Source organism: Oncorhynchus mykiss, chromosome 9 (assembly GCF_057628025.1).
Source record: "Oncorhynchus mykiss isolate SJ-2025 chromosome 9, ASM5762802v1, whole genome shotgun sequence".
NCBI classification, from domain to species: Eukaryota; Metazoa; Chordata; class Actinopteri; order Salmoniformes; family Salmonidae; genus Oncorhynchus; species Oncorhynchus mykiss.
This window is the reverse complement of record NC_143030.1, coordinates 72,535,709-72,679,887: the sequence shown is the minus strand read 5'-3', so window position 1 is coordinate 72,679,887 and position 144,179 is coordinate 72,535,709. Positions and strand designations below refer to the sequence as shown.

At 44.2% G+C, this 144,179-nt stretch overlaps 3 protein-coding genes and 1 pseudogene across 6 annotated transcripts in view; 3 read left to right on the top strand and 1 right to left on the bottom strand.

Annotated features, from left to right (window-relative positions):
- The window catches only part of LOC110532728 (E3 ubiquitin-protein ligase DTX3), a 20,847-nt gene extending 3,216 nt beyond the window's left edge, over nt 1-17,631 (top strand). For all 3 annotated transcript variants that reach the window (XM_036988790.2, XM_036988788.2, XM_036988789.2), the window contains 4 exons: nt 7,478-8,126; nt 8,280-8,493; nt 9,192-9,409; nt 9,747-17,631. In XM_036988790.2, coding sequence (XP_036844685.1) covers nt 7,478-8,126; nt 8,280-8,493; nt 9,192-9,409; nt 9,747-9,822 — 1,157 coding nt within the window. In that variant the 3' untranslated portion in view covers nt 9,823-17,631. The remainder of the gene's footprint in view (nt 1-7,477; nt 8,127-8,279; nt 8,494-9,191; nt 9,410-9,746) is intronic.
- Nucleotides 17,632-39,155: 21,524 nt separating this feature from the next.
- Nucleotides 39,156-59,879, top strand: LOC110532727 (rho-related GTP-binding protein Rho6). The gene is made up of 5 exons (XM_036988787.2): nt 39,156-39,515; nt 40,037-40,124; nt 53,423-53,532; nt 53,880-54,014; nt 56,504-59,879. The coding sequence occupies exons 1-5, from the start codon at nt 39,396-39,398 to the stop codon at nt 56,747-56,749; spliced, it is 699 nt and encodes a 232-aa protein (XP_036844682.1). The 5' UTR covers nt 39,156-39,395; the 3' UTR covers nt 56,750-59,879.
- An 11,711-nt stretch (nt 59,880-71,590) lies between these two features.
- Nucleotides 71,591-75,307, top strand: LOC149981326 (uncharacterized; annotated as a pseudogene).
- Nucleotides 75,308-77,067: 1,760 nt separating this feature from the next.
- On the bottom strand, nt 77,068-119,705 carry LOC110532726 (voltage-dependent L-type calcium channel subunit beta-4). 2 transcript variants are annotated; one of them, XM_090185308.1, is made up of 14 exons: nt 119,539-119,701; nt 90,642-90,761; nt 89,655-89,777; nt 89,203-89,324; nt 88,902-88,951; nt 88,450-88,469; nt 87,726-87,806; nt 86,245-86,303; nt 85,981-86,081; nt 85,348-85,499; nt 84,322-84,417; nt 83,985-84,155; nt 83,716-83,771; nt 77,068-82,141 (listed from the first exon to the last, which is right to left on the bottom strand). In XM_090185308.1, the coding sequence occupies exons 4-13, from the start codon at nt 89,235-89,237 to the stop codon at nt 83,742-83,744; spliced, it is 795 nt and encodes a 264-aa protein (XP_090041434.1). In that variant the 5' UTR covers nt 89,238-89,324; nt 89,655-89,777; nt 90,642-90,761; nt 119,539-119,701; the 3' UTR covers nt 77,068-82,141; nt 83,716-83,741. The 2 variants fall into 2 exon arrangements, with proteins under 2 accessions (XP_090041434.1, XP_036844680.1); XM_036988785.2 differs by lacking the exon at nt 88,450-88,469 and having other exon boundaries at nt 119,539-119,705.
- Nucleotides 119,706-144,179: the final 24,474 nt, after the last annotated feature.

The following is a 144,179-nucleotide window of genomic DNA, read 5'->3' as shown; positions in this document are numbered from 1 at the left end:
TGGTAGCATTGCCTTTAAATTGTTTCACTTGGGTCAAACTTTTGGGTAGCCTTCCACAAGCTTCCCACAATAAGTTGGGTGAATTCTGGCCCATTCCTCCTGACCGAGCTGGTGTACCCGAGTCAGGATTGTAGGCCTCCTTGCTCGCACAAGCTTTTTCAGTTCTGCCAACAAATTTTATATGGGGTTGAGGTCAGGGCTTTGTGATGGCCACTCCAATACCTTGACATTGTTGTCCTTAAGCCATTTTGCCACAACTTTGGAAGTATGCTTGGGTCCATTGTCCATTTGGAAGACCCATTTGCCACCAAGCTTTAACTTCCTGACTGATGTCTTGAGATGTTGCTTCAACATATCCACATAATTTTCCTCCCTCATGAAGCCATCTATTTTGTGAAGTGCACCAGTCCCTCCTGCATTAAAGCACCCCCACAACATGACGCTGCCACCCCTGTACTTCACGGTCGGGATGGTGTTCTTCGGCTTGCAAGCCTCCCCGTTTTCCCTCCAAACATGACGATGTTCATTATGGCCAAACAGTTGTATTTTTGTTTCACCAGACAAAACAAAGCCAAGTTAAACAACAACTACAACTTTGTGTACACACATTCCATGCACTGTCAGGCTCAGAGCCATGTATGTATGCCCTTGCAGGAGCGTGCAGCGGTCCTGTCTGAGCAGTACAGGGTTAGCTATGAGCATCTTCCATTAGGAACAACTTTTGCCCTCAGAACAGCCTCAATTTGTCCGAGCAAGGACTCTACAAGGTCTCGAAAGCGTTCCACAGGTGCTGGACCATTTTTGATACGAACTGTTGACCGTGAAAAGCCGAGCTGCCCATTCACCCTCTGAATAACACACATACACAATCCATGTCTCAATTGTCTAAAGGCTTAACAATCTTTCTAGAACATGTCTCCTCCCCTTCATCTACACTGATTGAAATGGATTTAACAGGTGACCTCAATCGTTTTAACCTGGTCAGTCTGTCATGGAAAGAGCATGTTCCTAATGTTTTGTACACTCAGTGAAAACAACATGCTGGCAGGGTTGTCAGGTCTAGCTAAAATTCCTAGCCCGATGACTTCTGAAAACCCACATTTATCCAGTAAACCTTTTTTTCCATAATGTTATCGAGTGAATTAAGAAGGAATATCAACGTAATTTTTAATGACGTAGGCAAAGAAGCAAAATTAGGTTTTCCATAAATAATAATTATTGCGAGTTTAAAAATGTTGCAAGTGTGAAGATAAATCACCCTTATTAAACTCTCCTGAGTGGCGCAGCAATCTAAGGCACTGCATCTCAGTGCTAGAGGTGTCACTACAGACCATGGTTCGATTCCAGGCTGTATCCCAACCGGCCGTGATTGGGAGTCCCATTGGCCCAAAGTCGTCCGGGTTTGTCCAGGGTAGGCCGTCATTGTAAATAAGAATTTGTTCTTAACTGACTTGCCTAGTTTAAATAAAAACATTCCATCAATGGATGTCGATTTAACTCGTTTTGACTGCTATGATTAAGCCATAACGTCACAGGAGGTGTGGTATACAGTAGGACCAATATACCACGTCTAAGGAACATGGCCCTCAGCTGTGGTATATTGGCCATATATCACAAACCCCTGAGGTGCCTTATTGCTATTATAAACTGTCATCCAACATAATTAGTACCGTTTTGTCTTTTCCGTGGTACACATCTGATATACCATGGCTTTCAACCAATCAGCTTTCAGGGCTCAAACCACCCAGTTTATAATTGTAAATAAATCCTGTTTGCGCATGTGCATAACTATAGATAAATCCCGCAAGCGAGTTCGAGTGATGCAACTTGGACAGAGGATCTCAATCTCTGTGCAAGAAGTACTTCAAAAAGCGAATGTTAGTTTATTTTCTGGATATTGTGCCAGATTTTGTGACCAGAAACCATTATAAATGGCATGTTTGTGAGATTGACTTATTTCAATAGACACAGGCTTCTGACTAAAATCTGGGTTAATAATTCCAATTCAACTTTGCCATGGTTTACTGAGCTAGATGCAGGTGGCCTATAGCCCCTGATAGGCCAACATCTAATTTCAGGGAAAAATCCACAATGTGAAGAATGATACATTTGCTGTGACCAATTAACAAAATATATCCATTAATAAATGCATAGTAACACAAGGCTACAACAACAAACTGAGTTACAGGCTATTTATTAAATCTGTTTGCCAGCTACACAAGTGGCACAAATTGATTTGCAATGACTCCAGTGATAGTAATTTCAACATATTTATTGTATCAAATGGTAGGCAACAGTAACCTGCAATGACATGTAGAAATGAATAGTCTACTTGATGGCCAACAGATGCAGATGTAGCCCATCATTCTCCACATTTTAATGTAATGTTTCATTGTGGACCTTTACCCCCCATAACACAAGCACACGAGGGAGTTCCATAACTTCCATTTCAAATTTCCACCTCGCAGCACTCCAGACCCTAGAACTGAGCATGAGTAAAACCCTACGCTTGATGCGGTTATCCATAAGAAAAGTCAACATTAGAATGCAGTTTACATTAAACCACCTCTGAGCGAATTAATATATAGAGCTCTAGTGCGCCTGAAGTCCTTTTCCAGTTCTTAGTCACCATCATATCAGGTATGTTGCGTTAATATGTTTTATGGAAAAAGAGTGTCTCCATAATAACCAAAAGTTGTCATTATGTGTGTGCATGCTGCTCTCTCTGACTCAGCTGCCCTCTCTGACTCAGCTGCTCTCTCTGACTCAGCTGCCCTCTCTGACTCAGCTGCCCTCTCTGACTCAGCTGCCCTCTCTGACTCAGCTGCCCTCTCTGACTCAGCTGCTCTCTCTGACTCAGCTGCCCTCTCTGACTCAGCTGCCCTCTCTGACTCAGCTGCTCTCTCTGACTCAGCTGCTCTCTCTGACTCAGCTGCTCTCTCTGACTCAGCTGCCCTCTCTGACTCAGCTGCTCTCTCTGACTCAGCTGCTCTCTCTGACTCAGCTGCTCTCTCTGACTCAGCTGCCCTCTCTGACTCAGCTGCCCTCTCTGACTCAGCTGCCCTCTCTGACTCAGCTGCCCTCTCTGACTCAGCTGCCCTCTCTGACTCAGCTGCCCTCTCTGACTCAGCTGCCCTCTCTGACTCAGCTGCCCTCTCTGACTCAGCTGCTCTCTCTGACTCAGCTGCCCTCTCTGACTCAGCTGCCCTCTCTGACTCAGCTGCCCTCTCTGACTCAGCTGCCCTCTCTGACTCAGCTGCCCCTGCTGCAGCACCCTCTCAACGCATCCTTTTGGCTCTCCACCACTCACTCAGTCTGCTCACTGCCTTGTAGTCAGCAGCAGGTCACAGTGAAATAAATATATATCCACATACATACAGTACCAGTCAAAAGTTTGGACACACCTACTCATTCAAGGTTTTTCCTTTATTTTTACTATTTTCAAAAAAACATTTGTAGAATAATAGTGAAGACATCAAAACTATGAAATAACACATGGAATCATGTAGTAACCAAAAAAGTGTGAAACAAATCAAAATATATTTTAGATTCTTCAAAGTAGCCACCCTTGATGTCAGCTTTGCACCCTATTGGCATTCTCTCAACCAGCTTCACCTGGAGTGCCTTTCCAGTGTTGAAGGAGTTCCCACATAATGAATTATTGCAAAGAAACCACTACTAAAGGACACTAACAGTCCCTCCAGGATTTCACGACATTGTTTTGTGATTTCTGCGCCCCAAAATACTGAAAAAAAGCTATTTTTCTGAAGGAGCTTAGAGTAGCTTAGAGTTCCAACATAAAACTTGAATTTGACATGAACTTGAGATTTAATATGTCTTATGGGGGAATGCCCCCATAATCTGGAGGTACTAAAAAAAATCATAAACTAGGATAAAAGAAACACCTAGGGTCCAATCTGAAATTAAGACGTATCTCAATTTCATCTTCCGTGAAAATAATTAGAGACAAAGTGATCTTTTGGGCTGTTTCTTTTTCTGAACATAACGAGAGGTGAGGGATGACCAAGGGCCAAGCTCATCTAGGCCTATATCTCAATGTAATCATTAATTTCATCCTCCCTATCCTCCTCCATATCAATTGCTCCACTGCGGAGTCGTTAGTTGTGGTACATGAAGACCCAATGCTCGTAGGTTGTTGTTAAGAGGTTGATTGCCTACAGCTGGATAACTCAAGCTTGTAGATACTGTTGCTTCGCTCAGCATCAGCTGAGTTTGAGACTGCATCCTTGTAGCGTTTGGCCAGGGTGCTCAGGACAGGAAGTCTCTCTTGAAGTGCATCCCAGAAGATATCCAAATCCACCACCCCACTCACTGTGGCTCTCAGTGCTGCTGGTCCTACATTGGTCAAGTAGGCACCCAGTTCATCTCTCGGTACCTTACTGAAGCCTGGAATAACCTTGTAGCTGGGCACTGTCATCCATAAACACAATATGACGTGGATCAAACACCCTAACTTCTTGGGGGAACTCCATGGCAGGCTGACCATCTGACATGTACTTCGTCATTTTGTCCTCTGCATTGCTGTATGCCTCAACAGCAAAGGGCAAGTCGTCAACTGCATCAAAGTAGTGTGAACAAGTAGTTATTTGTTGGCCACAATGTTCATCTGCAAGTCCTCTAAATAGTGAAAGATCTTTGTTTTCACGGGATGTCTGCTCTGAAAGTGTTGAGAAGCTGCAGGATGACTTTATACTTGTCGGTCATGATGTTCAGTTGAATCTGCAGCGACTGAACCAGCTCTTGGTTTTGTAGCATCTCATGGCGTTTTTTCTACACACTGTTGGGGCACCTCGGCCACACACCTGTGAATGACAAGGAATAAAAACGAGGAACATAGGAAATATTACTACTCAATGTGAAATGACATCGCGGCTTACAAAAAATGTAGGTCACCTTTCTCTGCATAATGACAATGATTTAAATGTAGAAGGTATGTAGATTTTAAATTATACCTGCATTTCCATCTCTATGAACCCACTGTAGAGGCCAAACTGCACTGCTGAGAACTTGTTTTGCCCCTGACTGGTAAAAGATATGTGAAACACTTAGCATGAATGTGTTCAGCTGATCAAAAGGTTTGCAGAAGGCACTCCCTATCAGATGAATGTTGTGAGCCAAGCGTGTTATGTGCAGAGAGTAGGGGAACAATGACTGCAGTGCAGCTCTGTAGGCTTTCTTCATGCACGCAGCATTGTCTGTGTCAAAGACAATGACGTCCTCGTTGGAGATATTGTAGTCTTGTAGACATTTCCCCACCACCATGGAAACTGTTGAATGGTTGCACTGATCCAGAAACACTGTCTCTGCGAGGTAGGCAAAAATTATCCCGAGGTATCCTTTTTAAGTGGTGCGATGAGGATGTTTAACATCTGGAGTTTCATCAATGATGACTGTCACTGGCTTCCCTGCAAAATGTTGCTTGAGTCCTTCTTTCACCTTCAGGTAGACATCTCCCAAGTACTTTTCCTGTAGGTGGTGGTATCCAGGGATGGCTACCAGGTAATTTTTAAACAATATTACCATTTCTAAAAAATAAAAAAAACAGAAAGATTGTGTTTTCGTGATCTGTATGAATTTTTACAGAGTTTTAAATGGAAAAGCTGACAAATTGCACTCAGTGCTTTGAGCCGTGCTCTCCGTAGACAGACTGGGGAAAGCAGAGTGCCGACCACACTACTAAAGCCAAGGTTAGACTGGGGAGAGCAGTGTCGACCACCCTACTAAAGCCAAGGTCAGAGTGGGGAGAGCAGAGTGTCGACCACCCTACTAAAGCCAAGGTTAGACTGGGGAGAGCAGAGTGCCGACCACCCTACTAAAGCCAAGGTTAGACTGGGGAGAGCAGAGTGTCGACCACCCTACTAAAGCCAAGGTTAGACTGGGGAGAGCAGAGTGTCGACCACCCTACTAAAGCCAAGGTTAGACTGGGGAGAGCAGAGTGTCGACCACCCTACTAAAGCCAAGGTTAGACTGGGGAGAGCAGAGTGTCGACCACCCTACTAAAGCCAAGGTTAGATTGGGGAGAGCAGAGTGTCGACCACCCTACTAAAGCCAAGGTCAGTGGAGTAAAAGTTTGAGTAAAACGCCACTGACCTTGATTCTTTCAGTGCTTGCCGCAGTCTTCCCTGCTACCACGTCAGTCATGGTGATCTGCCGCTGCTGTGGGAACTGTTCTGACATTTCCATACGCTTTGCTGATTCCAAGTGACTGTTGATTGTCGACTTTCTCTTGTGTTCCAGCACAACGTTGCACGGAATGCAAAACAATTTCCCCCCACTTCCATGTAAAACCTTTGGAAATTGGTCTTTAACTGTTATTTTTGTTGGCAAATGAGATTGATTTCTGGTCATTGTACTGCCTGTCATCCATCAACAATCAGCCATCTTCTTCGCACGCTGACAGGCCAGGGGGAAAAAACTTGTGGTTGAATTGGGCCTTTTTCCACAGTAACCATGCAGTAATTGGTCAAAATTACTCACCTGCTTTTGATTGGACCCTTTTATGCTCTAAAAGTGCAGGGATTGGTCAAAATTGTGAGTTCTTGCATAATATGCACTGATTGGTTGATTTTTGCATTGAATTATGTGATCGCAGAATCCTGGAGGGACTGCAATAAGAAGAGACTTGCTTGGGCCAAGAAACACGTGCAATGAACATTAGACAGGTGGAAATCTGTCCTTTGGTCTGATGAGTCCAAATGTGAGATTTTTGATTCCAACTGTTGTCTTTGTGAGACGCAGAGTAGGTGAGCAGATGATCTCTGCATGTGTGGTTCCCACCGATAATTGAAGGTACAATTAACCAGCATGACTATCACATCATTCTGCAGCGACACGCCATCCCATCTGGTTTGGGCTTAGTGGGACTGTCATTTTGTTTTTCATCAGGACAATTACCCAACATACCTCCAGGAGAGTGATAGAGTGCTGTGTCCGATGACCTGGTCTTCAGTCACCCGACCTCAACCCAATTGAGATGGTTTGGGATGAGTTGGACCGCAGAGTGACGGAAAAGCAGCAAAAAAAGTGCTCAGCATATGTGGGAAGTCCTTCAACACTGTTGGAAAAGTATTCCAGGTGAAGCTGGTTGAGAGAATGCCTAGTGTGCAAAAATCTGTCAAGGCAAAGGATGGTTAGTTTGAAGAACCTCAAATATAAAATGTATTTATTTATTTTTAAGAGAAATGCCGTGGTGCCCGAGGTGCAATTTAGCCCAAAAACCCGGAACCCGCGAACAATACATTTTCACCCTCGACATCGTTTTCAAAGTAGGACAATTTGCAGTGAACATGGCAACACTGCTTGCTGGAACTTAGTCCCACAGCACACTCGCCAGGGGATTCTCTAACATTGTTTATCATGCAAATGTTAACAATTACGTTCACTGCATTATTTGACATGTTAGTCTCTCTGTTGTGTGTTTCTTGAATATGTGTCTCTCTCGTATTTCCCTATGCAGTTTCATCGGATGAGATGAGTGTGCGCGGGGGGCAGGGTAGTGACGAGGTGCTGGTGTCCCAGGCGGTGTGGGACTACCTGGCTGCCGCCGGCCAGCCCTGGCTCATAGACTTTCAGGACAAGCAGGGCTTGAGCGCCGGCATCATCCGCCGAGGTGAGCGGGGAGGCTGCTGTGCAGTGCGGCTACGCCCCATAGAGGGATCCCGTTCTGGGGGAGGACCCGGGATGATGGAGGAAGGACCCATCTCCAACGAGACCCGCAAGGCCTTCATAGACTTATGCCGCTGCGCCCGCAAAGAGATGAGCAAACAGGATGGGGGTCCTAAACGGAAGAGGTCCCTGCTGCCCTGCGTTGGGGTGGGGGTCCTGGAGGGGGATGGAGAGGGGAGCCTGCTACCACCTCAGCCTCCCCAGCCCAGACGCTCTCAGAGGCAGCAACAGAGATATAAGAAGCCAGCGGAGGAAGAGGCCTGTGTGGTCCTCTCCAACTCCACGTCCCACAACGAATCCGGACAGAGGAAGAAGGACAACATGGAGGTCAGCTGCAGTATGATGGCCTCCTCTCATAACCAATCCCACAGTGAGGCAGACGACTACACCTCATGTTCCATCTGCATGGGCGACATGGTGGAGAGGACCACGCTGGAGAGGTATAGCTACATTTTAAACTTGTGTTCAGTAATTCTCAAGGTTTTTCCAAACCATGAAATGTGTCAGCCTTCACTGCTATTGATGCTATGTAATGTTTTCAAAATTATAAGTAAAAGTGTTCTTTGTCTTTGACCCCCCCCCCCCTCCCCCAGGTGCGGCCACGCATTCTGCCGGTTGTGTCTAGACCAGGCCTTCAAGGTGAAGAGAGCGTGTCCTGTGTGTCGTCAGGTGTACGGCCAGCTCATAGGGAACCAGCCGGCTACCGGGTGTATGATGGTGGAGAGGGACCCAGATCTGGAGTTGCCAGGACACGAGGGTTATGGGTGTATCTGCATCATCTACAGCTTCCCACCTGGTTTACAGGCGGTGAGTGTGTGTGTGTACTAAAGACGCATGGAAGGGTATAGAAATGGGAACTAGTAAGAAGTGTTGGTCTAGCCCATTACCTTTCGGGGTTTTTGGTCTAGCCCATTACCTTTCGGGGTTTTTGGTCTAGCCCATTACCTTTCGGGGTTTTTTGGTCTAGCCCATTACCTTTCAGGGTTTTTTTGGTCTAGCCCATTACCTTTCAGGGTTTTTTTGGTCTAGCCCATTACCTTTCGGGTTTTTTTGGTCTAGCCCATTACCTTTCAGGGTTTTTTTGGTCTAGCCCATTACCTTTCAGGGTTTTTTGGTCTAGCCCATTACCTTTCGGGGTTTTGCTACATCTGACACATTATTTACATTGCTAACCATCTCTCTTTAGTATTTTTTATTTGTGGCCATGTTCACAGCCATGTTTACAAATCCCAGCTTGGATATTTTAATGGTTCGTATCCAGGCTGTATCACAACCAGCTGTGATTGGGAGTCCCATAAACCTGGCACAATTGGCCCAGCGTTGTCCGGTGTAGGCCGTCATTGTAAATAAGGATTTGTTCTCAACTGACTTGCCTAGTTAAATAAAATACAGTCCATGCTTGAAGTAATGTTATTGAATGTCTATACCACTTTACTTTATTTCTGTGGATATAATTGTTCATGTTCTTTTCTAACATTCCTCTGAATTATGCCTGGATCCTGCAGCCAGAGCACCCTAACCCGGGGGTGAGGTACCCTGGGACGGACCGCGTGGCTTACCTCCCAGACAGCCCAGAGGGGAACCGGGTCCTGGGCCTGCTCCGCCGGGCCTTCGAACAGCGCCTCATCTTCACCATAGGGACTTCCATGACCACAGGAATGCATAATGTCATCACCTGGAACGACATCCACCACAAGACCTCCTTATGGGGCGGACCACACTGGTATGGAAACAGATGTCTTTACTGAAGGCTATTGGAGATTTAAGTATGTTTGTGAGATGTGACAAGTCATGTTTACATTTTTGTGAAAAAAGCTATTGATGACTGCTTGCATGGAAGTCAAATAGAATCACATGGCTTTAGTTTGTTCTTATGAGCTGTAACAGAAATATTTTCTTCAGTTTATATCAATAGAAAGCTATCCATGTTTTCAGCATGTGGTTGGGGGTTAAATTGTGATTATTGTCGTGCATTTGCTCCTAGAAGGAACTCTAGCTGTTCCTGTGATTACAACAACTCTCTGACCTGCTGAGGGTTTTCTGTTCATTTCTCCTGACAGCTTTGGATACCCAGACCCCACTTACCTGGTGAGAGTGACCGAGGAACTCAGAGAGAAAGGCATCGCTGCAGACTGACCGTACAGATTCTAGAATGATTATTCTAGGAACATTTTAGGAACCTCTGGCTGCCCTGCTGCTGCAGGTGGTTGCTAGGCTGCAGTCTCCTGGACCTAGACCCAGCAGAGCAGCGGAGGAATACGAGATGTGACTGGGCCCCACAGCAGCCACAGGAGTACGGCCCAGTGGAGGCCCACATATCCCTACAAGACCACTTGATGGGGTGACTCCTACCTTCCACTTCAGTCGAATTTTCACTAATCATGCATTGATGTCAATTGGAGACCATTTTACTTAAGTGGAAGTGAACATTTATCTAAAGTGGAATTTAGGATTCACCCTTATGTTCCTATCCTCGTTATCTATCTTCCGAGTTCGGCTCAACCCAGCAGCACTTTGTGTTGAAGAAAACATACAAATGAGTGCAGTGCAATCTCTGTGTGAGCTGTTTTTGGCTCCACTCATCCAAGTATTTATCATATAGGGATTCATAATGTGAAGGTACATACTACTTAAATATTATTTTGAAACCTAAGTTCAAAGAAGAGTCCTATTTTGTCTGTTATATTTATGTTTATTTCCACGCACATTCTTTATTTACCTGTTAAAAACACATGATTTGTGCTCTGTCCAGTACGCTCTTAGAATAATTATATTTTTCTTGATGTAATTATGTTAATAATAACCTGTTATTTACACTGTAGTAAGACAGTACTCGAGATAGTTGGTGGCAGGCAGAATAGTACTGTCTGTTTCAATAGAAAGCTCCTAAAGAAATAATGACATTTCTCTGAAAGGAGTTGCACTCGAAGGCACTTTGTCAAGGAGGGAGGGAGTCCGTCAGTAGTTCAGTCACTGTTGGAGGGGGAGTTGTTCTCTGCATAGAATAAGAATTATCCGTTTGAATTAGAATGATCATTCTAATTCTGTGGTTCTCTGCTTCCACTTCAGGGAACTGGTAGATGGAAGAATGCTCTGAGCAAAGCCAGGCAGGCGTTAGTCGTTAGCAGCCGTGAAGCTAATAGCCTGGTAGCTATAAGTTGATGTCAATTTTCTTGTAGCCCTTCATTTCCCTTTTGATCTTCCTCTCCTTTGATTTCTTCTCCTTTTTACTTAAATAGGAAGAATGTTTTCTATTTGATGTCTCTCTCTGCTGCACCGTTCTGTTCTAGCGGATGAACCAGGAATGTCCAGATAGACTGACTACTAAGTATGAGATTCATTGTCATTCCTGACTGTCCCTTGCTCTCTCTCTCTCCTCTCTCCCCTCGGTTGTTTCTCTACTCTAAGATGTTATCCCTCCCAGGACCAGGCCCTGTATTCACAAAGTGTCTCCGAGTAGTAGGGCTGATGTAGGATCAGTGTGGCCTTTTCAATCATAATGAATGAATAGGGACCCTGATCCTAGATCAGCACTCCTACTCTGACAAGCTTAATGAATAGGAGACCAGGTTCTGAGTTCAGTTTGATTTCCAGCCAGCCAGCCAGTCAGTCAGCACCCCTCATTTTGTAATAACCAGATTTACTTGATGATGTCAAATAAGGAGGGCGTGATGTCGAACCACTTAAACCAAATCAAATGCACAATAGGGCTGTATATTTAATACCTCTGACCCTGGCTGAAATGGCACCCTATTCCCTATACAGAGTAAAAGTGCCCATAGGCTTCTGGTCAAATGTAGGGCACTATATCGGACTCTGGTCCAAAGTAGTGTAGGGAATAGTGTGCCATTTTGGATGCAAGCCCTATCTGTCCAGGAGACGTTTGTTTGACGATTGTCTCATAAATAATGAGGTATCTATCTGCTGTAATTCACATTTGTCTTCTACAGGAATAATCTAGGATTAACAAAATATGTACCTGTGATATGAAAGTGTTGAGGAAAATCCTGCAGTCCCTTACAGCGGCATTGCCAGTGAGGTATTTAGTTCCCTTGTTTTGATACATTTATCAAACGGTTAGCGTGCCTATATTCTAGTCAAGTTTGAAGACAGTGGATCATGTTGATATTAATTCATGACAAGCATGTTCTTTTAGTAGACTGTCTTAATTGTTATTTGGAGGGTGAGACTCAGCAGCGTTATCTGGCTTTCTACTGTTTTTGAGAAGAAAAAAAAAATATATATATATACACACACACACACATCAGTACAGTGCCTTGCGAAAGTATTCGGCCCCCTTTGCGACCTTTTGCCACATTTCAGGCTTCAAACATAAAGATATAAAACTGTATTTTTTTTGTGAAGAATCAACAACAAGTGGGATACAATCATAAAGTGGAACGACATTTATTGCATATTTCAAACTTTTTTAACAAATCAAAAACTGAAAAATTGGGCGTGCAAAATTATTCAGCCCCCTTAAGTTAATACTTTGTAGCGCCACCTTTTGCTGCGATTACAGCTGTAAGTTGCTTGGGGTATGTCTCTATCAGTTTTGCACACAGAGAGACTGAATTTTTTTCCCATTCCTCCTTGCAAAACAGCTCGAGCTCAGTGAGGTTGGATGGAGAGCATTTGTGAACAGCAGTTTTCAGTTCTTTCCACAGATTCTCGATTGGATTCAGGTCTGGACTTTGACTTGGCCATTCTAACACCTGGATATGTTTATTATTGAACCATTTCATTGTAAATTTTGCTTTATGTTTTGGATCATTGTCTTGTTGGAAGACAAATCTCCGTCCCAGTCTCAGGTCTTTTGCAGACTCCATCAGGAGTTCTTCCAGAATGGTCCTGTATTTGGCTCCATCCATCTTCCCATCAATTTTAACCATCTTCCCTGTCCCTGCTGAAGAAAAGCAGACCCAAACCATGATGCTGCCACCACCATGTTTGACAGTGGGGATGGTGTGTTCAGGGTGATGGGCTGTGTTGCTTTTACGCCAAACATAACGTTTTGCATTGTTGCCAAAAAGTTCAATTTTGGTTTCATCTGACCAGAGCACCTTCTTCCACATGTTTGGTGTGTCTCCCAGGTGGCTTGTGGCAAACTTTAACCGACACTTTTTATGGATATCTTTAAGAAATGGCTTTCTTCTTGCCACTCTTCCATAAAGGCCAGATTTGTGCAATATACGACTGATTGTTGTCCTATGGACAGAGTCTCCCACCTCAGCTGTAGATCTCTGCAGTTCATCCAGAGTGATCATGGGCCTCTTGGCTGCATCTCTGATCAGTCTTCTCCTTGTATGAGCTGAAAGTTTAGAGGGACGGCCAGGTCTTGGTAGATTTGCAGTGGTCTGATACTCCTTCCAATTCAATATTATCGCTTGCACAGTGCTCCTTGGGATGTTTAAAGCTTGGGAAATCGTTTTGTATCCAAATCCGGCTTTAAACTTCTTCACAACAGTATCTCGGACCTGCCTGGTGTGTTCCTTGTTCTTCATGATGCTCTCTGCGCTTTTAACAGACCTCTGAGACTATCACAGTGAAGGTGCATTTATACGGAGACTTGATTACACACAGGTGGATTGTATTTATCATCATTAGTCATTTAGGTCAACATTGGATCATTCAGAGATCCTCACTGAACTTCTGGAGAGAGTTTGCTGCACTGAAAGTAAAGGGGCTGAATAATTTTGCATGCCCAATTTTTCAGTTTTTGATTTGTTAAAAATTTTTGAAATATCCAATAAATGTCGTTCCACTTCATGATTGTGTCCCACTTGTTGTTGATTCTTCACAAAAAAAACATTTTTATATCTTTGTTTGAAGCCTGAAATGTGGCAAAAGGTCGCAAAGTTCAAGGGGGCCGAATACTTTCGCAAGGCACTGTATATATATCTGCATGAGTTTTTCTGTGATATGTCAGATGAAAGCAGTCCAACGACGTAGCCTCACTCACAAATTATCAAGCTCTGTGTGTGAGTCATTTTGCATGAGAAAAGGATGCCTATAGATGGTGCAGTGCTCTCCAACCCTTTTCCCGGAGAGATACCCTCCTGTAGGTTTTCACTCCAACCATGTTCCTGGAGAGCTACCCTCCTGTAGGTTTTCACTCCAACCATGTTCCTGGAGAGCTACCCTCCTGTAGGTTTTCACTCCAACCATGTTCCTGGAGAGCTACGCTCCTGTAGGTTTTCACTCCAACCATGTTCCTGGGGAGCTACCCTCCTGTAGGTTTTCACTCCAACCATGTTCCTGGAGTGCTACCCTCCTGCAGGTTTTCACTCCAACCATGTTCCTGGAGTGCTACCCTCCTGCAGGTTTTCACTCCAACCCCAGTTGAAACTAACCTGATTCAGCTCATCAACTAGCATTTGTTTTTGGAATCCGGCGTGCTAGATTAGGGTTGGAGTGAACGTACAGAACGGTAGCTAGATTATGATTGGCGTGTACCTAAAGAACAGTAGCTCTCCAGAAACAGGGTTTGAGAGTCCTGGTCTAGTGACTCTAGTCTGTTACCTTCTCCTATTCATTTGTCTGCAGTCAGATGATGTAAAATAATATAAACTCAGCAAAAAAAGAAACGTCCTCACTGTCAACTGCGTTTATTTTCAGCAAACTTCACGTGTAAATATTTGTATGAACATAAGATTAAACCACTGAGACATAAACTGAACAAGTTCCACAGACATGTGACTAACAGAAGTTGAATAACGTGTCCCTGAACACCGGGACATGTTTGTATCTGGTGTGGCCACTAGCTGCATTAAGTACTGCAGTGCATCTCCTCATGACCTGCACCAGATTTGCCAGTTGTTGCTGTGAGATGTTACCCCACTCTTCCACCAAGGCACCTGCAAGTTCCCGGACATTTCTGTGGGGAATGGCCCTAGCCCTCACCCTCCGATCCAACAGGTCCCAGGCGTGCTCAATGGGATTGAGATCCGGGCTCTTCCCTGGCCATGGCACTGACATTCCTGACATTCCTGTCCTGCAAGAAATCACGCACAGGACGAGCAGTATGGCTGGTGGCATTGTCATGCTGGAGGGTCATGTCAGGATGAGCCTGCAGGAAGGGTACCACATGAGGGAGGAGGATGTATTCCCTGTAACGCACAGCATTGAGATTGCCTGCAATGACAACAAGCTCAGTCCGATGATGTTGTGACACACCACTCCAGACCATGACGGACCCTCCACCTCCAAATCAATCCCTCTCCAGAGTACAGGCCTCGGTGTAATGCTCATTCCTTCGACGATGAACGCGAATCCAACCATCACCCCTGGTGAGACAAAACCGCGACTCGTCAATGAAGAGCACTTTTCGCCAGTCCTGTCTAGTCTAGCGACGGTGGGTTTGTGCCCATAGGCGACGTTGTTCCCTGTGATGTCTGGTGAGGACCTGCCTTACAACAGGCCTACAAGCCCTCAGTCCAGCCTCTCTCAGCCTATTGTAGACAGTCAGCACTGATGGAGGGATTGTGCGTTTCTGGTGTAACTCGGGCAGTTGTTGTTGCCATCCTGTACCTGTCCCGCAGGTGTGATGTTCGGATGTATCGATCCTGTTCAGGTGTTACATGTGGTCTGCCACTGCGAGGCCACATCTGCAGTTCTCAAGCCTCCTTGCAGCATGCCTAAGGCACGTTCACGCACATGAGCAGGGACCCTGGTCATCTTTCTTTTGGTGTTTTTCAGAGTCAGTAGAAAGGCCTCTTTAGTGTCCTAAGTTTTCATAACTGTGACCTTAATTGTCTGTAAGCTTAGTGTCTTAACTACCATTCCACAGGTGCATGTTAAGCATGGGAAACAGTGTTTAAACCCTTTACAATGAAGATCTGACATTTATTTGTATTTTTACGAATTATCGTTGAAAGACACGGTCCTGAAAAAGGGGCATTTCTTTTTTGCTGAGTTTACTAGGCCCATACGTTCATTAAATATCCCTTTCCTTTGCTATATACAGTTGAAGTTGGAAGTTTACATAAACCTAGGTTGGAGTCCATTAAAACTCTTTTTTTTCAACCACTCCACAAATTTGTTAACGAACTATAGTTTTGGCAAGTCGGTTAGGACTTCTACTTTGCATGACAAGTCATTTTTCCAAAAATTGTTTACAGATAGATTATTTCACTTATAATTCACTGTATCACAATTCCAGTGGGTCAGAAGTTTACACTAAGTTGACTGTGCCTTTAAACAACTTGGAAAATTCCAGAAAATAATGTCATGGCTTTAGAAGCTTCTGATGGGCTAATTGACATTATTTGAGTCAATTGGCGGTGTACCTGTGGATGTATTTTCAAGGCCTACCTTCAAACTCAGTGCCTCTTTGCTTGACATCATGGGAAAATCAAAAGAAGTCAGCCAAGACCTCAAAAAAAGCAAAAAAATGGTTCATCCTTGGGAGTAATTTCCAAACGCCTGAAGGTACCACGTTCATCTGTACAAACAATAGTACGCAAGTATAAACACCATGGGACTACGTAGCCGTCATACTGCTCAGGAAGTAGACGCGTTCTGTCTCCTGGAGATGAACGTACTTTGGTGCGAAAAGTGCAAATCAATCCCAGAACAAAAGCAAAGGACCTTGTGAAGATGCTGGAGGAAACCGGTACAAAAGTATCTATATCCAGAGTAAAGCAAGTCCTATAACGACACAATCTGAAAAGCTGCTCAGCAAGGAAGAAGCCACTGCTCCAAAACCGCCATAAAAAAGCCAGACTACAATTTGCAACTGCACATGGGGACAAAGATCCTACTTTTTGGATAAATGTATTCTGGTCTGATGAAACAAAAATGGAACTGTTTGGCCATAACGACCATCGTTATGTTTGGAAGAAAGAGGGGGATGGCGGAGAACACCATCCCAACTGTGAAGCACAGGGGTGGCAGCATCATGTTGTGGGGGTAGATGGCATCATGAGGCAGGAGAATTATGTGGATATATTGAAGCAACATCTCAAGACATCAGTTAGGAACTTAAAGCTTGGTCACAAATGGGTCTTCCAAATGGACAATGACCCCAAGCATACTTCCAAAGTTATGGGAAAATGGCTTAAGGACAACAATGTCAAGGTATTGGAGTGGCCATCACATCGCCCTGACCTCGATCCCATAGAACATTTGTGGGTAGAACTGAAAAAGCATGTGCGAAAAAGGAGGCATACAAACCTGATTCAGTTACACCAGCCCTGTCAGGAGGAATGGGCCAAAATTCACCCAACTTATTGTGGGAAGCTTGTGGAAGGCTACCCAAAACGTTTGACCCAAGCTAAACAATTTAAAGGCAATGCTACCAAATACTAATTGAGTGTATGTAAACTTCTGACCCACTGGGAATGTGATAAAAGAAATAAAAGCTGAAATAAATCATTCTCTCTACTATTATTCTGACATTTCACAGTCTTAAAATGAAGTGGTGATGCCAACTGACCTAAGACAGGGAATTTTTACTAGGATTAAATGTCAGGAATTGTGAAAAAACTGAGTTGAAATGTATTTGGCTAAGGTGTATGTAAACTTCTGACTTCAGCTGTATCAAATGGCATCCTATTTCCTATAGATTGTACTACAGGGCTCTGGTCAACTAGAGGGGTGGTCAAATATAGTGGACTATATAGAGAATAGTGTGCTCAAAAGTCCACTATGTAGGAAATGGTGTTCAATTTGGGACGTATACCATTTTTCGTTTAGGGACCAACTGAAATATCTTTGGGAGACATAGTAGTTTAAATCAAGCTACAGTATTTCTATGCAGTGAACTGGGTGTTTGGGTACAGGGGAATTAATAAATACTGAAAAGAGTTGCACATTGCAAATTGATTGTTAAAACGAAAGTTCAAGTTTTGCTTTTCTAATTGTGTTGATTTGTATTTTATGAGTGTTGATATTCAAAAATGTGGTTTACATTTTAATACTTGAATAAAACAATGTTTTGTTCTGTTTGGTATTCATTGTGTATTATTCATTACTATATAAATAGAATCACATTGTAAATATACTACATTTATGATTTTTTTCACCCTGTTGTACAGCTAAAGTTATAGACTATGTTTCATTAGCATGCTTGTGCAGTCGGCCTAGGAGCAACTGGTGAATGACCGTGCATTTGGAAATTATTCAGTCCCCTTGACTTTTTCCACATTTTTGTTACGTTACAGCCTTATTCTAAAATTGATTCAATAGTTTTTTCCCCTCATGAATCTACACCCAATACCCTTTAATGACAAAGCAAAAACTGTTTTTTAGAAAGAAATTCAAGACCCTTTGATCAGTACTTTGTTGAGGCAGCGATTACAGTCTTGAGTCTTCTTGGGTATGACGCTACAAGCTTGGCACACCTGTATGTGGGGAGTTTCTCCCATTCTTCTCTGCAGATCCTCTCAAGCTCTGTCAGGTTGTCTGGGGAGCGTCGCTGCACATCTATTTTCAGGTCTTTCCGGAGATGTTCCATTGGGTTCAAGTCTTGGCTTTGGCTGGGACACTCAATGACATTGAGACATCCACTCCTGTGTTGTCTTGGCTATGTGCTTAGGGTCGTTGTCCTGTTGGAAGGTGAACCTTCGCCCCAGTTTGAGGTCCGAAGCACTCTGGAGCAGGTTTTCATCAAGGATCTCTGTACTTTGCTCTGTTCATCTTTCCCTCGATCCTGAGGAGTCTCCCAGTCCCTGGCGCTGCAAAACATCCCCACAGCGTGATGCTGCCAGCACCATGCTTCACCATAGCTATGGAGCCAGGTTTCCTCCAGACGTGACACTTGGCATTCAGTCCAAAGAGTTCAATCTTGCTTTCATCATACCAGAGAATCTTGTTTCTCAGCATCTGAAAGTCTTTAGGTGCCTTTTGGCAAACTCCAAGCGGGCTGTCGTGTGCCTTTTACTGAGGAGTGGCTTCCATCTGGCCACTCTACCATAAAGGCCTGATTGGTGGAGTGCTGCAGAGATGGTTGTCCTTCTGGAAGGTTCTCCCTTCTCCACAGAGGAAGTCTGGAGCTCTGTCAGAATGACCATCAGGTTCTTTCTCCCCCATTTGTTCAGTTTGAACAGGGGGCCAGCTCTAGGAAGAGTCTTGACAGTTCCTAACTACTTCCATTTAGGAATGATGGAGGCCACTGTTTTCTTGGGGACCTTTTATTGCTGCAGACGTTTTTACATACCCTTCCCTAGATCTGTGCCTCTGCACAATCCGGAGCTCTATGGACAATTCGTGCTGTGGGGGAGATCTTCGTGGGCTATACTCTGCCTTGTCTCAGGATAGTAACTAGGTGGTTGAAGATATCCCTCTAGTGGTGTGAGGGCTGTGCTTTGGCCAAGTGGGTGAGGTTATATCCTGCTTGTTTGCCCTGTCCGATGGTATCGTCGGAGGGGGCCACAGTGTCTCCCGACCCCTCCTCTCTCAGCCTCCAGTGTTTATGCTGCAGTAATTTATGTGTCGGGGGGGCTAGGTGTCCGGTGTCCTGTGTGAATTTAAGTGTGATCTCTCTAATTCTCTTTGTCTCTCTCGGAGGACCTGAGCCTTAGGACCATGCCACTGGACTACCTGGCCTGATGACTCCTTGCTGTCCCCAGTCCACCTGGCCATGCTGCTGCTCCAGTTTCAACTGTTCTGCCTGCGGCTATGGAACCCTGACCTGTTCACCAGACGTGCTACCTTGTCCCAGACCTGCTGTTTTCAACTCTCTAGAGACAGCAGGTGCGGTAGAGATACACTGAATGATCGGCTATGAAAAGCCAACTGACATTTACTCCTGAGGTGCTGACCTGTTGCACCCTCAACAACCACTGTGATTATTATTATTTGACCCTGCTGGTCATCTATGAACATTTGAACATCTTGGCCATGTTCTGTTATGATCTCCACCCGGCACAGCCGGAAGAGGACTGGCCACCCATCATAGCCTGGTTCCTCTCTAGGTTTCCTCCTAGGTTCCTGCCTTTCAAAGGGTGTTTTTGTAGCCATCGTGCTTCTACACCTGCATAGCTTGTTGTTTGGGGTTTTAGGCTGGGTTTCTGTACAGCACTTTGTAAACTGATGTAAGAAGGGCTTTATAAATACATTTGATTAATTTAATTATTTTGATCTCGTGGCTTGGTTGTTGCTCTGACATGCACTGTCAACTGTGGGACCTTTTATAGACAGGTGTGTGCCTTTCTAAAGCATGTCCAATCAATTGAATTTACCACAGGTGGACTCCAAGTTGTAGAAACATCTCAAGGATGATCAATGGAAACAGGATGGACTCAATTTACAGTCTCATAGCAAAGGGTCTGAACACTTATGTAAATAAGGTATTTCTGTTTTGTATTTTTAATACATTTGCAAAAATGTATAAAAAGTTGTTTTTGGGTAGATTGCTGAGGATGTATTTATTTTTAATCCATTTTAAGGCTGTAACGTAACAAAGTGGAAAAAGTCAAGAGGTCTGAATACTTTCGGAAGGCACTGTAGATACTAATTCATCTCAATTATATGACTGTTTATTGAGCAGTCAATAAAATCTGTTAATTATTTCACAAGCATTTCGCTACAATAACATTGGCTAAACACGTGTATGTGACTTTATTTGACTTGTTTCAATGTACAGAATGTCCTGCTTATGACAGAATCTACACCTCCATGCCATTCTCCAACTCCCCACCAGAGAGCGATACTCTGCAAAATAACAGCAGCGTGCTTGGTAAGCAGCTTCAGCAGCACCAAACCCTCTACAATACAACATTGCCTCCCCACACCCCAGTCTCCATAGTCTGAAGTGACAGAGAAGAGCACAGTATCTGCCATGGAGAGTATTGTATGAGTAATGTTTTTCTATGGGGCTCAGGGCAACGTTGGCATTAGCATCTGTATTATGAGACCCCCCCCCCCCCCACATTCAGGGTTACAAAATTCCAATAACTTTCCCAGAATTCCCTGGTTTTCCAGAAACAGGAAAGAATAAGCAGGAAAACCGGGAATCCAACCAGGATTTCCGGAAAAGTTACTGTAACCTCTGCCCCATATACAGTGAAGTCCGTAAGTATTTGGACAGCGACACAATTTGTATCATTTTGTCTCTGTACGCCACAATGGATTTGAAAGGGTTGTGTCTACTTTAATATAAGGCTTGTGTCTACATTAATATAAGGGTTGTGTCTACATTAATATAAGGGTTGTGTCTACATTAATATAAGGCTTGTGTCTACATTAATATAAGGCTTGTGTCTACTTTAATATAAGGGTTGTGCCTACTTTAATATAAGGGTTGTGTCTACTTTAAAATAAGGGTTGTGTCTACTTTAATATAAGGCTTGTGTCTACATTAATATAAGGGTTGTGTCTACATTAATATAAGGCTTGTGTCTACATTAATATAAGGGTTGTGTCTACTTTAATATAAGGGTTGTGCCTACTTTAATATAAGGGTTGTGCCTACTTTAATATAAGGGTTGTGTCTACTTTAATATAAGGGTTGTGTCTACTTTAATATAAGGGTTTTGTCTACTTTAATATAAGGCTTGTGTCTACTTTAATATAAGGGTTGTGTCTACTTTAATATAAGGCTTGTGTCTACTTTAATATAAGGCTTGTGTCTACTTTAATATAAGGGTTGTGTCTACTTTAATATAAGGGTTGTGTCTACTTTAATATAAGGGTTGTGTCTACTTTAATATAAGGCTTGTGTCTACTTTAATATAAGGGTTGTCTACTTTAATATAAGGGTTGTGTCTACTTTAATATAAGGGTTGTGTCTACTTTAATATAAGGGTTGTGTCTACTTTAATATAAGGGTTGTCTACTTTAATATAAGGGTTGTGTCTACTTTAATATAAGGGTTGTGTCTACTTTAATATAAGGGTTGTGTCTACTTTAATATAAGGGTTGTGTCTACTTTAATATAAGGGTTGTGTCTACATTAATATAAGGCTTGTGTCTACATTAATATAAGGCTTGTGTCTACATTAATATAAGGCTTGTGTCTACATTAATATAAGGCTTGTGTCTACTTTAATATAAGGGTTGTGTCTACATTAATATAAGGGTTGTGTCTACATTAATATAAGGGTTGTGTCTACATTAATATAAGGCTTGTGTCTACATTAATATAAGGCTTGTGTCTACATTAATATAAGGCTTGTGTCTACATTAATATAAGGCTTGTGTCTACTTTAATATAAGGCTTGTGTCTACTTTAATATAAGGGTTGTGTCTACTTTAATATAAGGGTTGTGTCTACTTTAATATAAGGGTTGTGTCTACATTAATATAAGGCTTGTGTCTACATTAATATAAGGCTTGTGTCTACTTTAATATAAGGGTTGTGTCTACATTAATATAAGGGTTGTGTCTACTTTAATATAAGGGTTGTGTCTACTTTAATATAAGGGTTGTGTCTACATTAATATAAGGCTTGTGTCTACATTAATATAAGGCTTGTGTCTACTTTAATATAAGGCTTGTGTCTACTTTAATATAAGGCTTGTGTCTACTTTAATATAAGGGTTGTGTCTACATTAATATAAGGCTTGTGTCTACTTTAATATAAGGCTTGTGTCTACTTTAATATAAGGCTTGTGTCTACTTTAATATAAGGGTTGTGTCTACATTAATATAAGGGTTGTGTCTACTTTAAAATAAGGGTTGTGTCTACTTTAATATAAGGCTTGTGTCTACATTAATATAAGGGTTGTGTCTACATTAATATAAGGCTTGTGTCTACATTAATATAAGGGTTGTGTCTACTTTAATATAAGGGTTGTGCCTACTTTAATATAAGGGTTGTGCCTACTTTAATATAAGGGTTGTGTCTACTTTAATATAAGGGTTGTGTCTACTTTAATATAAGGGTTTTGTCTACTTTAATATAAGGCTTGTGTCTACTTTAATATAAGGGTTGTGTCTACTTTAATATAAGGCTTGTGTCTACTTTAATATAAGGCTTGTGTCTACTTTAATATAAGGGTTGTGTCTACTTTAATATAAGGGTTGTGTCTACTTTAATATAAGGGTTGTGTCTACTTTAATATAAGGCTTGTGTCTACTTTAATATAAGGGTTGTCTACTTTAATATAAGGGTTGTGTCTACTTTAATATAAGGGTTGTGTCTACTTTAATATAAGGGTTGTGTCTACTTTAATATAAGGGTTGTCTACTTTAATATAAGGGTTGTGTCTACTTTAATATAAGGGTTGTGTCTACTTTAATATAAGGGTTGTGTCTACTTTAATATAAGGGTTGTGTCTACTTTAATATAAGGGTTGTGTCTACATTAATATAAGGCTTGTGTCTACATTAATATAAGGCTTGTGTCTACATTAATATAAGGCTTGTGTCTACATTAATATAAGGCTTGTGTCTACTTTAATATAAGGGTTGTGTCTACATTAATATAAGGGTTGTGTCTACATTAATATAAGGGTTGTGTCTACATTAATATAAGGCTTGTGTCTACATTAATATAAGGCTTGTGTCTACATTAATATAAGGCTTGTGTCTACATTAATATAAGGCTTGTGTCTACTTTAATATAAGGCTTGTGTCTACTTTAATATAAGGGTTGTGTCTACTTTAATATAAGGGTTGTGTCTACTTTAATATAAGGGTTGTGTCTACATTAATATAAGGCTTGTGTCTACATTAATATAAGGCTTGTGTCTACTTTAATATAAGGGTTGTGTCTACATTAATATAAGGGTTGTGTCTACTTTAATATAAGGGTTGTGTCTACTTTAATATAAGGGTTGTGTCTACATTAATATAAGGCTTGTGTCTACATTAATATAAGGCTTGTGTCTACTTTAATATAAGGCTTGTGTCTACTTTAATATAAGGCTTGTGTCTACTTTAATATAAGGGTTGTGTCTACATTAATATAAGGGTTGTGTCTACTTTAATATAAGGGTTGTGTCTACTTTAATATAAGGGTTGTGTCTACATTATTGTCTGAACCGTGTAGGAATTATTCGCTGGAATAATTATCGGACCAAACTGCAGCGTGATATGGTTTCCACATAATATTTATTTGAAAAGCACAAAACAACAAAGAAAGAACGAAACAAACAACGAACCGTGACGACAGAGGTGCTACGTGCACTAACTCAAAACAATATCCCATAAAACACAGGTTGGAAAAATGCTACTTAAATTTGATCCTCAATTAGAGACCATGATAGCCAGCTGCCTCTAATTGGGAATCATACCAAACACCAACACAGAAAAACTAAACTAGAACCCCACATAGAAAATAATAACTAGAAACCCCCCAGTTACGCCCTGACCTACTATACCATAGAAAAACCAAAGGCTCTCTATGGGCGTGTGACATCCTACTTGTTCTAGGGGAGTTTTGCCTTCAGCAAGTGAAATGCATATGCTGTGGTAGACGGCTTGTAACGTGTACGCTGGGAGTCGGGAAGCAAGTATAGGGAGTGAATGTAATAATAAATGGAACGAAACAAGAACCACGAGTAGCGTACAGACATAAACACAGAAACAGAATCAATAACGTCTGGGGAAAGAACCAAAGGGAGTGACAGAAATAGGGGAGGTCATCAGGAAGGTCCAGGTGCGCCTCACGAAGTGCAGGTGCGCGTAACGATGGTGGCAGGTGCTTGTAATGATGGTGGCAGGTGCGTGTAACGATGGTGGCAGGTGCGCGTAACGATGGTGGCAGGTAGGCGTAACGATGGTGGAAGGTGCGTGTAACGATGGTGGCAGGTAGGCGTAACGATGGTGGCAGGTAGGCGTAACGATGGTGGCAGGTAGGCGTAACGATGATGGCAGGTAGGCGTAACGATGGTGGCAGGTAGGCGTAACGATGGTGGCAGGTAGGCGTAACGATGGTGGCAGGTGCGCGTAACGATGGTGGCAGGTAGGCGTAACGATGGTGGCAGGTAGGCGTAACGATGGTGGAAGGTGCGTGTAACGATGGTGGCAGGTGTGCGTAATAATGAGTAAACTGGCGACAATGAGCACCAGAGAGGGGGAGCGGGACACAGCTAAAATAATAATACCTTGGTCAATGTCCAAATATTTATGGACCTGAAGGTAAGTAAATAGAACATTACTATTATATATCACTATGGACACCCCCTTCTAATGTCATAATGTTATATATCACTATGGACACCCCCTTCTAATGTCATAATGTAATATATCACTATGGACACCCCCTTCTAATGTCATAATATTATATATCACTATGGACACCCCTTCTAATGTCATAATATTATGTATCACTATGGACACCCCCTTCTAAAGTCATAATATTGTGTATCGCTATGGACACCTCCTTCTAATGTCATAATATTATATATCACTATGGACACCCCCTTCTAATGTCATAATATTATGTATCACTATGGACACCCCCTTCTAATGTCATAATATTATGTATCACTATGGACACCCCCTTCTAATGTCCTAATATTATGTATCACTATGGACACCCCCTTCTAATGTCATAATATTATGTATCACTATGGACACCCCCTTCTAAAGTCATAATATTACATATCACTATGGACACCCCCTTCTAATGTCCTAATATTGTGTATCGCTATGGACACCCCCTTCTAATATCTCCCCTCTCCCCTGTCCTCTCCCCTCTCCTCTGTTCTCTCCCCACCCCTCTGTCCTCTCCTCACCCCTCTGTCCTCTCTCCCTTCTCCTCTGTCCTCTCCCATCTCCCCTCTCCTCTGTCCTCTCCCCTCTCCTCTGTTCTCTCCCCACCTCTCTGTCCTCTCCTCACCCCTCTGTCCTCTCTCCTCTCTCCCTTCTCCTCTGTCCTCTCCCCACCCCTCTGTCCTCTCTCCTCTCTCCCTTCTCCTCTGTCCTCTCCCCTGTCATCTGTCCTCTATCCTCTCATCTGTCCTCTCCTCTCCTCACCCCTCTGTCCTCTCTCCTCTCTCCCTTCTCCTCTGTCCTCCCCCCACTCCTCTGTCCTCTCCTCACCCCTCTGTCCTCTTCTCACCCCTCTGTCCTCTCCCCTCTCCTCTGTCCTCTCCTCACCCATCCGTCCTCTCTCCCTTCTCCTCTGTCCTCTCCCCACTCCTCTGTCCTCTCCTCACCCCTCTGTCCTCTCCCCTCTCATCTGTCCTCTCCTCACCCCTCTGTCCTCTCTCCTCTCTCCATTCTCCTCTGTCCTCTCCCTTCTCCTCTATCCTCTCCTCACCCCTCTGTCTTCTCTCCTCTCTCCCTTCTCATCTGTCCTCTCCCCACTCCTCTGTCCTCTCCCCATTCCTCTGTCCTCTCCTCACCCCTCTGTCCTCTCTCCTCTCTCCCTTCTCCTCTGTCCTCTCCCCTCTCCTCTGTCCTCTCCCCTCTCCTCTGTCCTCTCCTCACCCCTCTGTCCTCTCTCCTCTCTCCCTTCTCCTCTGTCCTCTCCTCGCCCCTCTGTCCTCTGTCCTCTCCCCTCCCCTCTCTCCTCTCTCCTCTGTCCTCTCCTCACCCCCTGCCCTCTGCTCACCCCTCTGTCCTCTCTCCCTTCTCCTCTGTCCTCTCCTCACCCCTCTGTCCTCTCCTCACACCTCTGTCCTCTCCTCACACCTCTGTCCTCTCTCCTCTCTCCCTTCTCCTCTGTTCTCTCCCATCTTTATCTCCCGCACAACACCAAGCAATTTCATCCCCTGTTGTCATCCATCTGTGCTTTCTGAGGACAGAATCATTTAAATGAAGCCAGAAAGATAAATATGTATACAGTATATGCAGAGTAGAGTAATATTGTTGGTGTGTTATGAGTGCATTGTCCAGAATAGAGTAGTCTACAGTAGGCTACTGTGAACTCAATGGACTGCATGGGACAAGCTTCCAATGAGTAGACAAGCAGTTTGTTGACAGGCAGACTGATTAGATTACTGTGGCTGTGTGAGGAATAATTAATTTCAGACCAGGGAGAAAGTGGTGTTGTAATAGAAGTGATTTGAGTCATTTAGCAACACCTCTAAACATAGGCCCCACGGCAGTCTCAGTGAAAATGTGTCAGTTACCGAGATAACTGGGTAGCCTAGTGGTTAGAGCGTTGGACTAGTAACCGGAAGGTTGCAAGTTCTTATCCCCGAGCTGACAAGGTACAAATCTGCCGTTCTGCCCACTGATTAGATTACTGTGGCTGTGTGAGGAATAATTAATTTCAGACCAGGGAGAAAGTGTTGTTGTAATAGAAGTGATTTGAGTCATTTAGCAACAACTCCCAGTTAACCCACTGTTCCTAGGCCGTCATTGAAAATAAGAATTTGTTCTTAACCTGTTCTTTGTTCTGCCTAGTTAAAAAAAGGTTAAAAAAAAAAAAAAAAAAAAAAAACTTTATATAATCTATCTGAGCTGAGCTATTCACACAGTCACCAGACAGGTCGGAGATGACTGGGGTCAGTGTGACAGTTCAGAACCTGTTCCTGCGTCAGTACCACCCAGCTGGCAGGTTTGATGCCGGCAGGGGGACACAGCACAGAAGGGTGTATATGTGTTACAATAGGGTTCTCTCCAGCTCTCACCACTGAGCTCTTTAATTAGACTAGGCCAGGCTGTGGGGAGAGGACAGCCCTGGCACACTGTCTGCAAGCCTGCCTGATATCCTCTCTCACCCTTCCTGCCTCTATCTGCTTTGTCTCCTCCTCATCCTCAGAGCTGTTGCAGCACCCCAGACAGATATCACTGTGTTGCAGCACCCCAGACAGATATCACTGTGTTGCAGCACCCCAGACACATATCACTGTGTTGCAGCATCCCAGACAGATATCACTGTGTTGCAGCACCCCAGACACATATCACTGTGTTGCAGCACCCCAGACAGATATCACTGTGTTGCAGCACCCCAGACAGATATCACTGTGTTGCAGCACCCCAGACAGATAGCACTGTGTTGCAGCACCCCAGACAGATATCACTGTGTTGCAGCACCCCAGACAGACATCACTGTGTTGCAGCACCCCAGACAGACATCACTGTGTTGCAGCACCTCAGACAGATATCACTGTGTTGCAGCATCCCAGACAGATATCACTGTGTTGCAGCATCCCAGACATATCACTGTGTTGCAGCACCCCAGACAGATATCACTGTGTTGCAGCACCCCAGACAGATATCACTGTGTTGCAGCATCCCAGACAGATATCACTGTGTTGCAGCACCCCAGACAGATATCACTGTGTTGCAGCACCCCAGACAGACATCACTGTGTTGCAGCACCCCAGACAGATATCACTGTGTTGCAGCATCCCAGACAGATATCACTGTGTTGCAGCACCCCAGACAGATATCACTGTGTTGCAGCACCCCAGACAGACAGCACTGTGTTGCAGCACCCCAGACAGATATCACTGTGTTGCAGCACCCCAGACAGACATCACTGTGTTGCAGCACCCCAGACAGACATCACTGTGTTGCAGCACCTCAGACAGATATCACTGTGTTGCAGCATCCCAGACAGATATCACTGTGTTGCAGCATCCCAGACATATCACTGTGTTGCAGCACCCCAGACAGATATCACTGTGTTGCAGCACCCCAGACAGATATCACTGTGTTGCAGCATCCCAGACAGATATCACTGTGTTGCAGCATCCCAGACATATCACTGTGTTGCAGCACCCCAGACAGATATCACTGTGTTGCAGCACCCCAGACATATCACTGTGTTGCAGCACCCCAGACAGATATCACTGTGTTGCAGCACCCCAGACATATCACTGTGTTGCAGCACCCCAGACAGATATCACTGTGTTGCAGCATCCCAGACATATCACTGTGTTGCAGCACCCCAGACAGATATCACTGTGTTGCAGCACCCCAGACAGATATCACTGTGTTGCAGCACCCCAGACAGATATCACTGTGTTGCAGCACCCCAGACAGATAGCACTGTGTTGCAGCACCCCAGACAGATAGCACTGTGTTGCAGCACCCCAGACAGATAGCACTGTGTTGCAGCACCCCAGACAGATATCACTGTGTTGCAGCACCCCAGACAGATATCACTGTGTTGCAGCACCCCAGACAGATATCACTGTGTTGCAGCACCCCAGACAGATATCACTGTGTTGCAGCACCCCAGACAGACATCACTGTGTTGCAGCATCCCAGACAGACATCACTGTGTTGCAGCATCCCAGACAGATATCACTGTGTCGCAGCACCCCAGACAGATATCACTGTGTTGCAGCATCCCAGACAGACATCACTGTGTTGCAGCATCCCAGACAGATATCACTGTGTCGCAGCACCCCAGACAGATATCACTGTGTTGCAGCACCCCAGACAGATATCACTGTGTTGCAGCATCCCAGACAGACATCACTGTGTCGCAGCACCCCAGACAGATATCACTGTGTTGCAGCATCCCAGACAGACATCACTGTGTTGCAGCATCCCAGACAGACATCACTGTGTCGCAGCACCCCAGACAGATATCACTGTGTTGCAGCATCCCAGACAGACATCACTGTGTTGCAGCATCCCAGACAGATATCACTGTGTTGCAGCACCCCAGACAGATATCACTGTGTTGCAGCATCCCAGACAGACATCACTGTGTTGCAGCACCCCAGACAGACATCACTGTGTTGCAGCACCCCAGACAGATATCACTGTGTTGCAGCACCCCAGACAGATATCACTGTGTTGCAGCATACCAGACAGATATCACTGTGTTGCAGCACCCCAGACAGATATCACTGTGTTGCAGCACCCCAGACAGATATCACTGTGTTGCAGCATACCAGACAGATATCACTGTGTTGCAGCATACCAGACAGATATCACTGTGTTGCAGCACCCCAGACAGACATCACTGTGTTGCAGCACCCCAGACAGACATCACTGTGTTGCAGCACCCCAGACAGATATCACTGTGTTGCAGCATACCAGACAGATATCACTGTGTTGCAGCATACCAGACAGATATCACTGTGTTGCAGCACCCCAGACAGATATCACTGTGTTGCAGCACCCCAGACAGACATCACTGTGTTGCAGCACCCCAGACAGACATCACTGTGTTGCAGCACCCCAGACAGATATCACTGTGTTGCAGCACCCCAGACAGATATCACTGTGTCGCAGCATCCCAGACAGATATCACTGTGTTGCAGCACCCCAGACAGATATCACTGTGTTGCAGCACCCCAGACAGATATCACTGTGTTGCAGCATCCCAGACAGATATCACTGTGTTGCAGCACCCCAGACAGATATCACTGTGTTGCAGCATCCCAGACAGATATCACTGTGTTGCAGCACCCCAGACAGATATCACTGTGTTGCAGCACCCCAGACAGATATCACTGTGTTGCAGCACCCCAGACAGATATCACTGTGTTGCAGCATCCCAGACAGATATCACTGTGTTGCAGCACCCCAGACAGACATCACTGTGTTGCAGCACCCCAGACAGACATCACTGTGTTGCAGCACCCCAGACAGATAGCACTGTGTTGCAGCACCCCAGACAGATATCACTGTGTTGCAGCACCCCAGACAGACATCACTGTGTTGCAGCACCCCAGACAGATATCACTGTGTTGCAGCACCCCAGACAGATATCACTGTGTTGCAGCACCCCAGACAGACATCACTGTGTTGCAGCACCCCAGACAGACATCACTGTGTTGCAGCACCCCAGACAGATATCACTGTGTTGCAGCACCCCAGACAGATATCACTGTGTTGCAGCATCCCAGACAGATATCACTGTGTTGCAGCACCCCAGACAGACATCACTGTGTTGCAGCACCCCAGACAGATATCACTGTGTTGCAGCACCCCAGACAGATATCACTGTGTTGCAGCATCCCAGACAGATATCACTGTGTTGCAGCACCCCAGACAGACATGCCAACTGTAAATCTACAATCAGAGCAGTGTGATAGAAACCAGATGTATTGGGCTGTAAAAGTCTCATGTCAATAGGAGGATGAATACTGTGTGACTCATACGAACAAAGGCAGATTGGCTTGGCCCAACAGAGCCATAAAACCAGGAGGGGAATGAATTGTTGACAGATAAGTAAATTGGCTAGCTGTGACGGAGGGGGTTCGGTGAACCACACTCATACGATGAGTTACATTGCCTGAGACCTGGCTAATGGCTTGTGATAACTCCCCAAGCTAATGTAATACCTAGGTTTTAGCTCCACGGGCTAACACAGTCTTGTAGCAGAGACAGGCTGGAGAGGATTTGAACCCAGTTTCCTAGTCACTAGGGAGGAGGGTTATCATATTAATTTACCTTTGTATTTTGATTTACAGCAAGTTGTCTTAAGTGGATAACCTTTATGATGTTAAATGTAACGTCTGTCTCTGGAATGAGTTCTGACTCGACCCCTGGCAGCATCTGGTCCCCTACAAGGGGTCTTGGCTCTCCCGAACTTTCTCTGCTCAACCAAGCAAATAGCATAAAATACACCTCTGTCTTGGCCCCTCCTATAAGCCATTCATTATCCCACTATCTCTAGAGTTGTATTTTATTTGCTCATCCACTCAAATAGCATGGACTACAATCTCAAATAATTCACATCTGCTGATTGGCTCAAACAGCATGGACTACAATCTCAAAGAATTAACATCTGCTGATTGGCTCAAACAGCATGGAATAGAATCTCAAATAATTAACATCTGCTGATTGGCTCAAATAGCATGGAATACAATGAATACAATGAGTCATTGCTCCTATAGCTTCTCTCACGAGCTCACTATCTCAACTATCTCAACTATCTAGCTAGTCAAACAGCACAGGACACACCTCTGTGTACCAATAAACCAACATCCTGGATTCAGACATGAGTCATAGCTCCTATAGCTTCTCTCACAAGCTCACTATCTCAACTATCTAGCTAGTCAAACAGCACAGGACACACCTCTGTGTACCAATAAACCATCATCCTGGATACAGATATGGATCAAAATGTCATTTGTTAGCGATTATAGTCAATTACTATTACAAAAAAACAAAATAAGTATTTTTTTCATCAATGGATTTGAAAGATTCAACTGTGACAAACTAAGGGCCAGTTCCCAGTGGGTGTTAGTTATTGCTCCTATAGCTTCTCTCACGAGCTCACTATCTCAACTACTACTCAACTACTACTATATTCCCAGTGGGTGTGAGTTATTGCTCCTATCTCAACTACTACTATATTCCCAGTGGGTGTGAGTTATTGCTCCTATCTCAACTACTACTATATTCCCAGTGGGTGTGAGTTATTGCTCCTATCTCAACTACTACTATATTCCCAGTGGGTGTGAGTTATTGCTCCTATCTCAACTACTATTATATTCCCAGTGGGTGTGAGTTATTGCTCCTATAGCAACTACTACTATATTCCCAGTGGGTGTGAGTTATTGCTCCTATCTCAACTACTACTATATTCCCAGTGGGTGTGAGTTATTGCTCCTATAGCAACTACTACTATATTCCCAGTGGGTGTGAGTTATTGCTCCTATAGCAACTACTACTATATTCCCAGTGGGTGTGAGTTATTGCTCCTATCTCAACTACTACTATATTCCCAGTGGGTGTGAGTTATTGCTCCTATCTCAACTACTACTATATTCCCAGTGGGTGTGAGTTATTGCTCCTATCTCAACTACTACTATATTCCCAGTGGGTGTGAGTTATTGCTCCTATCTCAACTACTACTATATTCCCAGTGGGTGTGAGTTATTGCTCCTATCTCAACTACTACTATATTCCCAGTGGGTGTGAGTTATTGCTCCTATAGCTTCTCTCACGAGCTCACTATCTCAACTACTACTATATTCCCCGTGGGTGTGAGTTATTGGTCCTATCTCAACTACTACTATATTCCCAGTGGGTGTGAGTTATTGCTCCTATAGCAACTACTACTATATTCCCAGTGGGTGTGAGTTATTGCTCCTATAGCAACTACTACTATATTCCCAGTGGGTGTGAGTTATTGCTCCTATCTCAACTACTACTATATTCCCAGTGGGTGTGAGTTATTGCTCCTATAGCAACTACTACTATATTCCCAGTGGGTGTGAGTTATTGCTCCTATAGCAACTACTACTATATTCCCAGTGGGTGTGAGTTATTGCTCCTATAGCAACTACTACTATATTCCCAGTGGGTGTGAGTTATTGCTCCTATCTCAACTACTACTATATTCCCAGTGGGTGTGAGTTATTGCTCCTATCTCAACTACTACTATATTCCCAGTGGGTGTGAGTTATTGCTCCTATCTCAACTACTACTATATTCCCCGTGGGTGTGAGTTATTGCTCCTATCTCAACTACCACTATATTCCCAGTGGGTGTGAGTTATTGCTCCTATCTCAACTACTACTATATTCCCAGTGGGTGTGAGTTATTGCTCCTATCTCAACTACTACTATATTCCCAGTGGGTGTGAGTTATTGCTCCTATCTCAACTACTACTATATTCCCAGTGGGTGTGAGTTATTGCTCCTATATCAACTACTACTATATTCCCAGTGGGTGTGAGTTATTGCTCCTATCTCAACTACTACTATATTCCCAATGGGTGTGAGTTATTGCTCCTATCTCAACTACTATTATGTTCCCAGTGGGTGTGAGTTATTGCTCCTATCTCAACTACTACTATATTCCCAGTGGGTGTGAGTTATTGCTCCTATAGCAACTACTACTATATTCCCAGTGGGTGTGAGTTATTGCTCCTATCTCAACTACTACTATATTCCCAATGGGTGTGAGTTATTGCTCCTATCTCAACTACTATTATATTCCCAGTGGGTGTGAGTTATTGCTCCTATAGCAACTACTACTATATTCCCAGTGGGTGTGAGTTATTGCTCCTATAGCTTCTCTCACGAGCTCACTATCTCAACTACTACTCAACTACTACTATATTCCCAGTGGGTGTGAGTTATTGCTCCTATCTCAACTACTACTATATTCCCAGTGGGTGTGAGTTATTGCTCCTATCTCAACTACTACTATATTCCCAGTGGGTGTGAGTTATTGCTCCTATCTCAACTACTACTATATTCCCAGTGGGTGTGAGTTATTGCTCCTATCTCAACTACTATTATATTCCCAGTGGGTGTGAGTTATTGCTCCTATAGCAACTACTACTATATTCCCAGTGGGTGTGAGTTATTGCTCCTATCTCAACTACTACTATATTCCCAGTGGGTGTGAGTTATTGCTCCTATAGCAACTACTACTATATTCCCAGTGGGTGTGAGTTATTGCTCCTATAGCAACTACTACTATATTCCCAGTGGGTGTGAGTTATTGCTCCTATCTCAACTACTACTATATTCCCAGTGGGTGTGAGTTATTGCTCCTATCTCAACTACTACTATATTCCCAGTGGGTGTGAGTTATTGCTCCTATCTCAACTACTACTATATTCCCAGTGGGTGTGAGTTATTGCTCCTATCTCAACTACTACTATATTCCCAGTGGGTGTGAGTTATTGCTCCTATCTCAACTACTACTATATTCCCAGTGGGTGTGAGTTATTGCTCCTATAGCTTCTCTCACGAGCTCACTATCTCAACTACTACTATATTCCCCGTGGGTGTGAGTTATTGGTCCTATCTCAACTACTACTATATTCCCAGTGGGTGTGAGTTATTGCTCCTATAGCAACTACTACTATATTCCCAGTGGGTGTGAGTTATTGCTCCTATAGCAACTACTACTATATTCCCAGTGGGTGTGAGTTATTGCTCCTATCTCAACTACTACTATATTCCCAGTGGGTGTGAGTTATTGCTCCTATAGCAACTACTACTATATTCCCAGTGGGTGTGAGTTATTGCTCCTATAGCAACTACTACTATATTCCCAGTGGGTGTGAGTTATTGCTCCTATAGCAACTACTACTATATTCCCAGTGGGTGTGAGTTATTGCTCCTATCTCAACTACTACTATATTCCCAGTGGGTGTGAGTTATTGCTCCTATCTCAACTACTACTATATTCCCAGTGGGTGTGAGTTATTGCTCCTATCTCAACTACTACTATATTCCCCGTGGGTGTGAGTTATTGCTCCTATCTCAACTACCACTATATTCCCAGTGGGTGTGAGTTATTGCTCCTATCTCAACTACTACTATATTCCCAGTGGGTGTGAGTTATTGCTCCTATCTCAACTACTACTATATTCCCAGTGGGTGTGAGTTATTGCTCCTATCTCAACTACTACTATATTCCCAGTGGGTGTGAGTTATTGCTCCTATATCAACTACTACTATATTCCCAGTGGGTGTGAGTTATTGCTCCTATCTCAACTACTACTATATTCCCAATGGGTGTGAGTTATTGCTCCTATCTCAACTACTATTATGTTCCCAGTGGGTGTGAGTTATTGCTCCTATCTCAACTACTACTATATTCCCAGTGGGTGTGAGTTATTGCTCCTATAGCAACTACTACTATATTCCCAGTGGGTGTGAGTTATTGCTCCTATCTCAACTACTACTATATTCCCAATGGGTGTGAGTTATTGCTCCTATCTCAACTACTATTATATTCCCAGTGGGTGTGAGTTATTGCTCCTATAGCAACTACTACTATATTCCCAGTGGGTGTGAGTTATTGCTCCTATAGCAACTACTACTATATTCCCCGTGGGTGTGAGTTATTGCTCCTATCTCAACTACTACTATATTCCCAGTGGGTGTGAGTTATTGCTCCTATAGCAACTACTACTATATTCCCAGTGGGTGTGAGTTATTGCTCCTATCTCAACTACTACTATATTCCCAGTGGGTGTGAGTTATTGCTCCTATAGCAACTACTACTATATTCCCCGTGGGTGTGAGTTATTGCTCCTATCTCAACTACTACTATATTCCCAGTGGGTGTGAGTTATTGCTCCTATAGCAACTACTACTATATTCCCAGTGGGTGTGAGTTATTGCTCCTATCTCAACTACTACTATATTCTCAGTGGGTGTGAGTTATTGCTCCTATCTCAACTACCACTATATTCCCCGTGGGTGTGAGTTATTGCTCCTATCTCAACTACTACTATATTCCCAGTGGGTGTGAGTTATTGCTCCTATAGCAACTACTACTATATTCCCAGTGGGTGTGAGTTATTGCTCCTATCTCAACTACTACTATATTCTCAGTGGGTGTGAGTTATTGCTCCTATCTCAACTACTACTATATTCCCAGTGGGTGTGAGTTATTGCTCCTATAGCAACTACTACTATATTCCCAGTGGGTGTGAGTTATTGCTCCTATAGCAACTACTACTATATTCCCAGTGGGTGTGAGTTATTGCTCCTATCTCAACTACTACTATATTCCCAGTGGGTGTGAGTTATTGCTCCTATAGCAACTACTACTATATTCCCAGTGGGTGTGAGTTATTGCTCCTATCTCAACTACTACTATATTCTCAGTGGGTGTGAGTTATTGCTCCTATCTCAACTACTACTATATTCCCAGTGGGTGTGAGTTATTGCTCCTATAGCAACTACTACTATATTCCCAGTGGGTGTGAGTTATTGCTCCTATCTCAACTACTACTATATTCCCAATGGGTGTGAGTTATTGCTCCTATCTCAACTACTACTATATTCCCAGTGGGTGTGAGTTATTGCTCCTATAGCAACTACTACTATATTCCCAGTGGGTGTGAGTTATTGCTCCTATCTCAACTACTACTATATTCCCAATGGGTGTGAGTTATTGCTCCTATCTCAACTACTATTATATTCCCAGTGGGTGTGAGTTATTGCTCCTATAGCAACTACTACTATATTCCCAGTGGGTGTGAGTTATTGCTCCTATAGCAACTACTACTATATTCCCCGTGGGTGTGAGTTATTGCTCCTATCTCAACTACTACTATATTCCCAGTGGGTGTGAGTTATTGCTCCTATAGCAACTACTACTATATTCCCAGTGGGTGTGAGTTATTGCTCCTATCTCAACTACTACTATATTCCCAGTGGGTGTGAGTTATTGCTCCTATCTCAACTACTACTATATTCTCAGTGGGTGTGAGTTATTGCTCCTATCTCAACTACTACTATATTCCCAGTGAGTGTGAGTTATTGCTCCTATCTCAACTACTACTATATTCCCAGTGGGTGTGAGTTATTGCTCCTATAGCTTCTCTCACGAGCTCACTATCTCAACTACTATTATATTCCCAGTGGGTGTGAGTTATTGCTCCTATAGCAACTACTACTATATTCCCAGTGGGTGTGAGTTATTGCTCCTATAGCAACTACTACTATATTCCCAGTGGGTGTGAGTTATTGCTCCTATCTCAACTACTACTATATTCCCAGTGGGTGTGAGTTATTGCTCCTATCTCAACTACTACTATATTCCCAGTGGGTGTGAGTTATTGCTCCTATCTCAACTACTACTATATTCCCAGTGGGTGTGAGTTATTGCTCCTATCTCAACTACTACTATATTCCCAGTGAGTGTGAGTTATTGCTCCTATCTCAACTACTACTATATTCCCAGTGGGTGTGAGTTATTGCTCCTATAGCTTCTCTCACGAGCTCACTATCTCAACTACTACTATATTCCCCGTGGGTGTGAGTTATTGCTCCTATCTCAACTACTACTATATTCCCAGTGGGTGTGAGTTATTGCTCCTATAGCTTCTCTCACGAGCTCACTATCTCAACTACTACTCAACTACTACTATATTCCCAGTGGGTGTGAGTTATTGAGATGAAGCCAGGAGGGTTTTAGGTGTTGAGCTCAATTAGATCCGACTTTTGAAATTCCACTTCATTTGCTGTCAGATAGACAAACAATACTAAGATCACAACTCCATGATACACAAACCCCCTGGATCACAGGGCTTCGATGCAAATCACAAAGAGTCAATGCAAATGGAATCTATTGGGAAGAGTCAACAGAACCTCATGACTAACCTAACATTGGTTTCTCTTATGTTAGGTTAGTGAAGTTGACAATTAAAGTTAAATAGACGGATGACAAATCAAGGATTGGAGCTCAAACTACTCGTTGAAAAAATATCTATAAAAATATGATGATGGGTCATTAATTCCCAAACGTCTTCTCTGGTACCACCAGCCCTAAACTGGCATACCTGATTCCATTAGGCAACTATCACCAAGCCCTTGACTAATGGAATCAGTTGTGCCAGTTCCGGGCTACAACAAAATTATGTGAAATGTCTGGTGGTCCCCGAGAAGAGGGTTGGGAAGTGATGCTTTAGATTACTTTGAAAACTTAATCACTGTCATTATATCTGCAGACTAATTAGATGTAGTCCATCCCACAACTCTGCCCAGTGATTTGAGCCTGTGGTTCTGATGACAGCAGACTAATTAGATGTAGTCCATCCCACAACTCTGCCCAGTGATTTGAGCCTGTGGTTCTGATGACAGCAGACTAATTAGATGTAGTCCATCCCACAACTCTGCCCAGTGATTTGAGCCTGTGGTTCTGATGACAGCAGACTAATTAGATGTAGTCCATCCCACAACTCTGCCCAGTGATTTGAGCCTGTGGTTCTGATGACAGCAGACTAATTAGATGTAGTCCATCCCACAACTCTGCCCAGTGATTTGAGCCTGTGGTTCTGATGACAGCAGACTAATTAGATGTAGTCCATCCCACAACTCTGCCCAATGATTTGAGCCTGTGGTTCTGATGACAGCAGACTAATTAGATGTAGTCCATCCCACAACTCTGCCCAGTGATTTGAGCCTGTGGTTCTGATGACAGCAGACTAATTAGATGTAGTCCATCCCACAACTCTGCCCAGTGATTTGAGCCTGTGGTTCTGATGACAGCAGACTGATTATCTAACAGTGGAAATCGTCTGATGGCTACTGTCCTCAGCCCTTATGCCTAGAAAAAAGGGTTCCAAATGGGTTCTTTGGCTGTCCTCATAGGAGAACCCTTTTTTGTTTCAGGTAGAACCCTTCTGGGTTCCAACTAGAACCCTCTGTGGAAAGGGTTCTTCATGGAATCCAAAAGAGTTTCACCTGGAACCAAAAAGGGTTATTCAAAGGGTTCTCCTATTGGGACAGCCAAAGAACCCTTTTAAGGTTCTAGATAGCACCTTTTTTTCTAAGAGTTATTTGATCTATGGATCTTGCAGAGTTAAGTCAATCTAATGATTTAATTGGTGACCTTAAAGCCTAGATCTAGAGCAACAGACCAGACCATACTGAATGTCCTGAGGAATAATATGCCAACTTGATTTAACGACTGACCAACATACTAATACAGTAGCCTGCATATATTATTTGAGTGTAATGAAATGCAAATGAACAGGTAGGCTAAAATAACTGCTATTGGAAATAGTGAGGTTTAGGGTTACAAAGTTTGTTTTTCTTTCAGATTTGTGTTGGACTTGGATCTCTCCAGCACATGTATTGCCATCTTGACTTGAAGCCCTAGAGAAAAACTGTCTCATAAACAAAGTCATAATAATTTGATGTGGATTATTTATGTTTAAAATTGTATTTCTATAACTACCTGGCATAAGGCAAAATAACCCATTTAATTTCAGCGGTCAGGGACAATAGAACTCTGCGGCTGTGAAAGAAATACAAGAGAGTCGGGAAAACCGCGCGCCCATTGGCTGTTGGAGCGCACTATAAAGAGACGCAGTATTGACTCTCATTACATCAAATGCAAGGATCCTTCTAGGACTAGACCACACTTCAGAATAGGCTACGGTACTCTACCGCTAACAAGGACGTTTTTCTTTTGGATTTCGCGTTTTTACTCTTTTTCTTTAATAAAGACTTGTGTTCTTGACTGTTACAAATATGAAGGAAAGGAGAAATCCACAGCCGTTGGTGGTGAGATGTAAACTGGTTCTTGTTGGGGATGTTCAATGCGGAAAAACTGCGATGTTGCAAGTCCTCGCGAAGGATTGTTATCCAGAGGTATGCGAATATTTGTTCTCCTGTTGCAATACTATCATTTTAAGATACACATTATACATGTTCTGCAAAGATTCCATATTGATTGAGCACATGTTTCTGAGGATTTGATCAGCCTCATAAACGGCTCTTTTAAAAGTTGGGAATAAATTGACGATGGATTCATTTCTGATAGAGCATCATCCGCTTCGGGCCAGGATGCCTGTATCTACTACATGATGCGCATGTCCAATAATTCACAGTTTTCACATCGGCTTATATCACATGTTCTACTGTAGGCTTCTGATCTTCGCCACGTTGAAATGGGTTTCATCACCACATTGAAAAAGACATATGATCATGCATCATTTTTTTCCATTCATTTTTATTGGGCTAGCCTGCTAATTCGTTTACACTCAAATGTTTACTATTGTCGTATTAGAAGACTGTATTTCACTTTAATGTAGATCTGAATTGTGAAAATGAAGTTCATCACTTGTAGCAGGGAGGATATTAACAGACTGCTATGTCATTCCTCTCTTCAGACTTATGTTCCCACAGTGTTTGAGAACTACACAGCGTGTCTGGAACTTGAGGAGCAGCGTGTGGAGCTCAGTCTGTGGGACACGTCAGGTAACTACATCCTCTCCCCCTATATCATCAACCTATATCCGCTATCACTAGTGCAGGGGTACTCCAGGCAGAGTAAAACGAACTTGGTGGTACATTAAACATTTTGAGATCCACTGATCTATATGAACTGGCCACGGTGGCCTACATTTTACCAAGCTTTTTAGAGCCCTGAGTAAGACCTTGTTGAGGGGCCCTCCTTTTGAGAACAGAATATACAGTACTGGTCAAAATCTTTAGAACACCTACTCATTCAATGGTTTTTATTTATTAATTAAATATATTCTACTTTGTAGAATAATAGTGAAGACATAAAACTATGAAATAACACATGGAATCATGTAGTAATCAAAAAAGTGTTAAACAAATCAAAACATTATTTATATTTGAGATTCTCCAAACAGCCACAGTTTGTCTTGATGGCAGGTTTGCACACTCTTGGCATTCTCTCAACCAGCTTCACCTGGAATGCTTTTCCAACAGTCTTGAAGGAGTTCCCACATATGCTTAAGTAAAGTAAATTAGATATTTATGCATTTCATTTTCAATATATATTTGCTAAAATTTCTAAAAATCCCCCCCCCCCCCACCATAACACCTCCTCCTCCATGCTTTATGGTGGGAACCACACATGTGGAGATCATCCGTTTCAACCACACCGCGTCTCACAAAGACACGGTGGTCGGAACCAAAAATCTTCAATTTGGACTCCAGACCAAAGAACACATTTCCACAGGTCTTTTGTCCATTGCTCATGTTTCTTGGCCCAAGCAAGTCTTCTTATTATTATTGGTGTCCTTTAGTAGTGGTTTCTTTGTAGAAATTCGACCATGAAAGCCTGATTCACGTAGTCTCCTCTGAACAGCTGATGTTGAGATGCGTCTGTTACTTGAACTCTGTGAGCAATTTCTGAGGCAGGTAACTCTAATGAACTTATCCACTGCAGCAGAGGTAACTCTGAGTCTCCCATTCCTGTGGCGGTCTTCATGAGAGCCAGTTTCATCATTTGCGACTGCACTTGAAGAAACTTTAAAAGTTCTTGACATTTTCCAGATTGACTGACCTTCACGTGTTAAAGTAATGATGGACTGTCGTTTCGCTTCGCTTATTTGAGCTGTTCTTGCCATAATTTGGACTTGGTCTTTTACCAAATAGGGCTATCTTCTGTATACCACCCCTACCTTGTCACAACACAACTGAATGGCTCAAACGCATTAAGGAACGAATTTCCACAAATTAACTTTTAAGAAGGCACACCTGTTAATTGAAATGCATTCCAGGTGACTACCTCATGAAGCTGGTTGAGAGATTGCCAAGAGTGTGCAAAGCTGTCATCAAGGCAAAGGGTGGCTACTTTTTGTGTTGTTCTGTACATTACATTGTAAATAAATTAGCTTGGTTATGTCTGGTGACATTGTCGGCTAGTGTGGTATACACTGAGTGTACAAAACATTAAGAACATCTGCTCTTTCCATGACATAGACTGACCAGGTGAATCCAGGTGAAAGCTATGATCCCTAAATGATGCCACTTGTTAAATCCACTTCAGTCAGTGTAGATCAGTGGTTCCCAAACTTTTTATATTCCTGTACTCCTTCAAACATTCAACCTCCAGCTGTGTACCCCCTCTAGCATCAGGGTCAGCTGTGTACCCCCTCTAGCATCAGGGTCAGCTGTGTACCCCCTCTAGCATCAGGGTCAGCTGTACCCCCTCTAACACCAGGGTCAGCGCACTCTCAAATATTGTTTTTTGCCTCATTGTAAGCCTGCCACACACACACACACTATACGATACATTTATTAAACATAAGAATTTGTGTGAGTTTTTGTTACAACCCGGCTCGTGGGAAGTGACAAAGAGCTCTTATAGGACCAGGGCACAAATGATAACATAATAATAATCAATAATGTTGCTCTTTATTTAACCATCTTACATATAAAACCTTATTTGTTCATCGAAAATTGTAAATAACTCACCACAGGTTAATGAGAAGGGTGTGCTTGAAATGATGCACATACTGTAACTCTGCAATGTTGGGTTATATTGGAGAGAGTCTCAGTCTTAAATCATTTCCACACACAGTCTGTGCCTGTATTTAGTTTTCATGCTAGTGAGTGCTGAGAATGCCCTCTCATGTAGGTATGTGGTTGTAAAGGGCATCACTGCAATTTGCCAAGGCAGGATACTCTGAGAGCTGCCCAATCCAGAAATTTGGCAGTGGCTTCTGATTAAATTAAATTTTTACAGAACCGCTTGTTGCAATTTCGATGAGGCTCTCTTGTTCAGATATCGGTAAGTGGACTGGAGGCAGGGCATGAAAGGGATAACGAATCCAGTTGTTTGTGTAATCCGTTTCAGGAAAGTGCCTGTGTAATTACTCACCCAACTCACTCAGGTTCTTCTCTATATTACATTTGACATTGTCTGTAAGCTTGAGTTAATTTGTACACAAAAACTCATACAATGATGGAAAGACCTGTGTGTTGTCCTTGTTAATGCAGACAGAGAAGAGCTCCAATATCTTAATCATAGCATCAATTTTGTCTCGCACACAATATAGTTGTGGAGAGTCCCTGTAATCCTAGATTCAGATCATTCAGGCGAGAAAAAACATCACCCAGATAGGCCAGTCGTGTGAGAAACTCGTCATCATGCAAGCTGTCAGACAAGTGAAAATGATGGTCAGTAAAGAAAACTTTAAGCTTGTCTCTCAATAAAAAAAAACGTGTCAATACTTTGCCCCTTAATAACCAGGTCACTTCTGTATGTTGTAAAAGCGTTACATGATCGCTGCCCGTATCATTGCTTAGTGCAGAAAATACACGAGAGTTCAGGGGCCTTGCTTTAACAAAGGTAACCATTTTCAGTGTATTGTCCAAAACGTATTTCAAGCTGTCAGGCATTCCCTTGGCAGCAAGAGCCTCTTAGTGGATGCTGCAGTGTAGCCAAGTGTCCCACGCATGTTACCACTCCACTATGTCTCCCTGCCATGGCTTTTGCGCCATCAGTACAGATACCAACACATCCATCAGTACAGATACCAACACATCCATCAGTACAGATACCAACACATCCATCAGTACAGATACCAACACATCCATCAGTACAGATACCAACACATCTTGACCACCAAAGTCCATTTGATGTCACAAAGCTGTCCAGTACTTTAAAAATATTATCTCCTGTTGTCCTGGTTTCCAGTGGTTTGCTGAAGAGGATGTCTTCCTTAATTGACCCCCCCTCATAAACGTAACGGACATATACCAGGAGCTGTGCCAGGCCCACCACGTCTCTTGACTCATCCAGCTGTAATGCATAGAGTTCACTGGCTTGTATGCAAAGCAGTAATTGTTTCAAAACATGTCCTGCCATGTCACTGATGCGTTGTGAAACAGTGTTGTTTGATGAAGTCATTGTCTGTATAGTTTTTTTGGGCCTTTTCCCCCAGCATTGTCCCACCCATATCCACGGTAGCAGGAAGAATGAAGTCCTCCACAATAGTATGGGGGTTGCCTGTCCTAGCCACTCAGTAACTCACCATATAAGACACTTCTAGCCCCTTCTTATGAACGGTATCTGTTGCTTTTATACATGTCTTACTACTCGAAAGTCATCTTTATTCTCACTCAAAACCTCCTATGGCATATTTTTCAAATTGTTATGTTTTGTTTCTAAATGTCTGCACCAGAGCGAAGGTTTCAATGAGTTGTGAGATAGTACTTTTGCACATTTAACACATTGTGTCTGAGGAAAGGCTCCCAAAATAATGTAATTAAACCCAAATAATTGTAGTTCTCATCATGTTTGCACCTCTTCCATGGTCTGACGTCCCTGTCTGTTGTTCGGTGCTTTCCCAGGTAAGGAGGCAGTAGCTTGGTGTTTTCCCAGGTAAGGCGCAGTAGCTTGGTGTTTTCCCAGGTAAGGAGGCAGTAGCTTGGTGTTTTCCCAGGTAAGGAGGCAGTAGCTTGGTGCTTTCCCAGGTAAGGGGCAGTAGCTTGGTGTTTTCCCAGGTAAGGGGCAGTAGCTTGGTGTTTTCCCAGGTAAGGGGCAGTAGCTTGGTGTTTTCCCAGGTAAGGGGGCAGTAGCTTGGTGTTTTCCCAGGTAAGGCGCAGTAGCTTGGTGCTTTCCCAGGTAAGGGGCAGTAGCTTGGTGTTTTCCCAGGTAAGGGGGCAGTAGCTTGGTGCTTTCCCAGGTAAGGAGGCAGTAGCTTGGTGCTTTCCCAGGTAAGGGGGCAGTAGCTTGGTGCTTTCCCGGGTAAGGAGGCAGTACCTTGGTGCTTTCCCAGGTAAGGGGCAGTAGCTTGGTGTTTTCCCAGGTAAGGGGGCAGTAGCTTGGTGTTTTCCCAGGTAAGGCGCAGTAGCTTGGTGTTTTCCCAGGTAAGGGGCAGTAGCTTGGTGTTTTCCCAGGTAAGGGGGCAGTAGCTTGGTGTTTTCCCAGGTAAGGCGCAGTAGCTTGGTGCTTTCCCAGGTAAGGGGCAGTAGCTTGGTGTTTTCCCAGGTAAGGGGGCAGTAGCTTGGTGCTTTCCCGGGTAAGGAGGCAGTAGCTTGGTGCTTTCCCAGGTAAGGGGGCAGTAGCTTGGTGCTTTCCCGGGTAAGGAGGCAGTAGCTTGGTGCTTTCCCAGGTAAGGGGCAGTAGCTTGGTGTTTTCCCAGGTAAGGCGCAGTAGCTTGGTGCTTTCCCAGGTAAGGAGGCAGTAGCTTGGTGCTTTCCCAGGTAAGGAGGCAGTAGCTTGGTGTTTTCCCAGGTAAGGGGGCAGTAGCTTGGTGCTTTCCCAGGTAAGGGGCAGTAGCTTGGTGTTTTCCCAGGTAAGGGGGCAGTAGCTTGGTGTTTTCCCAGGTAAGGGGGCAGTAGCTTGGTGTTTTCCCAGGTAAGGAGGCAGTAGCTTGGTGTTTTCCCAGGTAAGGGGGCAGTAGCTTGGTGTTTTCCCAGGTAAGGGGGCAGTAGCTTGGTGTTTTCCCAGGTAAGGCGCAGTAGCTTGGTGCTTTCCCAGGTAAGGAGGCAGTAGCTTGGTGCTTTCCCAGGTAAGGAGGCAGTAGCTTAGTGTTTTCCCAGGTAAGGCGCAGTAGCTTGGTGTTTTCCCGGGTAAGGAGGCAGTAGCTTGGTGTTTTCCCGGGTAAGGAGGCAGTAGCTTGGTGTTTTCCCGGGTAAGGAGGCAGTAGCTTGGTGTTTTCCCGGGTAAGGAGGCAGTAGCTTGGTGTTTTCCCAGGTAAGGGGGCAGTAGCTTGGTGTTTTCCCAGGTAAGGAGGCAGTAGCTTGGTGCTTTCCCAGGTAAGGGGCAGTAGCTTGGTGTTTTCCCAGGTAAGGAGGCAGTAGCTTGGTGTTTTCCCAGGTAAGGAGGCAGTAGCTTGGTGTTTTCCCAGGTAAGGAGGCAGTAGCTTGGTGTTTTCCCAGGTAAGGGGCAGTAGCTTGGTGCTTTCCCGGGTAAGGGGGCAGTAGCTTGGTGCTTTCCCAGGTAAGGGGCAGTAGCTTGGTGCTTTCCCAGGTAAGGGGCAGTAGCTTGGTGCTTTCCCGGGTAAGGGGACAGTAGCTTGGTGTTTTCCCAGGTAAGGGGGCAGTAGCTTGGTGCTTTCCCATGTAAGGGGGCAGTAGATTGGTGCTTTCCCGGGTAAGGGGGCAGTAGCTTGGTGTTTTCCCAGGTAAGGGGGCAGTAGCTTGGTGCTTTCCCAGGTAAGGGGCAGTAGATTGGTGCTTTCCCGGGTAAGGGGCAGTAGCTTGGTGCTTTCCCAGGTAAGGGGCAGTAGATTGGTGTTTTCCCGGGTAAGGGGGCAGTAGATTGGTGTTTTCCCAGGTAAGGGGGCAGTAGCTTGGTGCTTTCCCAGGTAAGGGGCAGTAGCTTGGTGCTTTCCCAGGTAAGGGGCAGTAGATTGGTGTTTTCCCGGGTAAGGGGGCAGTAGCTCTTCCGCTGCATCAGATTCACAACTGTCAGTGTCCATGCTAGCTGGGCTAACAACAAATGTAGAATTACGGATGTTAGCACTGGATGTGCTCGTGGAAGCAGAACAACTTGTGTCATCGACAGGTGCAGGTGTAGTACCGCTGGTAGTAGCAGTACTACCAGTAGAGCAGGTATGTGTCTCTATGGACGCGGGCCCTACTTTTTTTAACCATTTATCCATCTTCGAGCAATCGGAATGAGCAACAGGTACGTTTGGCTACATACAGACCGTTAGTGGAATTCCCGCGAGAGAGTAACGATTAATGTGATTGGATGTTAATTATTTGACTAGGCTACCTGTATTTGACATTGTGTTGTTATTTCGCTGAACACTAGATGGTTTAATTTTATTTTTGGCAGTGAAACGAGGCGAGAGAAAAAACTCACCCAAATAAACCTTTTTCAGGACCCTGTCTTTCAAAGATAATCCGTAAAAATCTAAATAACTTCACAGATCTTCATTGTAAAGGGTTTAAACACGGTTTCCCATGCTCAATGAACCATAGACAATTAATGAACATGCACCTGTGGAACAGTCGTTAAGACATTAACAGCTTACAGACGGTAGACAATTAAGGTCACAATTATGAAATCTTAGGACACTAAAGAGGCCTTTCTACTGACTCTGAAAAACACCAAAAGAAAGATGCCCAGGGTCCCTGCTCATCTGCGTAAACGTGCCTTAGTCATGCTGCAAGGAGGCATGAGGACTGCAGATGTGGCCAGGGAAATAAATGTCCATACTGTGAGATGCCTAAGACAGCACTACAGGGAGACAGGACAGACAGCTGATCATCCTCACAGTGGCAGATCCCGTGTAACAACACCTGCACAGGATCTGTACATTCGAACATCACACCTGCTGGACAGGTACAGGATGGCAACAACAAATGCCCGAGTTACACCAGGAACGCACAATCCCTCCATCAGTGCTCAGACTGTCCGCAATAGGCTGAGAGAGACTGGACTGAGTGTTTGTAGGCCTGTTGTAAGGCAGACATCACCAGCAACAACGTCGCTTATGGGCACAAACCCACCGTCGCTAGACTAGACAGGACTGGCAAAAAGTGCTCTTCATTGACGAGTCGCGGTTTTGTCTCATCAGGGGTGATGGTCGATATTTGCGTTTATCGTCATAGGAATGAGCGTTCTACCGAGGCCAGTAATCTGGAGAGGGATCGATTTGGAGGTGGAGGGTCCGTTCAGGGTCTGGGGCGGTGTGTCACAGCATCATCGGACTGAGCTTGTTGTCATTGCAGGCAATCTCAACGCTGTGCGTTACAGGGAAGGCATCCTCCTCCCTCATGTGGTACCCTTCCTGCAGGCTCATCCTGACATGACCCTCTAACATGACAATGTCACCAGCCATACTGCTCGTTCTGTGCGTGATTTCCAGCAAGACAGGAATGTCAGTGTTCTGCCGTGGCCAGGGAAGAGCCCGGAGCTCAATCCCATTGAGCACGTCTGGGACCTGTTGGATCGGAGGGTGAGGGCTAGGGCCATTCTCCCCAGAAATGTCCAGGAACTTGCAGGTGCCTTGGTGGAAGAGTGGGGTAACATGTCACAGCAAGAACGGGCAAATCTGGTGCAGTCCACGAGGAGGAGATGCACTGCAGTACTTAATGCAGCTGGTGGCCACACCAGATACTGACTGTTACTTTAGATTTTGACCCCCCCCCCTTTGTTCAGGGACACATTTTTCCATTTCTGTTAGTCACATGTCTTTGGAACTTGTTCAGTTTATGTCTCAGTTGTTGAATCTTATGTTCATACAAATATTTACACATGTTAAGTTTGCAGAAAATAAACGCAGTTGACAGTGAGAGGACTTTTCTTTTTTTGCTGAGTTTATATAGTCCCGTTGGAAAATATAAATGGACTGTTTAGAAATGTGATTTTTTAATTTATTTATTTAGCGTACCCCTGACGGCATGGCGCACACCAGTTTTGGAATACCTGGTGTAGATGAAGATGGGGAGACAGGTTAAAGAAGGTTTTTTAAGCCTTGAGACAATTGAGACATGGATTGTGTATGTGTGTCATTCAGAGGGTAAATTGGCAAGACAAAATATTTATGTGCCTTTGAACGGGGTATTGTAGTTGGTGCCAGGAGCACCGGTTTGTGTCAAGAACTGCAATGCTGTTGGGTTTTTCAGTTTCCCGTGTGTATCAATAATGGTCCATCACCCAAAGGACATCCAGACAACTTTTTACATGTTTTATTTATCCGTTATTTTACCAGGTAAGTTGACTGAGAACACGTTCTCATTTGCAGCAACGACTTGGGGAATAGTTACAGGGGAGAGGAGGGGGATGAATGATCCAATTGTAAACTGGGGATTATTAGGTGACCGTGATGGTTTGAGGGCCAGATTGGGAATTTAGCCAGGACACCGGGGTTAACACCCCTACTCTTACAATAAGTGCCATGGGATCTTTAATGACCTCAGAGAGTCAACACACCCGTTTAACGTCCCATCCGAACTTGACACAACTGTGGGAAGCATTGGAGTCAACATTGGCCAGCATCCCTGTGGAATGCTTTTAACACCTTGTAGAGTCCATGCCCTGATGAATTGAGGCTGTTCTGAGGGCAAAAGGGGGTGCAACTCAATATTAGGAATGTGTTCCATTGTATATGGTGTACATAACCGTAAGTGGAAAGATATATATATATATATATATTATATCCATTAGATACCAATTGGAAGTCCCTTTTTAATCAGACTTAACATGATTATCCATCTAAGCCTCTCATTTCTAACTAGATGAAGAGATAAGAGTCACCTTCCGCTGATGCCAAATATAACAAATATAATCAATAAACAAGTGCGAGAGACTCAAGTAACCAAGATGTGTTTGTTTGCGTGTGTGGCTGTGTGACTGTGTGCGTGCCACTGTGTGAGTGCATGTGTGACTGTGTGTGCCTGCATACGTGATAACATGCGTTTCCATGCATGTGTGTGTGCCCCAACATTGTTTTAACAGAGAATTGTGTAGAGCGGGTAGGTGGGTAGGTGGGTGGGCATCAGGACAGCAGTGTGTAAGATGATTGGCAGTTGCGGCCAGCCTTTAAGGAGGGGTGGGAGGAACGCCTGATGCAGATAGAGGATTCCAAGGCTGTTGCTGTGGTAACGGCAGAGGGACTGGAGGTATTACGCTGCGCTGAGTGGAGGGAAGACTAGGGGGTGTGTAGAGGGGGCGAGAGGGGGGAGGCGGAGAGAATGGGGGGTAGTTGCTTAAGGATTCCGAGTACATGAGTGGGAGCGTCTGCCTGCTCTGCTGCTCCCAGCCAGCCAGCCAGCCTCGCTGTTCTGTTCCACTTGTTTAATCCAGTGATAAAAATATAAATGTGGATTTAGTGTCTTGATTGTCATCTTCTCCCACTCTGAAACACCAATAGGGGAGAGGAGAGGAGGATAAAGGAGGAGAGGAGAGGAGGATGGGGAGGAGCGGCGAGGTGGATAAGGGAGGAGAGGAGAAGAGATGGGAGGTGAGGAGGTTAAGGGAGAAGAGGAGATAAGGGAGGAGAGAAGAGAAGGAGGGGAGGAGACGATAGGAGGATAGGGAGGAGAGGAGGAGGATAGAAGAGGAGAGGAGGATAGCTAGGAGAGGAGGAGATGTGGATAGGGAGGAAAGGAGGAGATGTAGAGGATAGGAGAGGAGATGAGGAGAGGAGGAGGATAGGGAGGAGATGTAGAGGATAGGAGAGGAGATGGAGAGGAGGAGGATAGGGAGGAGAGGAGGAGGATAGGAGATGAGGAGGATAGGGAGGAGAGGAGGAGGATAGGAGATGAGGAGGATAGGAGAGGAGGAGGATAGGGAGGAGATGAGGAGGATAGGAGAGGAGAGGAGGAGGATAGGGAGGAGATGAGGAGGAGAGGAGAGGAGAGGAGGAGGATAGGGAGGAGATGAGGAGGAGAGGAGGAGGATAGGGAGGAGGATAGGGAGGAGAGGAGGAAGATAGCAGATGAGGAGGATATAGAGGAGATGAGGAGGATAGGGAGGAGAGGAGGAGGATAGGGAGGAGAGGAGGAGGATAGGGAGGAGATGGGGAGGAGATGAGGAGGATAGGAGAGGAGAGGAGGAGGATAGGGAGGAGATGAGGAGGATAGGGAGGAGATGAGGAGGATAGGAGATGAGGAGGATAGCAAAGGAGAGGAGGAGGATAGGGAGGAGATGAGGAGGATAGGAGAGGAGAGAAAAGAGAGAGCGGAAAGGGACAGCAAAGTACAGCTCAGCATGAGAAGTGACACCCCTCAGAGATTACCCCTGGTCTCTGTCCTCTCTTTCTCTCTCGCTATATGTCTCCTTGTCTCTCTCTCTCTATCTCACTCAGTTCAATTCAATTCAAGGGGCTTTATTGGCATGGGAAAGATATGTTAACATTGCCAAAGCATGTGAATTAGATAATATACTAAAGTGAAATGAACAATACAAATGAACATTAAACATTACACTCACAGAAGTTCCAAAAGAATAAAGACATTACAAATTAAATATCATGTATACAGTGCCTTGCGAAAGTATTCGGCCCCCTTGAACTTTGCGACCTTTTGCCACATTTCAGGATTCAAACATAAAGATATAAAACTGTATTTTTTTGTGAAGAATCAACAACAAGTGGGACACAATCATGAAGTGGAACGACATTTATTGGATATTTCAAACTTTTTTAACAAATCAAAAACTGAAAAATTGGGCGTGCAAAATTATTCAGCCCCCTTAAGTTAATACTTTGTAGCGCCACCTTTTGCTGCGATTACAGCTGTAAGTCGCTTGGGGTCTGTCTCTATTGCACATCGAGAGACTGAATTTTTTTACCATTCCTCCTTGCAAAACAGCTCGAGCTCAGTGAGGTTGGATGGAGAGCATTTGTGAACAGCAGTTTTCAGTTCTTTCCACAGATTCTCGATTGGATTCAGGTCTGGACTTTGACTTGGCCATTCTAGCACCTGGATATGTTTATTTTTGAACCATTTCATTGTAGATTTTGCTTTATGTTTTGGATCATTGTCTCGTTGGAAGACAAATCTCTGTCCCAGTCTCAGGTCTTTTGCAGACTCCATCAGGTTTTCTTCCAGAATGGTCCTGTATTTGGCTCAATCCATCTTCCCATCAATTTTAACCATCTTCCCTGTCCCTGCTGAAGAAAAGCAGACCCAAACCATGATGCTGCCACCACCATGTTTGACAGTGGGGATGGTGTGTTCAGCTGTGTTGCTTTTACGCCAAACATAACGTTTTGCATTGTTGCCAAAAAGTTCAATTTTGGTTTCATCTGACCAGAGCACCTTCTTCCACATGTTTGGTGTGTCTCCCAGGTGGCTTGTGGCAAACTTTAACTGACACTTTTTATGGATATCTTTAAGAAATGGCTTTCTTCTTGCCACTCTTCCATAAAGGCCAGATTTGTGCAATATACGACTGATTGTTGTCCTATGGACAGAGTCTCCCACCTCAGCTGTAGATCTCTGCAGTTCATCCAGAGTGATCATGGGCCTCTTGGCTGCATCTCTGATCAGTATTCTCCTTGTATGAGCTGAAAGTTTAGAGGGACGGCCAGGTCTTGGTAGATTTGCAGTGGTCTGATACTCCTTCCATTTCAATATTATCGCTTGCACAGTGCTCCTTGGGATGTTTAAAGCTTGGGAAATCTTTTTGTATCCAAATCCGGCTTTAAACTTCTTCACAACAGTATCTCGGACCTGCCTGGTGTGTTCCTTGTTCTTCATGATGCTCTCTGCGCTTTTAACGGACCTTTGAGACTATCACAGTGCAGGTGCATTTATACGGAGACTTGATTACACACAGGTGGATTGTATTTATCATCATTAGTCATTTAGGTCAACATTGGATCATTCAGAGATCCTCACTGAACTTCTGGAGAGAGTTTGCTGCACTGAAAGTAAAGGGGCTGAATAATTTTGCACGCCCAATTTTTCAGTTTTTGATTTGTTAAAAAAGTTTGAAATATCCAATAAATGTCGTTCCACTTCATGATTGTGTCCCACTTGTTGTTGATTCTTCACAAAAAAATACAGTTTTATATCTTCATGTTTGAAGCCTGAAATGTGGCAAAAGGTCGCAAAGTTCAAGGGGGCCGAATAATTTCGCAAGGCACTGTATATGCAGTGTTGTAACAATGTGCAAATGGTTAAAGTACAAAAGGGAAATAAATAAACATAAATATGGGTTGTATTTACAATGGTGTTTGTTCTTCACTGGTTGCCCTTTTCTTGTGGCAACAGGTCACAAATCTTGCTGCTGTGATGTCACACTGGTATTTCACCCAATAGATATGGGACTTTATCAAAATCTGATTTGTTTTCAAATTCTTTGTGGATCTGTGTAATCTCAGGGAAATGTGTGCCTCTAATATGGTCATACATTTGGCAGAAGGTTAGGAAGTGCAGCTCGGTTTCCACCTCATTTTGTGGACAGTGTGCACATAACCTGTCTTCTCTTGAGAGCCAGGTCTGCCTACGGTGGCCTTTCTCAATAGCAAGGCTATGCTCACTGAGTCTGTACATAGTCAAAGCTTTCTTTAAGTTTTGGTCAGTCACAGTGGTCAGGTATTCTGCCACTGTGTACTCTCTGTTAAGGGCCAAATAGCATTCTAGTTTGCTCAGTTTTTTTGTTAATTCTTTCAAATGTGTCAAGTAATTATCTTTTTATTTTCTCATGATTTGGTTGGGTCTAATTGTGTTGCTGTCCTGGGGCTCTGTGGGGTGTGTTTGTATTTGTGAACAGAGCCCCAGGACCAGCTTGCTTAGGGGACTCTTCTCCAGGTTCATCTCTCTGTAGGTGATGGCTTTGTTATGGAAGGTTTGGGAATCGCTTCCTTTTAGGTGGTTGTAGAATTTAATGTCTCTTTTCTGGATTTTGATCATTACTCGGTATCGGCCTAATTCTACTCTGCATTCATTATTTTGTGTTTTACGTTGCACACGGAGGATATTTTTGCAGAATTCTGCATGCAGAGTCTCAATTTGGCCTTTGTCCCATTTTGTGAATTCTTGGTTGGTGAGCGGACCCCAGGCCTCAAAACCATAAAGGGCAATGGGTTCTATAACAGATTCAAGTATTTTTAGCCAGATCCTAATTGGTATGTCGAAATGTTTATGTTCCATTCTCTCTCTCTCACTCTCTCTATTGCACTCAACTAAATGTTGTTTCTTCTTGGATATGATGTCTCCTTTCTGCATTATCTTGTTAAAAGAAAAGAGTCTACTATCATTTACCTTGGACAGTATTTGGTGAGGGTGTTAGACCAAACTATTTTTGTTTTTCTATATGTTCTTCCCTTTACTACATCTGAATGTTGTTCTGGGCGTCTGTAACATGTCTCTGTCCTCTCCTCTAGGTTCTCCCTACTATGACAATGTGAGGCCTCTCTGTTACAGTGACTCTGACGCGGTGCTCCTCTGTTTTGACATCAGCCGCCCAGACACCTTCGACTGTGGGCTCAAGAAGGTAATGGCTCCCATCTCTCACTTTATCTTTCTGTCTCTCTCTTTTCTCTCTCTTTTTTCTCTCTAAACGGTATTCCTAACTGTCTGCAAGTCCCCAGAGATGTTTTCAATCCAGCTACCAGGCTCAAATCATCTGGCTTTTATTGGACTTTTCAAAACTTGCAATTCAAAACAGAGACCAGGCAACATATTTCTGCGTTTTAGTTTATAGCTATGTGATTCACCAGGTCCGTAGACTATTTATCTTGGGAATCATGAGGGGAATTACATTTGTAATTTGGTTAACTTCCCCAAATCATGACTTGTTCATTATCATGTTGGTAAATATCTGCTCTGTTGTCTCTCCAGTGGAAGACAGAGATCTTAGATTTCTGCCCCAGCACACGCATCCTTCTCATTGGCTGTAAGACCGACCTGCGCACAGACGTCTGCACCCTGATGGAGCTGTCCAATCAGAAACAGGTCCCCATCACCCATGAGCAGGTGAGACTGAGAAGACACACATAGGCCAGGGTTTTTGTTCACTTTAAAAAAAAGCAGATTAAAAAAATTGTCTGGGAGAAGAAGAAAAAAAACATTGCCAAATAATGCCTTGATGGATAAACCAGTCAATGGAAATACAGTGGGGAGAACAAGTATTTGATACACTGCCGATTTTGCAGGTTTTCCTACTTACAAAGCATGTAGAGGTCTGTCATTTTTATCATAGGTACACTTCAACTGTGAGACGGAATCTAAAACAAAAATCCAGAAATCACATTGTATGATTTTAAAGTAATTAATTTGCATTTTATTGCATGACATAAGTATTTGATACATCAGAAAAGCAGAACTTAATATTTGGTACAGAAACCTTTGTTTGCAATTACAGAGATCATATGTTTCCTGTAGTTCTTGACCAGGTTTGCACACACTGGAGCATGGATTTTGGCCCACTCCTCCATACAGACCTTCTCCAGATCCTTCAGGTTTCGGGGCTGTCGCTGGGCAATACGGACTTTCAGCTCCCTCCAAAGATTTTCTATTGGGTTCAGGTCTGGAGACTGGCTAGGGCTCTCCAGGACCTTGAGATGCTTCTTACGGAGCCACTACTTAGTTGCCCTGTCTGTGTGTTTTGGGTCGTTGTTTTGGGCCCCCTTACTGAGGGAAGGAGGTTGTTGGCCAAGATCTTGCGATACATGGCCCCATCCATCCTCCCCTCAATACGGTGCAGTCGTCCTGTCCCCTTTGCAGAAAAGCATCCCCAAAGAATGATGTTTCAACCTCCATGCTTCACGGTTGGGATGGTGTTCTTGGGGTTGTACTCATCCTTCTTCTTCCTCCAAACACGGCGAGGGGAGTTTAGACCAAAAAGCTCTACTTTTGTCTCATCAGACCACATGACCTTCTCCCATTCCTCCTCTGGATCATCCAGATGATCATTGGCAAACTTCAGACGGGCCTGGACATGCGCTGGCATGAGCAGGGGGACCTTGCGTGCGCTGCAGGATTTTAATCCATGACGGCTTATTGTGTTACTAATGGTTTTCTTTGAGACTGTGGTCCCAGCTCTCTTCAGGTCATTGACCAGGTCCTGCCGTGTAGTTCTTGGCTGATCCCTCACCTTCCTCATGATCATTGATGCCCCAAGAGGTGAGATCTTGCATGGAACCCCAGACCGAGGGTGATTGACCGTCTTCTTGAACTTCTTCCATTTTCTAACAATTGCGCCAACAGTTGTTGCCTTCTTACCAAGCTGCTTGCCTATTGTCCTGTAGCCCAGCCCAGCCTTGTGCAGGTCTACAATTTTATCCCTGATGTCCTTACACAGCTCTCTGGTCTTGGCCATTGTGGAGAGGTTGGAGTCTGTTTGATTGAGTGTGTGGACAGGTGTATTTTATACAGGTAACGAGTTCAAACAGGTGCAGTTAATACAGGTGGAGAACAGGAGGGATTCTTAAAGAAAAGGTCTGTGAGAGCCGGAATTCTTACTGGTTGGTAGGTGATCAAATACTTATGTCATGCAATAAAATGCAAATTAATTACTTAAAAATCATAAAATGTGATTTCTGGATTTTTGTTTTAGATTCCGTCTCTCACAGTTGAAGTATACCTATGATAAAAATAACAGACCTCTACATGCTTTGTAAGTAGGAAAACCTGCAAAATCGGCAGTGTATCAAATACTTGTTCTCCCCACTGTACATTTGACTGGTCATGCGGTCTATAGGTTCATGTGCATAGTTTTGTGGAATTAAATTGGCACACGTGTACAGCATGCAGATGCAGAGCCTTTGAGTGGAAAATCCTCTACGAGGTCAAATCATGACGTCAGTGATCGTCAGGTCAGAAAGTCCAGAGTTTTAATTCCGAGTTGGATTTTTCCCAGTCAGACCTAGTTACTTTCCCAGTTGTCTTGAACGCACTGAAGACAGAAATCTTAGATTTCTAAGTTCCCATTTGTCTTGAATGCGGCATCAAACAGCAACAGAAGGCAGGCTTCATTAGCGCATCACACACCACTTTGCAGTATTGCTTGAGGAAGTATGCATTTTGAAAACATATACTGAATGTTTTAATAGATATTATGCGGCACAAAACTAAACAGGTATTCTAAACATTTATTCTAACATCTTCAAAACATCAGAATTTGTAAGAATAAATTACCGTATTCTAAATGTGATTTCTGTCATGCTGAGCAGCGTGGGTGGACGCACTAATCAAGTTACACACCCAATGCATATGGGTCCATACATTTCTTATGTCTGGTAAATTAAAATGTTGGCGGTCAAATGTCCGGTGCCACATTTTCCTGATGGAGACCTTGACACACACACACACACACACACACACACACACACACACACACACACACACACACACACACACACACACACACACACACGGCCTGTTCAGATAGAGATGTATGGTGAAATCTATTGTGTGGAACAGAATAAGCTCTCAGCCGCTCTCCTCTGCCCCTTCCTCCCCAGGGTTCCTCCATGGCCAAGCAGCTTGGTACTGAGGCCTACCTGGAGTGTTCCGCGTTCACCTCAGAGAAGAGTATCCACAGTGTGTTCCGTACGGCCTCTCTGGCTTGCATCAACAAGCTCCAGCCCCTCCCCAAGACCAGCCCCACTCAACGCTTATCCAAGAGGCTCCTCCATCTCCCCAGCCGCTCCGAGCTGCTCTCCTCCACCTTCAAGAAGGAGAAGACCAAGAGCTGCTCCATCATGTGAGTGGAGACCCGGGCGGGGGGGGGGGGGGGGGGGGGCTTTCACTCCCTTCCAACACGCTGCTCCGATTCCCCAGAACCCCTTGACTGTTTGGTTCGGGGAAGGTGTGGTTGGTTTCATCACGATAGCTTTATCATGAGAAGGCTCTTCCTCCATGCTGACCCCCCCGCCCCCAAAGTCAAAGAAACTCAGAACAGGTGGACACCTTGTCCTGAACTACTCTTCAGTGCATATCTCATCTTTTTCACTACTGTAACTTGGCTTTTTGATCATCAGAGAACCATTTTTCTCACCTGTTACAGTATGCAACCATGATGGTGTGACATCACTACTATTTAGGAACATGTTGATTTGTCCAAATTGGAGAAATGTGCAACGTGTGACAAAGCTTTAACATTGGGATGTAAAAATGCCTCTCAAGACAATTAAATACCTATTTAACAAACTAAATTGAGCATGATAATATCTCAGACATTACTGATAATTGTATCCCCTCTGTATTACAGAGTGTCAACTATAAGGTGTAGCAACATGAGCAAATCAGTGGTCAAACAGTGTTTGTGCTCTTCTTGATTAAGGCCCAACGGGGGCTGACTGATTGAGAGAGATGTGGAGAGAGGAGTGTTTGATGGGATCATAGCATGAACAGAGGGCCATTACACTTCTCATTGTCTCGGCCGTGAGGAGAGGAGGACTTGATGGATAAGGGCTGATTGCGTGAACAGGAAGGTGTCAGGCAGACAGACAAGCAGGCAGGCGGACGAACGGACAAGCAGACAGGCAGGCAAGCAGGCAGACAGACAGACAGATATACACACAGACAGACAGACACCAGTGTGAGCCATCTGCTCTCAGTCAGTGGAGTACCAGGTTACAGAGGAAAAGTACAGAACAGATGGATATTGGATGGATAAGTCACAAAACAATGATAATGTACTGGTGCTTCCAGAGATAGAAAACAATGTGAATGTACTGGTGCTTCCAGAGATAGAAAACAATGTGAATGTACTGGTGCTTCCAGAGATAGAAAACAATGTGAATGTACTGGTGCTTCCAGAGATAGAAAACAATGTGAATGTACTGGTGCTTCCAGAGATAGAAAACAATGTGATTGTAGCTGAGAATTGTCTGATGAGGAGTGCTTTGATGAAGAAAAAAACACTTCCAGGAAGTGGGGTATAGTTTTAATCGGGGCCATAGGCACAACACAGTTTAATGCAGTTCTGTCAAGAGATCTGTGAAGTTACGTCTGGTAATGGTTGGCAGGTCAGTGTTGCAATTCTTTGAGGTGATTATTTACAGGACTGTCTGTTTGAAACTAGAAGATGCTGCTTAAAAACTTAGCTGAATCCACTGGGGAAATGTGATGTCCAGTTCACGAAATCCTACTACAGAAGAGCGTGTAGCATCACAGTATTGGTATTTTGATAATCAACGATGATCAAACAGTATACAGTTTCCATTACACCATTCAAATAATAACCCCTAAGTTTCATCCTGATTTTTGGAAGTATGGCTGTTGATTTATTTAATGTTCAACAATGTAGCCCTCCACTTCATTTAGTCTCCTCTCTTCCTAAATGTTTCTACTCTTCCTTCCCTTTCTCTCGTTGTTCTGTTACACCTCAAGTCCCAGCATCATGGAGGGCAGTCCAGTCCAATGTGTCACTGAACTAGGACCCTTTTTCAGCTTTAATAGTTTGCTTCTTGGTTATAATTGTGTGTGTGCAGTACAGCATTGATCTATCTCGGCTTTAACTATCAAGCAATAATGATTTAATGTGATGCAAAGTCAGCTGATCGAGTGGCCAATAAATCCTGCTGCTACTCCATGGATATACATACAGTATAGCAAAACAAACTGAACCATCCTTTCTGCTGTAGAATCAAGATGGCGTCCGACCTGGTTCCACTTTCCCTGCTTCTGTCTCGTCAGTAGCCACTGGTATGTAAAGGTAACCAATGACATCTCTCGCTGTGCCACTAAAGAGTTTGGAATTTGAGTATGAAGAGGAATAATGCTATTTGAAGATGTCAGTGAGTCTATGCTATCAGTTGTGAAGTATCGCTGGGAGACGAGTGAGTTAAAGAAATGAGACTGAGAGAATCTGGTTTTAAACGTTCGGCTCTAGTCACTGTTGGCACTATTGAAGCTTTTTCCTTTGGGGTACGTTATGTGGAAGCCTCCTAACTTTTAACACTTTTAACAATCAATGTGTGAAAAGGGGCTAGGGTATATGGAAATATAATATCTGGAAATATTTAGGGAGGTAGAGGAACTACTAATAAAATAAAATCATGCAGGCTGGCCAAAGAAAGAAGGTGTTTTTTTCATGATTCATTTTGGGGTTTGTGTCTCTTTATTTTGGTATTAAAGCTTGAATTGAATCCTTTTGTGTATGTGTGTGTGACTGAGACAGTGTTTGTTAACCTATGTGGTGAGCTGTGGACGACCCCCATGGTGGTCAGTCAGTCTGTGATTTGATTTGCACAAAGGCTCTAGTTCCTTGGTCACACACTGGAAATCCTCAGCATTGCCTAGCAACAGTTCAACACAGGAAACCAATCCAGACTCCCGAATGGCTCATCGGTTGGTTCGTTGCACAGATAGGGAGTAAAGGAGGGCGTAACGTACAAGGAGACATTTCCACAGTCAATGGAAGTGCAGATTCTGCTTCTACCTCAAGGGTTGATCGGAATTTGGATTCAGAATATTTTTTCTTGAGTTTCCTTATAATTGCAAGTTCCAAACTCATACAGGGGCTCAGGTCTTTGATATAGAAACAATTCATGGATCATATCAGTTAACATGCAGGCAGTCATTGTGTAGTGCAGCGAGTGTATGGTACATTAGTGCAGTCCTACTCCTAGCATGCGCTGTTATAGTTTGATTGTACAAATCTTATTTTATAATATGTTTTAAAGACATTAAAGAATGTCGCAGGGAAATGTTTGATTCAAACGACGAAAGACAAATATGTTGTTGTTGATGTGAATATTTATTTGATAGTTATTATAGCTATTATTATTTTTGTAGCTTTTTTGGTTGAGATGTATATTTGTTTGAATTCTATTTTGGACATTGGACTTTCTGTCCTTTATTTTGCTCTGTTAATAAAGCTTGTAACTGGCACCAGGCACTGCTGCAGTACTTATTTCCTAACTACAAAGTTATACATTTTAGTTGCTTTTATGATTGAACTGACAACACATATCTTCAAGCTGTTTATTTATTTTTATTTCACCTTTATTTAACTGGGCCAGTCAGTTAAGAACAAATTCTTATTTACAATGACGGACTACCCCGGTCAAACCCGGAGGACGCTGGGCCAATTGTACGCCTCCTTATGGGACCTCCCATTCACAGCCGGTTGTGATACAGCCTGGATTCAAACCAGGGACTGTAGTGATGTCTCTTGCCACTCGGGAGTCTGAACTGTAATGCCACATTGTATACAGGTATTTTTATGTAGAATTACAGTATTTGTAGAGTTAGGAGTTATTTATAGAGACAATTAGGATATAATTACTGTAATTGCTAAGTTACTATTAAGATATATTTACAGTATTTACAGAGTGACTGTTAGGATTCAAGTGAACTACTGACATTGTCAGTTGCTTGCGTCATGTTTACTATAGACCTCAGGCTCTTATCTTAACCACTGTGTGTGTGTGTGTCTGTGTGTGTGTGTGTGTGTGTGTCTGTGTGTGTGTGTGTGTCTGTCTGTGTCTGTGTGTCTGTGTGCTGCCTGATGGAAGCCACAGGGTGATTGTATCTGTCTGAGAGGCTATTGACACCATTACAAAGGACAATGATTGCACCCAATGCTCAATCACACATCATTGACCGTGACAATGTCAGCCACTTGACAGCTAGACCCTATCAGTCCTCTTAGTCTGTGTGTGTTTTTGATGTCTGTGTGTGTGTGTGTGTGTGTGTGTGTGTCTGTGTGTGTGTGTGTTTTTGATGTCTGTGTGTGTGTGTGTGTGTGTGATGTCTGTGTGTGTGTGATGTCTGTGTGTGTGTGTGTGTGTTTTTGATGTGTGTGTGTGTGTGTGTGTGTGTGTGTGTGTGTGTGTGTGTGATGTCTGTGTGTGTGATGTCTGTGTGTGTGTGTGTGTGTTTTTGATGTGTGTGTGATGTGTGTGTGTGTGTGTGATTGTGTGTGTGTGTGTGTGTGTGTGTGTGATGTCTGTGTGTGCGTCTCATTGACTTCCTTTACGCTTCTTCAGGTTTGGTGGGTCCCCTGCGGGACGGTTGAGCTAACGTAGGCTAATGCGATTAGCATGAGGTTGTAAGTAACAAGAACTTTTCCCAGGCCATAGACATATCTGATATTGGCAGAAAGCTAACATTCTTGTTAATCTAACTGCACTGTCCAATTTACAGTAGCTATTACAGTGAAAGAATACAATCATATTGTTTAAGGAGAGTGCACAGTTTTGAACATGAAAAGTTATTAATAAACAAGAGGTTAAAGAAAGGCCACACCATATAAAGTAGTTCACTGATGATCTGGCACATTAACTCCGGTAGACTGGCCAATCAGCGTCTTACCTCATCAGTTTAAACGTGCAGTGAGGTCATCATTGTCAGACAGACAACTCAATGAGAGTCAGTGCTGAACATTTCCTTCTCCATTTAGATTGGCGAGGGAAGAGAGAGTGGATCAGAATAGATTAAATACAAATATTAGGCTGAGCAATGTCGGAGTGGCATTGACTAAATACAGTAGAATAGAATACAGTATATACCGTTGAAGTCGGAAGTTTACACACACCTTAGCCAAATACATTTAACTCAGTTTTTCACAATTCCTGACATTTAATCCTAGTTAAAATTCCCTGTTTTAGGTCAGTTAGGATCACCACTTTATTTTAAGAATGTGAAATGTCAGAATAATAGTAGAGAAAATGATTTATTTCAGCTTTCATTTCTTTCATCAAATTCCCAGTGGGTCAGAAGTTTACATACACTCAATTAGTATTTGATAGCAATGCCTTTAAATTGTTTAACTTGGGTCAAACGTTTTGGGTAACCTTCCACAAGTTTCCCACAATAAATTGGGTGAATTTTGGCCCATTCCTCCTGACAGAGCCGGTGTAACTGAGTCAGATTTGTAGGCCTCCTTGCTCGCACACTCTTTTTAAGTTCTGCCCACAAATATTCTATATGATTTAGGTCAGGGCTTTGTGATGGCCACTCCAATACTTTGACTTTCTTGTCCTTAAGCCATTTTGCCACAACTTTAGAAGTATGCTTGGGATCATTGTCCATTTGGAAGACCCATTTGCAACCAAGCTTTAACTTCCTGACTGATGTCTTGAGATGTTGCTTCAATATATCCACATAATTGTCCTTCCTCATTATGCCATCTATTTTGTGAAGTGCACCAGTCCCTCCTGCAGCAAAGCACCCCCACAACATGATGCTGCCACCCCCGTGCTTCACGGTTGGGATGGTGTTTGTCGGCTTGCAAGCCTCCCCCTTTTTCCTCCAAACATAACGATGGTCATTATGGCCAAACAGTTCTGTGTTTGCTTCATCAGACCAGAGGACATTTCTCCAAAAAGTATGATCTTTGTCCCCATGTGCAGTTGCAAACCGTAGTCTGTCTTTTTTATGGTGGTTTTAGAGCAGTGTCGTCTTCCTTTCAGGTTATGTCGATATAGGACTCGTTTTACTGTGGATATAGATACCTTTGTACCTGTTTCCTCCAGCATCTTCAAAAGGTCTTTTGCTGTTGTTCTGGGATTGATTTGGACTTTTCGCATCAAAGTACGTTCATCTCTAGGAGACAGAACGCGTCTCCTTCCTGGGCGGTATGACGCCTGCATGGTCTCATGGTGTTTATACTTGCATACTATTGTTTGTTCATATGAATGTGGTACCTTCAGGTGTTTGTAAATTGCTCCCAAGGATGAACCAGACTTGTGGTGTTCTACATTTTTTTTCTGAGATATTGGCTGATTTCTTTTGATTTTCCCATGATGCCAAGCAAAGAGGCAATGAGTTTGAAGGTAGGCCTTGAAATACATCCACAGTTACACCTCAAATTGACTCAAATGATGTCAATTGGCATATCAGAAGCTTCTAAATAATTTTCTGGAATTTTCCAAGCTGTTTAAAGGCACAGTCAACTTAGTGTATGTAAACTTCTGACCCACTGGAATTGTGATACAGTGAGTTATAAATGAAATAATCTGTCTGTTAATAATTGTTGGAAAAATTACTTGTGTCATGCACAAAGTAGATGTCCTATTCGACTTACCAAAACTAAAGTCTGTTAACAAGAAATTTGGGGAGTGGTCCAAAAAGAGTTTTAATTACTCCAACCTAAGTGTATGTAAACTTCCGACTTCAACTGTACATATGAGATGAGTAAAGCAGTATGTAAAGATTATTAAAGTGACTAGTGTTCCACTGTTAACTGAGTGATTCCTTCCCGCTCGAATCCCGGTAACGGTATTGATTTGACAACATCCAGTGAAATTGTAGCGCCAAATTCAAAAACAGAAATACTCATAATAAAAATGAATTCACAAAACATACATGTGTAATACATCAAAATAAAGCTTAACTTCTTGTTAATCCAGCCCCAGTGTCAGATTTCAAAAAGGCTGTAAGGCGAAAGCAGACTATACATGAACATCATATTTGAACCAGCCAGGCACGACACAAAAGTCAGAAATAACGATAGAATTCATGCCTTACCTTTGAAGATCTTCTTCTGTTGGCACTCCAACATGTCCCAGAAACATCACAAATGGTCCTTTTGTTTGATAAATTCCTTCTTTATATCCCCAAAATGTCAATTTATTTGGCGCATTTGATTCAGAAAATACACCGGTTCCAACTCGCCCAACATGACTACAAAGTATCTAATAAGTTACCTGTAAACTTGGTCCAAACATTTCAAGCAACGTTCCTAACCCAAACTTAGGTATCCTAAAACATAAATAATCAATCAAATTTAAGACGGGATAAACTGTGTTCAATACCGGACGAAAACAAAGTGAAGCGAGTTCCAGGTCGCGCACCAAAAGACTTGAGTCCACCTGGAGGGACACATGGAAAGAACAGGGTTACTTCTTCATTTCTCAAAAGAATAACAGAAACCAATTTCTAAAGATTGTTGACATCTAGTGGAAGCCATAGGAACTGCAAGCAGATTCCTATTAGAAAGGGCTTACCATAGAAACCTAATGGAAAACAGATTGACCTAAAAAAAAATATTCTAGGATGGATTGTGCTCGGGGTTTCGCCTGCCAAATCAGTTCTGTTATACTCAGACATTATTCAAACAGTTTTGGAAACTTCAGAGTGTTTTCTATCCAAATGTACTAATATGCTTATCCCAGCTTCTGGGCCTGAGTTGCAGGTAGTTTACTTTGGGTACGCTTTTCATCCGGATGTGAAAATACCTGTCCCTAAGAAAAAGTGGCCAGTGATTCCATGTGTATGTCTATTGGGCAGCAGCCTGATAGCAGGGTGAACAGTGGTGAACTGGCCAATGTGACCTAACAGTCTGTCTCACCATCTTATCTTGGTCCCCAGATACCTAGCTCTAATCCATCTCCATGATGTGAAAGCAAAGGTGTGTCCTAGTTTGAGTCGTTTCACCTGTTCTTACTTGTGTATCGGCTGAATCAGAGAATATATGTTTTTTTCTTGTTTACCAAAGAGTTTCTCTCTCTCTCTCGCTCATGCGCTCTCTCTCTCTCTTTCTTTCTCTCTGCCATCTGTGAAATTGTGTTTTTCCACCTAGTGACTGCTACTGTTAAATCCCTCTCTATGCATAAGAGAGGAACACAGTTCCACAGTGGATTAACTTCCCAAACAGGTCGGTGGGTTTCCAAATCCCCATGTTGCTTTTAGAACACAACAGTATGGTTGGTTCCAACACTAAGCATGTCCTCAAGGGTATCTCAAGCAAAGAATGAACGAGTTCTAGTGAGTGAATGGAACAGGAAATATCATCTCACCTCTGGAGCTGATGTGCCCTTCTGCTCTCCAGGTGAAGACCTGGGGGAAGGCCCGTTTAAAGACCTTTTTTGGACATTTCGAGATGACAGATGATTGTTTTTGGTCTATTAACGTACCTGTGAGTTGAATTTTTTTTATCATTTTTGCATTTTTGACAAAATGAGCCCTCCTGGAATGAGGCGCCTTACCTAGGTTGTGTTCAGTAGGGCACAGCGCAGCAAAGTGTTTTGCAATGGAAAACTATTTTCTTATTGAACAAATTCAGGTAGTCCCTCCCAATTTCAGAACATTTCCACATTGGGGCGGCAGGTAGCCTAGTGGTTAGTGTGTTGGACTAGTAACCGAAAGGTTGCAAGATCAAATCCCCGAGCTGACAAGGTAAACATCTGTTGTTCTGCCCCTGAACAAGGCAGTTAACTCTCTGTTCCCAGGCTGTCATTGTAAATAAGAATGTGTTCTTAACTGACTTGCCTAGTTAATCTCTTCCTCTGTCTTTGTCTCTGTTGCAGGGCCAGGCCAGCACACTCTAAGCCATCCATTTCCCATTCAGCCAGTTTGTCTCATAAAGGGAAACACAGCCACACTATGGCTAAGTCCCTAATAGTACCCTATTCCCTATACATTGAGTGTACAAAACATTAAGAACACCTGCTCTTTCTATGACATAGAAAGAGCAGGTGTTCTTAATGTTTTCACCTGGTGAATCCAGGTGAAAGCTATGATCCCTTATTGATTTCACTTGTTAAATCCACTTCAATCAGTGTTGATGAAGGGGAGGAGTCAGTTTAAAGAAGGATTTTAAAGCATTGAGACAATTGACACATGGATTGTGTATGTGTGCCATTGAGATGGTGAATGGTAGTAGGTGCCAAGCGCACCTGTTTGTGTAAAGAATTGCAACGTTGATGGGTTTTTAACGCTCAGCAGTTTCCAGTGTGTATCAAGAATGGTCCGCCAGCCAACTAGACACAACTGTGGGAAGCATTGGAGTCAACATGAGCCAGCATCCCTGTGGAACACTTTCAACACCTTGTAGAGTCAACATGGGCCAGCATCCCTGTGGAACGCTTTCAACACCTTGTAGAGTCAACATGAGCCAGCATCCCTGTGGAACGCTTACAACACCTTGTAGAGTCAACATGAGCCAGCATCCCTGTGGAACGCTTTCAACACCTTGTAGAGTCAACATGAGCCAGCATCCCTGTGGAACACTTTCAACACCTTGTAGAGTCAACATGAGCCAGCATCCCTGTGGAACGCTTACAACACCTTGTAGAGTCAACATGAGACAGCATCCCTGTGGAACGCTTACAACACCTTGTAGAGTCAACATGAGCCAGCATCCCTGTGGAACGCTTTCAACACCTTGTAGAGTCAACATGAGCCAGCATCCCTGTGGAACGCTTTCAACACCTTGTAGAGTCAACATGAGCCAGCATCCCTGTGGAACGCTTACAACACCTTCATGCGCCGAGTCCATGCGCCGACAAATTGAGGCTGTTCTGAGGGCAACTCATTATTTTATTTTATTTAACCTTTATGTAACTAGGCAAGTCAGTTAAGAACAAATTCTTATTTTACAATGACGGCCTACTTGTAAAGCCCCTAAAATGGCTTATGGTAGAGAAATTAACATCACATTCTCTTGCAACAGCACTGAAGGACATTCCTGCAGTTAGCATGCCAATTACACACTCCCTCAAAACATATTTTGTTATGTGACAAAACTGCATATTTTAGAGTGGCCTTTTATTGTCCCCGACACAAGGTGCACCTGTGTAATGATCATGCTATTTAATTAGCTTCTTGATATGACACACCTGTCAGGTGGATGTATTATCTTGGCAAAGGAGAAATGCTCACTAATAGGGATGTAAACAAATTTGGGCACAACATTTGAGAGAAATAAGCTTTTTGTGTGAATGGAACATTTCTGGGATCTTTTATTTCAGTTCATGAAACGTGGGACCAACACTTTACATGTTGCCTTTATAGTTTTGTTCCGTATAAGAAATAGTGTTCCATTTGAGACGCCACATTCCATGTCACTACATATCCTCACACTCTCGCTACCCTCTCCTTTGTAGGCTCCTTTATTCTACCACACATTTTCAGGGATAGTGGAGAGGTTCATTACCACACAAACAATTGGCTGTGTGCATACTGATGTCATGTTTCCTACAGTGTCCTGTGTGCATACTGATGTCATGTTTCCTACAGTGTCCTGTGTGCATACTGATGTGATGTTTCCTGCAGTGTCCTGTGTGCATACTGATGTCATGTTTCCTACAGTGTCCTGTGTGCATACTGATGTCATGTTTCCTATAGTGTCCTGTGTGCATACTGATGTGATGTTTCCTACAGTGTCCTGTGTCGGTGATACTGTATGTCTTAGCCACCTGATGGACGACACCCGGATATCCTTGGCCATCTCTTTGTTATCTGCATAATGAATGTGATGATATTGTTATTATTTGTGTGACACCATCTTCACACAATTGTATATTATCGCTACGCATCTCTAAAGACATTTGAATGGTTACTGTAATTGATGATGACAGGGAAGGGTCAATAGTCTCAGGGGAGACTGGCCTACTGTCGTCTCCCTTCCTCAACCTGCCGTACACCCAAACTCTGTACACCCAAACTCTGTTCACCCAAACTCTGTACACCCAAACTCTGTACACCCAAACTCTGTACACCCAAACTCGGCCCTGGTTCCCTGTGAGAGCATCAAGTAATTTCTCCAAACTGGATTGTTTTTACAGACTCAGCATAAATCTCCTTGTTTCTAGGATACATCCTGCCGTGTTAAAGAGGACAGGGCCAACAACATGTCTGGGACGCAGTCAAGCAAGTTAGGAACACACGTACGCACACCCACGAACACCCACACACAGACAGACACACACACACAGTGTTGACCTGGATGAGTAATCATTGGTGTAGTCTAATCTGTTTATTTGTGCATATGAGGATGTATATTTACCTGCATGGTCCCATTTTCAAGTTCACAAAAGTCATCTTTGGTAAATGACAATGCTAGATAAATGAATCACTGCAATCTTTTTTTTTAAATACCCATATCCTGTTTTTTTGTAGCCATGGTTCCCTGTAGCCCTGGTTCCCTGTAGTCCTGGTTCCCTGTAGTCCTGGTTCCCTGGTTCCATGTAGCCCTGGTTCCCTGTAGCCCTGGTTCCCTGTAGCCCTGGTTCCCTGTAGCCCTGGTTCCCTGTAGCCCTGGTTCCCTGTAGTCCTGGTTCCCTGTAGCCATGGTTCCCTGTAGTCCTGGTTCCCTGTAGCCATGGTTCCCTGTAGCCATGGTTCCCTGTAGCCCTGGTTCCCTGTAGTCATGGTTCCTTGTAGCCCTGGTTCCCTGTAGCCAAATCAAATCAAATCTGGTTCCCTGTAGTCCTGGTTCCCTGTAGTCAAATCAAATCAAATCTGGTTCCCTGTAGTCCTGCTCCTCCCTGTGGCCCTGCTCCTTCCTGTTGCCCTGGTTCCCTGTAGCCCTGGTTCCCTGTAGCCCTGCTCCTCCCTGTGGCCCTGGTTCCCTGTGGCCCTGGTTCCCTGTAGCCCTGCTCCTCCCTGTAGCCCTGCTCCTCCCTGTAGCCCTGCTCCTCTCTGTCGCCCTGGTCCCCTGTAGCCCTGGTTCCCTGTAGCCCTGGTTCCCTGTAGCCCTGGTTCCCTGTAGCCCTGGTTCCCTGTAGCCCTGCTCCTCCCTGTGGCCCTGGTTCCCTGTGGCCCTGGTTCCCTGCTCCTCCCTGTAGCCCTGCTCCTCCCTGTAGCCCTGCTCCTCTCTGTCGCCCTGGTCCCCTGTAGCCCTGGTTCCCTGTAGCCCTGGTTCCCTGTAGCCCTGCTCCTCCCTGTGGCCCTGGTTCCCTGTGGCCCTGGTTCCCTGTGTTACGGTTTTCTTCCGATGAAGGAGAGGAGGACCAAAATGCAGCGTGGTCATTTTTATACATCTTTAATAAAGATGAAAACGAACAATACAAACCAAGAAACGTGACGTGAAAACCTAAACAGCCTATCTGGTGCAAACTAACACAGAGACAGGAACAATCACCCACGAAACACTCAAAGAATATGGCTGCCTAAATATGGTTCCCAATCAGAGACAACGATAAACACCTGCCTCTGATTGAGAACCACTCCAGACAGCCATAAACTATTCTAGACAACCCCAATATACCACAATCCTAATACCTACAAAAACCCCAAGACAAAACCCACCACATAATAAACCCATGTCACACCCTGGCCTGACCAAAATAATAAAGAAAACACAAAATACTAAGACCAGGGCGTGACACCCTGTAGCCCTGCTCCTCCCTGTAGCCCCCCACCTCCCTGTGGCCATGGTTCCCTGTAGCCCTGGTTCCCTGTTGCCCTGGTTCCCTGTATCTCTGCTCCTCCCTGTGGGCATGGTTCCCTGTTGCCCTGGTTCCCTGTATCTCTGCTCCTCCCTGTGGGCATGGTTCCCTGTAGCCCTGGTTCCCTGTGGCCGTGGTTCCCTGTTGCCCTGGTTTTAAACCAATACAATACAAAAGACAACACACAGACACTCACAAACATCAACGATGTCCCACCTGCCCAGACCCTCCTGTTCTCACACCTGCCCAGACCCACCTGTTCTCACACTCAGGACTACTGTTCTCACAATATTGAGGAGAGGATCATGGTAGTCCTGCTATTGAGGAATGGATCACAGTAGTCCTGCTATTGAGGAGGGAATCATGGGAGACCTGCTATTGAGGAGGGGATCATGGTAGTCCTGCTATTGAGGAGTGGACTCTGGGGATGTTATGTTTAGTGAATACATTTTTCATTTTCTTGTTATAATAAGGTTGTTAGCAACGTGAAAATCATTGTGGAAATCAGTTGCAGCTCAAGTCGACTACAAACCCACAATGCAATGCTCTATCTATGGGCTGGCTGGCTAGCTAACTGGTAAACGTAGCTACACACAACAATACCAAAGTCAATATCAGCATGTGAAAATGGAATGTTTCTATGTTTTGTAGTAAAAAATGTGTATCCAATGACATCATCATGTGCATCATGTGATTTTAACCAATTATGAGTAGGCATTGCCTACTAATTGCTGACTAATTGGTTGATGATGTAATTGGAAACACTTATCTTCCTCAATCGTTTTTTTGGTAATGACCTGTAGCCCAGTCATGGGGGTAACATCCTGTAGCCCAGTCATGGTAATAATGTCCTGTAGCCCAGTCATGGTGGTAATGTCCTGTAGCCCAGTCATGGTGGTAATGTCCTGTAGCCCAGTTATGGTGGTAATGTCCTGTAGCCATGGTGGTAATGTCCTGTAGCCCAGTCATGGTAGTAATGTCCTGTAGCCCAGTCATGGCGCTAATGTCCTGTAGCTCAGTCATGGCGGTAATGTCCTGTAGCCCAGACATGGCGGTAATGTCCTGTAGCCCAGTCATGGCGGTAATGTCCTGTAGCCCAGTCATGGTGGTAATGTCCTGTAGCCCAGTCATGGAGGTAATGTCTTGTAGCCCAGTCATGGTGGTAATGTCTTGTAGCCCAGTCATGGTGGTAATGTCCTGTAGACATGGTGGTAATGTCCTGTAGCCCAGTTATGGTGGTAATGACCTGTAGCCCAGTCATGGCGATAATGTCCTGTAGCTCAGTCATGGCGGTAATGTCCTGTAGCCCAGTCATGGCGGTAATGTCCTGTAGCTCAGTCATGGCGGTAATGTCCTGTAGCTCAGTCATGGCGGTAATGTCCTGTAGCCCAGTCATGGCAGTAACGTCCTGTAGCTCAGTCATGGCGGTAACGTTCTGTAGCCCAGTCATGGTGGTAATGTCCTGTAGCCCAGTCATGGTTGTAATATCCTGTAGCCCAGTCATGGTGGTAATGTCTTGTAGCCCAGTCATGGTGGTAATGTCCTGTAGCCATGGTGGTAATGTCCTGTAGCCCAGTCATGCTGGTAATGTCTTGTAGCCCAGTCACGGTGGTAATGTCCTGTAGCCATGGTGGTAATGTCCTGTAGCCCAGTCATGGTAGTAATGTCCTATAGCCCAATCATGGTGGTAATGTCCTGTAGCTTAGTCATGGTGGTAATGTCCTGTAGCCCAGTCATGATGGTAATGTATTGTAGCCCAGTCATGGTGGTAATGTCCTGTAGCCATGGTAATAATGTCCTGTAGCCCAGTCATGCTGGTAAGGTCTTGTTGCCCAGTCATGGTGGTAATGTCCTGTAGCCCAGTCATGGTTTTGATGTCCTATAGCTCAGTCATGGTGGTAATGTCCTGTAGCCATGGTAGTAATGTCCTGTAGCCATGGTAGTAATGTCCTGTAGCCCAGTCATGGTAGTAATGTCCTATAGCCCAGTCATGGTAGTAATGTCCTGTAGCCCAGTCATGGCAGTAATGTCCTATAGCCCAGTCATGGTAGTAATGTCCTGTAGCCATGGTGGTAATGTCCTGTAGCCATGGTAGTAATGCCCTGTAGCCATGGTGGTAATATCCTGTAGCCCAGTCATGGTGGTAATGTCCTGTAGCCATGGTAGTAATGTCCTGTAGCCCAGTCATGGTGGTAATGTCCTGTAGTCATGGTAGTAATGTCCTGTAGCCATGGTGGTAATGTCCTGTAGCCCAGTCATGGTGGTAATGTCCTGTAGTCATGGTAGTAATGTCCTGTAGCCCAGTCATGGTGGTAATGTCCTGTAGCCATGGTAGTAATGTCCTGTAGCCCAGTCATGGTGGTAATGCCTTGTTGCCCAGCCAATGTGGTAATGTATTGTAGCCCTGTGAGCAGTGACAACGAAGACCATGCCAACACCAAACCCTCCATGCATAGCGACTGGGGACACACTCTGTGACTTTTACTTGCCCCTCCCTGGCTTCGTCGGCAGGAGTTGAATAGGTCATGGCAGGAGGTGAATAGGTCATGGCAGGAGATTAATAGGTCATGTCATGGCAGGAGGTGAATAGGTCATGGCAAAAGTTGAATAGGTCATGTCATGGCAGAAGGTGAATAGGTCATGGCAGGAGTTGAATAGGTCATGGTAGGAGGTAAATAGGTCATGGCAGGAGTTGAATAGGTCATGTCATGGCAGGAGGTGAATAGGTCATGGCAGGAGGTAAATAGGTCATGGCAGGAGTTGAATAGGTCATGACAGGAGTTGAATAGGTCATGGCAGGAGTTGAAAAGGTCATGGCAGGAGTTGAATAGGTCATGGCAGGAGTTGAATAGGTCATGGTAGGAGGTAAATAGGTCATGGTAGGAGGTAAATAGGTCATGGTAGGAGGTAAATAGGTCATGGTAGGAGGTAAATAGGTCATGGCAGGAGTTGAATAGGTCATGGCAGGAGTTGGGTAGGTCATGGCAGGAGTTGAATAGGTCATGGTAGGAGGTAAATAGGTCATGGCAGGAGATGAATAAGTAATGACAGGAAGTAAATAGGTCATGGCAGGAGTTGAATAGGTCATGGTAGGAGGTAAATAGGCCATGGCAGGAGATTAATAAGTCATGGCATGAGGTGAATAGGTCATGTCATGGCAGAAGGTGAATAGGTCATGGCAGAAGGTGAATAGGTCATGGCAGGAGTTGAATAGGTCATGGTAGGAGGTAAATAGGTCATGGCAGGAGATGAATAAGTAATGACAGGAAGTAAATAGGTCATGGCAGGAGTTGAATAGGTCATGGCAGAAGGTGAATAGGTCATGGCAGAAGTTGAATAGGTCATGGCAGGAGGTAAATAGGTCATGGCAGGAGTTGAAAAGGTCATGGCAGAAGTTGAATAGGTCATGGCAGGAGGTAAATAGTTCATGGCATGAGGTGAATAGGTCATGTCATGGCAGAAGGTGAATAGGTCATGGCAGGAGTTGATTAGGTCATGTCATGGCAGAAGGTGAATAGGTCATGGCAGAAGGTGAATAGGTCATGGCAGGAGTTAAATAGGTCATGTCATGGCAGAAGGTGAATAGGTCATGGCAGAAGGTGAATAGGTCATGGCAGGAGATGAATAAGTCATGGCAGGAGGTAAATAGGTCATGGCATGTGGTGAATAGGTCATGGCAGGAGATGAATAAGTCATGGCAGGAGGTAAATAGGTCATGGCATGAGGTGAATAGGTCATGTCATGGCAGAAGGTGAATAGGTCATGGCAGGAGTTGATTAGGTCATGTCATGGCAGAAGGTGAATAGGTCATGGCAGAAGGTGAATAGGTCATGGCAGGAGTTAAATAGGTCATGTCATGGCAGAAGGTGAATAGGTCATGGCAGAAGTTGAATAGGTCATGGCAGAAGTTGAATAGGTTATGGCAGGAGTTGAATAGGTCATGGCAGGAGGTAAATAGGTCATGTCATGGCAGGAGGTGAATAGGTCATGGCAGGAGTTGAATAGGTCATGGCAGGAGGTAAATAGGTCATGGCATGAGGTGAATTGGTCATGTCATGGCAGGAGGTGAATAGGTCATGGCAGGAGTTGAATAGGTCATGGTAGGAGGTAAATAGGTCATGGCAGGAGTTGAATAGGTCATGGCAGGAGTTGAATAGGTCATGACAGGAGTTGAATAGGTCATGGCAGGAGGTGACTAGGTCATGGCAGGACGTTGATAGGTCATGGCAGGAGTTGAATAGGTCATGGCAGGAGTTGAATAGGTCATGGCAGGAGTTGAATAGGTAATGGCAGGAGTTGATTAGGTCATGTCATGGCAGAAGGTGAATAGGTCATGGCAGAAGGTGAATAGGTCATGGCAGGAGTTAAATAGGTCATGTCATGGCAGAAGGTGAATAGGTCATGGCAGAAGGTGAATAGGTCATGGCAGGAGATGAATAAGTCATGGCAGGAGGTAAATAGGTCATGGCATGTGGTGAATAGGTCATGGCAGGAGATGAATAAGTCATGGCAGGAGGTAAATAGGTCATGGCATGAGGTGAATAGGTCATGTCATGGCAGAAGGTGAATAGGTCATGGCAGGAGTTGATTAGGTCATGTCATGGCAGAAGGTGAATAGGTCATGGCAGAAGGTGAATAGGTCATGGCAGGAGTTAAATAGGTCATGTCATGGCAGAAGGTGAATAGGTCATGGCAGAAGTTGAATAGGTCATGGCAGAAGTTGAATAGGTTATGGCAGGAGTTGAATAGGTCATGGCAGGAGGTAAATAGGTCATGTCATGGCAGGAGGTGAATAGGTCATGGCAGGAGTTGAATAGGTCATGGCAGGAGGTAAATAGGTCATGGCATGAGGTGAATTGGTCATGTCATGGCAGGAGGTGAATAGGTCATGGCAGGAGTTGAATAGGTCATGGTAGGAGGTAAATAGGTCATGGCAGGAGTTGAATAGGTCATGGCAGGAGTTGAATAGGTCATGACAGGAGTTGAATAGGTCATGGCAGGAGGTGACTAGGTCATGGCAGGACGTTGATAGGTCATGGCAGGAGTTGAATAGGTCATGGCAGGAGTTGAATAGGTCATGGCAGGAGTTGAATAGGTAATGGCAGGAGTTGAAAAGGTAATGGCAAGAGTTGAAAAGGTCATGGCAGGAGGTGACTAGGTCATGGCAGGAGTTGAATAGGTCATGGCAGGAGTTGAATAGGTAATGGCAGGAGGTGACTAGGTCATGGCAGGAGTTGAATAGGTCATGGCAGGAGGTGACTAGGTCATGTCATGGCAGGAGTTGAATAGGTCATGGCAGGAGTTGAATAGGTCATGGCAGGAGTTGAATAGGTCATGGCAGGAGTTGAATAGGTCATGGCAGGAGTTGAATAGGTCATGGCAGGAGGTGAATAGGTCATGGCAGGAGGTGAATAGGTCATGGCATGAGGTGAATAGGTCATGGCAGGAGGTGAATAGGTCATGGCAGGAGGTGAATAGGTCATGGCAGGAGGTGAATAGGTCATGGCAGGAGGTGAATAGGTCATGGCAGGAGGTGAATAGGTCATGGCAGGAGGTGAATAGGTCATGGCATTTGAGAAAGGTGTGTGATATATAGCTGCAGTCTTTCCACTGACGTCCCTTAAAGGCCCAGTCAGTCAAAATGTAGGTTTCCTGCGTTTTATATCATATTGTATGTGAAAGTGTGGAAACATTTGATCAGTGTATTTCCTGATAGTTGCTTTATAAAAATATAATCTTAACAGGACATTCTCATCAGCAGGATTGCAAGGGCGGGAGTTTTGACATTCCATGGTGACATCACCAAATCAAATCATATGTATTTGTCACATACACATAGTTAGCAGATGTTAATGTGAGTGTAGCGAAATGCTTGTGCTTCTAGTTCCGACAGTGCAGTAATAACCAACGAGTAATCTAAACTAACAATTCCACAACTACTACCTTATACACACAATTGTAAAGGGATAAAGAATATGTACATAAAGATATATGAATGAGTGATGGTACAGAACGGCATAGGCAAGATGCAGTAGATGGTATCGAGTACAGTATATACATATGAGATGAGTAATGAATGTTATGTAAACATTATATTAAGTAGCATAGTTTAAAGTGGCTAGTGATACATGTATTACATAAAGACGCAGTAGATGATATAGAGTACAGTATATACATATACATATGAGATGAGTAATGTAGGGTATGTAAACATTATATTAAGTGTTATCTCTCTCTCTCTTTCTCTGTCTCTCTCTCTCTCTCTCTCTTTCTCTGTCTCTCTCTCTCTCTCTCTCTCTCGCTCTCTCTGAACCCTGATGTAGATAATAGGGTTGTAAACCCTGATGTAGGGAATAGGGTTGTAAACCCTGATGTAGGGAATAGGGTTGTAAACCCTGATGTAGGGAATAGGATTGTAAACCCTGATGTAGATAATAGGGTTGTAAACCCTGATGTAGGGAATAGGATTGTAAACCCTGATGTAGATAATAGGGTTGTAAACCCTGATGTAGGGAATAGGATTGTAAACCCTGATGTAGATAATAGGATTGTAAACCCTGATGTAGATAATAGGATTGTAAACCCTGATGTAGATAATAGGATTGTAAACCCTGATCTAGATAATAGGATTGTAAACCCTGATGTAGATAATAGGGTTGTAAACCCTGATGTAGATAATAGGATTGTAAACCCTGATGTAGATAATAGGATTGTAAACCCTGATGTAGATAATAGGGTTGTAAACCCTGATGTAGATAATAGGATTGTAAACCCTGATGTAGATAATAGGATTGTAAACCCTGGTGTTGGGAATATGGTGCCATTTGGGACTCAGACAGTGTGTCCTAGTCCCACAGCCAGGATGCCACATAATGGGACTCAGACAGTGTGTCCTAGTCCAACAGCCAGGAGGCCACGTAATGGGACTCAGACAGTGTGTCCTAGTCCCACAGCCAGGAGGCCACGTAATGGGACTCAGACAGTGTGTCCTAGTCCCACAGCCAGGAGGCCACGTAATGGGACTCAGACAGTGTGTCCTAGTCCCACAGCCAGGAGGACACGTAATGGGACTCAGACAGTGTGTCCTAGTCCAACAGCCAGGAGGCCACGTAATGGGACTCAGACAGTGTGTCCTAGTCCCACAGCCAGGAGGCCACGTAATGGGACTCAGACAGTGTGTCCTAGTCCAACAGCCAGGAGGCCACGTAATGGGACTCAGACAGTGTGTCCTAGTCCAACAGCCAGGAGGCCACGTAATGGGACTCAGACAGTGTGTCCTAGTCCCACAGCCAGGAGGCCACGTAATGGGACTCAGACAGTGTGTCCTAGTCCCACAGCCAGGAGGACACGTAATGGGACTCAGACAGTGTGTCCTAGTCCCACAGCCAGGAGGACACGTAATGGGACTCAGACAGTGTGTCCTAGTCCCACAGCTAGGAGGCCACGTAATGGGACTCAGACAGTGTGTCCTAGTCTCACAGCCAGGACGCCACTTCACCACTGGCACTGACATCACTTGTAACGGAGCCAAAGACACTACATTTGAAACCTCTCTGATGTCACATAGCCTTGTTTAGCCTGCTGGCTGGCACACAGGACATGAACGGGGAGACAGTGACCACAGCATCAGAGAGGGAGAGAGAGAAGGGGGGGGGGGGGGGGGGGCTGGACCTCCCTGACCAAAGGCTTTAACCTTCTGGCTGGCATACTGGACATGGGCGGATTGACAGGGACCACAGCATCAGAGATACAACAGGATGAGAGAGAGAGAGTGAGTTCTGTTCCCAGCCAATCATCATCCTCCCCCTAGTCTCCCAGGTAACAGACATGATACAGTCTAACAAGGTAAACACTTCCATCTGCTGGTGACATAGTGGTTGTTTCTGTCCAATCACGCAACTACTGTTGAATACTGGACGAATTATGTGGTGGGGGATTTTCTGAAATAACAAAGCCAGAGCATTTGTAAACATCAGTAAAATGTTCTGTTTATTCATTTCTGTTCTTATTTTTCATAATGTGCTATTGAAAACAGATGCATTCTGTACATTATCGGGTACAGCAGGTTAGTAGGACATTTCATATGTTGACTTTTCTGAACATTGTTGTTATTACACCAGACATCATATTCAGTATTGGAGGTGGTGGTGGGTACAGCAGAGTTACATTTAGTGCATGTATTGCAGTATAAATATAAATCAGACATAAAAATAAAAATAGTGCAGTTTGTACCCCGTCTTAAACAGAAGAGGAGTCTTGATAGGTTCAGCTACTGTCTTGTCGAAGCTAGAAGACTTTGTATTGCATACAGAATTTAGGTATGTCGGGGGAAAAACTATTGAAAATTATAATAGTAAAAGATTGTGCTTCGGATATCCAAAGATTTTACTTGTTTAAAAAATATATATAAATTACCTGCAATAAAAATGGAATGCAAGTGAGATTGATTCAGATTGTTGTGTTTCAGCAGTGAAACTGTGCTTGGTTGGTGCATGTGTGTGTGTGTGTTGTGTAGTTCTCAAGCCTTATAATGTCTCTCAAAACTGCAAAAATGTTAGGTTAGAGGTCAATCAATGGAAATAATTACAGTGGTTGCATCTGAACGGCCTCCTGTCCCCTGTAGTGCACATCGTTTGACTAGGGCACATGGCTCTGCTCAAAAGTAGTGGACACGTTCAGTGTTTCATACTAAAAAGAAAGAAAACACACTTTTTATATATAAATACATGCTTATGAGGCTTTGAAGACATGAGCATATAAGTAGGTCTACAGTACATTTCCTAGATTTTGTCTGTCAACATTTGTAGATTTTGTGCACCTTAATATTACTGAGGAAGAACTGAGAATTAATTATAAACTGGGTGGTTCGAGCCCTGAATGCTGATTGTCTGACAGCCGTGGTATATCAGACCATATACCACGGGTATGACAAAACATATATATTTTTAAAGTTGGTAACCAGTTTATAATAGCAATAAGGCACCTCAGGGGTTTGTGGTACATGGTACAATATACCACAGCTAAGGGCTGTATCCAGGCACTCCGCGTTGCGTTGTGTCTAAGAACAGCCCTTAGCCGTGGTATATTGGCCATATAGCATACCCCCTCAGGCCTTATTGCTTAAATATACAATATATACAAATATGTAATGATACATAAATACTGAATACATAATGTGATTGTCATCCATTCATTTTCTCTTCAGAATGACAAGTGAAAAGCTATAGTGACTTATTATGGTCCTGGAAAGCCCTTCTACTTAGAAAGAAATATGATATGTTCTTGTAAAATAAATATGACGTTCCTTTTACTTGTAAAATAAATATGAGATGTCCTTCTACTTGTAAAAAATAAATATGTTGTCATGCACATACATTTCATTAACTGTGGCAGTAATTCATTTAATTAATGTATAGTTTTATGTAATGATAAAGTAACACTTATGTGAGTGTTTTTCTGTACTGAGATGCGTGCTGCTCTGTGCTTAAAGCTCGTGTTTTCTTGGGAAAGCTTCAGGTCTGTACTACTATGCAAAAAAACATACATGTAGCTCCTTTAAAGAAACCTTATAAAGGTGTTTTATAATTTAACCAGTAGTTTTGAAAGTAGCGCTCATGAGCCAAAACGGGTGAGTGAAAATGGTGCACAACGTCCTCCCTTTCGTATGATGCTGTGCACAACGTCCTCCCTTTCGTATGATGCTGTGCTCAACGTCATCCCTTTCGTATGATGCTGTGCTCAACGTCATCCCTTTCGTATGATGCTGTGCACAACGTCATCCCTTTCGTATGATGCTGTGCTCAACGTCATCCCTTTCGTATGATGCTGTGCACAACGTCATCCCTTTCGTATGATGCTGTGCACAACGTCCTCCCTTTCGTATGATGCTGTGCTCAACGTCATCCCTTTCGTATGATGCTGTGCACAACGTCATCCCTTTCGTATGATGCTGTGCACAACGTCATCCCTTTCGTATGGTGCTGTGCACAACGTCCTCCCTTTCATATGATGCTGTGCACAATACGCAATACTAAGCCTTGTCTCAAGATAGTAGGTTGGTGGTTGAAGATTTCCCTCTAGTGGTTTGGGGGCTGTGCTTTGGCAAAGTGGATGGGGTGATATCCTGCCTGTTTGGCCCTGTCCGGGGGCATCGTCGAACAGGGCCGCAGTGTCTCCTGACCCCTCCTGTCTCAGCCTCCAGTATTTATGCTGCAGTAGATTATATGCCGGGGGGCTAAGGTCAGTCTGTTATATCTGGAGTATTTCTCCTGTTATTATCCGGTTTCCTGTGTGAATTTAAGTATGCTTTCTCTTTTACTATCCCTTTCTCTTTCTTTCTCTCGGAGGACCTGAGCCGTAGGACCATGCCTCAGGACTACCTGGCCTGATGACTCCTTGCTGTCCCCAGTCCACCTGGCCATGCTGCTGCTCCAGTTTCAACTGTTCTGCCTGCGGCTATGGAACCCTGACCTGTTCACCAGACGTGCTACCTGTCCCAGACCTGCTGTTTTCAACTCTCTAGAGACAGCAGGTGCGGTAGAGATACACTGAATGATCGACTATGAAAAGCAAACTGACATTTACTCCTGAGGTGCTGACCTGTTGCACCCTCTACAACCACTGTGATTATTATTATTTGACCCTGCTGGTCATCTATGAACATTTGAACATCTTGGCCAAGTTCTGTTATAATTTCCACCCGGCACAGCCAGAAGAGGACTGGCCACCCATCATAGCCTGGTTCCTCTCTAGGTTTCTTCATAGGTTTTGGCCTTTCTAGGTTTTTTTTCCTAGCAACCGTGCTTCTACACCTGCATTTCTTGCTGTTTAGGGTTTTAGACTGGGTTTCTGTACAGCACTTTGTGACATCAGCTGATGTAAGAAGGGCTTTATAAATACATTTGCTTGATTAATTGAAATTATAATCCTGAAATTCGTATGATATGTTGCGAATTCCAATTCGTAACAATATGTTACGAACATGTTACAATGTGTTACGAATTGGTAAAGGTTGGAAGCTCATCCAAATGGTGTTTGATCTACATATGGTCAACACATCATCATTCTCCTTTTTCCTCAAGCAGAGAGCTATCCATAGTGAATAGATTACCTATTATATTCAGATTCATTATGAGTTGACATTCTATTATGGTATTACAATTGGGTAACATTGAATACTATGTGACTTCAGGTGTCGTGACACAAGCCCACCACTAGAGGTCCCTCGCTCCACACACATGAATGACAGGAAGTGCTATGGACACCCTTTGGCCAAGGATTATGGATATACTGACAAGATATACGTCTCTCCTCCCTAACAATGGGAGTCGTTGTCCACAAAGCGGCACAGCGGCCTGTCTAGCTCCCGCCTATCCTTTCTTTGGATTGGTTGATACATCTCATTATTCTAATAATTTTTTGAATATTCAATGAGGGTTGTTGACATCAACCTCCTGTATTCAATGGAGAGAGACGCTATGCTACTAGCCTCATGCCAAGAATATGCATAGCCATTTCGAGACAACTCCGATATAAAGTGTTTTTTCCAACTTATATCAGTGCACTAGTAACAATTTAAGCATTACAAAACTTCTATTTGATCAAATAAACCTCACGTAGCAAATAACCCATAAATTATTTTGTTGACCAAATTCAACACTCTCTCATTGACCTCCATCCAAAAACTCATTGCTTGATGGGTGAAACAACATAAAAACGCCACCTGCTGGAGGGAGACCGATTTGCTGCCGAGTTGGGCCTCTCTCTTCCTCTTCCTCTCTGCTTTGTCACAGTCCTTGTGACTACAGTGGAATGGCTAGATTTACATCATAATTCGTAAGAACTGAATTGTAGTGGAAGCATAATTTATGGGACTTTAACTGAATTAATTATCAGAACTTTAACTGAACTAATTATCAGAATTTTAACTGATCTTGTTATAAGAAGTGCTAATCAACTGCTCAAATAGCCTACATTGAGTGTGATGTAGTGTCTGAGGAAACAGATCAGACGGGATCCTGCCAGTAGGAGGAGAGCTACAGTCCTGTACTGTAGGCTGCACAGTGATACATTCTGGACAGTCTGGACCTGGTTTTAGGGAGAGTGTTCGTGTGTTGCCTAAAAGTTTAGAACTTCCCTACAAATGGTTAACGTATCTCCTCAAGTACTGATCATCTTTTTGGTCATTCAAAAATGTATATATACATTTCAGACAGACAAGCAAACGTGTCTGGTCTGACTCCTCCTATCTCGGTCCCTGTCTGCGATCTGATTGGTGGATTCAGTGGCAAAACTACTCTGATCTTCTGTAGATCCATAATGTAGATACATGATAAATATACATAAGCGTTGTAGATGACAGTGTGCAAGTTTGTGCTTTGATAATGTGCTTTGATGTGCTCTGATTCATATATGTTTGATTCCTCTGTGTCACTATATAACACCTACAAAAAACAGTTAGCTACGGAAACACAATACAAAACAGACCAGGGAAAAAAACAAGTTATCAAGCAAGCGAAAGCGAGCAATATATGCCGTTAAGAGATCAATGGAACGCAGACTGCGGGGAAACAACAAGGATACCATCTAAAAACACATTCTAAAAATCAGATTATACAAAGTGGATATTCTTCACATCTGTCAAGATCTTTGTGTTCTAACAGGCCCACAATGTGGTTGCTACTGTTTTCGCTGCATAATATTTAGAAATAGTCCTTTTCGTGATTATAAAAAAGTCTGTTAAATGCTAATTTCTGTTCGTAGAAGCTGGTAGCGTAGCTAGCATATAGAAATCGGTGGTGGTCCTTGAAGCCGTTTTTAAGTGTAAATCAGTTGATTAGTGATGATGACATGAACCTGCATTGGGGTTGACATCCATACAAGCATTTTAATGTGATTTTCACTCCAAAATAGTGTCAAATACACATATAAATAATAGCCTAAATGTAGGCTAATTTTTAATGGAGGGCTATGAGGAGATTCTGAATGGCGTTGACATGGGATTTTGGTCGAGTTGGATTGGTCTCTTTACCACATCTATAAAGAAAGAGAAAGGTAAGGTCATTACATAGTGTGTACCAGCCCAGGTGCCTGAACACATGTGAATACAATGGTTACAGAATATTGTAGTGACGGAAGACACTGTGACCTATTCCACACTATGCTACAGTCACTAATAAGCATTACATTACACTTGTTGTTTCAGCATGTGAACTGAACCAACCCATCTGTGTCTGGAGACAGTTTGGGTTGTACCTACACTACTGTTCAAAAGTTTGGGGTCACTTAGAAATGTCCTTGTTTTTGAAAGAAAAGCAAATTTTTTTGTCCATTAAAATAACATCAAAATTATCCGAAATACATTGTAGACATTGTTAATGTTGTGAATGACTACTGTAGCTGGAGAAGGCTGATTTTTTAAAATTGAATATCTACATAGACGTTACAGAGGCCCATGTACTTGTCCTCCTCTACTTGTCCTCTACTTGTCCTCTTGCTCAGTTGTGCACCGGGGCCTCCCACTCCTCTTTCTATTCTGGTTAGAGACAGTTTGCGCTGTTCTGTGAAGGGAGTAGTACACAGCGTTGTACGAGATCTTCAGTTTCTTGCCAATTTCTCACATGGAGTAGCCTTAATTTCTCAGAACAAGAATAGACTGAAGAGTTTCAGAATCATTTTCTTTGTTTGAGCCTGTAATCGAACCCACAAATGCTGATGCTCCAGATACTCAACTGGGCTAATGAAGGCCAATTTTATTGCTTCTTTAATCAGAACAACAGTTTTCAGCTGTGCTAACATAATTGCAAAAGGGTTTTCTAATGATAAATTAGCCTTTTAAAATTATAAACTTGGATTAGCTGACACAACGTGCCATAGCAACACAGGAGTGATAGTTGGTGATAATGGGCCTCTGTACACCTATGTAGATATTCCATAAAATATCTGCCGTTTCCAGCTACTATAGTAATTTACAACATTAACAATGTCTACACTGTATTTCTGATCAATTTCATGTTATTTTAATGGACAAAAAAATGTGCTTTTCTTTCAAAAACAAGGACATTTCTAAGTGACCCCAAACTTTTGAACAGTAGTGTAACTGTTTAGGTGGTACCGCTAAGTGGTTTTGAGTGCTGCTAGGGAGGGTTCGGGTGGGGGTGTAAGGGTAGTGTTTTGTCCAGGACAAGATGACGGTCCGGTTGCAGTGACGAGACGCATCACGCCACGCTGGGAGTAGTCAAGGCACTCTGGGAGGACTCTCCAGCAGGGGGCAGCGTGGGGGTCCGTCTTCGTTAGGGTCTCTCTCTCTCTCTCTCTCTCTCTCTCTCTCTCTCTCTCTCTCTCAGATACAAGCTGCCCTGCCCCCCTGTTGCCCTCCTTCCCTCTCTCCAGAATAGAGAGGGGCGGGCCTGTGGAGATGGTGCCTATCCAGACAGGAATTCCTTGCCAACCCCTGCTCCCCCTGTGACCCCCGGTGACCTCTAAATTCTGACCCCTTACATCTGACCCACAGCAGTGGCTGTTCCTTTTAGAATCAAATAGAGTAGAATAGAATAGAACAGAGAACAGAGAAAAGGGTTAGGGAGGGATAGTGAGGGGGTCCTACTCACCCAGACCTGTGGTAGCTAAGGAGTGATCATTCTATTAACTCTTGAGTCTCGGAGAACTGCAAACACAGAAAGACAAGGATGAATGAGAGAATAGCTAACAGCAGAATGACAACAGGTCCAGGAACAGATTATTTAGTGGCGTTCAAGTACTTATTTTTTTCCCGTTACAGTCGCTCTGCACAATTGACAATCTCAGGAAGCACAGCACAACGGCAAACAACACAACCTGGAACTATTGGTCATCACACACCACGCCGAGAGGAGCTCACCTGTTGGCTGGAGTTAGCGGAGGGCGGGGTGACCTCGCTCTGGTCCAATAGGGGGTTGAGGGGGGCGGAGCAGGGCAGGTGAGTGGCGCGCCAGTAGATGTCCAGGTATTCTGCTAGGTGTTCACATGCATCTTCCAGCTGGTTCTCATCCAGGATCACATCAAACATCTCCTGAGAGATGAGATGTTAACACAATGTCAAAAACTAAATGGTAAGCCTCAAGGGAATGCTATTAACAGCCCTATCAGCTGAGTGTAAGCCTACCGTTATGCTGGACAGACAGAGTAACGTAGATTGTTGTACAAATAAAAGTATTAGTATTATTTTCATTACATACGGGTGGACACTGTGCTAGTTTGTCCCCTGCCATCATCTGTACATTGAGGTGTTTACTTTGAGATTTCCCCCGAGATTTAATGAGCCTCTGAAGAACCTGGGAGAGAAGAGAAAATAATGAACTTGCTGGCTGACTTGCTGGCTGGCTGACTGACTAACTGGCCGGCTGAATGACTGACTGGCTGGCTGGCTGAATGACTGACTAACTGGCTGGCTGGCTGGCTGGCTGGCTGACTAACTGGCTGGCTGGCTGGCTGGCTGAATGACTAACTGATTGACTGACTGACTGGCTGGCTGAATGACTGGCTGGCAGGCTGGCTGACTAACTGGCTGGCTTAATGACTGACTGGCTGGCTGACTAACTGCCTGGCTGGCTGAATGACTGGCTGGATGGATAACTGGCTGGCTGACTAACAGGCTGGCTGAATGACTGACTGGCTGAATGGCTGACTGACTATATGGCTGGCTGGCTGGCTGGCTGAATGACTGACTGTCTGACTGGCTGGAAGGCTGGCTGACTAACTGGCTGGCTTAATGACTGACTGGCTGGCTGACTAACAGCCTGGCTGAATGACTGGCTGGATGGATAACTGGCTGACTGGCTGGCCGGCTGAATGACTGACTGGCTGGCTGGCTGACTGACTACATGGCTGACTGGCTGGCTGGCTGGCAGACTGACTGACTGGCTGGCTGACTGGCTGAATGACTGACTGGCTGAATGACTGACTAACTGGCTGACTGACTAACTGGTTAGCTGGCTGACTGACTGACTAACTGACTGGCTGACTGACTAACTGGCTGACTGGCTGACTGACTGACTAACTGGCTGACTGGCTGGCTGACTGACTAACTGGCTGACTGACTGGCTGACTGACTAACTGGCTGACTGGCTGACTGACTGACTAACTGGCTGGCTGGCTGGCTCGCTGACTGACTAACTGGCTGGCTGACTGACTGGCTGTCTCGCTGACTGACTAACTGGCTGACTGGCTGACTAACCGTGTACTGGTAGTGGATCAGTTCTTACCTTTGGAGAGGACACCTTAACGTAAATGATGATAGGAGCCAGGGATGTTTTGAGGAGCTGTGCTGGGTGGTTGATAGTGTCTGCGTCCAGAACTACGAGCTGTAGAGTCTTAGCCAGCTCAAAAATCCTCTCAATCTCACTCTGGACCTCAGCTACCACCCCAACACACAGAGAGACAGAGAGAGAGAGAGGGCTGAGTACAGAGAAAGTGTGATCTGTCCTTAGTCATATACAGATGTTGGAACTTAATTTGAGACAGTTTGCTACAGCAGGAAAATAATCCTAAAGCAACAGGAAATGTGAATTATTATGTGGATTATAATTTATGGCCCTGTTTCTAGGGGTTGAGGAATTTTTCATAAGGGAAAATCAAGCCTGAAAAATCAAAGTGGAAATTACAAACTTCAGAAGCCTTTTTAAATCTCAAATACACAAGTTTTACATTTCCTTATTACACGAAAGTTCTGCAACAGTATGATCAAATGAAGATTCTACACCTGTAGTACATCTATCAACATAGCAGTCTAAACCATGTACTCAGGACTGACAGAGGGTTATTACACACCCTAAATGAAGATGAAAAACAAACAAATGTCTACATTAAAGATGCAGGACAAGTCCTCCTGTTCTTACCAAGACTGGAGCGTGTGTTGGACCTCTCCATGATAGCCTTCTTGTTCAATACAGACCTTTTGGCCAATGACAGATCAGCAGTCACCCGCGTGATAGAGATTCTAAAAACATAGATAGTTAGATGGATGGATGGATTCCATTTTTTTTTTACAATTAAAGAATACAATTCCAGCCAGACAAGCGGATACACTGCATTCAAAATCATAAAGGATTTTTACAAAACAGTTGTAACACTTATTCCATCGTGGTTCTGGCTGTACCCACCTTCCATCAAACCTGTGTTTCAGGAAGTCAAACAGGGCCTTCTGCATCATGTCTGTTACCTGGGAGACAGAGGGGAGTGTGATGATTGGTTAGGAACAGAGAGAACACTGATCCCTGTGTTGAATCTCTCTCTTTCTCTCCGTCTCTCTGTCTGTCTGTCTCTCTCTCTCTCTCTGTCTGTCTCTCTCTCTCTCTCTCCTCCTCTCTCTCTCTCTCTCTCTCCTCCTCTCTCTCTCACCCCCCCATCTCTCTAACTTCTCCTCTCCCTGTCTCCACATGTCTCCCCTGCTTCCTCCCTCTCTGAAATACTTAGAAAGTGAAGGAACACAAATCTGTATGGTGTATTAAATAAGGACAGAACTTCGTGTGTAGTCTGACTGGCTGTGGCGCTTAGAGAGAGATGTTAGTTTGACTGGCTGTGGAGCTTAGAGAGAGATGTTAGTCTGACTGGCTGTGGGGCTTAGAGAGAGATGTTAGGGGATATAGGGGATACAACCAAGCACTCCTCCTGCTTCTGCTCTCCTGCTGTCTCTGGGAGAGAGTGAGAGTGAGAGAGAAAGAGAGAGTGAGAGAGTCAGAGAGTCAGAGAGAGGCTGATGTATGCCTCTGGAGCATCCACAAAACACATTTCACCAGAGAAATGCATAAATATTTCATAGACACACAAAACAAACTGCTTGTCTCTGTCTGCATCCACACAGGAGAGAGAGAGAGAATGTTGAAGCATGGAGAGATTTGATTCAATTATTTTTTTTTATTTTTTTTTATTTTTTATTTTACCTTTATTTAACCAGGCAAGTCAGTTAAGAACAAATTCTTATTTTCAATGACGGCCTGGGAACAGTGGGTTAACTGCCTGTTCAGGGGCAGAACGACAGATTTGTACCTTGTCAGCTCGTGGGTTTGAACTCACAACCTTCCGGTTACTAGTCCAACGCTCTAACCACTAGGCTACCCTGCCGCCCCAATTATAAGCCTTATTGTTGTGCAGATTTGTTTGTTGGGCTAAAAAGCTCAATACAGTCATATTGATGACAGTACCATCTTATATCCCATTCCTGACATAACCTACACATCATCTACTCTATATATTGTGCATGTACATCAGGCTGGGATTGTGAGTGGGCAGTACATATTCTTACTGTATCATAATGTATTCTCATTTTGGCTCCCGAGTGGAGCAGTGGTCTAAGGCACTGCATCTCAGTGATTGAGGTGTCACTACAGACACCCTGGTTCGAATCCAGGCTGTATCACAACTGGCCGTGATTGGGAGTCCCATAGGGTGGCGCACAATTGGCCCAGTGTCGTCCGAGTTTGGCCAGTGTAGGCTGTCATTGTAAATAAGAATTTGTTATTAACTGAATTGCCTAGTTACATTAAATTAAATAAAAAATCTTAATGGGCCAATAAAATCTTAAAGCTTAATGGGCCAAGGAAGGTGTGGTGCGTGTGTGTGTGCGTATCGACCAGCCTCTCACCTCATAGCCTTTCAGTGACGGCCCCACCAACACCACCGGCCTCATGGAAGGAACAACATCATAGGGTGGGAGATGCTCTGTCTGCAGGGGAGACACACACTGGGCTTGAAACGGGCCAACACACACTGGGCTTGGAACGGGCCAACACACACTGGGCTTGGAACGGGCCAACACACACTGGGCTTGGAACGGGCCAACACACACTGGGCTTGGAACGGGCCAACACACACTGGGCTTGGAACGGGCCAACACACACTGGGCTTGAAACGGGCCAACACACACTGGGCTTGGAACGGGCCAACACACACTGGGCTTGGAACGGGCCAACACACACTGGGCTTGGAACGGGCCAACACACACTGGGCTTGGAACGGGCCAACACACACTGGGCTTGGAACGGGCCAACACACACTGGGCTTGAAACGGGCCAACACACATTGGGTTTGGAACAGGCCAACACACACTGGGCTTGGAACGGGCCAAGACCGACTTTGGAGCATAACTAGAACCCTGAGTTTTACTATGTTTTTAGTAAGGCCCTGGTCAGATCATGTAGTTAGGGATAACTCTGGGCCCTAAGCGTAACCCTCAAGTCATTGAGATTAGAATCTACCAGTGTCATCAACTAAGAGCAAAACAGTTTGTAGTAGAGAGTATTTTATGACACAGCTATTCTTAATTCTAGCTCTGATACATAGTAGAATCATCTGCATTACAAACATACCTGCTTCTGCTTCTGTTTGGCTTGTAAAAACAAGAGAAAACACATTTAGCATGAAAGCTAATATGGAAGTCTATCTATGGAGAGCAGATGGTGTAGTGTCTGAAGACAGGATATCCTGTAGCAACCTTCCAGACCCTTTCGTACTCATCCAGTAAAATGCAACAACACCGTCAGGGTTGGAATCAGATTTTCAGCATCCTTCCTGAATTGACTCAATTGAAATGGAGTTGACCTCAACTCTGAATGCTGTGCATTTGGTTGATTGCTCTGAGTTTTAGGCTGGGTTTCTGTAAAGCACTTTGTGACAACTGCTGATGTAAAAAAGAGCTCTATCAAATAAATACGATTGATTGATTGATTATGGATTAACATGCTTTGCTACATAATGAAAAGCAATTGATTCTGGTATGAGGGGGAAGGACGAGGTCAGTCACCCAACAGCTGTCACTCACCTGCACTAGGTGGTGTGGATCTCCAACCCGACGATGAGTTCGCCGCTTTCCTGCAGGACAACAACACGGTGCCGATGAGCAAGACGAGGATTCAAGGACTATACAAGTACCTTACCTCTCCTTGAATCATCTCCATGAACCCTCCCCTTGCATCCTTATGATACTCAAGGAATCGTTTAAAAGTCCTTGTTGAAGTTTTGAGGAGGCAGGGAGAGGATTGTAGATGACGACACAGGGAATAGAGGAAAGACTACTGAGAAAGAGACTCGGGATGTAGCAGGGAGAGACGATGAACCCTGACCTCTGGGCCTGTTTCTGTTCCTGTTTGATCCGCATGGCCTCCAGTTTCACCGGGCTGGGGATGAAAGTTATGTCTGCCCCTTCCTTCACCAGCCGACCAATCCACCAGTCATTGCTGTATTTCTGCAAAGAGACAAAAATGGATTCCAGTCAAGTCCAAATGAAACTGTTGGCACTGCTGTTTCGACAATATGGCAGCAGTGGTAGTAACCGCCGTGATAGAGATGCCTGTGGTTGTCACTGCTGTTTCGACAGTATGGCAGCAGTGGTAGTAACCGCCGTGATAGAGATGCCTGTGGTTGTCATGGCCATACATATTGTGAACGTGTAAGGACTGGGTTCCAATAGCTACTGTTTAAGATAACTGCAACAACTAAAGAAATGTCATTCTAGTGGTGATGGTGAGGACGTGATAGTGATCATTGATAATGACGCCTACTGAACTCCTCTCACCTCTTTTATGTGTAGAAAATCTTTGGTTTCAAAGTTGATAGCAGCACCTTGGACAGGACAGTCAGCATCTAGAGCACCACAGTAGCTCACGTTGGTCTTCACTGCAAATGCTACGGGTTTTGACTGGGGAGGACAGACAGATACATAAAACAGTGTTTACGAAAGGATGCATTGACCTGACAATATCCCATCCTATGGTGGACTTTCCTTGGGTCTCTTCTTGGCTCTCTGGACCTGACTAAACACTGCTTTATTTTTATATTCAACCTTTATTTTACCAGGTAAATTGCCTGAGAACAAGTTCACATTTACAGATGTAGGATCTTAATTTGATCACTTTTTTGTTGCTGAGAATTGTCCGGCGCAAACTTGTAATGTATTCAAGGTTTTAAAAGGCTTCAAAAGTTTGTAATTTCCCATTTAAAATGTCCAACACTCATTATAATCCACATAATAATTCACAGTTCCTGTTGCTGCAGGATTATTTTCCTGCTGTAGCAAACTGGCTCAAATTAAGATCCTACATCTGTTCGACCTGAGGAATAGTTGCAGGGGAGAAAAGAGGTTGAAGAAGTGTTGCTCACCATAGCTCTCTCCATCTACAGTTTGGCCTGATTAAACTCCTGTTTACGTAAACAAGCTAATTAACTAACTAAACTCCTGACTCTACTAACCCTGGCTCTCTAGGCCTGACTATCGGGTGAAGGAGAGGTTGCCTTCTTTGGCTCTCTCTCTCAGCTGCAGTTGTGTCTGGCACTCGACTTCAAACCAGACTTATTCCTGACTAAGGGCTCGATTAAATTCATAGTGCTGATGATCAGCACTCCAGTGTGATTTAAACGTAAACGTAAAATCCAGATTGAGCTGAGATACTGTAGGTAGCGTTTACTGTGAGTGCAGTCTCCGCGAATGCGAGAACATTGCCTATAAATGTATAGCATGTTGGCTCTCTCCAACTGACTAGGGATTAGAAGCCAGGTTACCTACCTTGGCTCTCTCCAGCTGCAGTTGGGCCTGGCGCTCGGCTTCTAGCCGAGACGCCTCCGGGTCGTCCTCCAGGGACACGTCGGAATCTGAGGGTCTACTAGTGTAGGAATCAGCTGAACCCTAGAGAGAGAAAGAGAGAGAGATAGAGAGAGAGAGAGAACAGAGAACAGAACAGAAGGTTTACAAAGAAATTATGCTAAGACTCCATGTTTTCAAATTATCAACCAAGATGATATCAGTCTAAATAACTTGCTACTTGATCTAAAAACACCTACTAAAGCCAAATCCAAGCTCTCAAAGTAGCCCATTGCGTCACTGAGTTGATAACCTGTCTGGCCTGGGCCTGGCCCTGGACCCATGTGACCTGTCTGGCCTGGCCCTGGACCCATGTGACCTGTCTGGCCTGGCCCTGGACCCATGTGACCTGTCTGGCCTGGCCCTGGACCCATGTGACCTGTCTGGCCTTGCCCTGGACCCATGTGACCTGTCTGGCCTGGCCCTGGACCCATGTGACCTGTCTGGCCTGGCCCTGGACCCATGTGACCTGTCTGGCCTTGCCCTGGACCCATGTGACCTGTCTGGCCTGGCCCTGGACCCATGTGACCTGTCTGGCCTTGCCCTGGACCCATGTGACCTGCGTAGCTACTGCCAGTTCCAGTTCATGTTAAGTTCCTGTAGTGCTTTCCAACGCAGTCGTGTCTGAGGAGCGTGTGTGTGAGGTGAAGACTGCAACAACATACATCTACTAATGTTCCTCTGTCTATAAACAGTGAGATGCTGCCACACCATGCTTTAACTTCCCATCTAAACAGTATTATCAGGTTCATATCACCCACCAACATTCAGTCACCACACAATATGCTGCTCTTAGATGGTGCATAGATGGTGTGATGGTGCATAGATGGTGTGATGGTGCATAGATGGTGTGATGGTGCATAGACGGTGTGATGGTGCATAGATGGTGTGTCCGTTGTTCCGTTTTCTTGTGTATTTATTGGTGTGTTTTCTATTGGTTGGTGTAATAACTTTTCCCTCTGGGGGAGTAATAAAGTACTATCTTATCTCAGCCATAACTTTAGAGACATGAACAGGATAACCAGGGTAGGTATCAAGTTAAGCCATTCAAATACCTCAACACCTTCTGAAAGAAACCTGGGAAGAGCATCACATCTATAGCAGAAGACATTGATTCCCTCATCAAATTGGCTCACTGTCAGCTAAACCTGTCATGGGTAAAAATAGATCTGCCCCTCGGCCCCTCCTCAGTCAGTCTGAAACCCAGTGTGCTGTACACTCACCGTCACCGTCACCATCCTTCAATCCCCCCATCTCTTCTCATTCCCAGCTGACCCACACACACACACGAGAGGAAGACTGACTCCCCCCATGCCAGACTGATACACACCCACACACCACTGCCAAATATAGCTCAATAACAACGGCACAGTGGCAGGCAGTAGCCTCTCTACCCTTCCCTCCCTTTCTCCTCTCCCAATTTTTTTTGTCAGTCTCGATCCAGAGCCCAGATTTTTTCACCCCCACTCACCTTCTTTCCCCCCTCCCTTCTCCCCCCCCCCCTCCCCCCATCCTAAACACACCAGGCTGGAACCAGCGATCCAGAGACCAGTGTGGATATAATTTAAATATCAAAGCGAGCCGGAGGGGCTTGGATCTTAAGATACTTCCGCAACAGGAAGAAACAAAGCTGAATTAACAAGGAAGTTCAGTTTGGTTAATAGTGCTGCGGATGGGAACAATACATAACAGACTGAGTTTTAACATATCATCTATAATTGTATGTTAAACGCTTTATAACTGGTAATAAGTAACTATGAGACTTTATAATGCCTTATAATAATGATTATTAGTGTTGCGGATGAGAGTGACTAATACACTAAATTCTTGTGTTATACACATGCCTTTCTGCTTATAGTAATTCCCTCCGTCTATACGCCATCCTGTAGGCTTAGTTAATTAATTATTGATATCCACTGAGCCGAAGCGCCTCTAGACTTTTGGGCCCCCCCCCCCCCTCCACCTTGAGGGTAAAACATTGTTGGAAGACTATTTTTGAGTAAAGTTACTATTATTACTCATCTCTGTGTCCTGCGCCTGACTCCGCCTTACCCACATCACCTAGACTCTGACAGAAACAAGCACCAAAACCATGATGGCTCCAGAGGGTTAAATAGGGAAATAATTAAAACGTAATGGGGACCAGGTGTGTACAATACAGACAAAACAAATGGAAAAATAAATGTAGATCGGTGGAGGCTAGAAAGCCAGTGACATTGTGACATGGCTAGACTACTTTACCTAACAATCTAAAACATGTCAGCTGACACGGGATAATTGAGTGGTTGTCAGTGACTGACATAACAAGTGTACAACTGATGATGGCTGATGCAGAACCAAATGTAGAAATTGCACCTGGTGTATTCCACTTTTCTCACTTTCAACAGTAATTTGGGACTGAGTTCCTTAAGAAAATGTTCTGCATAGAAGAGACATGGACATGTATATAGAAAAACACAGTAACCAAAACGCATGACGTCACATACTGTAGAAGGGATTCTTATAAGAGACCTTTATCCACTAACCATATCCATTCTGGGGCAAAAGGAGCACACTGAAAACTAGATGGAGATATGGTTCTTGCAGAAAAGAAGAAGGTAATCAATATAATGCTAGAGACCGACACTACTTCTACGTAATCAATCATGTTTAATCAATGTAGCAGTTTTAAATCAAATATCCTGTTATTCAAAAAAATAATAATCATGGCTCATGTCATGTTTATATGCCATCTGAGGGGCCCGACCTTGGTGTCTTAGAATATTCAGATTTTCACTTCTCCGCTCTGTGAATCTTAGCAGTACAAAACCTGTGGTTCGCTTTGCAGAGAACTATTTATTGTCAAACACTCAAACTGAGCTTTTAAAGATCACCTAAAAGACCTAGCTGCCAACCACAAAACACTGAGATCAGATCAATACACTCATATAATACTGGGAGAGACACAGGATCCTAGAAGGGGATGACATTCAGAGAGATGGTCATATGTATATGATTGCCATAGCCTGAGGGCCATCCCATGACCTTTAATTCCCTGAAGAATTCACATTGTATGTAACTTAATAGTAATACATAGTGGAACCCTCATCATAGTATTTACATTGTATATAACTGGCAGTATGTAACGAATCTCCTCTTCGTCGGAGGAAGAGTAAGAAGGATCGGACCAATATGCAGCGTGGTACGTGTCCATGTTGATATTTATTAACACGGAACACAAAAAACAAAATAACAAGGAGAATGAACGAAAACGATACAGTTCTGTCTGGTGAAGAAAATGAGACAGAAAACAATCACCCACAACTAAAATGGAGAAAACAGGCTACCTAAGTATGATTCTCAATCAGAGACAACGAACGACACCTGCCTCTGATTGAGAACCATACTAGGCCAAACACATAAACACAACATAGAAAAAAGAACATAGACTACCCACCCCAGCTCACGCCCTGACCAAACTGACACAAATACATAATAAAGGAACTAAGGTCAGAACGTGACACAGTAATACATAGTAGAACCATCATCATAGTATTTACATTGTATATAACTGACTGTAATACATAGTGGAACCATCATGTTGTTGTTGTTTATTTTATTATACATTCTTTCTTTATTTTTTTATCTTATTTGTATTTGTTTAAATGTATCGACCAAAGAGGCCACAATATAACAGCAGTAGTGTTGTACCTGTATACATGATTATATGTACTATTATTAGTATTACTGGAATGAGCTGGATTTCATTACCATCATTGCATTGTACTGTATTTACTGAAATGGTAGTAGTATAGATATTAGAGATAGTAATGCTACTAGTGGTAATGGTGGTAGTAGAGATATTAGAGATAGTAATGCTACTAGTGGTAATGGTAGTAGTAGAGATATTAGAGATAGTAATGCTACTAGTGGTAATGGTAGTAGTATAGATATTAGAGATAGTAATGCTACTAGTGGTAATGGTGGTAGTATGGATATTAGAGATAGTAATGCTACTTGTGATAGTAGAGATATTAGAGGTAGTAATGCTACTAGTGGTAATGGTAGTAGTAGAGATATTAGAGATAGTAATGCTACTAGCGGTAGTAGCCAAAGAAAATAAGCACGAGGTAGTGACATACAGGTGCAGTAACATAGTCTGTCCAGCAGGTGGAGCTGTACACATTGCAGTCAGTCAGTGAGACAGGCTCTCTTAGTAACAGCATGTTATAATACCACTTTCCCCAAATAACAGTTCAGAAATACTCATGGCCTATTTCCATTCAGCCACTCACGGCCACTCAGTTTTCTGAAACCACATTTTTGTTGATTGAGATAACAAGTTTTAGTTTGAAAATGAATTGGTCATAAAAGCTATACATGATAAACAAAAGTAATATCTCTCAAGACATGCCATAGCACTCTCCAAGCTCATCATTAAACTCGAGACTGAACTCCGCCCTGTGCGGAGTTCAAAAGCTTCAAGTTCCTCGGTGTACACATCACGGACAAACTGAAATGGTCCACCCATACAGACAGTGTGGCGAAGAAGGCGCAATAGCGCCTCTTCAACCTCAGGAGGCTGAATACATTTGGCTTGTCACCTAAAACCTTCACAAACTTTTACAGATGCACAATTGAGAGCATCCTGCCGGGCTGTATCACCACCTGGTATGGAAACTGCTCCGCCCGCAACCGCAGGGCTCTCCAGAGGGTGGTGCGGTCTGCCCAACTCACCACTTGGGGCAAACTACCTGCCCTCCAAGACATCAACACCACCCGATGTCACAGGAAGGCCAAAAAGTTAATCAAGGACAACAACCACCTGAGCCACTGCCTGTTCACCCCGTTATCATCCAGAAGGCGAGGTCAGTACAGGTGCATCAAAGCAGGGACCGAGAGACTGAAAAACAGCTCCTATCTCAAGGCCATCAGACTGTTAAATAGCCATCACTAGCACAGAGAGGCTGCTTCCTATATACATAGACTAGATATCACTGGCCACTTTAATAAATGGAACACAAGTCACTTTAATAATGTCTATATATCTTGCATTACTCATCTTATATCTATCTATATACTGTCTCCTACTGTATCTTTTTCTATGCCACTCTGACATTGCTTGTCCGTATATTTTTGTATTCTTAATTCCATTCCTTTACTAGATGTGTGTGTATTGGGTATATGTTGTGTAATTGTCAGATATTACTTGTTAGATATTACTGCACTGCCGGAGCTAGAAGCGCAAGCATTTCTCTACACCCACAGTAACATCTGCTAATCATGCGTATGTGACCAATACAATTTGATTTGATTTGTTGTACTATTCTATATCTTTTAACCGAATTGAAACCATTTCATAATTTCCAAACTCAGTATTAACCACAAGAATCTGAAGCAAGATAGAAACATGCAAAGTACAAAGTGGAGCAACAAAGTCCAGGGAGGTAAGATGAAAAGACAGGCCGTTCCTGTGTATCTGAGGGGGGAGGGGAGGGGGGACAAAAGGAGGGAGGAAGAGAGGGAGGGGGAATGCTGACGAAGTGAGTGAACAAGAATAGACTTTTTGCTGAGGTAGGTAGAGCACGTGGAAAACATGAGGAAGGGTTGAGCACAAATGAGAGGAGAGAAGGCGAGCTACCAGAGGAGGAGAGAGGAAGGAGGAGAAGAGCATTGGAGCATTAGATTAGATGAAAGGTACCAGATTGGGGGGACAGAGAGCAGATGGAAATACACACAGGTGGACTGACCCTGAAACAGACACATAGACTGAGTCACGGACAAAGGCAGAGAGAGAGAAAGAGACAGAGAGCAACACAATACCTTATTACCAATTAGTCCTGTAGCGCTCGAGTCGGACATGCTTCTACTGCTGCCTGCTCTCTCTTCCCCTCCATCTCACACATGCAGAACCCCCTCCTGGTGGAACTGTGTTTAGAACCCCTCCCTTTACATTACTCATATTCCCATTGTTTACAACACATCTTCCTCTATATAATAACACTCTATAATCTCTATATGATAACTCAATATGATAACTGTCTATGTGATGACGCTCTGTCATAACTCTCTATGTGATAACTGTCTATGTGATTACTCTCTGTGATAAATGTCAATGTGATAACTCTCTATGTGATACATGTCTATGTGATAACTGTCTACGTCATAACTCTCTATGTGATAAATGTCAATGTGATAACTCTCTATGTGATACATGTCTATGTGATAACTGTCTACGTCATAACTCTCTATGTGATAAATGTCAATGTGATAACTCTCTATGTGATAACTCTCTATGTGATAACAGTCTATGTGATACCTCTCTATATGATAACTCTCTATATGATAGCTCTCTAAATGATAACAGTCTATGTGATACCGCTCTATATGATAACTCTCTATGTAATAACTGTCTATTTAATAACTATATTTGTGATATCTGTCTATGTGATAACTCTCTATATGATAACTCTATATATGATAACTCTCTATATGATAACTCTATATATGATAACTCTATATATGATAACTCTGTACATGTGATAACTGTCATGTACTGTCATGTTGTGTCTTGTTTCTGTCCTTTCCCTTCACCCTGTCTCCCTCTGCTGGTCGTTGTTAGGTTACCTTTTCTCCCCCTCTTTCCCCCAGCTGTGCCTTGTCTCCTCCTAACTACCTCGTCACCCCTTTTCCCACCTGTTCCCTTTTTCCCTCTGATTAGTCCTCTATATCTCTCTCTGTTTCTGCTCCTGTCTTTGTCGGATTCTTGTTTGTGTTGTTCATGCCTGAACCAGACTATCGTCATGTTTGCTGCAACCTTGTCCTGTCCTGTCGGAACCTGCCGGTCCATCTGAGCCTACGTTTTGTTTTGTTATTAAAGAAGCTCTGTTTACGTTAATTCGCTTTTGGGTCCTCATTCATGCACCGTAACAGAAGAATCCGACCAAGAATGGACCCAGCGACTTCGGATCCTCTCCACTCAGCCGTCGAGATCCAGGGAGCGATGCTAGGCAGACACAAGCAGGTATTGTCTGCTGCTCGACATGCCGTTGAGACCCTGGCCACCCAAGTCTCCAACCTCACAGAACAGGTTCACCATCTCCGCCTCGATCCGCCGGCCACTTCCAGGGCTTTCGAATCTCCGGAGCCCAGAATCAATAACCCGCCGTGTTACTCTGGGGAGCCCACTGAATGCCGCTCGTTCCTCACCCAGTGTGATATTGTGTTTTCTCTCCAGCCCAACACTTACTCCAGGAGCACTGCTCGTGTCGCCTACGTCATATCTCTCCTTACTGGACGGGCTCGTGAGTGGGGCACGGCAATCTGGGAGGCAAGGGCTGAGTGTACTAACCAGTATCAGGACTTTAAGGAGGAGATGATACGGGTTTTTGATCGATCTGTTTTTGGGGAGGAGGCTTCCAGGGCCCTGTCTTCCCTATGTCAGGGTAATCGATCCATAACAGACTACTCTATTGAGTTTCGCACTCTTGCTGCCTCCAGTGGCTGGAACGAGCCGGCTTTGCTCGCTCGTTTTCTGGAGGGTCTCCGCGCAGAGGTAAAGGATGAGATTCTCTCCCGGGAGGTTCCTTCCAGCGTGGATTCCTTGATTGAACTCGCTATTCGCATTGAGCGACGGGTTGATCTTCGTCACCGAGCTCGTGGAAAGGAGCTCGCGTTCTCCGTTGCCCCCCTCTCCGCATCACTACCATCTTCCTCTGCCGGCTCGGGTGCTGAGCCTATGCAGCTGGGAGGTATCCGCATCTCGACTAAGGAGAGGGAACGGAGAATCACCTACCGCCTCTGTCTCTATTGCGGTTCTGCTGGTCATTTTGTCACTTCATGTCCAGTAAAAGCCAGAGCTCATCAGTAAGCGGAGGGCTACTGGTGAGCGCTACTACTCCTGTCTCTCCTTCAAGATCCTGCACTACCTTGTCGGTCCATCTACGCTGGACCGGTTCGTCAGCTTCCTGCAGTGCCTTAATAGACTCTGGGGCGGAGGGCTGTTTTATGGACGAGACCTGGGCTCGGGAACATGACATTCCTCTCAGACAGTTAAGGGAGTCCACGGCCTTGTTCGCCCTGGATGGTAGTCCTCTCCCCAGGATTCAGCGTGAGACGCTACCTTTAACCCTCACTGTTTCTGGTAATCATAGCGAAACCATTTCTTTTTTAATTTTTCGTTCACCTTTTACACCTGTTGTTTTGGGCCATCCCTGGCTAGTTTGTCATAATCCTTCCATTAATTGGTCTAGTAATTCTATCCTCTCCTGGAACGTCTCTTGTCATGTGAAATGTTTAATGTCTGCTATCCCTCCTGTTTCCTCTGTCTCTTCTTCACAGGAGGAGCCTGGTGATTTGACAGGGGTGCCGGAGGAATATCACAATCTGCGCACGGTGTTCAGTCGGTCCAGGGCCACCTCTCTTCCTCCACACCGGTCATATGATTGTAGTATTGATCTCCTTCCGGGAACCACTCCCCCCCGGGGTAGACTATACTCTCTGTCGGCTCCCGAACGTAAGGCTCTCGAAGATTATTTGTCTGTAGCTCTTGCCGCCGGTACCATAGTCCCCTCCTCCTCTCCCGCCGGAGCGGGGTTTTTTTTTGTTAAGAAGGACGGGTCCCTGCGCCCCTGCATAGATTATCGAGGGCTGAATGACATAACAGTGAAGAATCGTTATCCGCTTCCTCTTATGTCTTCAGCCTTCGAGATCCTGCAGGGAGCCAGGTTTTTCACTAAGTTGGACCTTCGTAACGCTTACCATCTCGTGCGCATCAGGGAGGGGGACGAGTGGAAGACGGCGTTTAACACTCCGTTAGGGCACTTTGAATACCGGGTTCTTCCTTTCGGCCTCGCTAACGCTCCAGCTGTCTTTCAGGCATTAGTCAATGATGTCCTGAGAGACATGCTGAACATCTTTGTTTTCGTTTACCTTGACGATATCCTGATTTTTTCACCGTCACTCCAGATTCATGTTCAGCACGTTCGACGTGTCCTCCAGCGCCTTTTAGAGAATTGTCTTTTTGTGAAGGCTGAGAAGTGCTCTTTTCATGCCTCCTCCGTCACATTTCTCGGTTCTGTTATTTCCGCTGAAGGCATTAAGATGGATCCCGCTAAGGTCCAAGCTGTCATTGATTGGCCCGTCCCTAAGTCACGAGTCGAGTTGCAGCGCTTTCTCGGCTTCGCGAACTTCTATCGTCGCTTCATCCGTAATTTCGGTCAGGTGGCAGCCCCTCTCACAGCCCTCACTTCTGTCAAGACGTGCTTTAAGTGGTCCGTTTCCGCCCAGGGAGCTTTTGATCTCCTCAAGAATCGTTTTACATCCTCCCCTATCCTTGTTACACCTGACGTCTCTAGACAGTTCATTGTCGAGGTTGACGCGTCAGAGGTGGGCGTGGGAGCCATTCTTTCTCAGCGCTCCTTCTCTGACGACAAGGTCCACCCTTGCGCGTATTTTTCTCATCGCCTGTCGCCGTCGGAACGTAACTATGATGTGGGAAACCGCGAACTGCTCGCCATCCGCTTAGCCCTAGGCGAATGGCGACAGTGGTTGGAGGGGGCGACCGTTCCTTTTGTCGTTTGGACTGACCATAGGAACCTTGAGTACATCCGTTCTGCCAAACGACTTAATGCGCGTCAGGCGCGCTGGGCGCTGTTTTTCGCTCGTTTCGAGTTCGTGATTTCTTATCGTCCGGGCTCTAAGAACACCAAGCCTGATGCTTTATCTCGTCTCTTCAGTTCTTCAGTAGCCTCCACTGACCCCGAGGGGATTCTCCCTGAGGGGCGTGTTGTCGGGTTGACTGTCTGGGGAATTGAGAGGCAGGTAAAGCAAGCACTCACTCAAACTCCGTCGCCGCGCGCTTGTCCCAGGAACCTTCTTTTCGTTCCCGTTCCTACTCGTCTGGCCGTTCTTCAGTGGGCTCACTCTGCCAAGTTAGCCGGCCACCCTGGCGTTCGGGGTACGCTTGCTTCCATTCGCCAGCGCTTTTGGTGGCCCACCCGGGAGCATGACACGCGTCGCTTCGTGGCTGCTTGTTCGGTCTGCGCGCAGACTAAGTCCGGTAACTCTTCTCCTGCCGGCCGTCTCAGGCCGCTTCCCATTCCCTCTCGACCGTGGTCTCACATCGCCTTAGATTTTGTCACCGGACTGCCTTCGTCAGCGGGGAAGACTGTTATTCTTACGGTTGTCGACAGGTTCTCTAAGGCGGCTCATTTTATTCCCCTTGCTAAGCTTCCTTCTGCTAAAGAGACGGCACAAATCATCATCGAGAATGTTTTCAGAATTCATGGCCTTCCGTCAGACGTCGTTTCGGACAGAGGTCCGCAATTCACGTCTCAATTTTGGAGGGAGTTTTGCCGTTTGATTGGGGCTTCCGTCAGTCTCTCTTCCGGCTTTCACCCCCAGTCTAACGGTCAAGCAGAACGGGCCAATCAGACTATTGGTCGCATCTTACGCAGTCTTTCTTTTCGCAACCCTGCGTCTTGGTCAGAACAGCTCCCCTGGGCAGAATACGCCCACAACTCGCTTCCTTCGTCTGCGACCGGGCTATCTCCTTTTCAGAGTAGCCTCGGGTACCAGCCTCCGCTGTTCTCATCTCAGTTCGCCGAGTCCAGCGTCCCCTCCGCTCAGGCTTTTGTCCAACGTTGCGAGCGCACCTGGAAGAGGGTCAGGTCTGCACTTTGCCGTTATAGGGCGCAGACTGTGAGGGCTGCTAATAAGCGTAGAACTAAGAGTCCTAGATATTGTCGCGGTCAGAGAGTTTGGCTCTCCACTCAGAACCTTCCCCTTAAGACCACTTCTCGCAAGTTGACCCCGCGGTTCATTGGTCCGTTCCGTATTTCTCGGATCATTAATCCTGTCGCAGTTCGACTTCTTCTTCCGCGATATCTTCGTCGCGTCCACCCGGTCTTCCATGTCTCCTGTGTCAAGCCCGTTCTTCGCGCCCCCGCTCGTCTTCCCCCCCCCCCCCCCCCCCATCCTTGTCGAGGGCGCACCCATCTACAGGGTCCGTAGGATTTTGGACATGCGTCCTCGGGGCCGTGGTCATCAGTACCTAGTAGATTGGGAGGGGTACGGTCCTGAGGAGAGGAGTTGGGTTCCCTCTCGGGACGTGCTGGACCGTGCGCTGATCGATGATTTCCTCCGTTGCCGCCAGGTTTCCTCCTCGAGTGCGCCAGGAGGCGCTCGGTGAGTGGGGGGGTACTGTCATGTACTGTCATGTTGTGTCTTGTTTCTGTCCTTTCCCTTCACCCTGTCTCCCTCTGCTGGTCGTTGTTAGGTTACCTTTTCTCCCCCTCTTTCCCCCAGCTGTGCCTTGTCTCCTCCTAACTACCTCGTCACCCCTTTTCCCACCTGTTCCCTTTTTCCCTCTGATTAGTCCTCTATATCTCTCTCTGTTTCTGCTCCTGTCTTTGTCGGATTCTTGTTTGTGTTGTTCATGCCTGAACCAGACTATCGTCATGTTTGCTGCAACCTTGTCCTGTCCTGTCGGAACCTGCCGGTCCATCTGAGCCTACGTTTTGTTTTGTTATTAAAGAAGCTCTGTTTACGTTAATTCGCTTTTGGGTCCTCATTCATGCACCGTAACAATAACACTCTATATAATAACTGTTTATATGATAACTCTCTATATGTTAACGCTCTATGTGATAACTCTCTATGTGTAACTGTTTATGCAATAACGCTCTATGTGATAACTGTCTATATGATAATGCTCTATATGATAACTTTCTATGTAATAACTGTCTATATGATTGCACTCTGTGATAACTCTCCATGTGATAACTCTCTATGTGATAAATGTCTATGTGATAACGCTCTGTGTGATAACTGTCCATGTGATAATGCTCTATGTGATAACACTCTATGTGATAACTCTCTATGTAATAACACTCTATGTGATAACTCTCTATATGATAGCTCTCTATATGATAACTGTCTATATGATAATACTCTACATGATAACTCTATGTGATAACTCTCTGAATGATAACAGTCTATGTGATACCTCTCTATATGATAACTCTCTATGTAATAACTGTGTATATTAACTATATATGTGATAACTGTCTATGTGATAACTCCCTATGTGATAATTGTCTGTGATAACTCTTTATATGATAACTCTATATATGATAACTCTATATATGATAACTCTATATGATAACTCTATATATGACAACTCTGCACACATGATAACTGTCTATATAATAACTGTCTGTAGGATAACTCTCTATATGTTAACACTCTATGTGATAACTCTCTATGTGTACCTGTCTATGCGATAACTCTCTATGTGATAACTGTCTACATGATAATGCTCTATGTGATAACTCTCTATGTGATAACTGTCCATATGATAATGCTCTATGTGATAACTCTCTATGTCATAACTGTCTATATGATAATGCTCTATGTGATAACTATCTATGTGATAACTGTCTATATTATCATGCTTTATGTGATAACTTTCTATGTAATAACTGTCTATATGATAATGCTCTATGTGATAACTCTCTATGTCATAACTGTCTATATGATAATGCTCTATGTGATAACTTTCTATGTAATAACTCTATGTGATAACTCTCTATGCGATAACTATCTATGTGATAACTCTAACCAACGCCAGTAGCAGAGAGTGGTTGGTATTCATGGGGGAACAAATAGTGGCTTAGCCTAACATGGCGCCTTATTCCTCATGAAGTGCATACCTTCCATAGTGTACTGTAGTGCACTAAATGTAGTGCCCTAGATAGGAAATAAGGGGCATTATCTATGGAATAGGGAATCGTTTCAGATTGGCCAACTGCATTCATTAGGCACAGAACCTCCATAACTAAACAAATAGGGCTAGGTGCTATGTAGCAAAATAACAGTTATATAGTAAAGACCAACAGAGAGATGAAGACTATAGTCCATAACAGCCATGATACATTTGCTTTATAGCTCTGCTAATTGGCTGTGTAGTTCACCATCCTTCATCGGCAAAGTGCTGAATTTACAATTCTACTACGGCGACAGCCTGGTCCTACCTCTATAGCTTCCAGCATCCCCTCTCTTACAGACACAGACACAGACACAGACAGAAAGCAGGGCAGGTTTCAGTGTGGATGCCCAGTGCTGCACCATTCTCTTGACAAAGAGGTGATGCATGGAGCTGTAGAGATGCAGGGGGTGAGTCAGCATCATGGAGCTATAGAGATGCAGGGGGTGAGTCAGCATCATGGAGCTATAGAGTTGCAGGGGGGGAGTCAGCATCATGGAACTATAGAGATGCAGGGGATGAGTCAGCATCATGGAGCTATAGAGTTGCAGGTGATGAGTCAGCATCATGGAACTATAGAGTTGCAGGGAGTGAGTCAGCATCATGGAGCTATAGAGATGCCGGGGTTGAGTCAGCATCATGGAGCTATAGAGATGCAGGGGGTGAGTCAACATCATGGAGCTATAGAGTATGGGATGAGTCAGCATCATGGAACTATAGAGTTGCAGGGGATGAGTCAACATCATGGAGCTATAGAGTTGCAGGGGGTGAGTCAGCATCATGGATCTATAGAGTATGGGATGAGTCAGCATCATGGAACTATAGAGTTGCAGGGGATGAGTCAGCATCATGGAGGTATAGAGTTGCAGGGGGTGAGTCAGCATCATGGAACTATAGAGCTGCAGGGGATGAGTCAGCATCATGGAGCTATAGAGATGCAGGGGATGAGTCAGCATCATGGAGCTATAGAGATGCAGGGGGTGAGTCAGCATCATGGGACTATAGAGTTGTAGGGGATGAGTCAGCATCATGGAGCTATAGAGATGCAGGGGATGAGTCCGCATCATGGAATTATAGAGATGCAGGGGACAAGTCAGCATCATGGAGCAATAGAGATGCAGGGGGTGAGTCAGCATCATGGAGCTATAGAGTTGCAGGGGATGAGTCAGCATCATGGAACTATAGAGTTGCAGGGGGTGAGTCAGCATCATGGAGCTATAGAGTTGCAGGGGATGAGTCAACATCATGGAGCTATAGAGATGCAGGGGATGAGTCAGCATCATGGAGCTATAGAGTTGCAGGGGATGAGTCAGCATCATGGAACTATAGAGATGCAGGGGACGAGTCAGCATCATGGAGCAATAGAGTTGCAGGGGATGAGTCAGCATCATGGAACTATAGAGTTGCAGAGGATGAGTCAGCATCATGGGACTATAGAGTTGTAGGGGATGAGTCAGCATCATGGAGCTATAGAGATGCAAGGGGTGAGTCAGCATCATGGAATTATAGAGTTGCAGGGGATGAGTCAGCATCATGGAGCAGTAGAGATGCAGGGGGTGAGTCAGCATCATGGAGCTATAGAGTTGCAGGGGATGAGTCAGCATCATGGAACTATAGAGTTGCAGGGGGTGAGTCAGCATCATGGAGCTATAGAGTTGCAGGGGATGAGTCAACATCATGGAGCTATAGAGATGCAGGGGATGAGTCAGCATCATGGAGCTATAGAGTTGCAGGGGATGAGTCAACATCATGGAACTATAGAGTTGCAGGGGATGAGTCAGCATCATGTAACTATAGAGATGCAGGGGACGAGTCAGCATCATGGAGCAATAGAGTTGCAGGGGATGAGTCAGCATCATGGAACTATAGAGTTGCAGGGGATGAGTCAGCATCATGTAACTATAGAGATGCAGGGGACGAGTCAGCATCATGGAGCTATAGAGTTGCAGGGGATGAGTCCGCATCATGGAGCTATAGCGATGCAGGGGACAAGTCAGCATCATGGAGCTATAGAGTTGCAGGGGATGAGTCAGCATCATGGAACTATAGAGTTGCAGGTGATGAGTCTGCATCATGGAGCTATAGCGATGCAGGGGATGAGTCAATATCATGGAACTATAGAGTTGCAGGGGATGAGTCAGCATCATGGAACTATAGAGATGCAGGGGATGAGTCAGCATCATGGAACTATAGAGATGCAGAGGACGAGTCAGCATTATGGAACTATAGAGATGCAGGGGATGAGTCAGCATCATGGAGCTATAGAGCTGCAGGGGATGAGTCAGCATCATGGAACTATAGAGTTGCAGGGGGTGAGTCAGCATCATGGAGCTATAGAGTTGCAGGGGATGAGTCAACATCATGGAGCTATAGAGATGCAGGGGATGAGTCAGCATCATGGAGCTATAGAGTTGCAGGGGATGAGTCAGCATCATGGAACTATAGAGATGCAGGGGACGAGTCAGCATCATGGAGCAATAGAGTTGCAGGGGATGAGTCAGCATCATGGAACTATAGAGTTGCAGAGGATGAGTCAGCATCATGGGACTATAGAGTTGTAGGGGATGAGTCAGCATCATGGAGCTATAGAGATGCAAGGGGTGAGTCAGCATCATGGAATTATAGAGTTGCAGGGGATGAGTCAGCATCATGGAGCAGTAGAGATGCAGGGGGTGAGTCAGCATCATGGAGCTATAGAGTTGCAGGGGATGAGTCAGCATCATGGAACTATAGAGTTGCAGGGGGTGAGTCAGCATCATGGAGCTATAGAGTTGCAGGGGATGAGTCAACATCATGGAGCTATAGAGATGCAGGGGATGAGTCAGCATCATGGAGCTATAGAGTTGCAGGGGATGAGTCAACATCATGGAACTATAGAGTTGCAGGGGATGAGTCAGCATCATGTAACTATAGAGATGCAGGGGACGAGTCAGCATCATGGAGCAATAGAGTTGCAGGGGATGAGTCAGCATCATGGAACTATAGAGTTGCAGGGGATGAGTCAGCATCATGTAACTATAGAGATGCAGGGGACGAGTCAGCATCATGGAGCTATAGAGTTGCAGGGGATGAGTCAGCATCATGGAACTATAGAGTTGCAGGGGATGAGTCCGCATCATGGAGCTATAGCGATGCAGGGGACAAGTCAGCATCATGGAGCTATAGAGTTGCAGGGGATGAGTCAGCATCATGGAACTATAGAGTTGCAGGTGATGAGTCTGCATCATGGAGCTATAGCGATGCAGGGGATGAGTCAATATCATGGAACTATAGAGTTGCAGGGGATGAGTCAGCATCATGGAACTATAGAGATGCAGGGGATGAGTCAGCATCATGGAACTATAGAGATGCAGAGGACGAGTCAGCATTATGGAACTATAGAGATGCAGGGGATGAGTCAGCATCATGGAGCTATAGAGCTGCAGGGGATGAGTCAGCATCATTGAACTATAGAGATGCAGGGGATGAGTCAGCATCATGGAGCTATAGAGATGCAGGGGATGAGTCATTATCATCCTATAGTGAGAGATGTACATTTATGTTACACAGTTATTTAGCAGACGCTCTTAACCAGAGCGATTTACCGGAGTGGGTGGAAACATTTTTGTCAGTTATCAGTTGCAGCCTTCATCCGCCATTCCAGATGGCACTCCTGTATCCGCATGGTCAGCCATTGAGGACTTTTGGCTTTGTAACTGGAGTTGTCCATCTCCTGGACTGGCTGCCCGCCAGGGTTTGAAAGCCCAGTCTAACCTACATTTTCTCTTAACCTTGGGTGCGGGCCCAGCCGAGCCCGGAACTTGCATGGGGCAGGGGTGTCACTCCCTGAGGTAGCACGCAAGGCAAAGTAACGCAAAGCAGAGCAGAGCAAGGCAGAGCAAGGCTGAGCAACACAAGGCAGAGAAGAGCATGGCAGAGCAACGCAAGACAGAGCAAAGCAAGACAGAGCAACACAAGGCAGAGCAGAGCAATCCAGAGCAACGCAAGGCAGAGCAGAGCAAGGCAGAGCAGAGCAGAGCAAGGCAGAGCAGAGCAAGGCAGAGCAAGGCAGAGCAACACAAGGCAGAGCAAGGCAGAGCAGAGCAAGGCAGAACAAGGCAGAGCAAGGCTGAGCAACACAAGGCAGAGAAGAGCATGGCAGAGCAACGCAAGACAGAGCAAAGCAAGACAGAGCAACACAAGGCAGAGCAGAGCAATCCAGAGCAACGCAAGGCAGAGCAGAGCAAGGCAGAGCAGAGCAAGGCAGAGCAGAGCAGAGCAAGGCAGAGCAGAGCAAGGCAGAGCAAGGCAGAGCAACACAAGGCAGAGCAAGGCAGAGCAGAGCAAGGCAGAGCAACACAAGGCAGAGCAGAGCAAGGCAGAGCCACACAAGGCAGAGCAGAGCATGGCAGAGCAGAGCAACACAAGGCAGAGCAGAGCATGGCAGAGCAGAGCAAGGCAGAGCAATGCAAGACAGAGCAGAGCAAGGCAGAGCAATGCAAGACAGAGCAGAGCAAGGCAGAGCAATGCAAGACAGAGCAGAGCAAGGCAGAGCAACACAAGACAGAGCAGAGCAAGACAGAGCAACACAAGGCAGAGCAGAGCAATCCAGAGCAACGCAAGGCAGAGCAGAGCAAGGCAGAGCAGAGCAGAGCAAGGCAGAGCAGAGCAAGGCAGAGCAAGGCAGAGCAACACAAGGCAGAGCAAGGCAGAGCAGAGCAAGGCAGAACAAGGCAGAGCAAGGCTGAGCAACACAAGGCAGAGAAGAGCATGGCAGAGCAACGCAAGACAGAGCAAAGCAAGACAGAGCAACACAAGGCAGAGCAGAGCAATCCAGAGCAACGCAAGGCAGAGCAGAGCAAGGCAGAGCAGAGCAAGGCAGAGCAGAGCAGAGCAAGGCAGAGCAGAGCAAGGCAGAGCAACACAAGGCAGAGCAAGGCAGAGCAGAGCAAGGCAGAGCAACACAAGGCAGAGCAGAGCAAGGCAGAGCCACACAAGGCAGAGCAGAGCATGGCAGAGCAGAGCAACACAAGGCAGAGCAGAGCATGGCAGAGCAGAGCAAGGCAGAGCAATGCAAGACAGAGCAGAGCAAGGCAGAGCAATGCAAGACAGAGCAGAGCAAGGCAGAGCAATGCAAGACAGAGCAGAGCAAGGCAGAGCAACACAAGACAGAGCAGAGCAAGGCAGAGCAACACAAGGCAGAGCAGAGCATGGCAGAGCAGAGCAAGGCAGAGCAACACAAGACAAGCATGCGGACGCACGAGCGCAAACACACACACAGACAAACACACACACAGACAAACACACCAGCTCTGTTGTTCCTGGCCTTGACCAAGTTCTATTAGAGGCTAAAGCTCAGCCTGTAAGCTATCCCACTAAGGCTGCCCCAGGCACTGAGGACCCTACTTTAGATGGGCCATTAACCTGGTAGTATTCACTCTGCCCACTCTCCCTCTCATTCAACTCTGGCTGCTTAAGAATAAAGTGCACTCAGCCCATCAACAACTTTCAGCTGAAATGTCTCAGAGCTATATTTTTATGTATGTGTTGCATTCAAACACACACACACATATGCACGCCGAGCACACGCACACACACACACACACACACACACACACACACACACACACACACACACACACACACACACACACACACACACACACACACACACACACACACACACACACACACACACACACACACACAGACACACATTAGTAAAGAACAGCAAGCTCGCCTTGGTCTTAGAACAGAGAAGATGGGATGACTATTTGCATCATTAGTGTTGTGCTGGAAGAGCTACTGAAGCGCAGAGGAGTTCTAACGCACTCAGAGGAGTTCTAACTCACTCAGAGGGAGGGGAATGAGAGAGGAAGAAAAATAGCGAATGAAGGAAAAAACAGAGTGAAAAGGAGGGAGTGAGGTGGCATGGAGAGTGGCGGGATGGAGAGAAATAGAGAGAGAGAGAGAAAAACAGAGAGGAAGCAGGGAGAGTGGTGGGATGGAGCGAGAAGGGAAGAGAAAAAAGAGAGAGAGAGAGGAAGAGAGAGAGAGAGAGGGGGGGGGGGGAGAGAGAAACAGAGAGAGAAACAGAGAGGAAGCAGGGAGAGTGGTGGGATGGAGAGGAAGAGAGAGAGAGAGAGATAGAGAGAGAGAAGGGGAGAGGGAGAGAAACAGAGAGAGAAACAGAGAGGAAGCAGGGAGAGTGGTGGGATGGAGAGGAAGAGAGAGAGAGAGAGAGAGAGAGAAGGGGAGAGAGAGATAGAGAAGGGGAGAGAGAGATAGAGAAGGGGAGAGAGAGACACAGAGAGGAAGCAGGGAGAGTGGTGGGATGGAGAGGAAGAGAGAGAGAGAGAGAGAGATAGAGAGATAGAGAGATAGAGAAGGGGAGAGAGAGAGAAACAGAGAGAGAAACAGAGGAAGCAGGGAGAGTGGTGGGATGGAGAGGAAGAGAGAGAGAGAGAGAGAGAGAGAGAGATAGAGAGATAGAGAGATAGAGAAGGGGAGAGAGAGAGAAACAGAGAGAGAAACAGAGAGGAAGCAGGGAGAGTGGTGGGATGGAGAGGAAGAGAGAGAGAGAGATAGAGAGAGAGAGAAAAGGGAAGAGAGAGATAGAGAAGGGGAGAGAGAGACAGAGAGAAGTAAAAAGGAGAGAGTGGGGTAGCAGGGAGAGTGGTGGGATAGAGAGAAAGAGAGAAAGTGGGGGAGAGAGAGAAAAAAGAGAGTTTCAGTAGATCTCAGCAGCCGAAGGACTGGAGATTGAAAACGGCATATTTTTTTTTGCTGTGAGTTGGTTTTTCTAAATATAGCCTCCCTCCATTCTCCTTCCTCTCCTCCTCTCTTCTCCCTGGTACCGCGCATATCTGAACACCCTTGGAAGCTGGGTGGATAGGAGGGTAGGTGGGGGTGGAACGATTCTAGAAGGATGGCTGGGACTGAGGTTTGTCAAAGGTCACTGCGTATTGTAGAAATCGCTTGAGAGAGAGAGCATAGTGGAATTGGACGACTCCACACAACTATACCAAATCCACTGAAACCAGATATTTGATCAGACAGTGGACACCTACTGACCAAAAAGACCTACCTACCAGACCTACTGACCAAAAAGATCAGATCATGTGAAGTCATTATGGCAGTTGCCTCCACTCTAGTCCACAACCCTGGCCTGGGTGTGATTCGACCTGTTCCTCCACTCCAGTCCACAACCCTGGCCTGGGTGTGATTCCACCTGTTCCTCCACTCTAGTCCACAACCCTGGCCTGGGTGTGATTCCACCTGTTCCTCCACTCCAGTCCACAACCCTGGCCTGGGTGTGATTCGACCTGTTCCTCCACTCCAGTCCACAGCCCTGGCCTGGGTGTGATTCGACCTGTTCCTCCACTCCAGTCCACAACCCTGGCCTGGGTGTGATTCGACCTGTTCCTCCACTCCAGTCCACAACCCTGGCCTGGGTGTGATTCAACCTGTTCCTCCACTCTAGTCCACAACCCTGGCCTGGGTGTGATTCAACCTGTTCCTCCACTCCAGTCCACAACCCTGGCCTGGGTGTGATTCGACCTGTTCCTCCACTCCAGTCCACAACCCTGGCCTGGGTGTGATTCGACCTGTTCCTCCACTCCAGTCCACAACCCTGGCCTGGGTGTGATTCGACCTGTTCCTCCACTCCAGTCCACAACCCTGGCCTGGGTGTGATTCGACCTGTTCCTCCACTCTAGTCCACAACCCTGGCCTGGGTGTGATTCAACCTGTTCCTCCACTCCAGTCCACAACCCTGGCCTGGGTGTGATTCGACCTGTTCCTCCACTCCAGTCCACAACCCTGGCCCGGGTGTGATTCAACCTGTTCCTCCACTCCAGTCCACAACCCTGGCCTGGGTGTGATTCGACCTGTTCCTCCACTCCAGTCCACAACCCTGGCCTGGGTGTGATTCAACCTGTTCCTCCACTCCAGTCCACAACCCTGGCCTGGGTGTGATTCGACCTGTTCCTCCACTCCAGTCCACAACCCTGGTCTGGGTGTGATTCGACCTGTTCCTCCACTCTAGTCCACAACCCTGGCCTGGGTGTGATTCGACCTGTTCCTCCACTCCAGTCCACAACCCTGGCCTGGGTGTGATTCGACCTGTTCCTCCACTCCAGTCCACAACCCTGGCCTGGGTGTGATTCAACCTGTTCCTCCACTCCAGTCCACAACCCTGGCCTGGGTGTGATTCGACCTGTTCCTCCTGTCTTCTATGAGCTCATGTCTTTGACCATTCAAATTCATTGAAGCCAGATATACCATCAGACAGTATCTGTGAACACTACACTGTACAGAGATGATCACAGCCAGTTAGTCATTAGGACAGTTGCCTTCACTCCAAAGACCTGTATGTGATTTGACATGTTCCTTCCATCTTTTATGAGCTCATTACACTACTTCACACTACTGAGTTGTCTGTAGACCCTGCCACATATGTCTTGTGTCTAAGCCGTTGAATTTCGACTCCACTTTGTCTCTATACTGACATTTCGCTTGTTTGATTGCCTTGCTGAGAGAATAACTACACTGTTTGTATTTGGCCATATACCCAGTCACCTTGCCATGGTTAAATGCGATGGTTCGTGCTTTCAGTTTTGTGCGAATGCCGCCATCTATCCATGGTTACTGGTTAGGATAGGTTTTAATAGTCACAGTGGGTACAACATCTCCTATGCACTTCCTTAGAAACTCACTCACAGTATCAGCGTATAAATCAATTTTATTCTCTGAGGCTACCTCAGAACATGCCCCAGTCCGCGTGATCAAGACAATCTTGAAGCGTGGATTCCGATTGGTCAGACCAGCGTTGAATGGTCCTCAACGGGGTACATCCTGTTTGAGTTTCTGCCTATAGGAAGGGAGGAGCAAAACTGGCAAAACACTGGATCACTGCTACTCTAACTTCCGCGATGCATACAAGGCCCTCCCCCGCCCTCCCTTTGGCAAATCTGACCACGACTCCATTTTGCTCCTCCCTTCCTATCGGAGCATGAGGTATCCCGTATGTACAACTAATAAAACTTAAAAACTTGAAACACACACACAGACACACACAAACAAACAGACACACACGTCTGCCTGTATGCCCGCTGTTAAATAGGTGTCTCTTCTCCAGTTACGGCTAGAAATATTCCTGATGCAATTATTATTTTATTACTATTATTACTTTTTTAACCTTTATTTAACAGAGGAATACGCTACATAGACAGATATATACGCTACATAGACAGAGGAATACGCTACATAGACAGATATATACGCTACATAGACAGATATATACGCTACATAGACAGAGGAATACGCTACATAGACAGATATATACGCTACATAGACAGAGGAATACGCTACATAGACAGAGGAATACGCTACATAGACAGAAGAATACGCTACATAGACAGATATATACGCTACATAGACAGAGGAATACGCTACATAGACAGAGGAATACGCTACATAGACAGAGGAATACGCTACATAGACAGATATATACGCTACATAGACAGAGGAATACGCTACATAGACAGAGGAATACGCTACATAGACAGAAGAATACGCTACATAGACAGATATATACGCTACATAGACAGAGGAATACGCTACATAGACAGATATATACGCTACATAGACAGAGGAATATGCTACATAGACAGAGGAATACGCTACATAGACAGATATATACGCTACATAGACAGAGGAATATGCTACATAGACAGAGGAATACGCTACATAGACAGATATATACGCTACATAGACAGAGGAATACGCTACATAGACAGATATATACGCTACATAGACAGAGGAATACGCTACATAGACAGATATATACGCTACATAGACAGAGGAATACGCTACATAGACAGATATATACGCTACATAGACAGAGGAATACGCTACATAGACAGATATATACGCTACATAGACAGAGGAATACGCTACATAGACAGAGGAATACCCTACATAGACAGAGGAATACGCTACATAGACAGAGGAATACCCTACATAGACAGAGGAATACGCTACATAGACAGGAATATGCTACATAGACAGAGGAATACGCTACATAGACAGAGGAATACGCTACATAGACAGGAATATGCTACATAGACAGATATATACGCTACATAGACAGAGGAATACGCTACATAGACAGAGGAATACGCTACATAGACAGAGGTATACGCTACATAGACAGAGGCATTCACTACATAGACAGAGGAATACTCTACATAGACAGAGGAATATGCTACATAGACAGATATATACACTACATAGACAGAGGAATACGCTACATAGACAGAGGAATACGCTACATAGACAGAGGAATATGCTACATAGACAGGAATACGCTACATAGACAGAGGAATACGCTACATAGACAGAGGAATACGCTACATAGACAGAGACATACCCTACATAGACAGAGGAATACGTTACAGCAGAAGGAGCAGGAGGAGCAAGATATGGAGGCAGAAAAGGGATGGGAATGGAGCGCTGATCTCTATGGTTACCTCTGAAATGGAATCCCTTAAATATTGCAGTGCACCGCCTTTGACCTATATCGTGTTTCTACTTTTGACCAGGGTTTCCCAATGTTGTGCACTACTTTTGACCAGGGTTTCCCTATGTTGTGCACTACTTTTGACCAGGGTTTCCCTATGTTGTGCACTACTTTTGACCAGGGTTTCCCTATGTTGTGCACTACTTTTGACCAGGGTTTCCCTATGTTGTGCACTACTTTTGACCAGGGTTTCCCTATGTTGTGCACTACTTTTGACCAGGGTTTCCCTATGTTGCGCACTACTTTTGACCAGGGTTTCCCTATGATGTGCACTACTTTTGACCAGGGTTTCCCTATGTTGTGCACTACTTTTGACCAGGGTTTCCCTATGTTGTGCACTACTTTTGACCAGGGTTTCCCTATGTTGTGCACTACTTTTGACCAGGGTTTCCCTATGTTGTGCACTACTTTTGACCAGGGTTTCCCTATGTTGTGCACTACTTTTGACCAGGGTTTCCCTATGTTGTGCACTACTTTTGACCAGGGTTTCCCTATGTTGTGCACTACTTTTGACCAGGGTTTCCCTATGTTGTGCACTACTTTTGACCAGGGTTTCCCTATGTTGTGCACTACTTTTGACCAGGGTTTCCCTATGTTGCGCACTACTTTTGACCAGGGTTTCCCTATGATGTGCACTACTTTTGACCAGGGTTTCCCTATGTTGTGCACTACTTTTGACCAGGGTTTCCCTATGTTGTGCACTACTTTTGACCAGGGTTTCCCTATGTTGCGCACTACTTTTGACCAGGGTTTCCCTATGTTGTGCATTACTTTTGACCAGGGTTTCCCTATGTTGTGCACTACTTTTGTCACTATATTGGGAATATTCTGTGCCATACGGTGCCATTTCAAACCTAGTTTTCAAACCTAGTCCACTATGCTCCCTGGCTGGCTGAGGGCCTATCCCCACACAGAGTCATTCACCAGACTCAACCAATCTGCTGCTTCAAAGTATCTCTACTGAGAATCTACTGGAGCTATCCCATATACAGCCATGATGTGTAGCTACAGTACAGTACCGTGCTGCCTGCACCCTTCATATTATAATTACATCTTAGATAGACCCATATCAGCCTTGTACCTAGACCCACAGCACTGTGCTGCCTGCACCCTTCATATTATAATTACATCTTAGATAGACCCATATCAGCCATGTACCTAGACCCCCAGCACTGTGCTTCCTGCTCCGTTCATATTATAATTACATCTTAGATAGACCCATATCAGCCATGTACCTAGACCCACAGCACTGTGCTTCCTGCACCCTTCATATTATAATTACATCTTAGATAGACCCATATCAGCCTTGTACCTAGACCCACAGCACTGTGCTTCCTGCTCCCTTCATATTATAATTACATCTTAGATAGACCCATATCAGCCATGTACCTAGACCCACAGCACTGTGCTTCCTGCACCCTTCATATTATAATTACATCTTAGATAGACCCATATCAGCCATGTACCTAGACCCCCAGCACTGTGCTGCCTGCTCAGTTCATATTATAATTACATCTTAGATAGACCCATATCAGCCATGTACCTAGACCCACAGCACTGTGCTTCCTGCTCCGTTCATATTATAATTACATCTTAGATAGACCCATATCAGCCTTGTACCTAGACCCACAGCACTGTGCTACCTGCTCCCTTCATATTATAATTACATCTTAGATAGACCCATATCAGCCTTGTACCTAGACCCACAGCACTGTGCTTCCTGCTCCGTTCATATTATAATTACATCTTAGATAGACCCATATCAGCCTTGTACCTAGACCCACAGCACTGTGCTACCTGCATCCTGTATGGCAATACATCACCAAACACTGTTTCATGAGGAATGCCTTTCCAACAGTCTTGAAGGAGTTCCCACATATGCTGAGCACTTGTTGGCTGCTTTTTCCTTCACTCTGCAGTCCAACTCATCCCAAATCATCTCAATTGGGTTGAGGTTTGGTAATTGTAGAAGCCAGGTCATCTGATGCGGCACTACATCACTTGGTCAAATAGCCCTTAAACAGCCTGGAGGTGTGTTGGGTCATTGTCCTGTTGAAAAACAAATGATAGTCCCACTAAGTGCAAACCAGATGGGATGGTGTATCGCTGCAGAATGCTGTGTTAGCCAAGTGTCACAGACAGTGTCACTAGCAAAGCACCCTCACACCATCACACATCCTCCTCCAATGCTTCACGGTGGGAACCGCATATGCAGAGATCATCTGTTTACCTACTCTGCGTCTCACAAAGACAGGGCAGTTGGAACCAAAAATCTTTGGACTCATCAGACCAAAGGACAGATTTCCACGGTCTCCTCTGTCTGTTACTTGAACTCTGTGAAGCATTTATTTGGCCTGCAATCTGAGGTGCAATTAACTCTAATGAACTTATCCTCTGCATCAGAGGTAACTCTGGGTCTTCCTTTCCTGTGGCCTCATGAGAGCCAGTTTCATCACAGCGCTTGATGGTTTTTGCGACTGCACTTGAAGAAACTTTCAAAGTTCTTGACATTTTCCGGATTGACTGATCTTTATGTCTTAAAGTAATGATGGACTGTCATTTCTCTTTGCTTATTTGAGCTGTTCTTGCCATAATAAGGACTTGGTTTTTCACCAAATATGGTTATCTTCTGTATACCACCCATACCTTGTCACAACACAACTGATTGGCTCAAATGCATTAAGAAGGAAAGAAATCCCCCAAATGAACTTTTAAACAGGGCACACCTGTTAATTGAAATGCATTCCAGGTTGAGAGAATGCCAAGAGTGTGCAAAGCTGTCATCAAGACCAACGGTGGCTACTTTGTAGAATCTCAAATATAAACTATATTTAGATTTGTTTAACACTTTGTTTAACACATGTTATTTCATAGTTTTGATGTCTTCACTATTATTCTAGAATGTAAAAACTAGTCAAAGACTGGTCCTGTATATTGTTCCCCTCTAAAAAAATCTTTCAAATCGTATCCTTTATCTAAGTCAGATGTTATATTATTATGGATAATGTTAATACTCAGCTATGAGTGTAGTTGGCTTGATGATTCTAGCCCTGGGAAACATGTCAGTGGATGGAGGTTCCAGCCCTGGAGAACCTGTCAGTAGATTGAGGTTCTAACCCTGGATAACCTGTCAATGGATGGGGGTTCTAACCCTGGGGAACCTGTCAGTGGATGGAGGTTCTAACCCTGGAGAACCTGTCAGTGGATGTATGTTCTAGCCCTGGGGAACCTGTCAGTGGATGGAGGTTCCAGTTCTGGAGAACCTGTTAGTGGATGGAGGTTCTAACCCTGGGAAACCTGTCAGTGGATGGAGGTTCTAACCCTGGAGAACCTGTCAGTGGATGGAGATTCTAACCCTGGAGAACCTGTCAGTGGATGGAGGTTATAAACCTGGAGAACCTGTCAGTGGATGGAGGTTCTAGTAACTGGTTATGTCATTCAGCTTGGTGAATTGGTGATGTGTAAAATAAAGGGTTGAGCGATGTCCCAGATATGCCCTGCAAACCAACAGGGTAACACAGTGGATGGAGGTTATAACCCTGGAGAACCTGTCAGTGGATGGAGGTTATAACCCTGGAGAACCTGTCAGTGGATGGAGGTTCTAGTAACTGGTTATGTCATTCAGCTTGGTGAATTGGTGATGTGTAAAATAAAGGGTTGAGCGATGTCCCAGATATGCCCTGCAAACCAACAGGGTAACAGCTTTCTTTTTTTTTCTTTTTTTTATTTGACCCCTTTTTCTCTCCAATTTCATGGTATCCAATTGTCTCATCGCAACAACTCCCGTACGGGCTCGGGAGAGACAAAGGTTGAAAGTCATGCCGATGTACAGCCACACTGCTTCTGACCCGGAAGCCGCACCAATGTGTCGGAGGAAACACAGTGCACCTGGCAACCTTGGTTAGCGTGCACTGCGCCCGGCCCGCCACAGGAGTTGCTGGTGCGCGATGAGACAAGGACATCCCTACCGGCCAAGCCCTCCCTAACCTGGACGACGCTAGGCCAATTGTGCGTCGCCCCACGGACCTCCGACAGAGCCTGGGTGCAAACCCAGAGTCTCTGATGGCACAGCTGGCGCTGCAGTACAGAGCCCTTAACCACTGCGCCACCCGAGAGGCCTGTATAATGCTTTCTAACTTGTTATAACATGTATGAGCCTTTATGTTTCAAAATTTGGCATATAAAGGATTTAAAAACATTTATAAGCAGGCTTATTCATTAAAGTTAAGATAACGTGTAACCAGCTTTATAGACGAAACACATTTCTATTATATTTCCATGAAGTATTCCATTAGAAAATGACCTGCAGAGTGACTAGAGAGCCTATTTCTTGAGACAGGAAAGAGGCAGCGAGAGACAGGAACTGTGCTAGTTCATCAAATTTAATCAAAGCATTGCACACTGACACACCAGTACTCACACACAAATACACGGGCACACACGCAGGTACGCAAACACCAATGCACACACACAAAATACATACACACACACGTACACACACACACATAAGCAAACATGCACACACACATACACACACACATACACACACATACATACACATATACACACACAAAGCACTCCTCACGGGACAGGCTTTTAGTGATCTGTCTCATGCAGTACTTAATTGACCCCACACAGGAAGCCTAGCAGTCCCAAATGCACTCCGTCCCCCCACGCACAGCACACTCACACTCACACACACACTGAACACAGACAATCTGAGCACACACACACTGAGCACACACACACACACACACACACTGAGCGCACACACACAATGAGTGCATGCCACACACACTGAGCACACACACAGAGGACACACACACTGAGCGCATGCCACACACACACACACACACACACACACACACACACGCATGCAGCACAGAGAGGAGAAAGCATGATATACCAGCCAGTATACTGTGCGCCCCTCAGCAAAGCTTCTTCTCCACACCTGCCCTGCCTCTCCTCAGCAACTGAACAGAACAGCACTAACCCACCCCATATTCTGCAACTAATATCCCAGAATACACCAGGACCATTCACCAGCAATATCAGCAATGTAGCAAGAGCCCTGTCACTGGACATCAGACTGATATTACTGTCTGTAAGCTTGAGTGAAGGAACATTGAAATATTCAATCAGATTTTATATTGCTTAACATGCACAGTTGCACCCCTTATCACCACACCACCACATTCCTAAAGCCGCTACCCAGGAGATTGCCCCAGAGTGCTAAACATATTAACAGAAGCGGTAGCCGATATAGGAAGGTGATAAGATTCTATTTTCATCTCGATGTACTGGTAGATCAACTCTTTTCAGATTTTGATGGGTATAATCTTGATAAAGAAAGAAGAAAATACTCCCAAGTTTAAATATAAGAACAAATCAAGATAAAACAAACAATATGAATGTTATGTTCTCTGCAGAATGAATGACCAGAGATAATAGAGTAGAAGAGAAGCAGCTGAATAGTCTTGAGAGAGAAAGCGATGTCGAATAGGGTGGGTACTTACTCAGTTGAAGGTAGGAAGAGTGCTCTCTCCCTCGCTCTCTTTCTTTCTCTCTCTCTCTCTCTCTCTCTCTCTCGCGCTGCTACTCAGTCATGGTGTTCTCTCTCTCTCCAGGGTAGCGTTGAAATGTACTGTACCGTGCTTGGGAGCAGTCTATCCCTCTTTCTCTCTCTCTTCCCCCTCCTCCCTCCCTCTCTGTCTCTCTCTAAGACACAACCCTTTGCCACGTCATTAGGGCTCTTTTCTTTCCATCCTATCTTACACTCTTTTGTTCCTTTATCCCCCTCTCTCTTCTTCTTCATCGTCATTATTTTATCTCTATCACTACCTGTACTGTTATATTCTTAGTCACCCTGAGACTCTGCAGCTTCTCAACATTGAACATGTAAAGAGGAATGGACCGGTTCAATAGGCCATATTTAGTTTTGTTACAGTAATGTGTGGCACTAATAGAAAGGCATTTCTATTCTATGTATGTATATTCATATAATTTGTTACTGTAAGATAATCAGAGTTCATTACAGTGTTGTTTAATGAGAGAACCGTACAGTTAGAACTGTTAGTGAGGGAGGTACATTCTCAAACAACTATTATTTGCCACTGCTATGTTCTGAACAAACAGAGTAATAACTCAAACAGATGACTAGAAAAAGCGCAAACCAAGTTTATTCACCAACTGGGTCATACAGCTGCAAAGACAAGACATGATTACACAAGCACATATATTTATACCCTCCGACTGGGCGGAGTGGACTCCTTACACATCTAGACAGCCAATACATCTCTGTTGCTAGTCAGGAACTTAATTGGTTCCTCTCATCGGTGTAGTCATGGCCCTGCCTAATTCTATAACCTTTCATGGGCGTGAAAGTGTATGTGTGTGAGATAGGACTGTAGAAGAAGGATCGTTGTGGTGGAACCCTCTGGCCCCCCTCCCAGTGGTTTCTTCTCACTTCATCTGTTGACTTGACCTCGAGCCGAATTCCTCGCTCCTCCCTAGTTCCTCAGCTGGCCTGCCTTATCAGAGACTAACTGTTGGCCTTCTGTCATGGTCTGACCTTAGTTCTTTTATTATGTTTATTATGTAAATATGGATACCACGCTGCACCTTGGTCCTCACCTTCTTCCACCGACGACGGCCGTTACACCTTCGGCTCCCTCCTTAGGAACACGGAACAGAATATATGACCTTTCTGCACTTCCCCTTGTCTCACTCAGTAACTTTCCATACACCAAGTTCCTATCCACGCTTCATTGACCCCAACCTATACATTCCTTATACATAATACGTTCTAGTATGGTAACATTAATAAGCATGTTTCAAGCTAGAATACAACACCACAAACATATCCCAAACATATCCCCAACGATCAATTCAAATCAAGTGAGAAAGTAAGTAGGTAAGCACCAGTCAATCAATCAATCAAATGTATGTTATAAAGCCCTTTTTACATCAACTGTTGTCACAAAGCGCTTTATAGAAACCCATCTAAAACCCCAAACAGCAACAAGCACTGCAGAGGCAAAGGCACAGTGGTTAGGAGAAACAATATACGAGTTTCACTGGACCAGCCTTCCATCAAACTATGTACAAGTACCAGACACAAGAACCAAAGACACAAGTTAGCAGCAAAACCACTAGCACAGCCACTTTAAACTCTTTTCACAAACCTCTCCTAACCACCGTGGAGTTGAATGGCCAAACTGTATGAAGTAAAGGACAAGACAGGAGACAGTGTGGTGGTGGTAGGGAGATGGAAGAGCCAGGCTCCCCAGTGTGTGTGTGTGTGTGTGTGTGTGTGTGTGTGTGTGTGTGTGTGTGTGTGTGTGTGTGTGTGTGTGTGTGTGTGCTCTGTTTTTTGGATGTCACAGCTGTCTGTACACTGACAGGCCCTCCGTTGCGCTACCATGTCAGGGGCCCGTGTGTGTGTGTGTTCTAGGGAACACAACCGAGAAAAGTCAATCCCTCAACAAAACAATCCCACTGAGCCTGTTGCTACGCTTCACACACACAAACACACACGCACACACTTCATTTGAACATTTCCACAACTCCATATAGTGTAAAATCCACTACAAACGTCCTAGTGAACCAAGATGGGACCAATTGACGTCATAACTTACATTTAAGACTGAAGAAGTCTATGAGAAATTTCCAGTGAAGTTTAAGATTCATAATTTATAGAGCAGGTTGCTGGAAAGGAAGAGAAGAGAGAAGGGGGACATACATTTGAATTCCGTATGAGCAGTATGATGTGAATAAAACATGAACAAAGGGCTTAAAAGCTAAACTCCCTCCACAATGTTTTGCACTCAGAGAGAAAGAGAAAGAAAGAGAAAGAGAGAGAAAGAGAGAGAGGGGGGGAGAGAGAAATAGATGACTCCCTGTCTCTGGGTTGGCAGTGAATTCCCATGCTGTGAGCTGCACCTAATCATTATTATTAATTTGTTTACATAGATTTTATTTGACTTTTCCAATGACAACAAAATCATTACAGCAAAAAACTAAATAGAAAAACATCAGAAAAAGAACAGGAAGTAGATACAGTACAATATACTGTACAAGATAAGTATACAGTTACAGTATTGAATTGAATTGTTACCATGGTATATTTAACCAGGTCATCCTGGTTTGTGAACCTTATCCATTTCTCCCCTTTGCTTTCAAATACAGGTGTTTACAAGTCTTAAAACATATGTCAAGCTTTCCATAATAAAGATTTGTTTTACTATACTTTGCAATTCTTCAGATTTTGGGGCTTCAACTTTATACAAATTCCTGGTAATTTATTTTTTTACGAGCAGCAAGGAAAACTTTAATCAAGTACAATCAAGCACATTCACGAAAGCATTTCAGTGCAGATATCTGTCAGCAGACCTGGGATCAAATATTATTTGAAATAATCTCAAATACTTAAGCTGGGCTTGATTGCGTTTGCCTGGCGCAACTGAACCAACAGTATAGTTACAAAACTGCAAACCCCACCCATCTGGCACTCCAGACAGGCAAAAGCAAATGGGGAAAGTATTTGAAAGATTTCAAATATTTTTTATCCCAGATCTATCAGTCCCTTTCTGTCTGTCCAATGAACCATCTGTGAGTGTGTGTACAGTGTACAATACCAGTCAAAAGTTTGAACACACCTACTCATTCAATGGTTTTTCTTTATTTTTACTATTTTCTACATTGTAGAATAATAATGATGACATAAAAACTATGAAATAACACATATGGAATGATGTAGTAACCATGAAAGTGTTAAAAAATCTAAATATATTTTAGATGTGACATTCTTCAAAGTAGCCACCCTTTGTCTTGATGACAGCTTTGCACACTCCAGGCATTCTCTTATCCAGCTTCACCTGGAATGCTTTTCCAACAGTCTTGAAGGAGTTCCCACATATGCTGAGCACTTGTTGGCTACTTTTCCTTCACTCCAACTCATCCCAAACCATCTCAATTGGGTTGAGGTTGGGTGATTGGGAAAGCCAGGTATCAGGTATGAAGGTAAGACCCAGATGCAGACACGTCGAATTAACAATGGTTTAATAATCCAACAGGGGCAGGCAATAGACAGGTCAAGGTAGGCAGGGGTCAGTAAACCAGAGGTGGGCAAAGTTACAGGTCGGGAGGCAGGCTCAGGGTCAGGGTAGGCAGAGGGCAATAATCCAGAGGTGGGCAAAGTTACAGGTCGGGAGGCAGGCTTGGGGTCAGGGGCAGGCAGAGTGGTCAGGCAGGTGGGCTCAGAGTCAGGACAGGCAAGGGTCAAAACCAGGAGAGCGAGAAAAAGAGAGACTGGGAAAAGCAGGAGCTGAGAACAAAAACGCTGGTTGATGCCACCTGGCATCCTACCTGGGTGCATATCTGGTTGACTGGGTGTCGACGGTGGAAGTCGGTTGATGAGGGCTGGATCCAGGATGTCTCTAGCGGGGACTAAGCACCTCTCCTCTGGGCCATAACCCTCCCAGTCAACCAGGTACTGGAAACCCCTGCCCCGTGGTCGTACATCGTGTACGCCGGATGGCCATCGATGACACTGGAGGTGTGTTGGGTCATTGTCCTGTTGAAAAACAAATGATAGTCCTACTAAGTGCAAACCAGATGGGATGGCATATTGCTGCAGAATGCTGTGGTAGCCATGCTGGTTAAGTGTGCTTTGAATTCTTCACTGACAGTGTCACCAGCAAAGCACCCCCACATCATCACACCTCCTCCTCCATGCTTCACGTTGGGAACCACACATCTGTTCACCTACTCTGCGTCTCACAAGGACACGGCGGTTGGAACCAAAAATCATCAGACCAAAGGACAGATTTCCACCGGTCTAATGTTCATTGCTCGTGTTTCTTGGCCCAAACAAGTCTCTTCTTCTTATTGGTATCCTTTAGTAGTGGTTTCTTTGCTGCAATTCGACATGAAGGCCTGATTCATGCAGTCTCCTCTGAACAGTTGATGTTGAGGTGTGTCTGTTACTTGAACTCTGTGAAGCATTTATTTGGGCTGCAATCTGAGGTGCAGTTAACTCTAATGAACTTATCCTCTGCAGCAGAGGTAACTCTGGGTCTTCCTTTCCTGTGGCTGTCCTCATGAGAGCCAGTTTCATCATAGCGCTTGATGGTTTTTGAGTCTGCACTTGAAGAAACTTTCTTGACATTTTCCAGATTGACTGACCTTCATGTCTTAAAGTAATGATGGACTGTCTTTTCTCTTTGCTTATTTGAGCTGTTCTTGACATAATATGGACTTGGTCTTTTACCAAATAGGGCTTTCTTCTGTATACCACCCCTACCTTGTCACAACACAACTGATTGGCTCAAACATATTAAGAAGGAAAGAAATTCCACAAATTAACCTGTTAATTGAAATGCATTCCAGGTGACAACCTCATGAAGCTGGTTGAGAGAATGCCAAGAGTGTTTAATACTTTTTTGGTTACTACATGATTCCATATGTGTTATATCATAGTTTTGATGTCTTCACTATTATTCTACAATGTAGAAAATAGTACAAATAAAGAAAAACCCTTGAATGAGTCGGTGTTTCCAAACTTTTGACTGGTACTGTATATTGATGTTGGGATGGTGCTGAGAGGATGAATATAAAGTAGACATTTTTAGAAATGTCCCTTTAAGGGCGCTCTGGAAAGAATGGATGTTCTTAGAATGTACTCAGGGAGAACTGAAGCATACAGCGATGTGGATCAGTGGAGGCTGCTGAGGGGAGGATTATTCTACAATGTAAAAAAAACAACTACAATGTAAAAAAAAAAACTTTAATGAGTAGGTGTATCCAAACTTTTGACTGGTACTGTGTGTGTGTGTGTGTGTGTGTGTGTGTGTGTGTGTGTGTGTGCGTGTGTGTCTGTGTGTGTGTGTGTGTGTGTGTGTGCGTGCGTGTGTGTGTATGAACGCCTGCGTGCACGCACGCATATGTGTTTGTGTGTGTGTCAGTCCATCAGTCTGTCTGTCCCATTAACCATCTCTGCAGAACTGGTTCTAGTGCATTATGGATGAGACATCTATTTCAAGGCACAGAGTTGAGGGTAGAGGGTGCTGCTTTCTGACTTCTGAGTGGAGGGAAATGGCACCGACCTGCCTGCTGATTGGTTGCCAAGCTCCCTTGAGGATCAGGAGGAACTCTAGTTCAATAGATTAGACTGAGACATTACAGCAGGTACAGTGGTTACGTCCCACATGGCACCCTATTCCCTATGGGCCCTGGTCAAAAGTAGAGAACAAATGGCACCCTATTCCCTATGGGCCCTGGTCAAAAGTAGAGAACAAATGGCACCCTATTCCCTATGGGCCCTGGTCAAAAGTAGAGAACAAATGGCACCCTATTCCCTATGGGCCCTGGTCAAAAGTAGAGAACAAATGGCACCCTATTCCCTATGGGCCCTGGTCAAAAGTAGAGAACAAATGGCACCCTATTCCCTATGGGCCCTGGTCAAAAGTAGAGAACAAATGGCACCCTATTCCCTATGGGCCCTGGTCAAAAGTAGAGAACAAATGGCACCCTATTCCCTATGGGCCCTGGTCAAAAGTAGAGAACAAATGGCACCCTATTCCCTATGGGCCCTGGTCAAAAGTGGTAATAAGGTGCCATTTGGGATGCAAGCTGAGATGTTACAAGACAGGTACAGCTTGTGTTGGTGAAAGTGGCATGGAGTGGCAGGAGGAAAGCAACTGGGTGGTAGGGTGGGTGAGTGATGACTGAGTGAATATGAGTGAGTGAGTGAGTGAGTGAGTGAGTGAGTGAGTGAGTGAGCGAGTGAGCGAGCGAGCGAGTGAGCGAGCGAGTGAATGAATGATAAGTGAGTGAATGAATGAATGAGTAAGTGCCCACAGCTGGCATGCAAGCAATCATCAATCCGGCGCGCAGCTGCGCCCGACCCCAATCATAATGCCCATGGTCAATTCAATCATAATGCCCTTGGTCAATTCAATCATAATGCCCATGGTCAATTCAATCATAATGTCCATGGTCAATTCAATCATAATGTCCATGGTCAATTCAATCATAATGCCCATGGTCAATTCAATCATAATGTCCATGGTCAATTCAATCATAATGCCCATGGTCAATTCAATCATAATGCCCATGGTCAATTCAATCATAATGCCCATGGTCAATTCAATCATAATGCCCATGTTCAATTCAATCATAATGCCCATGTTCAATTTGGTTTGACATTCAATATCCCTATGGGGCTAGTAAGGGACCATCAGTAAATTACACAATGTACATGGGATAATATTTTAAAATGTCAATAGCTCCAAATTATACATTTTGGGGTCATTTAGAAACGTCCTTATTTTTTTTAAGAAAATCACATTTTTCATCTTTAAAAGTAACATTAAATTGATCAGAACCACAGTGAAGACATTGTTAATGTTGTAAATGATTATTGTAAATAGTACCCGCAAAACACCAATCTCAATGTCGATAGTGAAGAGGCGACTCCGGGATGCTGGCCTTCTAGGCAGACTTCCTCTGTCCAGTGTCTGTATTCTTTTGCCCATCTTAATCTTTTATTTTTATTGGCCAGTCTGAGATATGGCTTTTTCTTTGCAACTCTGACTAGAAGGCCAGCATCCTGGAGTCGCCTCTTCACTGTTGACGTTGAGACTGGTGTTTTGCGGGTACTATTTACAATACTCATTTACAATACTCATTTACATTAACAATGTTAATGTTGCCAGTTGAGGACTTGTGTCTAATGTACTTGTCCTCTTGCTTAGTTAGAGCCCGTTTGTGCTGTTCTGTGAAGGGAGTAGTACACAGCGTTGTACGAGATCTTCAGTTTCTTGGCAATTTCTCGCATGGAATAGCCTTCATTTCTCAGAACAAGAATATGGCGAGTTTCAGAAGAAAGTTATTTGTTTCTGACCATTTTGAGCCTGTAATCGAACCCACAAATGCTGATGCTCCAGATACTCAACTAGTCTAAAGAAGGCCAGTTTTATTGGTTATTTAATCAGAGAAACAGTTTACAACTGTGCTAAAATAATTGCAAAAGAGTTTTCTAATGATCAATTAGCCTTTTATCTAACACAATGTGCCATTGGAACACAGGAGGAATGGGTGCTGATATTGGGCCAATGTACACCTATGTAGATATTCCATAAAAAAATCTGCCGTTTCCTGCTACGATAGTCATTTACAACATTAACAATGTCTACACTGTATTTCTGATCAATTTGATATTATTTTAATGGACCAAAATTGGCTTTTCTTTCAAAAACAAGGACACTTCTAAGTTTGTGTTACATGCAATATATTTTGTGGACTTCACCAGACAGAGGTTGCTCTCTGGTTCTGTGATGAAACAAAGGTGTATTCTACCACTGACTTCTTATTGTCTTGGCCTTAGGTCTCTATATCACGGTGGCAAGGCATATCAACTAACAGTTTATAGAGTAAACAACGCAATTATCGGTTGTAATACTGCCTTTTCTTGTCTTGGCTTCCCCAGTGATTTTACGCGCACACCGCTACTGCTCAAACCAACTAGAAATGGTTGAAATTCATATACAAATATTAAAAGCATTTAATGAGACAACTAAAAGATGTGCAACATGAAAATATTGTCCCATTTACATTATGTAATTTATTGACGGCCCATAACTAGCCCCAGAGATAGGCTATCCTATGTCCTATGTTAAACCAACTTTGCCAGTCACACAACAGCTGGCTGAAGCTAATTGGAGAAAGAAATTGGCGACTTCAAGACACAAGACCAGGTTAGACTGTTTCAAGTTATCTAGAAGGGTGAGTGACTGTAACTGTGTACTGTTTTGGTAGTGAATGTACAAATACTTGCCATGTAAGAACACACACACTAGAGGCATTTAAAGAAAGGCCCAGTGCAGTCAAAAATGTGCTTTCTGTGTTATATATATATATATATATATATATATATATATATATCCACACTATGAGGTTGGAATAATACTGTGACATTGTGAAAATAATGATAATGGACTTTTAGTGTAAGAGCTGTTTTAAAAGAGTCTGAAATTTCAGCCTGTTTTGGTGAGATGGAGTTTTGGCCTGCCTGGTGACATCACCAGGTGATACATCATTTAATAGACCAATAAGAAAGAGAGTTCCAAACCTCTCTGCCAATAACAGCTAGTTTTCAGTTTTCCCCTCCCCACTCAGACCACTCCCAGACAGTCCTAGCAAAATTCTTGCTTGAGAAATTGCTCTTTGCTAAGAAGTTATTTTTGTTTTTTTATGTTGTCAATTTTAATTGAAACAATCACAGTAAGGTACTTCATTTTTTACCAAGAAATGATTTGATGTTGAGATTGTTTTTAAAGTTTGCATTGGACCTTAAAAGCCAAATCAGGAAGTTCAGCCCCCCCTTTAAGATCCCATTCAATCTCTTTAACTGGATCTGTGCAGGACCTACAACCAATCATGAACCAGGAAGATACTGATGTTTGTAAGCATTGATGGTGGCTGGACTGGACAGTAAACAAACAAATAACTTTATATAGCTTCAAATTATGTTTAACAAATGTTTTTCTAAAGATGATCTTATTCCTTTACTACTACCAATATATCACAGACATTTAGGGCTATTTACATATGTTGCATAATGGTATCACAGGAGTAGGCTAGTAAAGCAAAGTAACCTTGCAGATTAAGGTTTTGGTCAAACAAAGCACATGCTCCTAAAGTTTCCATTTCCCATAACTGATGATGACTGCAAGAAAAAAAAAATATTGAAGGATATCTGATACTTTGACTACTGCAATGTCCTTTACCTGCATACAGTATCCCCAAAGAGACAGTATCCCCACAGAGAAGTAATCCCCACAGAGACAGTATCCCCACAGAGAAGTAATCCTCAAAGAGACAGTATCCCCACAGAGACAGTATCCCCACAGAGACAGTATCCCCATAGAGACAGTATCCCCACAGAGACAGTATCCCCACAGAGAAGTAATCCCCACAGAGACAGTATCCCCACAGAGAAGTAATCCTCAAAGAGACAGTATCCCCACAGAGAAGTAATCCCCACAGAGACAGTATCCCCACAGAGACAGTATCCCCACAGAGAAGTAATCCTCAAAGAGACAGTATCCCCACAGAGACAGTATCCCCACAGAGACAGTATCCCCACAGAGAAGTAATCCCCACAGAGACAGTATCCCCACAGAGAAGTAATCCTCAAAGAGACAGTATCCCCACAGAGACAGTATCCCCACAGAGACAGTATCCCCACAGAGACAGTATCCCCACAGAGACAGTATCCCCACAGAGACAGTATCCCCACAGAGACAGTATCCCCACAGAGAAGTAATCCTCAAAGAGACAGTATCCCCATAGAGACAGTATCCCCATAGAGACAGTATCCCCACAGAGACAGTATCCCCATAGAGACAGTATCCCCACAGAGACAGTATCCCCAAAGAGACAGTATCCCCACAGAGACAGTATCCCCACAGAGACAGTATCCCCACAGAGACAGTATCCCCATAGAGACAGTATCCCCACAGAGACAGTATCCCCAAAGAGACAGTATCCCCACAGAGACAGTATCCCCACAGAGACAGTATCCCCACAGAGACAGTATCCCCACAGAGACAGTATCCCCACAGAGACAGTATCCCCACAGAGACAGTATCCCCAAAGAGACAGTATCCCCATAGAGACAGTATCCCCACAGAGACAGTATCCCCACAGAGACAGTATCCCCAAAGAGACAGTATCCCCACAGAGACAGTATCCCCACAGAGACAGTATCCCCACAGAGACAGTATCCCCACAGAGACAGTATCCCCACAGAGACAGTATCCCCACAGAGACAGTATCCCCAAAGAGACAGTATCCCCAAAGAGACAGTATCCCCACAGAGACAGTATCCCCACAGAGACAGTATCCCCATAGAGACAGTATCCCCACAGAGACAGTATCACCCAGTGAGACAGCCAAGAAGACAATATAGCTTGATGATATAAGACAGATGTAGAAGACAGATTAATAGATTCATGAAATAAAACAGATTGTCATCTGTTGCTGTTTGGCTATAATCTCCAACCATTAACTCACCTAATCTTCAACCCACTTTGTTTATGTTTAACGCATAAGAGACAATAAATACACTTTAATGCGTCAAATGGTAGGGTAGCCTACTTCTTGTTTGTACATTAGGCATGAGACTGTATGCATAGTCCCACTTGTCTATTGTCGAATACACTGTAATGATAATTAAAGAAACGACACTCCCATAACGATTCATCTCAAGGCTCGACCGCAAAAAACCAAGGTTCCCCATGACGTTAAACCGAAACAGTTTTTGCGATCGAACAACCGACAAGCGATTGCCTTATTTACCGCTGCGCTCCTTTCTGTCAGAAATGTATACAATGTGAAGAATTTTTGCATAGGTTACCCTTGTGTGGTTCTTATTTTGTCCCTTCATAAAAAAACACCCCAAAGCCAATAGAAAAATACAAAACTAACCTCGTTCAGCAGAAAGACATTTGAATATGTCAGGGACATCCACACAATTTAGTGAAATCTCCAACCGTCAACCTCGTTCACCTCAGTCCAACTTCAGGAAAGAATCTACAGTTCGCTGGCAACAACTAAGAAGGCAACAATTGTAACCCTGTCGATACATTTTCTCCTAGAATAACAGAGAATGTGTTAGAAGATATCCTTCGTAGGAAGGGACTTCGTCCACACCGGTTCAACTTCCTCTATCTTCATATGTTGATCATTGAATCATGATCAATTATATCTTAGCCTTCAAAGTCTGATGCACTGGCTACAAGGACGAATACATTTCCCCTGTCTCAATAAATAATGTAAGAACTGCACTTTTAACATCTCCATAATGATGAATTAGGATTCAATGGGGATTGATTCGGTCTCCCTTTATGAATGGGGTTAGAGTCCATCTATTGGCGATAGGGATCCTCTACAAATAGCACCTATACTTTCACATGAGAAGGATAAAATGCTGTCGTGTGAATGCAATGCTGTATTTGAATAGATTATATTTACTGTTGTTGTTATGTCTTAATGTGATTTGTTCTTCTGCAGTGGTGACTCATGTTCACCAAGGGAACTCCACCCACGTCAGCGTATTCTGGTGCGTGCGACTCATTTCAATCCAAAATGAATGAGGGATACAAGTCATCATAGGAGGCTATGGGTGCAACAGGGGCTGCACAGGTGCGATTATTGACAGTAGACAGTCACCTACATTGTCTTAATCACAAACTACTGGCATATTTCCTGTAGGTATGACAAATGACAGGAAAAGCACACATTTCTCGGCTACTGTATAATTGTCAAAAAAAAAACTGTAATTGTCAAAATGTAATTTCATTCATATTGGTGTAACTATACAGCAGCATTCACGATGCATCCTGAGCCCTCTGTGTACTGATACATTTTCTCCATTCATCTCATAATGTAATCACAGGGATAGGATTAGACTAAAACAGAATGTATACTGAACAAAAATATAAAAGCAACATGCAACAATTTCAAAGATTTTACTGAGATTTTATTTTTTATTTTATTTATCTGTTATTTTACCAGGTAAATTGACTGAGAACACGTTCTCATTTACAGCAACGACCTGGGGAATAGTTACAGGGGAGAGGAGGGGGGGTGAATGAGCCAATTGTAAACGGGGGATTATTAGGTGATGGTTTGAGAGCCAGATTGGGAATTTAGCCAGGACACCGGGGTTAACACCCCTACTCTTACGATAAGTGCCATGGGATCTTTAATGACCTCAGAGAGTCAGGACACCCGTTTAACGTCCCATCCGAAAGACAGCACCCTACACAGGGCAGTGTCCCCAATCACTGCCCTGGGGCATTGGGATATTTTTTAGATCAGAGGAAAGAGTGCCTTGTACTGGCCCTCCAACACCACTTCCAGCAGCATCTGGTCTCCCATCCAGGGACTGACCAGGACCAACCTTGCTTAGCTTCAGAAGCAAGCCAGCAATGGTATGCAGGGTGGTATGCTGCTGGCATATAAAGATAAAGTTCATATAAGGAAATCAGTCAATTGAAATAAATTAATTAACCGGTATCTATGGATTTCACATGACTAGGAATGCAGATATGCATCTATTGGTCAGATATAACTTGTAAAAAAAATAGGGGCTTGGATAGAAAAAAACTCAGTATCTGCAGTGACCACCATTTGCATCATGCAGTGCGACACATCTCCTTCGCATAGAGTTAATCAGGCTGTTGATTGTGGCCTGTAGAATGTTTTCTCACTCCTCTTCAATGGCTGTGCGAAGTTGCTGGATATTGGCGGGAACTGGAACACGCTGTTTTATACCGGAAACCAGAGCATCCCAAACATGCTCAATGTGCCGTTTCTGGTGAATATGCAGGCCACTGAAAAACTGGGACGTTTTCAGCTTCCAGTAATTGTATACAGATCCTTGCAACATGGGGCCATGCATTATCATGCTGAATCATGAGGTGTTGGCGGCATATGAATTGCACGACAATGGGCCTCAGGATCTCGTCATGGTATCTCTGTGCATTCAAATCGCCATCGTTAAAATGCAATTGTGTAAACACTTTACATGTGTTTATATATTTGTTTAGTTTATTATTGAGTTGCAGGTAGCTTAGCGGTTAAGAGAGTTGGGCCTGTAACCGAAAGCTCGCTGGTTTGAATCCTAAAGCCGACTAGATGAAAAATCTGCCTATGTGCCGTTGAGCAAGGCACTTTGCCCTACTTGCTCCTGTAAGTCACTCTCGATAAAAGCGTCTGCTAATTGACTAAAATGTATTAACATAACTTAACAACTAGTGCTCGTTTCTTTTGATTTGCCTATGTTGTGGACTCAGTTATTGAAGATTTACTTACTAAGCAAATGTATATCAGCAGGCTTTTTCTGCTGAAACAAGTATACATTCAAACGTTACAGTGAAATTCTTACCTTGAGAGCTCTTCCCAACAATGCAGTGATAATAATAAGAACATAAATAATATAGATAATAATAATAATACAGATAACAATGATATGGATAATAATAATACAGAGATCATATGTTTCCTGTAGTTCTTGACCAGGTTTACACACACTGCAGCAGGGATTTTGGCCCACTCCTCCATACAGACCTTCTCCAGATCCTTCAGGTTTCGGGGCTGTCGCTGGACAATACGGACTTTCAGCTCCCTCCAAAGATTTTCTATTGGGTTCAGGTCTGGAGACTGGCTAGGCCACTCCAGGACCTTGAGATGCTTCTTTTACGGAGCTACTCCTTAGTTGCCCTGGCTGTGTGTTTCGGGTCGTTGTCATGCTGGAAGACCCAGCCACGACCCATCTTCAATGCTTTTACTGAGGGAAGGAGGTTGTTGGCCAAGATCTCGTGATACATGGCCCCATCCATCCTCCCCTCAATACGGTGCAGTCGTCTTGTCCCCTTTGCAGAAAAGCATCCCCAAATAATGATGTTTCCACCTCCATGCTTCACAGTTGGGATGGTGTTCTTGGGGTTGTACTCATCCTTCGTCTTCCTCCAAACACGGCGAGTGGAGTTTAGACCAAAAAGCTCTATTTTTGTCTCATCAGACCACATGACCTTCTCCCATTCCTCCTCTGGATCATCCAGATGGTCATTGGCAAACTTCAGACGGGCCTGGACATGCGCTGGCTTGAGCAGGGGGACCTTGCGTGCGCTGCAGGATTTTAATCCATGACGGCGTAGTGTGTTACTAATGGTTTTCTTTGAGACTGTGGTCCCAGCTCTCTTCAGGTCATTGACCCGGTCCTGCCGGGTAGTTCTGGGCTGATCCCTCACCTTCCTCATGATCATTGATGCCCCACGAGGTGAGATCTTGCATGGAGCCCCAGACCGAGGGTGATTGACTGTCATCTTGAACTTCTTCCATTTTCTAATAATTGCGCCAACAGTTGTTGCCTTCTCACCAAGCTGCTTGCCTATTGTCCTGTAGCCCATCCCAGCCTCTGGTCTTGGCCATTGTGGAGAGGTTGGAGTCTGTTTGATTGAGTGTGTGGACAGGTGTCTTTTACACAGGTATCGAGTTCAAACAGGTGCAGTTAATACAGGTAATGAGTGGAAAACAGGAGGGATTCTTAAAGAAAAACTAACAGGTCTGTGAGAGCCGGAATTCTTACTGGTTGGTAGGTTATCAAATACTTATTTCATGCAATAAAATGCAAATGAATTACTTAAAAATCATAAAATGTGATTTTCTTAGATTCCGTCTCTCACAGTTGAATTGTACCTATGATAAAAATTACAGACCTCTACATACTTTGTAAGTAGGAAAACCTGCAAAATCGGCAGTGTATCAAATACTTGTTCTCCCCATGTATACATGTAAACAGGAGTAATTATGACCAGTAGCAGGATAAATAGATAAATAGATAAATACTAATGGCAATCAATAATGGACAGCAGTGTAATGGAGTAATACAGTTAAAGTCAGAAGTTTACATACACCTTAGCTAAATACATTTAATCTCAGTTTTTCACACTTGACATTTAATCCTAGGAAAAATTCCCTGTCTTAGGTCAGTTAGGACCACCACTTTATTTTAAGAATGTGAAATGTCAGAATGATAGTAGAGAGAATGATTTATTTCAGCTTTTTATTTCTTTCATCACATTCCCAGTGGGTCAGAAGTTTACATACACTCAATTAGTATTGATTGCCTTTAAATTGTTTAACTTGGGTCAAACGTTTCAGGTAGCGTTCCACAAGCTTCCCACAATACCTTGGGTGAATTTTGGCCCATTCCTCTTGACAGAGCTGGTGTAACTAAGTCAGTTTGTAGGCCTCCTTGCTCGCACACACTTTTTCAGTTCTGCCCACAAATTTGCTATAGGATTGAAGTCAGGGCTTTGTGATGGCCACTCCAATACCTTTGCTTTTTACATGTTTTATCTTTAAGCAATTTTGCAACAACTATGGAAGTATGCTTTGGGTCATTGTCCATTTGGAAGATCCATTTGCGACCAAGCTTTAACTTCCTGACTAATGTCTTGAGATGTTGCTCCAATACATCCACGTAATTTTCCTGCCTCATGATGCCATCTATTTTGTGAAGTCCACCAGTCCTTCCTGCAGCAAATTACCCCCACAACATGATGCTGCCACCCCCGTGCTTCACATTTGGGATGGTGTTCTTTGGCTTGCAAGCTTCCCCCTTTTCCCTCCAAACATAACGATGGTCATTATGGTCAAACAGTTATATTTTTGCTTCATCAGACCAGAGGACATTTCTCCAAAAAGTACAATCTTTGTCCCTGTGTGCAGTTGCAAACCATAGTCTGGCTTTTTTATGGCGGTTTTGGAGCAGTGGCTTCTTCTTTGCTGAGCGGCCTTTCAGGTTATGTCGATATAGGACTCGTTTTACTGTGGATATAAATACTTTTGTATCTGTTTCCTCCCGCATCTTCACAAGGTCCTTTGTTTTTGTTCTGGGATTGATTTGCACTTTTCTCACAAAAGTACGTTCATCTCTAGGAGACAGAGCGCGTCTCCTTCCTGAGCAGTATGACGGCTGCATGGTCCCATGGTGTTTATACTTGCATACTATTGTTTATACAGATGAACGTGGTACCTTCAGGCGTTTGGGAAATTGCTCCCAAGGATGAACCAGACTTTGAGGTCTCCAATTTTTTTTCTGAGGTCTTGATTTTCCCACGATGTCAAGCAAAGAGGCACTGAGTTTGAAGGTAGGCCTTGAAATACATCCACAGGTACACCTCCAATTGACTCAAATGGTGTCAATTAGCCTATCAGAAGCTTCTAAAACCATGACATCATTTTCTGGAATTTTCCAAGCTGTTTAAAGGTACAGTCAACTGAGTTTAAGTAAATCTCTGACCCACTGGAATTGTGATACAGTGAATTATAAGTGAAATAATCTGTCTGTAAACAATTGTTGGAAAAATGACTTGTTAAATGGCTATCAACAAAGTAGATGTCCTAACCAATTTGCCAAAACTATAGTTTGTTAACAAGAAATTTGTGGAGTGGTTGAAAAACAAGTTTTAATGACGCCAACCTAAGTGTATGTAAACTTCTGACTTCAACTGTATATCTAATCAATAATAATTCTAGCAGCAGCGTAGGTTGTTCCTTAGTTTGGAGAGCCCTGTGGATGGGCATAGAGTCAGTGTGGATAGTCAGTGTAGGTGTGGACGAGCAGTAGTTGATAGCCATTTAACAGTCTTATGGCCAGGGGATAGAAACTGTTGGTCTGAGCCTTGATGCACCGGTACTGCCTGCTAGACGGTAGCATGGAGAACAGTCCACATCTCGGGTGGCTGAAGTCTTTGGCAATTGTTCAGGCCTTTCTCAGACACCGCCTGGCATGTCCATCCTGGATGGCTAGGAGGTCGACCCCAGTGATGTGCTGTCCGCACCACCCTCTGTAGGGCCTTCCAGTCGCGGGTGGTGCAGTTAACATACCAGACAGTGATACAACCAAACAGGATGCTCTCAATGGTGCAGCTGTGAAAGTTCCTGAGGATCTGAGGGGCCATGCCAAATTGTTTTAGCCTCCTGAGTGAGAAGAGGCGTTGCTGTGCCTTCTTCATGACTGTTCTGGTGTGAGAGGACCATGTTAAGTCATTGGTGATGTGGACACAGAGGAACTTGAAGCTCCTGACCCTCCACTGCAGCCCCCCCTACCCCCATTTTGTGATCAGCTCCTTGGTCTGGCTGACGTTGAGGGAGAGGTTGTTGTCCTAGTACCACACTGCCAGTTCTCTGACCTCCTCCCCTCCCTGTAGGCTGTCTCAACGCCGTTGGTGATCAGGCCTACCGTCGTCGTGTCATCAGCAAACTTGATGATGGAGTTGGAGTCATGCGTGGCCACATAGTCGTAGGTAAACAGGGAGTATAGGAGGGGGCTAAGCACACACCCCTGTGGGGCCCCTATGTTGAGGGTCAGCGTGGCAGAGGTGTTGTTTCCTACTCTCACCACCTGGGGCGTGCCTATAAGGAAGTCCAGGATGCACATTGCGCAAGCTGTTCTGTATGAATCTTTCCTACATTAAAGAACCTATAGAATTTTTCAGAACCCAAACATCTCTGAACCACCTTCTAGTTGTCTATTTCTTATCTTTCTACACAGATGGACATGGCTTGAATAGGAAGGATGCTGGTAAGCTAATTAAAGCTACAAATATAGATGTGTTGACTGTGATAAAGGCACTGGATCATGAGCTGTCTTGTTTGCTAAATTAACAACTGAAGTAGGCGGTGGCATGGTGCAGATAGCAATAGAAGCACAGTGACATATGTCTCAATGCGGTCATATTGGTGGCTTATTGGGGGAGTGGTTTTCAGTTAGTTATTTTTGGCCACCCTTCCCATGAGAGTGAATGTCATTCCAATGCACTGCTTGCTATGAACTCTATCTGATGGTGTTTCCATGTTTAGGTAAAAAAGCCAAATTGATGTCCCGTTTGGAACATTGACAATTAAGAGAGCATAAAAAAATGTATATACATATATATATATATATATTGCTCAATCTGATTGGGTGGGCCTGGCTCCCCAGGGCCCACCTGTGCCTACACGGTTGTTTGCAAGGAAGGACAGTGTGTAACTGTGTCCACTGACCTAAGTTAATGTGGGATGAGAAGAGGAGGGGGTGTGATACAGGTTGCCTCAGTTTTCACTGTTCTGGCACTTTAGTGGGAATCCTGCTACGCTGTCCATTTTCACACTGGTATCGACCAGTAAAGTCAAGTAATGCCAATGTCAAACAGACAAAAACATTTGAATCTAAATCTCTTCCTTTCTCCTTATTGCTCCTCTCTCTCTCACTTTCTTTCTGTTTCTGTCTCTGTTTCTGTCTCTGTCTCTCTGTCTCTCATTATAATAAAGACATGTCCACATTCAAACTATATACTCTCTGATGTGCCAAGACTGCTGGCTAGAACATAAGAGCATGTGGGGGTGGCTTTGTGTTTCCATGTGAGCAATTTGTCTGACAATGCTGCCCTCTGTTGGACTTTATCACATACAACAGGTAGAACCAAAGCTCAGCTCACTGGCTGGAAGGAACATTGGATGAATCTCAAAAGTCCCTCCTCCATTCCTTGCCTCCTTCTTAAAACGTCAGAAAGAAATGAGGAAAGCATTGGAGAAGATCCGATCTGTGGAGGAGAGAACAGAGATGAGAGGATGATTTACTTAGGCTAGTCTGTGAGGAGCATTAGATCATCATCAATGTCTCCTAGCTAGCCTAACACTCTGGGGGACATTTCTCAAGTCCATTCCATGTGTGTTTCAGTTCTTCTATCTCTGTTCATAGAGATCTTCTATAAACCCTACATTCAAAATAGTTAATAAGAAGTTTAATTAAAAAAAAATTGGGGATGTGCTATAGTTTATTACAGATTAATTAACTGTTCTAACACAATGGTTGAGACGATGACAAGCACAGCCAAGCTCATTGCTGTTGGTTCTGACTATGAATCTGAGCTATAAGTTCTGATTGTAATATAGGGTAGGGTAAGCCTATGAGATATTGATCACAACGGACATTGACTGAGTCCTTTTCAGTTAACCATTTTTTATCCCTGTAAACAATAACTTAAAAGACACACTAGATGGTGCTGAAAGACCTCTTCAATTGTTCTGTAGTTTAGGGAAAGCACAGAAACTCCCTACAGTGGAGTTCAATATAACTTTTCAATAGAAAAGGGACAAGGTGTTGAGCTAAACAGGTGGTAAACTGACATGAAAATTAAATGGAATTTAACTTGAAAATGTAGTTAGGCCCCCAATTTACTAAACAATATGTGTGTGTGTGTGTGTCTGCGTCGCCAGTGTAGGCTAGGCAAAAATGGCTGCTCTGTAACAGAGCAGAGCGTTATACAGGCTACATAAAGCAATTCCCGATTCCTTTGTTGCTCTCCATTACCATCTGGTCCAATAACAGGTCAAAAAGGTCTTCCCCAATAACGTCCCACCAATCAATAACAGTGTGCACCTGTGGCCAAGGATGTTGTTTGGCAGAGCTCGGGGAAACAGCTGATAGCATACTGTAACTGTGAGTTTGACATGTTTGTTGCTTGCTAGAGCCAAACTAAACAAACCAAACTAAACAATGGCGGGCTATTTGGGTGAATAGCCTACATCCATTAGCCTATGCCTAGCATTGGAAAGTTGATGTAGCACATTACATGTTAGATTAATCAATTAAATGGTTATCTAGCAACAAGATAAGAGTTAGCAATCTAACTACGTATTTTGAGATCCCACTCCCCCAGGTGGTGAATTAGGCCCATGTAGAAGGCCTAGGCCAATAACACAGAAATATGTAGACAAATTCATCTCTAAAGAGCCCAAAATAAATCTGATAATTCTGGATCCTGTTTTGACAGTGTGCACATCAAATTATAAATCATGCATTCCCTTGATTTGTTAGATGAAATAGCTAAACATTTACACAGTCACCATCGCAGTTGTCTATTGTTTACGCAAATGGAAAGTAACTGTGTATTTATCATTATCAATATAATTTATCATGATATAACTTTTTGTCCATATTTTCCCAGCTCAACTACACAGGTCATATTCAGGCACAAATGTTTTTGTCCATAATTAGGAGAATTAGCGCATTTAGAGACTAGATGCCCAAGTGATGGTGCTGGCTACAGTATAGCTCTTCTTCGTTCTCAGTTGAAGAATTGACAACAGTGCACCTGATGTGTACAACAGTCCCAGTGTTCTATCTACATGTTTAATAATGCTCGCTTGCAATACGGTTTTGGAAACCTTTGTAACTTAACTTTCATATTTTGCATTTGCACAACTATTTTGATGAGATGATTGTGGACTACAGGAAAATGAGGACCGAGCACGGCCCCATTCTTATCGACGGGGCTGTAGTGGGGCAGGTTGAGATCTTCAAGTTCCTTGGTGTCCACATCACCAACAAACTAGAATGGTCCAAACACACCAAGACAGTCGTGAAGAGGGCACGACAAAACCTATTCCCCCTCAGGAGACTGAAAAGATTTGGCATGGGTCCTCTGATCCTCAAAAGGTTCTACAGCTGCAACACCAAGAGCATTCTGACTGGTTGCATCACTGCCTGGTATGGCAACTGCTCGGCCTCTGACCACAAGGCACTACAGAGGGTAGTGCGTACGGCCCAGTACATCACTGGGTCTAAGCTGCCTGCCACCCAGGACCTCTACACCTGGCAGTGTCAGAGGAAGGCCCTAAAAATTGTCAAAGACCCCAGCCACCCCAGTCATAGACTGTTTTCTCTGCCCTCAAGTGGTACCGGAGTGCCAAGTCTATGACCAAAAGGCTTCTCAACAGCTTTCACCCGCCCTCCAACCCCTCTTTTACACTGCTGCTACTCTCTGTTTATCATCTATGCATAGTCACTTTAACTATTCATTCATGTACATATTACCTCAATTAGCCCAACTAACCGGTGCCCCCGCACATTGACTCTGTACCGGTACTACCTGTATATAGCCTCCACATTGACTCTGTACCGGTACCCCCTGTATATAGCCTCCACATTGACTCTGTACTGGTACCACCTGTATATAGCCTCCACATTGACTCTGTACCGGTACCACCTGTATATAGCCTCCACATTGACTCTGTACCGGTACCACCTGTATACAGCCTCCACATTGACTCTGTACCAGTACCACCTGTATATAGCCTCCACATTGACTCTGTACCGGTACCCCCTGTATATAGCCTCCACATTGACTCTGTACCGGTACCACCTGTATATAGCCTCCACATTGACTCTGTACCAGTACCACCTGTATATAGCCTCCACATTGACTCTGTACCGGTACCACCTGTATACAGCCTCCACATTGACTCTGTACCAGTACCACCTGTATATAGCCTCCACATTGACTCTGTACCAGTACCACCTGTATATAGCCTCCACATTGACTCTGTACCAGTACCACCTGTATTTAGTCTCCACATTGACTCTGTACCAGTACCACCTGTATATAGCCTCACTACTGTTATTTTCACTGTCATTTTACTTTTGTACTTGTATTTTTTATTTACATATCTATTGTTTACCTAATACCTATTTGTTCCTTAAAAATGGAACTGTTGGTTAGGGCTTGTAAGTAAGCATTTCACTATAAGGTCTACTACACCTGTTGTATTCGGAGCACGTGACAAATAAACTGATTTGATTTGATATGAAAGTGGAGGACTTTGTTCCGAGAGCCAGTTAACCTCTGGACATAGTAACCAACCTGGTTCAGGTTTAGATGGAGTATTCGGCTGTCATAGCTACCAGAGCCAGTTAACCTCTGGACATAGTAACCAACCTGGTTCAGGTTTAGATGGAGTATTCGGCTGTCATAGCTACCAGAGCCAGTTAACCTCTGGACATAGTAACCAACCTGGTTCAGGTTTAGATGGAGTATTCGGCTGTCTTAGCTACCAGAGCCAGTTAACCTCTGGACATAGTAACCAACCTGGTTCAGGTTTAGATGGGGTATTCGGCTGTCTTAGCTACCAGAGCCAATTAACCTCTGGACATAATAACCAACCTGGTCTCAGAACAATTCATATTATTCTATATGTAAATTCGAGACTCTCCATGTTAAGTTTCGTATGGTTTGTATTCATTTGTGGATATCCATTACCCATGTTGTATGTTACGAATTACATTTCGTATAATGTGTTATGAATTTGCAAAAGTACAATATGTTACGAATTTGCAAAATATACTGACCCGTTAGGGTTAGATATGTTAGGAAGTTGCTAAACGTATGATATGTAACGAATTCTAGGAATTTAACTTTATGGGTTGGTTAGATAGGCTTGTTTTAACCCATCACATTCTACTATGTACAATAACACGATTTAATTATATCTTTACATTAATATATATAATATATAAGTACAAAAATGGATGTAGAAACTACAGATTGCCCCTTTAAGTCTATCAAAAATGTGTGAGTTCGAGCATGTGTCCATTAGGCCTATTGATATTTATTTTTTATCAACATGAATAAAAGCCCCACTTTTATTCCATAAACTGGGATCAGCACTATGCAGCTGTTGCAAGAGCACATTTTACACTGGCCGTCCGCTAGGTTTCAAAAACAATGATTGACAGGCAGCTTAAACTTCTTGAATTCAACTATTATTGGGTTCAAATACACATTTAGATTTGTGAACAGGCATCCACAACAACCACAATACGTAAGGCGCAAATAGCTAAATGAGAGAGCAGCAGTGTGGTTCACATCAATGCGCTATGTAGATATCAATAAAAAGTGATATCCGTATTGCCGCAGACTACACCACTGCTGTCATCCTTACCTCCAAGCGTTTATTCAAGTTGGATAAACTTTGGATGCTGACAGCAGTCGCACCATTGAAAGACAGCTTGGACTGTAGCCTACAAAAGCCTATTTATGCTCTTTTTCCGTGATCCATCAAACGCATTTGGTGTGTCATCATAGTGATCTCTGACATCATAGTGGTCTCTGACATCATAGTGGTCTCTGACATCATAGTGGTCTCTGACTTGTGGTCATCATTTGCTGTGTCATCATAGTGGTCTCTGACATCATAGTGGTCTCTGACATCATAGTGGTCTCTGACATCATAGTGGTCTCTGACATCATAGTGGTCTCTGACATCATAGTGGTCTCTGACATCATAGTGGTCTCTGACATCATAGTGGTCTCTGACATCATAGTGGTCTCTGACATCATAGTGGTCTCTGACTTGTGGTCATCATTTGCTGTGTCATCATAGTGGTCTCTGACATCATAGTGGTCTCTGACATCATAGTGGTCTCTGACATCATAGTGGTCTCTTACATGTGGTCAGCATTTGGTGTGTCATCATAGTGGTCTCTGACTTGTGGTCAGACTCGCTCAGGTAGAACAAACTTAAACTTTTTTCAATGCTGATTTGAATGTCATTGAGAAAACAGAGAAGTGTCTAATATTTTTTTTCCGCAAACATCCTTTCTGTATTTAAAAGTAATCCTCAAAGTAATCATCTAGTTTTTCAAAAATATCTGTAATTTTATTTAAAACATTTTGCTGGTAACGTAAAGGATTACAGTTAACGTTTTTTTGTAATTCTTTACATGTAATGGATTACATGTAATCTGTTATTCCCCAACCCTGCATATCATACTACTTTAAGTGTCTGGATTTATTATTATTTATTTATTATTTATTTATTTACTATGTTACGTCTTGTCTATGAGACCAAGCTACAGATACAATAACAGATAGGCAGGCCTAAGGTCTTTGGATATTAAAGTAGTTGGCTTGCAGTACATCTTGGCTTGCAGTACATCTTGGCTAGCTGCAGTCTACATCCTCACGCTCTTGTGTCCCGTTTATACCTGGTGCTAACATGCAGCCCAACAGGCAGCCAATTCTGATATTTTGTTCCACTATTTGGTGTTTTGACCAATCACATCAGATCTTTTCACATCAGATCTTTTTCAGAGCTTATCTGATTGGTCAAAAGACCAACTAGTGAAAAAAATATCAGAATTGAGCTGCCTGTCTGAACGCAGAACTTGCATTATGTCTGGATATCAATCAAGTGTAAACAGGTCTGAAATCCTCATTAGACCCTAGACCGCATCTAAAATCATTAACAAATAGCATCATTGACTTATGGCATTCGACTTCATTGCTTAGTTGTCACACTAAAAATGGCACTCATATTTGAGTTGTCATTTGTTGGCCTATCAGTTCATGAGAATTGAAGAAGGCTACCTTCCTATGAGAGAGGTAAAAAGCCAGAGCGAGCGAGACAGTCAGAGAACCTAGTGGGAATGTAGCGAGCGCCAGATGTTGGGCGCGTTTGAGTGGTAAGGCAAAAGCAACTGTTGGCGAAAGCCAAGTGAAGTCGTGTGAGGTGAATTTGCAACAGCCGAAAGTCAGACACTAATGTGGTTTCCCAACAGCAAGGCTCACATCAACATGGCAGTTTCCATTGTTTATAAAATCTTTGTTTATAATGTCAAAATAAACATATCTCCAACTCCCATATCACACTCACAAACTGAAATCATATGTGAGTTCCTTATATAATCAATTACTCAAAGACTAAAATATCACATTTGTTTGTATATAGGCTATCCACTGTATAGCTTACATTAAGT

What these genes read in the sequence shown, in the direction of transcription:
- LOC110532727 (XM_036988787.2), top strand. Translation starts at nt 39,396, where the DNA reads ATGAAGGAAAGGAGAAATCCACAGCCGTTGGTGGTGAGATGTAAACTG. An exon ending in CAGTCTGTGGGACACGTCAG is followed by an intron (nt 40,125 to 53,422) that starts GTAACTACATCC and finishes CCTCTCCTCTAG; the next exon opens with GTTCTCCCTACTATGACAAT. An exon ending in TCCCCATCACCCATGAGCAG is followed by an intron (nt 54,015 to 56,503) that starts GTGAGACTGAGA and finishes CTTCCTCCCCAG; the next exon opens with GGTTCCTCCATGGCCAAGCA.
- LOC110532726 (XM_090185308.1), bottom strand. Translation starts at nt 89,237, where the DNA reads ATGCGGATCAAACAGGAACAGAAACAGGCCCAGAG. An exon ending in CCAAACAGAAGCAGAAGCAG is followed by an intron (nt 87,807 to 88,449) that starts GTATGTTTGTAA and finishes TCTCCCCTGCAG; the next exon opens with ACAGAGCATCTCCCACCCTA. An exon ending in CAACACACGCTCCAGTCTTG is followed by an intron (nt 85,500 to 85,980) that starts GTAAGAACAGGA and finishes TTGGGGTGGTAG; the next exon opens with CTGAGGTCCAGAGTGAGATT.